Here is a 144179-nt window from a genome sequence, read left to right on the forward strand (position 1 = left end):
AAACAAGGGCTTTTACATGCTTGGCTCCTGTGGCATTGTGTCTTTTTGACAGGGGACAAATAGTTAAAAGCAGGTTTCGTCCGGTAAACGTTCTTCTCACTGACAGATTGCATCCAGTGACTCTGTATTTTCAGCTGCTTGAACAATCATCAACTTGATCAAATCTGTTCTTGTTGTGAAGGCGTTATTGAAGAAGATGCGTTCCGCTGCACCGAGGATGGGGCATTTGTCAGCTTCCTTGACCTGTGGTGTGCTCACATTGACGTCTCTTTCCTCAGTGCCATTACCTTAAGTACTGTTACATCAGAATAAAATGGTCTCAGGTCCTTCGACTGTTACATTTTCTTCTCAGAAGTGTGCCAGCAGGTTGAATCTTTAGACCTGGTACTGTACTAATCTGAATTATCACTGTATGCCGAGCCAAGTTCACTCAGATACATAAACGCATGCACACTTTCAAAGAGACACACACTAAAATCTGGACATAGAAATACATTGGAAATAGAATGTCATTAGTTCACAGAAAGAGGTTTGCTCTTACTAATCTGCTGGATTGAACCAACGTGAACTCGTCTCTGCCTGTTTCCCAGCTCACACTGAAGCCTGGCTCTGTTTAGCACTGCCTCAGTCTGCATTCTTGTGGAAGATTTTGGCCATGATAGTGAACACTTTGAGTTGTACCAACATTTTCTGTATATTTCCCCAAATCTACTGGTCATCAGAAAACACTTAAAATGAATCGGCACAGTTGTTTTTGGACACACTTGATCATCCCACATGAAAAGAGAAATATTCAAAAGAGATCAATATCTCAACATCTGCCTGTCAGAAAGTGATAATCAATTTTGTCTGCTGAAATATCAGTCAGTCTATTCTGAGACATTGGTTGGTGGTGTTCCCGTTACGTGCTCCATGATGTTTTGACGTTAGCGGACTGTTAAAGGAAACCAATCTCTTGCCTGCCTCGGGTCAAGATGGATGTGTTGAGAACCACGGGCCAGACCAGATTCCCCATGGTCATTGAGCAACTGGGCCATTCCAGGCTCCGCTCCTCTCTTCCTGCACTTTTCCTTCCCATCTTGTATCCCCTCTGCTTCCCCTCCCAGGGACTATTCCACCTCCAGTTGCTGGAAATCCCCCTGTCTGTTGAAAGGCCTCCTTCATTGGCACTCAGCAGCCATTTCAGACAGACATGTGATTTGGCTCAGACTGGAAATGACAAGCATCTTGATCTTTTAAGGTGTTGTGAAATGGCTACTGACTGCTTTAGGAAGGAAAAGCTTTGACAGAGAGAAATGTTTATGCCTTAATGACTCCAGACATGTAAGCGTGGATCAGGAACAGTATTTCATGGGTCAAGCAGTCAAACCTAACAGTAGCTTGTTTTTCTATCTTGACAAACTTGACGTGGGTGAGGTGGCATGTTTTCTTACCAAACAACTATCGTGTTTAGTTTTGAAACAACTTCATTGTTTAGGATGCCATGCTGCAGGAAAGGAAATGGTCCAGCAGGCACCAACTAATTAGACTCTGTGAAATGTGCTCCTAAGAAAATAGTAATGGCTTGTCCCCCTTTATTTTAATGTATAATAATAAGAACTAACGAGTACATTAGGGAACACACAAAAGTGCCTTGGCATTTTTTTGTGTTTCAAAAGTAACCTGTATACATGATTTTATTGTGGAACTGGGCTGAAGTATAAAAGTGTAACTATAGTATATTATGTTATTTAAAATCCAGCTTTCCTCTGTTTTACTATGTTCAAGGTTATATGACTCTAGGTGCCTGTCTCCGTTCATGAGATGGAGTTTATGATTCAAACCGTTATACCCTAGAGGCATGTTGTGTCTCAGCATCTATCCCCATTCCACTTTTTAACACTCCCTGTCAGAAAGGGGATATGTCATTTCCCTCTGTAAATCTAAGTGGAACATTAGCTTCCCTTGGAAACACATGTTGTACCTTTGCAGACCTGATGAAGGTTATAGCTTCTCTGCCATCGTAATTTTGTGCTCTGTGACATTCAAGCACACAGCACTGCAATTTCACATGCAGCGCCTCTCACACACATGGGCAGTCCTGCACATGTTCACACACTCTCAGGGTGCACAACAGCCTTCTGCTAGGCAAGAGTGATATCATGTGACAGTGCTACAAGCTTTAGATGGTGCCCCATAGTGAAACTGTGAAATGTTATTATTTAGTTCCTTGCCAGTGGTCTGTGACGCAATGAAGGACGGCAGGGCAAACTGAGGAGGGGCCACGAGTCAAGCACATGATGATAAACACTGCAAAGCTTCAGCTCTACACAGAAGAATTTAACTTGTTTCAACTGATGAAATTTCAACATGAAATCATTTACACATTTTTTTTCCTCTACTAAATTGGTTTCTTGCAAACAGTTTACTTTTTGGCCTGAAAATAATGAAATTGTCCAAGTTTTGTTTTCTCTTTTGACTCACCTCTCTGTATGATTTTCCAAATGACCTCTGAGGTAAATGCTCAAATAATTTCCCATTAGCCACAAGTGTTTGCGGAGTTCATTGGCCTTGACTAAACTTTAACTCAAGGTGGAATTTCAGTTTGAGGACAGATAATGTCTGCGGGAGCACACACTGACACAATCACTTTAACCATTAGGGTTGGGATTGGCTTACACGAGACCAGTGATTAAATTAATGCTTCGGAGGGGAGGGACGACTGGCCAATTACACCAACCCTGAACCAGTAGACCACATTATCTAATGAGCACTTAATCACAAATTACACAACAAAGAAGCAGGTGAGAGGATCAGGAGTAGTGTAAACCCTCCAACTGCTACTTTTTAGGTGAAAATGGGCAATTTTCTGCAACTTGGGTTACATTCTGACTACCATTCACAAGTATGATTGCTTCCTGTATCGTATGAAGTGTATAGCAACTTGCTCTAACCATTCTTTCTGACCACTACACACACACACACGCACACACACGCACACACACACACACACCCACACACACCTTCACAAGGAATGTCTTAATTGATAAAATATGGTATTCATTAAACTTAATGGTCCTTCCTTTTAACTGCATGATGTGGAGAGGCAAAAAGGTTTAACCTGTGCACTGCTCCACACAAGGGCACAACTCACGGTTCAACATAATGGAAGTCGGGCTCTACTTATAGGAGACATTTTAAGTGCTCAATTTAAAGACCTGTAACCAGATACAGAGTAAGGAAACACACAGTACTCTTCCACTGTGGGTGAAATATTCATGTAAAAAAATAAGTTTTGTTCACTCAAGCATGACAAGTTTCTCGGTGTCAGCGCAGTATACATTCAAATGCATGCATTTAAGAATATGTTTCTTTATTTTAAATGTCAAGTGCAACTTCTTCATTTCCACTTCTCCCCCTTCTTAGTGGAAGCTCAGTAGACTCAGCAGACCACCATTGCACCGTGTGTTGTATTTGGCAGGTCATACAATAAATGGTCATTGTGCTAATGATGTGCAAACCAGCAATGCCTGCTGTCAGTCTGCTGGCCCGTCCTGGCTCAAAGCAATGCCTGCAGCTGTGGTTGTCAGCTGTGCCAAAATACTAGCGTTAAGGTTAGCGCATTAAATACAGGATAGTACAGCAGAAAGAATAATATCAACAAATTTTATGACTGCATTGATGCAGTATCCTAAATACTGAATTTACATTTATGCTTTGAAATATTTGTGGTGTACAAGGAAATGATAGGCAGCACAGTGTGTATGTATATATATACTGACTGCATGTGTTTAATGTTTGCTGAATGTGTAAACATATTCTACCATGATAATGCAAATCACAGCTCACAGCTACTGTCTTATTCCACATAATGCTCTTTAGATGTATGATGGATGGAATTAATTTAACTCTAATCAGTCACAGATCTTGCCGCGAGGGATAATGAAAAGTGATCATCTAAACTAGTCAGACCAACCACATCAGTTAACACCAAGATCTTCCTCCTTTGTCCTCATAACAAATCTGTGGAAGCTCGTTTTAGTTTGCAGTGCATGGTACTTTGTGCAGCATGAGTAAATGCAGAAATATGTCCGTGCAGGATCGGTATCAAGATCTGGGGGAATCCCATCAAAGAGACTGATAAGCAGAGCAAAAAAAACTGATAAAAAAGAAGAAAAAAAAAACCTCCCCGATCAATGGTGTGGAGCCTCAATGACGATAACTGCTCTGTGAAATGTGATTAATTTGGACCATTAGAAATCAGGATGTGGATCACCAAATTTACTATGACTTAAGCCACCGAATATGTTGGATCCCAGAGTGATGTGCATGATCTTATTTATTGCTCTACAGCACAATTAAAGCTTTTCCCTCCACAGAGGGATTTTACAGCAGGATGTAGATAAACCACGATAGCAACCTTATCTCATATAGACCAAACTGTAAATGCATTATCAATAAATTGAACCATACAGCCACGAGTACAATAATGACGAGCTGTACGTGCAAATTCTGTTCTACCAGTTTTAAAGAAGTTATTTCTGCTTCTGTCAGTTTTATCATTAGTACTCCCCATTAAAATCCTATTTCTGCCTGTGTATCAAGAGTCAATCAGTACTCCTACATGTGCTTAATCAGCCAACAAAGCTTTGTCTGGATAGAACCCGTGACGCCTCCTCAGCACCACCTGAAGAGCCTGGCGAGCCAAAGACTTGGCTAATCTCTCAGTCATCTACCACTCTGCTCTATTACAACCATTGTCCAGATTCCAGGAGTTTCTGCTCGCGTCACCATTCATTTGTGCTAATCTCCACAATGTCGGTATTGTCCCTGAAGTTGGCTCACCAAAACCTCTTATTGAAATATATTGGAATATTTTAATTGGTTTGCTGAATGCACATAAATGAAATATATATATATATTTTTTAAAGAATCCATACATGTGCTGCACACACTACTGAAAATGAGCACAAAAAATGTGATGTATTCAGCATGGTGATGTGATTGAAAAATCCTATCTTGCTTGTCAAAACCCTATAAAAAAAGGCTTTGATAGCGGCAATACTGATGTGTGACTGTATGGCCCTGAGCGCACCACCAGGTGAATGTCACAGAAAAGAGAGAAAGCACAATTTTCCACTGAACTGGGAATTCGTTGGCCCTTTCTGAGGAAGGAAGAGGAAACCTATAATTTCATTCTTGTCAGTAGAATTCCACACATATTTCCTATTGGTTTCTGAAGACAAAATTGTGGCAGCATAAAGCTGGAAGCCAAACGTAATACATGGCAATGACCTGTGTGTTTTTTTTTTGTGTGTTTTTTTTGGGTTGGGGGGGGGGTTAGGAAGATTCTTTTCAGTTTTCCTCTGTACCTTTGGAGTTTATTCGATTTGTATTACGAGAAGACAAATTAACATTTGATGAAAGGAAGGAGACAGTGGGACAATACTTGGAGTACATCCATACGAAAAGCAGTGCTGTGTGACCTTGAGATGAGCTTCTGGCACTGTACATACCACTGCTGCAGGAAAATGAAGGCAAGATTGTCACAACTACATGAAATAAATGCATTCATGTCCAGAAAGATGGACCATGAAAGAAAGACACCGAGTGGGGGTTCAAATGATAGTGCATTTGGGAATGTGTGCATGTTTATGTCCTTTTGTAGAGTGGGGGCTCATAGAGCAATGAGGGGCTAGAGCAGTACCATGGATGAAAAAAAATTACTCCACCCACCTCAATTAGTGGTACTTAGCAGGGCTCTAAGAGAACCAGTCTGAAACCAGTTGGAGTGGCTGAATAGAGAACCTGCTAAGAGAAAAATCAAAGACACTTTCATAGGCAGGCATGTATGCTTTTATAGTAAGGCATAGTTTTTAGTTAGTGGGATGGTCGAGTAAAGCTTGATACAGGCTCTAAAAGCTTTTTATGGAAAGTAGATTTTTATCGTATGAGTGTGCGCTAATAGGACCCACATTACTGCCATGGCAACAAACACACCAAATGTAAAAATCGCAAGACAATACAAGAAGAATATAATTGAGATCAGGCGAAGGGAAAAATATTCCCTCGGTGAAGTGTATCATCTGAATGAAAAGACTACTTTGTGGTCTGCAGTGGGAGAGAGTTCTCCCCCAAAGGAGCTTATTATCCACATATAGACACATCACTTTCCTTCTGAATGACAGAGAAGATTGTGCCTAGCTACAGCAGGTCTTGAAGGCGCACAGCATAGACACACATCGACATAAACACACACACGGACACACATCCATAAAGACATGTTTTAAAGCAGGCATCCAGCAGAGATGGTTTTCATCATGCTTTACCACCCTGCTGATCAAATATGAAGTGTCTGTGGCTTTTAGCTGTGGGTAACACATGTGCATGGGTGTTTACAGTATTCTTGGGTGTGTTTACAGCAGCACATGTGCATGTCTGAGTTTCTAAATTTTATTTAATCATGCTAGTTTCTTTTCTTGTTAAAAAAAAAAATCAGAGTAAGAGGGTGTGGTTTCAGGATAGTTTTTTTCATGTTTTATAAAACAGATCTACTGACAGTGGAAGTTGCTGGATCCTAAAAAAAAAAAACCCATCTACTTCCTCTGGGATGTTGAAAATAGACTTTTATTGCTTGCATAGGAATAGCTGGTTGAATTGATGACCAGTCGTTGAATTCAACTTTTGGGACAAGAAATCAGGTCCTTTTCCAAATGCTACAGGATATGTCATTCTTGTAATTATGGCAAACGTTTTTTGGGGGGTAAAAGTCTGTGTTATTTTGAGTTTAGATGTTACATTAGATGCAAAATCTAACCTTCGGAGTTTGGAGAAGCATTTAAATTTCAGAAAATAGACACTTTTAATGAGGATGAATAATTTTTTGGGTGGATCGTTATGGATCAGAATGATCTATTAGTAGTTTCTTCTTTCTTTTGTAAAACTTGAATAGATGTCACAAAAGTCCAGGTAGATAGTCAGAAAACAACAAAAAGAAAATAAGCGTTAGTTCAGGTTCCAGAGAAATAGATGGCACATAATCAGTACAGCAAACACCCCCACAGTGCACACAAAACTCACTGATGATACTGAGAAAACTACTGATTGTTTTGAAGTTAAAGTCACCGGAAAGTCACACAAACTCTACGGTCATGACAATTCAATCAACCCTCTATGGATCCAAGTAATGCATTTTTTTCCCCCAGCTGGATAGACCACAGTCAGAAAGAGAGTCTAAAGTGGATAGATGCTATTGCATGTGTGCAAGGACACATTGTTTGTATCAAATTGTCTGTGTATGTTTAAGGGAGTTGGCCTTTTTCTCTTAATTGTGGATCTGCAAAGTGGTAAAGAATGTGAAAGCAGGAACTCAGGTGTTAGCATAGCTGCTGTGAAACAAATACATGTTTCTGTGTGTCTGAAAAAAAGAAATGTACATATGCTGTAACACATCAAGACTGAAAATACTATTTTAAACAATTGCAAAGAAACACACACAGCTTCAACTCCTCATACAGCACATTGTATGTAAGAAGCAAAGCATACCTGGGTTCACACAGAACTTTGTCGCCCTAAAATCCCTAAATGAACATGAAAACACTGTTCCACTATAATGCAGCAGGTTTTAGCTGGTCATTTGCACAATTGCTATCTGTTGCCCCATGAGAGCATCACGCCACCTGTGCACCTGAGCACACTTAAGTTTCAGACCTTATTATACCCATTGATGTACAGATGTAAACAAATTCAATTACTATCTTAGCAGAATGGGAAAATAACAGGTTTGTTCCTGAGAACTAACAAACATAATTGCAGTGTGCGTTGTGTCTGCTTGCGCTCACTGTAGGTTAGAGCGAACTTGCTGGGAACCTTTGCATTTTCTGCTACAGCTTAGTGAATGCAGTTGAAACCAACATTTTTCTTTATTGGTAAGTGTTGCATTCCCCTGTCAAAGAGGAACAGGGTCATGCAGGATAACAAGTGAGTTTTGTAATCACATTCTAAATGCTGCAGCCACAAATATTTACCAGTTAACAAACTGGGTGATGCCACCACGAGCAGTGTCTTCAATTTTATAACAGGATGTTCCAACAAGAGGACAATATGGATGCAGTTGCAATGTCTTTAAAAGTGCATATGCTTTATTATCCATGCTGATTTGACTTGAGTAACATCCCCCAGACACATAACAAATACACCGTTTAAAGAATCAAATATGAGCAAGTTTATTATTTCTATTAATTCAATTGTTTATCAAAGCACCCCACTTTAAACATATGCTGTTATTCTGCTATGTTATACAAGCCAAGGAAGTTCTGATTTTTGCTTCTAATTGGATATTTCAAGCATATTTTCTATACTGTTTTGTACAATCTGGCAGGATTAATGTGATATAGTAGTTCAATCCTTTGTTCTACATCTGAATTCGTCATAATTGCATTGGGCATTATATTAATCATACTCTGCATCCAAATTGCAACATGGCAGATTTATTATATGTATGAATTTAATAAACTGTCATTATTTTGAATGGCTTGTCAGATATGAGAGCATGACTTGAAGGAATATGACAGTCACAACAGTCACATCTATTTTTGCATATTCGCACACTTGACAATAAAGCTGACTTTGACTTTGACTTTGATTTAGTGTCTCAAATAGTAAATGGTCATCATTTACACCAATACACCATGCGAGGGGTTTGCATTCCAAATTTTGGGGAAACTTGGGGCTGATTGTCCACAAGGACCAAACCATCTATCAAAGGAGGGGAACTTGATGTACAAAAGCTACAGAAGTATATTTCCGAGCACATTATGTAGAACTGGAAAAAAAAAAAAAAAAACAACAACACCAAATTTTTGCTTTTTGCCAGCATGGTGGTACATTTGTTTGGTGAGTCACACAGTGCACTTTGCATGCTCTCCCTCGTCCTCACATGAATGTCTTCCTAGTACTCACAATCTGCTCACTTTATTTCTCAGCCTTTAGCCCACCACATGCTGGATCCACTCCATGCCACCTGCTAGCCTCAATAAGTGGATGGAGAAAATGAACAAATGAACAATCGATTCTCCTACATGTTAAGTGATGCAATTTGAAAGTCTGTTACACATTTTCCTCTTGCTCTGCACCTTGCCGTTCTGCATCATTTAAATTTTTTTTTTGTCTTTGGATGGCTCTGGATTGGTTGTTTAGTTTAGTCATCACTTTCTATCCGGCGGCTCTCCACTTGCTATATTGGAGATGTTGCATGTGTAATGGGCAGTTTTAAAAACTAAAGGGTTAGATTACTCAAAGTGGCCAAAATAGGAATAAATGAACTGAAAAGGCTTTTATCTGGTGAAAGAGATTAAGATCCTTTTACACTGTTATGCCTAAATTAAAAGTGTAAAAAAAAAAAAAAAAGGCCACTGTGTGATTTTACTTCTTTCTGCATGCGTGTAGTAATGGTGCACATAAGATTATTATTTCTCTGTAATCCTTTAACATTCAGGGTTGTTTTTTTTTAGGACTTTTGGCTGTTTGTGATTATGCCCCACACAGTTAGCTCTGCCCAGAACATGTGTTTAAACACCTCATTGAGAGTTTCCATGCCCGCTCTGACTTTTAAGATGAACTGCGATTCTAGGTTTTTAATGTCTCTCAATAAAAACTCACAGTGGTCCATTTATCTCCTGTGTGTGCGTGTGTGTGCGTTCGTGTATGTGTGTGTGTGTGTGTGTGTGTGTGTGTGTGTGTGTGTGTGTGTGCGTGCGTGCGTGTGTGTGTGTGTGTGTGTGTGTGTGGGTGTGTGTGTGTGTGTGTGTGTGTGTGTGTGTGTGTGTGTGGGCTCGTGGGCCCGTAGGCTTGTAGTTTTCCTCTTGGTAGGCGTAAAAGAAGAAAACATTGTAACAGAGCATTGTGTGGATCGCACCCAACAGTGTTGATACACACACACACACTCACACACACACACACACACACACACACACACACACACACACACACACACCCTCTTTTCCCCTCCGTAGTTTTTTTTACTACCTTTTTGTGCCCACGCTCCCTGCATTTCAATATTCATGTTCATTGATTGGACAAAAATAATGTGATGTGTGTAATAGAAATAGAAATGTGAAGTAATAGAAACGTCAAAGCCAACTAATAAAAGCAGGCCACTGATGTAAGTCGGATCAATGCTGTCAAGACAGTGGGATCATGGAGAAACCCTAAAACTAAACAGCTTTACTGGTGTTTCGAGAAAAGACAACATCTTAAGGGGCACTTTGCCGGTCATTTGTGGGAATAATTCATGACTATGACACTGTATCGTCAAATCATTTTAATTCACTGAATAATTTTGAAATACAACACATTACAAATACAAAACCTCTGCTGTTAGGCATCAGTAGATCACAAAGGTTTATAACCATGTAGATTCCTACGGTTTCACTGAAAAGTAGAGAGAAGTTAGCACTTTGTGATGCAGCTGAAATGAATTAAAGTGACATCTAAAATGTGTTTTATTTTTTCTTCCTTTTGAAACGTGTTATAAATAATGAGGTTAATGAGTGGCTATGTAAAGATGAAATAAGAGAAAATCAATACGAATATTATAATTCAGAGAATGGGCATTATTTAGAGTTAGAAATGAATATAAGTCATCTCCCCGTCAGGGATCGAAGCCAGATTATCAATGAGAGCCTGTTGATGCCAAGTACCAGTTTCAGCAATTTAAAAGGAGTATAAGCAACACAAACTGCTGGAGTTTATGCGAATTGGATATTTCAGTATACATAATATAAATTAGGTTGGGAAATATTTCAGTATCACTCTTTCCCAGCAAATCATTATTGTTTTAATCATTTGACAGATCGTAATTATTACCATGACACCTGCTGGATCAAAATTGAAACGTTACTGAGTACAGAGGTAATCTCAGCATGGAGCTCGGTCAATTGTGACCAAATCCAAGCCAGAATGTTTAGTCTCTCACATAATCCACATTACACAGCTCTCAGCAGAGCACACAGCTCGTACAATGACAATGAGCTTGTCCAATTTCACTGAACATGGAGGGTCACACCGAGTCAATTTAACTACAGGGAGGCACTGTGGCCATCCGACTGAACAGAAATACAGAGGAGAGGTTATTGTATCGTTTCGTATCAGGTTGCAGCAATAGATGGAAGCTGTACAATAAATTACAATGTGAAACAGGCCACGAGTCTGGTGTCATAATGTCGAATTTCTTTTGTTTTGCTATTTGTGTAATTTAGTTAAGGCCAGAGAATATTATTACAAAGAGTAACTTCTTTTGCCATATGATTTAGAACTAAATTATGATACATAAAAGCCCTGCACAGATGGTATTCAATGATTAAAAAAAAGTGTAATGATGCTTCAGGGCAGAGGGGACAGACAGGGGAAATTGTTAGGACACTATGAGTTACAGAAGCAACTCCCACTTAAAATCTATCTCATCCCACCAACTTGTTACACTTCAAATCCATTCTTTTCCTAAAATGGTCACACTTTTTTTCTTTTTTGCCCCCTGAATGCATCATTCATCCATCCGTTTTGTTTCAGTTTTTTTTTCGTTTCCAATTGAGGTTGGAAGAGGGCTGGAGCCAAGGAAAGCATCATGTGATTTGTAAAACCTGAGACAGTATTCAATTGTGCACCTCCAATTAATAGATTTGGAGTCATGCCTTGTGTAGCTTGGAGAAATGTTAAATCAGTGCACAGCAGGTCAGTTGAATATATAAAAATGTGAAATGTACCCGGAGGCATGCATACAATTTATAATGTGTGATGAATAAATCTGCCACTGATCAATCAATAATGGATGGTCCTCAATGAAGCAGTTGTTCTTCTGGAAACCAACATTAGCTAGTTAAGTCAGCACAGCTGACGGATTTCTAACTCACACTAAGCTGTAATATTTTGATCTGCCAAATAAGCTGGCATTCCTGTGCCACACTGTGCTTTTTTTCTTCTATATTTTATTAATATGATGAATTATGTAACATTTGTTTGATCTGTTTGCATGTCAACCTCCTATAGATTTGCAATGTGTTTTCCACAGTGTTTATAAATGAGCAGAATAAATATTTTTCTGTCTCAAGTTACGTAATTGTTAAGCTGAAGTGTCCATCCATAATATGACTTCCTTATTGCTTTATCAGGCTTAGGGCTGCAAGATGCTGGAGCAAATCCCAAAGTGCCCAAAGAAAACCAATGCACTCCAAAGAAAAAGGCACCCAAAGCACAACCCAGACTTGAATTAGGGCATTCTTGTTTCAGTTCAAGAGTGTTAACCACTACACCACTGTGCAGCTGATGCTAACAATCATTGGGGATTAATCCTAGATGTAGCACGCCTCTGATCTTCACATACTGTACCATACCTCAGATCATAGCATGGGTTTGTGGTCTTAACTCCACATTACCACAGTCCGCCGTGCTTTTATCTAGAATTAGTCACTAAGTGGCGGCTAAGCCTGCCTGAGAGTTGCCCACCCACCTGTTTAAAGCACATCACATTGTACACCTTTGCTCTGTCATCATCCAACCACTCGACCGAGCCCTCAACCATCCCGACACATTCCGAGCCTCTCACTCACAACAGCTTAAACACACACATGCTTTAAAAGCAGTAAATTTATTTCACACACACACACACACACACACACACACACACACACACACACACACACACACACACACACACACACACACACACACACACACACACACACACACACACACACACACACACACACACACACACACACACTTCACTTCACTCAACAGCCACATTCCAGGTGGGCCACCTAATTTAATTTTCTGCATCTCGTGCCACCGGGTCCCCTTTGTCCTTGACCCTGTGGCTACTGTTCCTCACCTCTTTCCAGGGAGACCTGCATGCCTGCCTGGCCTATTTATAACCAAGCAAGAGACAGACAACAGCACTCAAACCAAGTACTAAATAAACATAGGCACTCAACTTCAAATGACACCAAATCAGCACCAACAAAGATAGCCTCCTGTATTACAAAGCTAAGAGAAGAAAGAATGCTGTAGCCATACAATGTGAGTCAAGCTAGAGTGATAGTGTTGGCACATGTGAACATTAAAATAAATTGAAATTGGACAAAGCTGAAGGTTATCAATGCTACCCCTCATTAACAGGAAATACGTATCGAAAAAAAAAATAATCGAAGACTGTAATAATCCTGGTTTTCTATAGATCTGGTCAGTAGTGCAGAACTTGGCGCTCGTGTTCATGTGATCGCATTACATCAACATTGTGAAGCATCGGCATGACTAATCCTCCTACATCCCATTCCGGACTTTTGTATCTGACCATAAGGTTATAGTCATGACAGGTACTGAAATGCACAGCGTTAACTCACACAGTGTATGCAAAATCCCTGTCAAATCTGCTGCCCACACACCAAGCTGGGCCTACTGCACCTGTCAGATAACATCTGCTCATCTGTCCTCTGTCTTTCTGTTTTCTGCTCTCTTTCTTTCTCACCTTCTCTCTCTATCCCCCACTCCATTCATACTGTGTGTATGGATTTATTTCACATCGTCAGACTAGTCATGGCATGGAACAGTCTATACCTCACACACCTATTCACACACAATACACTGCATACTGCCAATGAAAACACAATCAAGTCTATTGAAATATTTGTGATGCACGCTTTATTTGCTTGCACCGACAGCACCAGTCACGAGTAGCGCTTTCAATAAACTAAATAATGCAGTGTAATGTGACATGATAATTGCTGTTTCAACAACTTATATAAAGGCATACACAAGTGTCCACACAAACCAGGTTGATGATTAAATTTATATGACCCAATGAAAATAAACACAAATAAAACACTTCTTATACTGTGTCACCTAAGTTGCACAGGTTGTCGAATTAAATGATTCAGTACAAGTTTCATATTTTTATTATGATCCATTTAAAGTGTATTGGGTACTAAAAGGATGTGAATAGTTGTGTCCTTGTCCCTGAGTTTCATCACTGTTATTTTCAAGGTGGGGAAAAAATAAACTATGCTTGATATTTGAGTGAGAGTATGCAGCAATATATTTGCATGACTTAATGCAGCTGTCATTCAAGTGTGCTTGAAGCGTCTTTCACAACATTCAAGCAAAATGGGAAACATTTATCAGCCATTAAAGTAAGAAAATATATATTTAAATCATGTATCCTGCTTTGCTCTGCATGCCTGTGTCACCTGTACAATCTCATATACAGTGTTATCAGTGCCTGCATCCAGTGGGAAAATGTAGTATTAACATTTCCACAACTGTCGAATAATTTGACTGCTTCAACAGGCATCCATGCAGGATTTGTACCCAAGAGAGGCCATACACATTAATACCACATACTTGTATCGGTGTGTACTGGAGCTTCAAAATATAGCAGATTATGTTGATAGATACTGTAGATACTACTGTAGATTGAAAATATCAGTAACACATTCTTATTCCATCTTCACAGGTTTATCTCAGGTATTTGGGAAAATGTGAGCTGATGAGTGTCCTTCTCATTACCACATTGTACCAAAGCAGTCATTTTTAGTTGATCCCAGATTCCCTAATGTCTTTCAGGCTATTAGATGCTGTATGTGTTATTTATAGTATTATATTAATATAAAAATGAAAAATGCTCTTGTGGAAGTTGAATATTCTTAACTTGAAACTAAATTAATATGTCGTCACTGTTACGTCAATCTTACGTTTAGTCATTTGCATTAAAGCCCCATCCATCCATACATCCATTCACCCAATCATCCACCTTGACTGCCTGTTAGACTGTTGGAAGAAAGGCATGCTCACAGAGGAAGAACACGCAAATTGCACAGAGAAAAGCCCATCGCTGGACTCCAACTGGGGATAATTATAATGTGAGGCACGACACTAGTGTATGGCCATCACTAAAGCTTATAATGTCATTAATTTTTCCACAAATGTTTATTTCACCTGCTCCATTTTTTATCAAGGTTTCTTTACAAAAATGAAAAGGAAAAAATATCATGCTGAATTATGCTGGAAAAATACATCTCCCTTCGCCCCATACTTTCAGAGCCAACTCCTCTTTCTAACACATAATATATCAATTTTGACATTAAGTAGGGCTTAATGACACTTATGACTTATTTTTTCATCAATATATCATTCACATATCAATGGTTAATGTGTCTGTAATGTAATCTGGCTTATTCTCTGCGACCATTTCTACACTAATGAGATTGTATGTTCATTAACGTGCACTATCCCATCCAAAGAAACAAAAAAAAGAAAGAAAATACATATTTGAAAATGTGTTATCAGCAATTCAATGCTTGCTTTCTATAATAGTCTAGCCTGTAATAAAACAAGAAAATGCATGTGCATGTGTTCACGTGTCCGTGCGTACGTACGTGCGTGCGTGCGTGCATGATCTTTGGAACTATTGTCACAGCCTCAGGCTTTTACAAAGAATACTGAGCTCGGCGCATTATTTCTCATATGTTGTGTTCTCCCTGGGCGCTCAAGATAAATAAATGTATTTCCACGGTGCATTTAAACAAACATACAAGGGAGTGGTCCCACAATTAGCTTCGCCGTTTCTCTTAATTAATGTCATTCTGTAGCACTTGGGCATTTAATGAGATCCTGCCATGAGGAATATAATTTATAATGTTTAATTTGAATAGCATTATAATAGCTGAATCGCTAACATTTTTACGACAGACCAACAGTGACCCTTAAAATTATGTTGAACAGTAAAATTATCAGTTGGTCTTTTCATAAAATGTTAGATAAAATGGTGTTAGATTAAAAACTCTGAAAAAAATACGAAGACAAATCAGCTTTGCAGTTGAGCATTCATCAATATGTCCTCCTGGTGGCATTGAAAAAAACTAATTGAACAAGTTCTGATTATGAAACTTTGGGATACTTAACCACCATGTGATAGAGTACAGTGTAATTTTTGCAAGAGGAGCCTTTGTGAATTTTGGAATCATCAGATTGTATGTAAAACAACAACAACAACAACAACAACAACAACAACAACAACAACAACAACAACAGTGATAGTAATAGCAATAGCAATAGCAATAGCAATAACAATAATAACATCTTGGACGTATCAATAAATATGATATACACAAATAGAAGGAGGTCAAAGTTAAGGTATGAAATGTGGACTGGGCAAAAAGAAGTATCTATCTTCTTTTCTCCACAAATGGGTATGCTGTCAACTGTGACTGAGAAGAGGAGGCACACAAGCAGAACCTGAAGGACCAGCAGCAACTTGACCGCATCACTTTGACAAATACCAAAGAAAACTGTTATTTAAAGGTCATCAAGTAAAATCAAAAACAGCTCTGTTCACAAGCCATCCATGAAACAGCTATGGATACAGAAAGACGGAATGAAATGGCGAGAGGTATTTACAAACTCAAAAGACAACTTGCTTTGAATTTTCACAAAACAAACCCCAGATATTCTGCAATGATGTGAGAGGTGCAAGCTCTGGTATACTTAGAAATTTTCCTAATCAATAATTTGGGAAAAATTGTTTAAACATAAAGAGATAATTGTATGTTGGTGCTGTTATGCACAAAATCCAGTAATGTATTTGAATACAGTGTATTGCAATATTTAAAGTACTGCTATTTGAAAAAAAGTGCAATAAAGTCTGATTTGAAAATGCTTTGAACAAATAAGGTGCTTTTTCATAGCAGTATTTCCTCAACAATGTAGCAGATAAAATATTTTTTTTATTAAAAATCTCAATTAAAAAACAATTTTATAATCAAATCAAAAAACTAAATCTGAAGCGATTTGCCACTACCAGGGAAATAATTTTTTATCAAGTTTGTTGTAGAAAAACAAGTTACCTCCAGAGTCACAATCATAACATTTAACCTGTACATCTTAGTAATTAAAATTTATGTTCATTCAGGTTGTAGTTAAATGTGCTTGTCAGATTATTTTCCCTTGAGTCTATAAGGTTGCATTTCAGTTACTTTGGGTTGTTTTACTAAATTTAAAGATCCAGAAATTGAGTGCAACATAAAGAAAAATAATGTCAAGAACTGTTTAAGCTAGGTTGTCCTAATCAAATACTGAATATAAAATGAACAGGGTTCATTTTGAAGATTTGACGTACTGCTGAGTCAGCTCAAACTTGCCTAAAATCATAGTGATAGAGCTTATTTGTGAAATGACTTGAAAGTTCATCTGTTAGTGTATAAAAGTACTGTGACTCACGTTTGTAATAAAATAACTTCCGCTGTTGACCAGCTTGATGGTCTGTATCATCCGGACTATTATGATGTGAATGTGTTTCTTTATTGTCTTGATATAATTTTTTTCATAGTGAACCTTTAGTTTACACCACAGTTAATGAAATTGTCAAAATTAACATTTCTGTGTGCTAATCTGATGTCAGACACACTGCACTCTCCCTTGAAATACAATATGATGCTATCACCGGCAGAAGTGAAAATCCACCTCAAGACACATTTGCAGAAATGAAGGTTTCAAAGAAACTCTGAATGAGTGACGTGATAGATTGCCAGAGGAGCAAAGTCTTGAATTAAAAATCAGATTAAAGTTATGGCAATCTTTATGAATAATGCAGCCAGCGTTTGTTTCTTAGGAAGTCAACTGTAAGACTCAGTCCTCTTGCCAAGTCTCCCCGCTCTCAGTACTCTCTACATTTCATCTACACTGGTAATGATGGATGACGTTTTAAAGTAAACTAATTAAATCCAAAAGGGAAAATGAATTGTGACAATATTTCATCACATCAACATCATAATGGCACGAGTGTCAGACTATTTCTCGCCATCAAAAAATTAAAAGCATAAATCAAAGGTTATAAAGGCGAGAAAAAAATTTGTCTGGGTTTGAAAGTTATTGTTTTAACAGGGTGACAAAATCATTAGAATCTAATTTATGACCCTGGGGCGCAGACTTATGTGATCTCATGTTGACATGCCAGTGTAATATCCCTGTCACATTTTGCTTCATTTATTCAATGGGCATTGGCAGGAAATACTCTCATTCTAATGGCACATTTGCTCAGAGAGGAAGAAGCCACTCAGGAGACGACAAAGAACCTTTCCAGCTTGGCAAAGCTCGTGAAGTGGGATTTCAAGATCTACAGCAGTACCCCACAAATATCTCTGATTCAATCTGCAATAGTGGAAGGAGAGTGATAAGTAACTCCGATATCTAATTTCTGTGTGCTGTATTGGCAGAAATATATCTTAACATTCCTCCATCTACAGGGCAGCTGGTGCCGAGGTGGTAGAGCGGGTTGCTGTTCAATAGAAACTCAATAGGAAGGTTGCAGGCTTGATCCCCCATTTTCCCCTGTCCGTATATCCAAGTGTCTTTCAGCAAGACACTGAACCCTATATTGCTGATTCGGGTTTGAGTTTTGGCGTTTGATGGACTGAGTGCCAACTGTCTCCATCAGTGTGTGTGTGTGTGTGTGTGTGTGTGTGTGTGTGTGTGTGTGTGTGTGTGTGTGAGTGGGAAACGTTTTGGGTGCTACTGAAGCAAACTGCTATAGAAGTAGAATCCATTTACCATTATTGACCCACTTTACTCAACTTTGGCTTGAAGTCAGAGCTGATCATAGTTGACAGTGGGTGAAAGCTGGAATACATCCTGGACAAATAGCTACACATTCATTCTTGTGAGAAATTCTGGTTTGCAATTAACCTACAGAACCTCACTGGGATGTAAGAATTCAAAGCTACTTGGAGGCACTGAATTGAAAGAAAATATACAAAATCAGCAACAAGCATTAGTTGGAATGGCATTGAATTAGTATTTCACATATGTTGAAGACTGTTTGCAAGAATAGATGCCTCCATTTAAATGCATGTATAAAACATTAATCTTGCAATGGACACATACATCTTGTGCAATCGTTGTGAACAGTTATGTGGCACAATTGAGAATTCTTGACCATATCAATAAATGGTCTAACTCCAGCATTCACTTTGTACTTGTATCTAAAATAATTGAGGCTCATAAGGCATATGCAGAAGCTGCCGGATGAAGCTCAGAATGTAATTGTGGTCAAGACTAATTTCTCTTTCATAACAGAAAAAGGTTTCAGGCAGGTTTGAGACATATGCACCACCCATCAAGTTCTTATGTTCAGACAATGTTAACATTTCAAGACATTTTGGAAACTTCTTGTCAGGGTGAACAAGCATGTTTTAGGTTTGAAGGAGGAAGCCAGATTACTTGAAGACAATCCACATTCAGTGAGAACATGCAGACTTCATGTCAGCCATTTTTCCAGTTGTGAGACAAAAAGTCTTCATCTCACAATGATTACACTGCATTTCCACTGAGGTTTGTGCATCATGTTCACCCTGTTACCATTTCAATAAATCTTACAGGAAGAATCCCCACCGAATTTTACCGACACCATTTGATGCCTGACACTCAGAACAACCAAACCACCCACTGTTTGGTGCGCAAGCCAAGGTTGCCTGAGTTTCACAGTTCAAACTTATGTGTTGAATTCAATTTTCACAACTCAGTGTGAAATTAGCTGTCACTTGAATGTGAAAATCTTCATTCCTGCATGTGTGAATGCTTAGTGTAACACATCAGACATGGTGTGAAACCCTGTGAAAACCTGCTGTTTTGTGGCTCTTTACAGCATCCGACTGCCTGCATGCATGCCAGACAGAAAACAATCCACCCGAGCGTCACAGGAAAGTGACTGTAACCTCCTTCTGAGTTGATTTTTTTTCTTTCTTTTTTTTTAAATAAGGCAGTAGAACATTCAAATGTGCTCTAGAAAACATACTGTCACTCAAAAATCTGATCTCGAGTATTGCTTCTCACCTTCCACAACCGCCTCTTTCAATCTCTGTCTTATCTGCCTTGAAGTTGACATTTTGTAGTGGCATCACATCTTCCCATAATCCTCCGCTGGATTGGCTGCGGCCCCTCATCTCTCAGCACCGAAGGTCAACATGTGAGAGGCATAAGTAAAAGAAAATAGCCTTCCTGACACACATTGCAGGGACCCCTTCCTGAGCTAAAGAAGAATACAATGGATGTATTGAACAAAACAAAGAAAGAGAAAGTGTCTTTAGGACCCACTTGTGATTAAAGACTTTGAGCGCATTGTCTCCAAATGTTGCTTTCTTGTGCCGAGGTCCTGAAATAGATGTTTCAAAAAGTAAAAAAAAAAAAAAGGTTGTTTGAGTGTAAAAGTCAACTTCACAAGCCATTTATCCATTCTGTAAAATCAAGAACTTGAAGTTTGCTTTGAGGTACTGGCTCTCAAGGAATGATGAGAGAAACAATGAGATTATAGTTTGATGAGTATTGATCAAACGCAGCTGAGATATTGTTGCACCTGCTTTGACCAAACCATGCTCTTCCAATATGTTGTGTGTTTCTAATAAAACTGCTGTGAAACAAGGTTCTGATGTGTTTTTTTAAGTTATATATATAAGTATATATAAGTTATAGTTTCAAGTTATAGTATATAATAATAGTATATATATATATATATATATATATATATATATATATATATATATATGCTTTTTTTTTTCTAATGTTCTCTATGTCTTCCACTTGCTAGTTACTCTTAATATGTCTAAAACCTGTCCTAAATCCAAACTCCTGACCTTGAGTTCTGTTCTGAGTTTCTAACAGTGTGACAATCCTCAGTGAGACTGAAATGTATTCAGCTTATCAGTTATTTCTGGCACAAGCAGCCACCCCCAACTCCCACTCAATAAATATGGGGTTGACTAAGTTGATATGCCTTGGAGGCGTTTTAAATATTCCCCCCCAAAAATATCTATTCATAAAGCGGGGCAACATAATTGGGTGATTTATGACCTTTTCACACCACTGAAGCGATTAACTGAAGACATCATTCAGAGCTGTCAGTCAAACTGATTGTTCACATGAAAACGAAACACCAAGCAGCCAATAAGTGAGCCAGCTGACTTGAGAATGATGCCTTCAAAAGCCTTTCACTAAAGTGGCCACTTCACGACTGTCAGTGGAGATCCTATCATGGTGAGATTAAACTTCCTCCAACAAGAATCTACAGCAGCAAGACAAGCAGTAGAATGAAAAGCACAGGTAAATCAGCACACATTCATACATTCACAATGCCACCTCGAGAAGTGGGGCGTTTCGGTCGAATACCATTCCATCTCAGCGCTCACCTCTCGCTTGTTGCTGGTCACAGACCTTGACTGTGTTCATAGCTTAATAGTACATCTGGGACACATCTTCACAGAGAGCTATCATTATCAGAGATTTAATGATCAGGCACAGTGATTTGTCTTTATTGGTCTTCCTCGACGTACACATGCACACACACACACACACCTGCATCTCTAGAGGCTTCTTTGGTGATAACACTGGAAAAACAACTTGACACTAATTGCCTCATCATGTCAAGTGACTTCATGCAGAAAAGCATTTCTTTCCTTTTGATATTTGGAAAAAGTAGCAGCTTTGGAAATATATGGGATTGGACACAATTCCTACCCAGCAAAAATGGTTTAAAAGACATTGCATAAGACACCTATGCTTTCTGTCTAAACTACATGAAAATTCAGTACAAAAGTAAAAGGTGAAAAGGCGTCTTTTTCAGGTTGCTGATGTCTCTTTATGGTCTATATATCATAGAAAGGTGAAAGGTGAAACAACATCTTTTTCAGGTCATTGAAAGGAAATCTGCATTAAGACATCTCCTTATGGTCTATATATGGTAGAAAAGTGAAAGGTGAAATGACGCTTTTTTCAGGTCATTGCAAAGACATCTCTTACTGGTAGAAAAGTGCAACGTCTTTTTCATCTATCTTCTGCACTGCTTATCCTTTTCTGAGTGCTATGGGTGGGGGGCAGGATACACCTGGACAGGTCACTAATCTATCACAGGACAAAGAAAACCACACACACTCACACTCACTCACACACATGCAAACTCTCGACAGAAAGGCAAAATCTGGTAAAATCAAAGTGACAAGTTTCACCGGGTCGGCTTCAAAAGTTCAATGTTTTGTGACCAAAACAAATAATGGTCAAAACTCAGACAGCGTGCAGTGTACATTAAACATCACATGCTTACAACCCACCAAACACCCCATATGATGTATGCGTTGTATATTGATCTAAATCTCATCAGTCCGTTGAAATTGGGTTGTTATCGGCCTGTTGAATGTCCAATAATGCCCAAATTTCACTGACCATATTAAAGCTAAAATTTGGATCACACTGGATGGTCCAAAAAGAATCCAATTTCAATGATATATGGACTGAATCGACGCTATGGTGGACCGACCAGAAATGTTTAAACCACGCCGGGTGCATCCTGGATGAGATTTCATGTCTTTTGTGCTACACGTCATATTCCAACCCACACAGTAATCTTAACTGTAACTCACATTGACATTAAAAAAAACTTTGACACTGAGGTCTGGTATCATGGCTCAGAATTCAAAGTTTTGTTTTTTTCATTTGATAAATTCTACATTACAATTTATTAACATTTACTTCCCATATAAAGTTAGGTCATTTTATTATACATATTCAGAATTCACTCATCTTCCTAACATTTGCTGGATTCCAGTTGGCTTATCAGGAGCCCTTTCTCCCCGATTTGGTCCTTTGGGCTTGCTAAATCTCAGTCTAATTAGCAGAGATAATGGAAGGTGAAGGTAAATGGTGCTGATGGGGTCCAGCAGAAGGTTATTAGGTGTCCTCATTAGCGCCTGACTGAAGTGAAAGCAGGTTTAAGGTCTCATTCTGATCCTGATGGATAGCGGTCCCCTCAGTCTGTCTTTAGACATTGTGATTTCAGTGTAGGGAGCAGCTAGGGGAGGCAGACCCTTGAGAAAGGGCCGTGATTGTATTTGTGTGCATGCTTGGTGATGGTGTCCAGTTTGGCACATTATGCAATATGAATAAGGTCATCAACTGGATTCATTAAAGGTGAAGGCTCGAAAAGTGCACAAACAAAACAGCAGTGCTTCTGATTACCGGCAGTCTGATCTGTCTCTTTTCTAACTTTGTAACAAAGAAAAATAGAAACACAGTCACACAATTGTTAAAGCAATGTATTTCTGTTTTATTGTATTACTCATAGTTGCTCAGACACGTGTATATACAAATACAGATAATTTGTTGTCAAATTTTTTTTGTTGTTCTTTATATACTGTAAAAGAGCAGGTTGGAAACATTCCCCACCGATGGCAAAGTGGGAGCGGGGTTCAAAGGTGAAGGAAGGAGGACAGCAGGTGGTCTGGTAGGGGTTATACAAGCACAAGAGTGAGACAGGACATAAAATGAACAAGTGGCTCATAAGCAAGAAGGGAACAGGGATGCAGAGAAACTGGATCGATGATAGTTTTTGTTTTTTTCCCCCCTGCTAACAATCCAGCGTAGGATTTGTTGGAGGGAGAGTGCGGCGGACTAATCCTTGAACTGCACCCAGGACCAGTGTCTACAGGAGCGACAAGTGATTTAGGGGTTGTTAAAAAGAGAGAGAAAGTGAAGGGCCCTGTTGTAGTCTCTTCGACGCCAGCAGCTGTTCCGTGTAAAAGCACAATGGCAGAAAGCGTCTTGTACACAGACGGCGCTGCCAGGGCAGAGGCTGAAGGGCTAAGGCATGGGAAACACTCTTGGCTGCCAAAGAGGGTTGCCGCTTCCCATTCACTGCAGCGACAGCAAATGAGACACGCACGCACACTCAAACTTATATGTCTCACACTTTTCTTTTTTTTTTTTTTCACCACACTGACAAATGTCCACACTGATGTATACACTCCGAGACGCCTCTGCGTCCTCCTCCTCCTCCTCCTCTGAGAGCAGAAAGAGGATGAATAGTCAAAGGAGACAGATTGCAGATACATGGGGTGAATTCAGTGGATGGGCACAGAGTCATTCTCAGGAAAAGGAAACTAAAAGTTTGAACTACAAAATGACCGACCCCCAGCCCCCACTGTAACTTCGCAACAATGGTTTGTGTTATGTACATTTGTCATCTGTAACTACACGTTTCTGTGACATCATTCAAATGGAGATGCAAAAACACACAACATGAAAGTGATCTGAAACTCTAATACATCTTAACGAAAAAGAAAACAACGGCAAAAGAAAACCTTTCAAAAACTTTTTTTTTTGTTTTTTGTCTGCTTTTTTTTACGTCATCAAGTTCATGCGCATGCCACATAATGAAAACAGGTGAGATCCTTCCATTAAAATAAGCCAACAGTCCACTCATGCCTGATCTTTGAGCTGAACGGCATGAAGGCAAAAGGTACAAATTCATTAAGTTCCACAGTTTTCTTTCTTTCCAAGGCAGGATCCGTATGTGAAGAGATGGTGACGGTTGGTGACTGGTCTGAAACATGACAGAGGTGACCCTCTCGTTGGCTAACGTCCAGCCTTCTGCACACTGGAGCAAGTACAGCTCCCACAGGTTTCCCCTTCGTATTAGCTCAAAGTTTCAATAGGCATTGAGGATCAAAGCACACAATGCATTGCTTGAGGACAGTACACACTCGGCAAAACCCAGAGATAATACGGTATTCATTTTTTAGAAAAGACATAAGAACCAAATTAATACTTTAATATCAAACACTATTTACATCAAGAAGTTTTCCTAATAATAATAGTCATAATCATCATCATCATAACAATAATAATAATTATACAGTTTTAACAATGATGTATCTCATTTTTTCCTTGTCCTCCAGAAAGGTACAAAACAGATACTAACCTAACACTACATGTTTTATGGTTGACTACCTCAGGATACACAGTATCCAGTATATAAGTTGATCCTCATTTCCCAGGTTAAGGTGTGTACAGAATAAATCATGGTAATGATAGCAATGATGACAAAGAGTATTGGTAATCATAGGAGTACAATTGAAGCTGGTCTTGGATAAAAGTCTAGCGTTAATCTGCTGACAAGCGTCCATTTTGAATCTTATGCAGTGCTTATTCCCTGTGGTGTTATCTTGAAAATTAGTACCTCATTAAAAGGCCTTGTCTCCTATTACCCCTCATAGCTGAGCTGCTATTCCTGTGTAATAGCATTGTTACTGTAGCACAAAAACCTATATAGCAAAAGGCAAAGGCTGTCTTTCTAGGGGGAAAAATCTGAAAAAGTCAGCCATGAAAACAACAACAAACTAAAAAAAAACAACAACAGTGCATGCCTTTGAGATTGACTTGTAATGAACAACATGTTTGTCATTGAATTAGCTGTTCTTCCAGTAGTGTTTGTTGGATGAATCCTTTTGTTTGAGTCTAGATTTGTTTTGTTAGGCACTCTAGTCACACTACCTTCTGCTACCTCCCGTGTCTTCCTATCTCAGTGTGTGTGTCTCTCCCTTTAATTCTTTCTGTCTCCTTCACTCACCAATTCTCTCAAACTGCAAGGTCATTGGTGCTTTAAAACCCCCCACGGTGGAAATCTACACCCCCCTCCCGAGACCCCCCAAGCCTTCCACCATCTATTTTTAATACCAGAAATAACTCTCCTTGCCACAACATGGGGTCCACATGCCTGTCATTTTGAACCTCATTAAAGAGTCACTTAAACCAGTAACACGAGGAGCTGAAGGTGGACATGCGATTGCTCCTGCGCTCCTTTTCTATGCCCGGTTTCTCTCTTTCTGTCTTCCTTTCCGAACCAATTGGCGCCTCATTTTTCATACAACAACCTGGGTTTGAAAGGAAGTCTGTTTCAGCAGTTGCATTTTTTTATCTGCTCGGTTGTCTTTGAACGCAAAGAAACAAGTCCCTGTGAAAAAAAATGCAAGCCATAAAAGCTTTCATTACGCTACCTCACCATGTGCATCTGTGGGAGTAGAAGGAAGCAGAATATCATTATTGCACTGTGAATTCCTTTGAATTTAAGTGCTAACATAAACCTAGCTAGACTAAATAGAGCTGTGCATTGCCTGAATTTAATGGATAGTGTCTCTGTTTACACAATGTGATTTCAACTAATTGGAGCTATGCATCAGCCCTATAAATGCTGTCCTTACAGCTGCGACTAACTGAATGCAAGGAGCATCTACCTATAAATTAACACAATTTTGAGTTAAAGCTACTTTTCTATTTTAAGGAAGAAAGCGTATGGCACTGTGAATTGAAGCGTCGTCACAAACCCCTTCCCCTGACTTCTCTCGCTGCTCTCATTTTGGTGGTGCAAAAGTTTATAGCATCAACATCATTAGAGAGAGTTTAATGACGCCATAGGCAGTGCGAGATAATGTTTATAGAAATAAAAAATGAGAGACAAGACTCAATTCTAAAGCGTGTTTTTTTTTTTTAAACAACTATTTAACAATCAATATTGAGGGGGAAAAAAGCGATAGATGCAAATGTTCAAAGGAGTGTTAATATTGACTAATGCTCAAATGGAAAAGAGAGAACAATCGCTGCCCAGCTCAGTAAACATTGCATTAAATCACTGTGCCTGCTGCCGTGAAATTGTGTGATCAACTTTCAAAAGATATAGATCTTCGATCTTAATAGCAGTGTGCAGAATGTCTGGTGAGAAAGTTTCAATTTCGTTGTTTAGCGAGTGAACCTGATGCACTGAGAGGTAATGCCATGAGCAAATTTGGACATACTCGACACTCATCAGCTCTGTAGGTTTTACCTACTTTTACTCAAACTTCCAAGGAGCCGTATCCACCTTCAAATCTACTTTATATTTAAAGAAAAATGAGACACTTTCATTAAACCAAGACAGTTTAAAGCCCCAGCTAAGGTGCATGTATACATCATCCTCAGTGCTATGGTTTCTAGTCTCTTTAAAGCCACTTCTTTTCCACTCCTTCATGTTCATCCATCAAGCAGCTAAGTACTAGACTTCACTATAAACTGAAGGCGCATAAAGTATCCTTCTTGCGACCCAGCAGAACTTGATCAAATTATTTTCTGTAAGGCTTCTGGAGAGGTCTCGGGATAACTATTTACGTGTGTATGTACAGTCATTCATTTCTACGATCTAAAATCTTCACTTCCCTACTGCTACTGTGTACACATTGTAAAAAAAAATACGTACTGCTAACAACTGTCTGTACAGAGACATTAACTGTATGTATTTGGCTCTGCAATGCTATCTGTGTATAACGACTCTGTGTGTGTGTGTCTGTGTGTGTGTGTGTGTGTGTGTGTGTGTGTGTGTGTGTGTGTGTGTGTGTGTGTGTGTGTGTGTGTGTGTGTGTGTGTGTGTGTGTGTGTGTGTAAAAACGTCAGTGCTGCAATGACACAAATGGGATGTAAAGGGATGTCAAAAGTCACGGGAAAATAAGAATCACTAAGTGTCAAAAAACGGGATTTGGCATCTTAGTTGAAAGTTTAAGAGGGGAAACTGTCTCCCCCACTTCTAACATCAACTTTTTTCACTCACAGACGGAGAAAGACCACTTAAATATTTTTTTCTGGAAAAAATAGAGGGTTCCTTGAGAAGCCTGCTCTTTTGCCCTAATCAAGCAATCCACCCAAATCCCACCCCTACCCTGCAGCCTCGGGCAGATTCAGGCAACGCTAGGTGTAAAATGACCTCCGGTACAGAGGGAGGCGCTATAAAGTGAAGAGTGCTGCTAAGCACACCAGCAACGAAGCAAGAAGTGGACTTGATTTCCTCAGTTGTGGCACAGCATTTGTTTCACTTCGGGAAGGCTCAGCCGGTTCATGGCTGGTGTCATCTGAAGAACATGCAAAACATAAGGAAAGTTAATTCAAAGTACAAGCTAATTTCTTTCTACAATACATATGAAAGATTCCATTATTAAATGACTTTTGTTTTGTGAGCCACAAAGTAAGCTGGCAAGATTCTTGTTTACATCTCTGGCTAAAAAAATGTTTTGGTTTCATATCGTCTGAGTTGCCATATGAACTTCAGTTGCTACATAATGTTTCTAGTCCCATTGTAAGAAACATTTTAAATTAATCTCCCAGGTGTGAGTTGCCTCCTTCTGTGTGCGTCTGGCAGTGGCATCAGTATCTGTAAGCAGCCATGTGCCCACTGCACCATGGGTAAGTAGCTGAACCATGCACAGAAAAAGGCAGACAGATAGAAGAGAGGATTGCACTGTTACATAACTATACAACTGTGTGTGTGTGTGTGTGTGTGTGTGTGTGTGTGTGTGTGTGTGTGTGTGTGTGTGTGTGTGTGTGTGTGTGTGTGTGTGTGTGTGCGTGTGTGTGTGTGTGTGCGTGTGTGTGTGTGTTTACACGGAAAAAGAAGGAGATGGATGAATGTTTTAATTTCCTCTTTTAGAGAGCTCATATACGAAGAAGATTGCAGCAAGGGAGACAGCCTCGAAAGCTGGAGGGAAGACAGCGAAGCATACCAACAGGCACAGTGACAATCTGGCAGCAAGATACCATAAGTACACCTTGGTGTTACTCTATGTGTATGTATCGTTATGCAATTGTGTGTGTGTGTGTGTGTGTGTGTGTGTGTGTGTGTGTGTGTGTGTACCCCATTCACAATTACTGCTCATATTGGTACACCGATTAAATATTGTTTTATAATTTATTAATTTAACACTGTAGATTCTTCATTTCTTTTTAGTTTGATATTCTGTTTGGATTTTTTTCACAACACTGTGTAAAAAGAATTTGGTAACACATGGAAAAAACATGTTTTTCCACTATGTTTTGATTATTTTCTTTACAATTTAAAATGCAAAAATAATAAATCATTGGTTTTTTTTTCCTTTTCTTTTTTTTCAGCCATGGAATGCGTTCAAGTGCATGGTTGAGCGAAGGTCACCTCCGTTTCAAAAATCCTCACTATATTGACTGAGGCCCCATTTATATAACGATGTTTTCAAATGAAAATGCAAAAGTTTTACCATTCATACAACAACGACATTTGGAAAATGCTTCTTTTTGAAAATGACTCCCAAGGTGGAACTTTTTGAAAACGTTCTCACCATCTCCACGTAAAACGCAATAGTGTCATGACGCCCAGACCATATTTTCCTGGGACTTGGTAGTTTTATATTTGACAGTCTCCTGTGTATGTCTACTTGCCATTGTTAATGTTCAGAGCATACTGTTCTCTCTATGTGTGTGGTTTCATTAAAAAAAAAAACTGCATCAGCACGTGGGTCTGTCATATTCACCACATCATTTACTGTCCTTTCCATGTAAATGGTCATCGTTTTCAAAATGTTGCCATCAAAATGTAAAACCTTTCCCAAACGAAAAGGCAAAAATTATGTGTTTACATATTTTAGACCAATTCCAAACACATTTCTTTAGCTCCTGTCCATGTAGTTTGAGACCTCGTAGTGAGCTGGTGCTGAGAATCAGAATCAGCATGTGGATGATGTGCTACTGTTTCACTTCAGTGGCTGTCTCCTGTATGGAGATATAGAAATGCTGGGTGCGATGTGCACAGAAAATAGTCAGTACTGTGCTACAGAGCCAAAGAGAAATTCAGTAAAGAGTCAAGAAGCTGATTGAAACTTTTCTATGCTATTTTTACCATGTGAATGTATTCATGCACACTTAAGACTTGATTGTTTTTTTGTTTTTTTACACTGACCAGATTAATGAAACTACTGAAGTGACTGATCAAATATATAAAGGCAGTATGCTATGGAGCACAACACACAGCTGGAAATAACATGGGTGTTCAAGTAGTGAAAGGGCGTGATTCCATATAATAATCTGTTTATAGATCTATTTGTGTATGCACACACCCACACACACATATATACACATCAATATGAATCAACATGCTATGTACAGGAAGCCTTCAGCATCACTATAGAAACAGCCAATTAAAAGTGTAAGCAGCATGTAACAGGTTGCAACTGACATGACACTGCTGTGGTCATCAAGAGGAGGATCTGTTTAAGAGAAGCACCAGGCAGTGATGTGGAAGGACAGATCAGCTCCCAGGAAATAAAAGGAGGGACAGAGGCACAAAACAAAGAGACACATGGAGCACAGTATGGAAGTCAAACAGGAAAGATCAAAAGAGCAGGAAAAGCCATACTAACCTCGTGGTTCTAATGTATTGTCTACTTTGTCGTTTACATCAAAAACGTGGTCATGTACGCCTATAGTTTTCACACAGCTGTCTATAACAGAAAATAGGGAGAATGAGAGATCATTAGAGGGATGTGCCAAATAGGTTAGTGACATTTCTAGCCTTTGTTTCGCACGACTCAAACTAAACACCCCAAGCAACAAAGCTCATGGCAACATTCAGATCAATTCCTTCTATGTGATTTTCTATCAAATCTTTTAATGTTGAGAGCGGAACAGTATTTCTTGGCAGGTAAAGCACCTCTGTGATAAATGAAAGAAGACTTTTAATAAAAGGCAATTCAGCAAGGTAAGAAGAGATGTACAAGTTAATTGTTATGCTTTTTAGCCTGAATGTGTACTTCAACATGCTCTGTTATAAAGCTTTGAATTCCATGCAAACACTTACTTGATGGTCGGACGAAAACTTTGAGCTTCAGGCATGTTTTCCTCCCATTTTCTGCGATGGTCGAGGCTGAAAGAAAGGCAGACACAAATAAATATTCATTTAATACTACTTGGATTATCATAAGCACTCAATTGAGAAAATAGTTGTCTTTGTAGCTTCCCATGACAATTTCCAATGCACTACCCTTAAAAGAAGTGCATGAAAGCATTTTTAGATTTTTTTTTTCCTTATTTCTTTTTTTCCTTGTCTGTTGGCCTCTGATAAATTGGAGGTAATTCACACAGGCGAAACACGCCCCCACCCCCCAAAAAAAACAAAAACCCAATCGTCAGATAGTAAATGTTGACTCGTAAATGGATTTTGATGGGTTAGTCATGGTTTTTGTGGAATTATAGCTAGAAAGTGTTAACAGATGTGGTGGAGAAACCTCTCAAGGGATAGTGGAATTCTTTGCTCACAGTTTAATTGTACCTTTTCCGATTGTTTAACTAGCAGTAGCTTAATGAATGCTCAAGGAGCCTCAATTTGATTTGCTTAAAAAGAGGTATAAACTGGAAGCTTGAGCAGTATGCAAATTGTTTTCTTGTTTACTTGCATGTCATTTTTCTTTATGAAGAGACAACACTCACACACTGACAATATACTGTATGTATTGCATGTGTGGATGGTTTGTGGTTGAAGAAATGGATCCATTCCTGTCAAGTCATTGGGGTGTGAATCTCTGAGCGTTAGCTACCATAGAGGTGGTATCGCGTCCCTTAAAAATATCTCATGTGGTGGGAGCGTGCGTGTGTGCATGTGGTTGACCACTAATGGTGTTGCGGTGAGGCACCAGGTGCTGTCTCCTGCAGAGAGGGATAGGGGTCAAACACATGTCAGCCGGAGCATGGTGGGTGAGCACTACGTGCATCCGTCATGGCAGGAGAACGTACAGTAGTAAAAATATATATTGTTGCCTTGAGTCAGGGGGAGCTCTTATCAAATGGAGAAAAGTGTAGGCCTTTTCCCTGGGTTTTTGTGTGGTTTTTTTTAAACCAATGCTGTTTACTCATTTTCAATTCTACTATTCCCTGCTGCTCCAGAGTCCATACTGTCCACTAAGCTGTCCATTGGGCATCGTTTAATGTCTTCTGATGCAATGAAGGTAGGCATTTCCAAAGACTATCATTTGAGGAGCTGTCAGTTCTTCTCTTGTGAGTCTTTACCTAACCCCTCCCTCACTGTCCCCTTGTTGCAGCTGTATCACCCTCTTCTCGTCTGTCAGCTTGGCCATATCTATTCTTCAAAGCTCAACTGGGCTGCTTTTATCAATGAATATGTTCACACACCCTCCTTACATGACTGACACACACACACACACACACACACACACACACACACACACACACACACACACACACACACACACACACACACACACACACACACACACACACACACATGCCCACAGTTTTATATTTAATTCATATCTGAGATGAAATAAAAGTATATGTTCCTGCTTTCATTGAGACAAATACAGAATAAGTACAAAAAAGGTCAGATGGGATGGAAATCTTCTCCTTTCTTGCACTTTGTATGCTCCTCTACTTCTGATTAAACCTTGAGATCCGGGTGGCAGCGTCTCATCAAATACATATTGCACAGTCTTCTGCCTTCTGCACAGCTCATCAAGCACACTCGTTCTCAGATGCCTCCTGACCTCACTGTTACCATTTTAATTTTGTCACTCCATCAGCTGTTTCTTCATCATGTGTCACTGTGCAAGGAAGGTGACCTGAGATCAGATGCTATTTTTCACAGCTCAACTCATATTCAGCTCATAGACAGGGAGGGGGGGGGGGGGGGGGGGTGTAGTGATAGATAGATAGATAGATAGATAGATAGAGAGAGAGAGAGAGAGAGAGAGAGAGAGAGAGAGAGACACACACACACACACCCTTATTATTTCTGTGTGGAAGCAGCCTGTGACATGCTAATGAACCTTGGTCACCATCGCTCACCCACTCAGTCACATATACCCACCAGTACCCGCACAATTTATGTCACTACCTTATTGCTTTGCTTCTTTATACTTTTTAATGTAAGCACCTGCAATGCCAAGAACATGCGCACACACACACACGCAGGCACGCACGCACGCACGCACGCACGCACGCGCGCACACGCACACGCACACGCACACGCACACACACACACACACACACACACACACACACACACACACACACACACACACACACACACACACACGTGTCTCCAGATGTTATATCTTTATCATTGTTGCGCATAGCGCTGAGTCACAGCCATCGACACCAGCCACTTAGCAGGAGCAGCTGATCGTGAGAGACGTATGGCTCTGATGAAAATGGTAAAGAGCATGTGGGAGTCTGTCATGCAGGCAGTTTGTGTAGCTGTTGTAATGTTTTATAGATTTGGCCATGGGATGATATCTGCTGCTCATGCAAAAAAAACAAAAACAAAACTATTTGATTTAAATTTAACCAGTTGTATATGCAATGCACCGTTGCACACTTAAGAGTATAAAACAGCTTGGAGAAACACTAAGGAATGTAAAGTAATTGGGTATACATTTCTGTTTACAAAAGAAAAATAACTTTACTCTCCACATTCCCTTCTTGGTAGCAAGTGTGATGACAATTCTTCCACCTGCGCCCCAACTGTCCACACTATTGCTTGTTTATTTTAGATTAACAAGCTGCTGAGGGCCAGCTTATTGTTCCTACAGGCTGTAACATCAACACCTGCTATTGTGGTTCCCTGTAGGCTCCCTCAGCCATCCGTCCATCCAGTCCTAGCAAGTGGCTGCTTTGAAGGACAGGAGCTCCGATTAGACGTCCTGAGATGGAGTGAGTGGGTGGGGATGGGTGGGGGTTGGAGTTGATGGGTGGTGGGGTCGGGTTACTACTCCATGCCCTGTCCCCTGGCTGGTGATGGCTGGTTCCCTCAGTACACTGCATTATGCATCAGCATTAAGGCAAATGGAATGAAGCTGAATCCAATTACGGAAGAACAAACAGGTGGGCTCAGTGCAGCTTAGGCGCAGTATTGTTTCAATCACAGCCCAAGCCAAGCTATATTGCAACTGTAATGTTATCTGGGAAAACACATTTCCTTTGTCTTTCAATGGAACATTCACATTCCAGACATGAGGACATAAAACCAAGTGTTGAGATAGAAAGCTAAAAGCAAAGTTTACGTTGGCTAAATACAGTCGATAATTTCAGGGCAGCCAGCATATCGATTTCTTATCCATCATTCAGGAGGTGTAATGGCTCATCAGCGAAGGAACATTGTTGAGTGAGCTTTCGTTTATTTTCTTAACGGTACATGTGGTGTCGTCTGGGGTTTGCTCCAAGTCACTGCCAGGATTTTTTTTTTTTTGTTAGCACCTGTCTCAACACAACCTTAGTGCATGACATATTTGCAAGCAATATATCAGTAAAGATTTACCATTTAAAATGAACTCTTTCGACAAGTGTGTTTGTCATATTCAAATACAACAACACGAAACAATCCAGTGAAACTTTTGGTCTCAGATGTCTACCACTCATGTCAGGCAGTTACAAACTGTCTGCAGCCACTCTTTCAGTGTAGGGTTTCAAATTTATATAACTCAAGCATTGACTGCACTTCTGTCAGACCATACGAACATGCAACAATATTAGCACCATGTTGACATACATCAAGCCAGAGTCGAGTCTCCTGCCGGGTTTATTAACAGCACATTAATCCTCAGAAATCTGCTTCATTGGGTGAGTTGAGCAGTACATCCTTAAATCCTTTCTGCTAGTACTGAAGGTCCTCGATGTTTAAGTTTGGAAGTATAGTGAAACACAGCTTTCTGGCCTCATTTTTCATTAACTAGGATCATCCAGGTGTCTGAGTTTATTAACAGAAGTTGACCATATATAGCATTACTCTCCAGAAACGTTTCTTTCTCCAGTCTTTGCACATGTTTCTATTCATGCATTAGTATTTTTCTTTTACTGTATGTCCAGAAATCACAGCACGTTTAACAAAAGCACACAAGAAAAAACCTTGACAGAATATATTTAAAAAAATGTTCATATGAACACACACTCTTTAATAAAATTAACACAAAATGCTTCAATAAACAAAATAACACTATTTTTCCTTTAGAAGCTTCATAGTAGCAGATTGTACATGTCGTGTGTGTGTGTGTGTGTGTCTACACAACATGCATGTGTGTCAGAAGATGGAAGAGTCTATCGACTGAAGAGGCCCATTAACCAGATGCTACTACAGCGAACAAGCAATTGGAGGGAATGAGGGAGCTGGGAGGAGCAGTAAAGGAGGACTTGGATTCAGGCATCAGAGGGAACATAAACTCCCCTCAGCCCCCCGGTGATAGCTGGCCTTTTGCTCTTTCCTTGTATCTCTCAATCTCTGACAAAAATGAACCAAAGCCATTCCTTATGCTACGCAGGCTGAGGTGACAAGGTCAACAGGAGCAAAGGAAAGAATGAGGCAAAGAATATGTTGAGAAGGGGAAGTCAGACACTGTCAATAATTATACTTTCCAGATTGCATAGTTCCTTCACGCTATTGTATCACACTGCAATAATGTGGGGATACAATTATATCCCCCTGTTATTAAGTTTGAAGTACACCCGGCATCATAATTTTCCCAAATACCACATAATAATGCACTAACAAATTAGTGTCTTCTTTGAAATGAAAAATTGATGATTAGAAGTCTGAAAATTCTTCAGTTTCATTCAGTGATTTTATGTCTTCATACTCAAATGACAATAAAATGGATGGTTTATTAATCTTTTGGGTGAGTTTAGCTTCTCAAAGCAGACACAAAGTAATAAATCACTGTACATAATAATGTTTCATTATAGCGCTTAGTGTATCACATAGAACCATATTATTGTTATGGTCTAAGTATCCACCCACTGAGAAACTGTACGTGCGCCACTGTGTATGAGTATGTAATGTGTGGATTGTAAACGAAAGAAGAATGAGAAACAAGTAAATGAACCAATTACACATAATGACCAATGTGAAGGCTTGATCATACACTGTGGCATTGCTGAAGTTTTCAGCAATGCAGACAGCGCAACAAAAAACTATCTTCAGCCAAAAGAAGAGCAGGAAGTTCTACAACAGATGATCCAGTCCCACAGAGCACTGATCCCAACTTCATAATGTCAAGTATGGTATTACATAAAGAGACAGAAGCAATCAGACAGCCTAAATGGTTTTAAAGCATCCTCACTTTGCTTTTAGTAAAACCTTTGCATGGTACTTCTTAGTGTTAATGGTGTAATGGCGAAGGATAAAATGCCTTTGTGAAAGTGAATCATAATCAACGGCTGATGATGGTTGCTCGATGCATGAATCATAATAGGCTGAGAGGAACCTTTTGCCCTTTGAATCACGGCCCTTGCCTGCTCTACTTTTCCTCTGATCTCGTGGCTTTTCACAGCCTCTCTGTTTTTTTGGCAGGCAGAGTGATGACTGCTTCATTGGCAGTCAAACTCGGATAACTTGATTAGAGTCTTTTCTCCCTCGCCTTGCTTTCGCAGGCTGTCAACAAGTGTGCCATGCCTTGGCCCGTGGTCTATTGTTAACCAAGCCTGGCCCATGGGCGAGCTTACTGGTTGCCTGTTTCCAATTTATTTTCCCACCAAAAACACTGTTGAAATTCCATAGAAAATGCCATGGCCCAAACTTACATTTTAACTCGGAACTCCAGCACTTAATCTCAGCGTTTGATTTAATGCTGTTGTTCATCTTGTATGTGTGTTTTAGACAGTTGTAGCAGTAACTAGTGTTGCATCTCTGTACACTCAAAAAACATAAACTAATCAGTTTTTCAGTTTACATATTACAAATATGTTTAATTAACATGGGTATATTGAGTTTCTTGTTGTCAAATGGTTCCTTCTAATACATGTTGAGATAATATGAATAAATGGGATTCAATCTACTTAATATGAATAGATGAAAATGTGTGACATGATTAAATTACCTTAACTCAACAAATTATTTTTGTGTTCGTGGAAATGACTGAGAATAATTTTTTTCAAAGCATCAACAAATGGAATAGTGTAATTTAGACATGATCAGAATCCACTCCATTACAACTATATGTTATCTTTTCTTCTTCGAACCTGTTTATTTCCCTTATTGATGTCCTTCACTGGGTCAATGGAGATGGGTATAGTCTCCAAATCTAATTTTGCTGGAAGTTTCTTTCTTTAAAGAAAGAACATTTTCCTCTATTGTCATTTATACTTTCTCACTATTTCTTTGTTGATTTTTGCCCTTTACTGAGATGAAAAACATTTAGCCTTTGATGTGCATGTTAAGGGATGCCATTGTTCAGTTTGTACTGTTGGGATTAAGTGGAATGGAAATTAATACAATGGGAACTGCACTACAGTGAATTTCATGACCTTCAACCTTCAGGCTAAAACTTCAAACGTCAAACCTATTAACTCTACTACAAAATTGATATTAATATTCTTGGATTTTAGATTTGAAACATAAAAAGAAGAGAGAAAACAAAAAATGCAAAGTTTGGACAAAGTAAGAGATAAAGGCTATGGTAGAGAGTGCTGTTCTAAAATCCAAAGAGAGAGATGAGATGAAAAATGGAGACAAGAAATTATGTAGTAACCAAGGGAGATAAAGGTGGGGGGAATGTCTCCATCTATCAGGATTATAATAAAGCATTCCAGACAGTGTGCGTCTAAGTGCCTATTCTATATGTCTTTATATGTTTTTGTATGCAAAATTTACACGAGTGCATGTGTGCCCGTGCCAGTGTGTAGCTTTGTGTCATATTACTCTGTGTTGTCAGATCATTTCTGAATGCTGATGGCGGGGCTGATTTTTCATGTGAATGGATGAAAGGTCTGAGTTATGATGGTATCCATATGCAGGTTCCCTCCTTGTACCACAAATGGAACAGCACTGGCTCTTTATCATTATTAGCAAACCCTCCCATAGCTCCAACAAAATACAGACTGCATACTTCATCCCCTGCCTCTATTTCATTTATCCATTAATGCCATTTTCCAGCTGCTGGTGCTTGCTGTATCTCTACCTCTATCTCTTCTCTGGAGCAACTCGAGGGAGCCTGCTGCATCACAGGATTTATGATCTATCAGAAGACAGCTATGGTCCATGTCTTGAAAGAATTTGTGTGAGCTTTGTGTGCATGCAGCAGTCCAGTAAAATGGAAAAAGACCTTATGAGATGTAGTGAAAAGGTCTTGTAAATATCAAAATGTTCTCTTGTGTGTTAATGTGATATTTATGATCAGTCATAGTCATATGTTGCAGTTGCAATTTGCATATTGGCCTGAAGGCTTCTGTAGATTGACTGAAACCTCAACTGAATGTTGTTGGGTTTTTTTTCCCATTCTGTAATCCAACATGTGTGAATTCATCATCACCCTCTGGGTTTTGATAGCTATCCGAATGTATTAATTTCATATTAGCCACATTCTCTGCTTTCCAGTGAGAGCATTTATTTTTGCTGTGTCCAACTCAGAAACATCAAGCAAATATTTCTGACCATGAGCAAGACACAAAGGTGTCATTGATTTAGCTTTCAGAGGGAAGTACTTCCAGCCCATGTAGGTAAGCAAGTCAGATAGCAAAAAACAACAACACTCTGACTGCGAGTCTGGCATTGCATGATCACACCAAGTAGTTTCCCATTTTCCACACATCTTACATGGCACCCCCCAACCTACCCGCCTATAACTCTGCTCGCTCATCTCTTCCAGTGTGCTGCCTCTGATATTGGATTTCTGCCCTTTTCAGATTAAAATCACTCAAATACAAGATCGTGGATTGTGTCCATATTAGAAAAACGTGCTCGCATCAGCATTCTGCGAGATGGGTTTCACTTAAACCAAGAATGTGCTGCGAACTCTGACCTGAGGAGTACTCCCTCTGTTCTTGCCTATCCTGTCAGTCTGACAGACACGCAGAACTGCAACTCACTTACTGCTAATACTGCATTTTGCTGAATTGCTTGCATATGTGACCGGCATTAGATTACTCCTCTCCCTGCATCTGTATGACTGTTACATTTTTTTAAAACATCTTTAATGTAGTCCCTTGCTAATGCGTTCTTTCTCTGTTGTTCTTCAGTTAGTTGACCTATAGAGAAATCATAACACAAAAAGATCCAGCTTGTGAGCAATACCGGTTTTAATTTTAATGACAACAAAAATGAAGAATTATGACCTCCACTTGAGTGAATTCCCTCTGTCCTGCTACTATTGATTAAGCTGTTTTCGTTGTTGGCGTGGATGACAGCAGAAACCTGTCTCTTCTCTCTAATTTTTTTGGTGATGCAACAAATCAACCCCTCGACCCGCATCATACTCATAGGGCAAAAACACCATTAATGGGCATTTTCTCAACAGAAGTATGATTTCACATCTTAATTTCCATCTACAAACAAGAAACTTAATCAATCACGTCACCAAGGGCAATTTTTCCAGCGCTCAGTCTCGTCGGTCATTTGGCTCCAGGAAGAAAAATTATTATTCATGTGCTATATATATATATATATATATTTGTATTTAAAGCCTCTTATTTTTTGCTAAAGGTATATAAGTGCTTTTCTAAATAGGTATAAATCTGTTAAGCATTAATTGCAAATATACGGTCAATTTGCAGTAAAGAGTGAGCTGGTGATTAAGAGTTATTAATTGGAGAGCCACTAACTATGGCTTACTTCTGCCTCATGTGCTCATGGATAGTGACCTCTGCCTTGGGACACAATGACATTTCTGGTGAGTGCCGGTGTGTAATATAGCCAGCTTCAGTGGGTAATGATGCATGAGGTATTCTCCGTAAGCTATGCTTCATTACTCATTCACACAACATGAGCAAACTGACTATGAGGGCAAAATATGACCACTTTCCTCTTTGTGCTGCTGAACCAATAATATAATATATAGATCGTTTATGAAGTAGCAGGCTCTTTGCCATGTGTTAGCTAGACATAGTCACTGTTGGCACAAAATGTTCACATATATGCACTGACAGACATATGATGGACTTTGTTTCAATAAAAGTTAATATGTGTTGAAATATTTCAAAAATGAAAGCTATCAGTCTGTAATTGGGGTTTGACATTCATTATTTAGACATTTAGCCTGGAGTATTTTACCATGTCTCTGCAAAGTGAGAGATGGTATGATACACATTTAATGATCCCTGTGGAAAATTTGAGTAAATTCAGACAGAGTTGGCAAGGACAGCCACGCAGGGCTTCCAGCTTCTCATTTGAATTCATTCATCAAGTTCAAAGTGATGCAGTTCATGAACACTGACGACATAGAAATGACCTGCAGTATGTTTGTAATGTGTATTACTGTATTTGTACATATAAAGTCACTAAAAACATTTGCAGCTGATACTAGTTTCTCTATGAAGACAGTAGCAGCCTGGAGCTCTTGTCTAATCAACGTTTGCTCACGGCTGCAAATAATTTGACAAGAGCACTTTCATTGTTATTAACGACAATAATGACACGAGATATTATCAGAAGTTAGAAAACCGTGGTCTTAATAACAGTAAAGTGGAATATGAGAAGCAAGATTGTTTTATAGTTGAATGCCCATCAACATCGAAAAATCATAAGGACTTAACAATATGGCTGACATTAAATACAGCTCAGAATTGTATTCACTTCATTAAATAGGCATGGTGTTATCAGACATTGACAAACTACTGTAACTACAACATTGAAAATGTTTCAGCTGAAGGTTTTGGAGTTCATTGCAACAAAAAAATTGAGAGATAAATCTAAATCTGCACAAGTCACCTGCCCAGCACAATCTCTGCTCCAGAAATAACATGCATGCATCCTGTCAGGCTTATCGTTCCACTGACACTGTTTTTCTATCTTTGCTTGAGCTGTATATTGTAAACTCTGACTTAAGATTACCCAAAAGCTGTAACACTGACACGTTATTTGTCACTGCACCAGGGTATATGTGCACACTGTACTTTATGTGAATATTTGTCAACTTATTGAAAACCGGCAGCCACATTTCAGGTTCCTACAGATTCGACAAGGAGCTCACTAACATTTCAGTATGACAGATGCTTGACAGCATGCATATTTTCACTTAAAATATGCTTTCCTTTCATACAGCAGCACACCAGTGCTTTAACGCAGTCCCAACATATTTAATAGCTCCAGGCTGGCTCTGAGACACCCCGTCCTCTTACCTATCTTCTTTACAATGAGTACTAATACCAGTGAACACATCAACTATTACTTTACTAATTATGAGATCCGCTCTATTTTCTAGAGTGTCATATTGTGATTATACGTGGCCAGAGTGGCTTTACGAAATCTGATTTAGGCAACTTCAGGATAGACAAAGTTTCACACAACCCTTTAAATTTCTGAAAACTCCTAAAGGGGTCCTGAACCCAGGCTGTTAAAAAAAAATCACATATGTATTGGCTTTACTGTGTTTACATCGGCTGTAGACCAAAAGACCAAACCAAAGATTTGAATATGTATAGTTTTCTTTACAAGGGATAATTCAAGTGGAAGACTATGTTTCTGTGACATGATGTTGGTGGCATTATTAAAGTTTTTGTAAAAAAGCTGAAGAAAAATAATTTCCTTGACTTCATCTCACCTGTATTTTTTGTTGGTTTTTTAAATTAAATATGAATTATTTAAGCACTAATGGCAAGCAACAGTTGGGAGTAGTTGCACGCTGCCTGATAGCCCTATAATAAAATATCTTTAAATAAAAGCAGGAAAACAGAACAGGCGGCAAAAAGATCTGCCTGTAAAAGTTTACTCCAACTCTAAACAACTATTATTTGTGCCGGTTGATGCCAAACAGGCCTGCTTCTGATATGCAAACAAGATTATGGAAGATTTTCAGTTATTGAGGCTTTCAGTTTTGCTTTTCAGAAAGATTAGCGACAACATGATTTGAGGTAATCAAGCCTGAGACAGTGTTTTTAACGAGTTATTTTTTCTCCATCTCAAGCAAATGTCTATAATAATACTAAATTAAGCCAAGCTGTAATCCTCAAGACCATTACAGTAATTAGGTCATTATCTTTTGATAAAACTTCCCTGTTGTGATTTAATTTTACAGTCTGTTTAACTTCTCCACAGATAGAGAATTGTATAAATCCGTGGAAGACATTATGAATTGATGCAAAATAAAAAAGAGTTTCTGCAGGAATTCCGTGCAAGAGGTAGTTGCAAATGAATTGACAGGTTTCAGTATGTAACTACCTCTGTCCTATCTCTCAATCTTCCTCCTTCAGCTCTGCGTTCTGTCCACTGAAGAGATTGTCCAATCCATCAGGAGCCATCTCTCCCCCTGCTTTCATTGGTCATTCACGCTGGACACGATGTGAGCGGGAAATCACATGTCAGATGACTTCATGCTAGATGACTTTAATATCCGCCACAGTAGCCAGCAAGGCTATAGGCTAGAATCATTCAATGGCCAATGAAGCCGCGGGCCACTAAACCAATATGGCGCGCTATAGCAGAATGGATGTGTTTCATGGACGCCCTGTCGGTCGCAGTGTAATTTAATCCAGCCCTAAGGACAAGCATCTTTCAACAGAAATGAAAAAAAATTGTTTGAGACTTGAGGCAGTGGATGCATTTTATACCCCTGCACTAACCTCCATCTACGCTCATAAGTTTAGAGACATCCATTTTCCCCTCGCTGCATTTAGTAATGGTATCAATGCAAATTGACCAGAAAAGCAAAGGAAAATCAGGTTACTTTTGACTGACAAATGGCCTCTGGAAAAGATGAGAGCTATTTGTTTTCTAAACTAGCTTGGAAGACAACACTAATTCACTATGGGGACAATGGAAAACATTCGTGAGGTGCATATATGTTTTCTTGGTTGTTTTTCCCCCTCCGTTTCCAAGCTTAGTAACAATGTAGCGAGGAAAACATGTGAAACGAATAAAGCCCAGAAGTCTTGGCTGGCTGTCAGGTTAACTGCTTCATAAAAAAGGTGCAAATTTAGAAACCAGATCAGTGAGTATGAAGAGCTGGTTTCAGCTTCCCTCTCGACTCTTCCAAGGCTCTGCGAGATGGAGAAAACACAAAGGCCCAGAATTTGACAGCCACCTCGAGCTGCATTAACACCACAGGCCAAAGTTTACAGATAAAGACACATAAACATACTCTAACCAGCAGCGTTTAGAAGTGGGGTGTTAACTGTCAAAATGGATCCCCCCGCTGAGAGGGACTTTTTATTGAGTTTTTCTCATGCATTAGCCCAGAAAGTGCACAAACATGTCAAGCTTTCCTGAAACAGTAAAAGGGATGATGTACTAGACCACTATCGTTCCACACATATGAGAATGTAACTGCTCCTTGTTATATAAAAATCAGCACACCCCTGCGACAAGTGTGTTTTAGGTGAATAGCGACACATGCACCAACTGACTCTTCTATATGCATGTTAGTCTGAGGTGGAGGAGCAAACTCAACTCAATTCCACTCCATCACCTTGCTTTGATAAAACCTAATTTCCCAGGGGCTTCAACTTCAGACAAACCAAGTTGGGCTCAGTTCTTATGCCAAGAAGCAGACGACTTAACATCTAACACGAGCCGAATAGAAGCATAATATAATGTAGGAAGAGGAGGGGGGGTGCTCGTTTTTTTTTTTAGAGGCGGTGTATTGTGCAGCAGGGGAAGTGAGCTATAACTTTCAAACTGTCTCAATTTTACTCCCCCGTGAATACCATTGCCATTTTAGGGAAGAGTTCTCTGTGAGTGATGAGAGCAGAGTGAAAAAGCTTGGCTGAAAGCAGTGCATGAAAGCATCTACCAAGATCACTGTAATACCACTCTCAAAGCTTTGTAGTCAAGCTGAGAAAAGATGATTGAGAAATAGTGCATCTCTCACCATAGTGTATGATTAGAAAAACATTCCGGATGGCTATCTGCTTTTATAACTCATGTCAAGCTATTCACCACTACATGGATTTGATATTTTACTCGGAACTGTATATTTCTAATAACTTTTTATCAGTATTATTGAAGAATTACACTTATTATATTTTATGCTGTGGTAGGGTCACAGCTTTCTTGCAGAAATTGAATGAACATAAATGCTGAGACAACATTTTTCTGGCACATTTCTGTTTGAATGACTGTATATTTCTTTTTCTTTTTTTTTTTTCACCCAATGTATTTTAAACCTGGTAGGTCTTGATAAACACACTATACATTGTTTTAAAATGGATTTCTGAGATGTTTGTCATACAACGGTGAGCTCAGTGGTTCAAAGGGTCAGAGACCAGAAAGTCACCGGTTTGAGCTCTTCACTGGTCACAAGTTTCTCTGGTTTATGTCCTTCAGCGGCACATTTAAAGAAGCAATAGGGTTGGGGTTTTTTTTCTTGCCGTATTGCTCTATTGTTTGTTATATTGCACAATGTTTTTTGTTACATTCTCTTACTTTTTCTTTGTTACACTGTTCATTTGTCCTGTGAGAGGAGCAGCTCTCCAATTTTGTTGAAGTAACGATAAAGGTTTTCTATTTATTTCTAGTCTATTTCTTTTGTACATTTTAAGGTCAGCCCACCTAGCTGCCACTCATGGCATAGTTGATATCTTGCAACTAATACTTTTTATAATCTTTTTGTTTAGTATTGGGCTTTATTGTATTTCATTTAAATAAAACTTACTTTTAATCATCTGGCTTTATTCACTTGTTTATCTCTGTATGTAAATATATGTTTGAAGTTGTGGGCATGTATGTGCGTTTGCAAGTGCACACATATACACCAATCGGTCATAACATTATGACTTGTCTAATGTTCACTCCCCGAGTCCATCAATAGGTCTTTGCCATCTGTGTTGCCAGTTCACCAACTCTCCTTGGATCACTTTTTATAGATACTGATAACTGCAAACTGTGAAGAGTTACTATGTTGTATATAATACACATCAGGTTCAAAAACAAATAGTTTTCTTGCTGCTTTATATGTCGCAGCTTCTATGAGGTGTGTTTCTAAAGAGATAATCAGTGATATTCACTTCACCATAATTTTACTGCTGATCAATATATGTATGTCTGTGTCTGCTTCTATTTTTGTCGATCCATTGTGAAGCACTCCGAGTTACCTGTCTGAGATACAAATAAAGCTCGATTGATTGAGTACTTGGTTTAATTGTTAAATGGAAACTGCCGTCTATGCAGCAGTCAGACGTATTGCTGGACAAGAGGCAAGCTCAAAACCCAAAGAGTCCAAAAATAAGCGCCAGCAGCAATGCTCACGTTGGAGCTCATGCCACTCACTTAAGACTAAAAGCTATTACAGAGGAACTTTTTTCCAAAGATATGAATTTTTTTTGGAGGCAAGTTTTGTCTTGCGCATCTTCATTAATGCAGATAGAATAAGAAAAAAATATATTCAATAATGTTTGTGGTACCTTAAGCAGACATTTCTTCACATTTAACCTAACTTAAATTAAGACCAGTCCATTCAGCATGATTGTCAGACAGTGGTAGCATAAAACCAGTTTTCATCTGTTTTGAGTTGTGAAAAAAACAAACAAAAAAAAATATAACACTGTAATTTCTATCTGATTGTGAGTGAAACCTACTGGAATCAAATTCTCCTGATTCACAACATATACAACGTTAATTTATGATATTGGTGATTTTTTTGGCTCTAATGTGATGGCTCTTTCAAGTAATCATGGCAGATACTCACATATGTAGTAGTATTCTCTGCCCGGCCTGAACTCGAATCCTAAGGAGAAGGGAGTGAAAAGCTGGAACTTTTCAGAGAACTTGAGTGGTCCGTTTGGGGAGTGCGGCCTGTTGCATTCCCAGCGTTTAAAGCCCTTGGCGGTGTGGTCACATGTGCTATAGCCATCGTAGTTGACCATATAGAGGACATAGCGCTCCGTCCGTTCCTCAGGCACAGTGTCTTCATAGTGAGGACAGTAGACATCCAGGTAGTCGTTAATGCACACATCGATGTGATAGTCTCCACGATGGAACCTGGTTGGAAAAAAAACAAAGAAAGAAAGCAAATTATTAACTTTTTTTTCTCTTTAAAGTAAATTGCTCCTAAACTTAAAAAAACAAATACATATGCATTCATAAACTGAGTATTCCTGATGCAATCTGCATGTTGGGGTTGACTTCAAGCAGTGCCTGAGTTGTTTTGGAGAAGAGTGCAGCTGGATTTTGCTTGCAAAAAGCTCTGCAAGAATATAGGTTGTACCTCTCAGCTCTCCCCGAGTGTTATGCGGAAATTTACAAGCACCAATATACACAAACTGCGGCTTATATAAATTTGGGTGAGTTGGTTTATCTGTAAATCTTTCTCTGCAACAGATATTTACTCTCAAATACACACAAATACATTCTGAATGACAGCAAACAGAAGTATCCAACTCTATGAAAATGGGATTGCCAGGAAACTTACAGGTTTCTGAAGAAAACGAAAGAAAAAAAACGTTTACTTGAGGATTTTTCAACAAAAACAAAGCGAGTGCAATGTAGAAATGGTTTCAGGGATAAGGGATGACAGGATGGTCCAGACAGTAAATGTCATGATTGGAAAAATACAGGGCCAGGCTGTCTCCAAGGGCTGTGCACTGAGGCATCTTTACAGCACGAATGATCTAGAAGAGGCCACACAGGGTCAGAGGGTTTCAATCCATACAGGGAGATTTGTCAAAAGGCCACACAGTGTCATAAGCATCTCCTCACACACACACACACACACACACACACACACACACACACACACACACACACACACACACACACACACACACACACACACACACACACACACACACACACACACACACACACACACACACACACACACACAATTTCTTCTCTGTCACCCACTAACATGCCATCTGTGGAATGTCCACGGCTCCAAAAAGCAGAGAGCTGTTCTTGTGTTGTGAACGCACTGGTTGTTCGGGGGTGGTATATGACCCTCACCTTGAGGTCACTGAGGGCGTCACAGAGAAAACGTTGGACACCTGTAAACTTACAAGGGACACCCCTAATTAAGGGTGTGCGCACATTGGAAGACCTGTAGGAATGACGTGAACTGCAAAAGTGGCCAGAGCCACACTCCCAGCTGATGCCGGTGATGTATTTCACCCAGAAGCCAGGTGGTGCGAGGCTATAATTGAGACACAATCCTTAATGTTGGAGGAGCACAACCTTACAAGAGTTTTGACAAAACTTTTAATTGAAAGCTGCGGCTGCTGTCTATAAGAGGGGCTCCTCAAGCCCCAGAACGCACAAGGGGGACAAGCGTAGGACGGGCAAAAATAATTTTATCCCAAGGACCCTGGAGCCTCAGGATTAACATACTGAAGCAGCAAAGTGACCTCTTTCTCTCACCATGCAATCTCTGCGGTTGTGCTCCTGAACAAAAATGTCCATTAGGTGCAAAAACTTCACTGAAGAAACTAATGCTTTTATGTATGTTTAGTTTCTACTTTATTACCCCTATTTGAAAGCTGGTTTTAAAGTTTTAAAGGAGGATACATTTAAATACTTCCCTGCAGTTGATGTAAAACAACAATAAAATATATATATTTGTTATATTAATTGACATTGAAACTCAGTTTAAAAAACAAGTCTTTACAACAGTGGCCTTTTTCTTTATAATCCCATGGACTGTCTCAAAGAAAGGTTGTGGTGTAAAATCTGTCAAAACATTACAGGTAAGCCGCCCATCACGCACAAAAGTAAAAGCCTTCAAAATAAAAGCAGGTGTGTTTTGAATTCAAGGCATGTGCAACTCTAATTTAGACAATCATAAAGCAGGCAAAGCCTTGGACCCAGGTCAGGTTGGGAAACAGTATTTACTTTTTAACCAGTCACTGTCCTTTTCTTTGACCCTCTTTCTTGCTCGCTAAACTTAACAATACATCTGTGATGTTGTTTCAGTGTGACACAACAGAGTGGATCTCTCAAAGCTTAAATTGTTCTATATGCAGTGAGAGTGTTTGTCCTGCTTGGCTTACCTCAGTCTGCTGTCTGTATTTACAACCGACATAGAAATATAATCACACTGTAAACCAGACTTCTTGTTTTGAAGATCAAATAGCAATTTGAGAAAAATCTGGGTTTGGTGCCTTCGCTTGTCACTTAGTTCGTGTCCGTATAATGGAATGATTAATGTAACAATCAAGCGACAAATTGAACCAAGCCATTTCTCATTACTGTGATCATGTGTGTCCTCTGGCTCTGCTCTGTATATTTGCGTGTGAATGTGTGTGTGTGAGCATGAGCTTGCGTGAATTTTTTTTCTTTTTGTTTACCCATGTAAGGTAAATACCAGGGTGAGGATGTTTACGGCCGAGGCATGGAGTAGTTCATCTGTAACATTTCATTCAAAACATGTCTGTGGCGGTTCAGGAGAAGCTATGCATCTCTCTCACCGCTTTAAAATGTCACTGACTTAATGGTCACATCCTACCATCCGCTCCACCCAGCTTTTTTGTATGTGCGTGTGTGTGACTAACAGAATTGAGTGTGCATGCGCGTGCATGTCCGTGTGGGGGTGTGTGATGTTTCAGCTGCTCTTCTCTCCCTGCCTCAGCAGTCAGAATAGTGGCTCGTGGCCCTGACTGCAAATGAAGCAGAGGATGTTTGGGTGAGTGAGCACATAAAAAGGGACAGAACAGGCATTTGTAACATGTAACACACTTGGTCACACACAGGCAGAGTTGCAACAAACATACGCACTGCACAAACTTATGCACGCGTGCGCACACACACACACATTAGATGTGTTATCAGTTGAGTGAGCTCTCTGGCACGTTGGCAAAAGAACAGCAGTGAGGCAGCCAGAAGCTGCTAATGGAAGCGAGTGAGAAAGACATTGTGAGGAGGAAACAGAGATGGAGAGTGAGAGGGGGTTTGGTTCCAAAACAGGGCAAGGAAAATACTAAAAACAGACAGCAAGACTGAATGCTCCAGATAGCATTGCTAGGCTCCTGGTGAAACCACATCTTTGCAAGCATCAACCATGCATTCATCAATAAAATAAATTCTACTACAAGTTTGTGCGGATGACAACGTGCACAGCCAAAGTAGTAAATTTTCTCCAGGTATGCTCAGTGAAGGCTTGTCATCAAGATGTTTCCCAGGAAAGCTACGGTATTTTTGAAGAAAGCTGCGTTTATTGTCCTTATAAAACTCTGTTATCATGGGACTAATGTGGGAGGTTAAGATGTGGCTGGTGCTTGTTTACAGCGACGGTAGGAGTATTGGATTGCTGCTGTTGGATAAACACTGCCCACCTTTCAGCAAAAAGTGGAAACTGTTCCTCACCATGAAATGGTCTATCTTGTGCTGGACACACAAACACAAATGTATTAGGGAAGAAAACTACTACAAAAGATGCACTGGATCCACTGGCAAAGAAGACCCAACTTAACATGGAAATGATTTGATTGACTAATTTCCACTCGACATTCTTCATGACTCAATCTGAGTGGTTAATTTTTTAAGAGTCCTGCTTAGGGACCCACAACTGGAGAAATCTGTTTGTTGTTACAAAGACAACCTGGAGGCTATCATTGAACATTAAGGCTACATCAACATTTTTTTTAAATCGTGTTTTATAAATATTTGTAACCACTATATGAATGCACATGTGAATATATCAATTCTGATACCACTCTTGTAGTAATTCAGATCAATTTGATCAAGAATGAAACAAAAACGTGTGATGCTAAAAAGGACTTAATTTGAGCTGTCATAAAGAGACAGGGAGAGGACACGTAGTTTTTGTTTACCACCACATTTGATTTGGTGGTTAATAAAACAGTTTGGTGTGGTAGCACTTTGTCACAGAGTTCGACAAACTGAGAAATACATCATCACTGAAAGAAAAATGTAGTTACTCATGGAGCAGTGTGTTGTAGCTTTTACAAAACATGACAGAAATATCTTTTAATTTTTATTTTGTACAAGTAATTTTCCCAAAAGATTTTATTCCTACAAATTAAAGGATGAAAATATGACCCTAAAATATGCATCGCATTCTATGTAATCTGCAAGTGAGTAACATGGAAAATCAGACCTCAGCCTTCAGTAGACCGAAAAAAAGTTCAATAAATCCATCCAAATGCAGAAAATTCCTGGAGGATAATAGAGTCTTTAAATCAATGAGGATTGACTCATTTGCTGTGTTATCTTCATTTCGAAGGTTAAATATGTTTTGCGGCTCCAGACATTTTATATTTTGGTGGAAGGGGGAGTAAAAAACTGAAGTCTACAGGGTGATATGTTCAAGTGAGGAGTAGAACTCATACAAACCACAGAAAAGCTCTTTGAATAGAGGTGGAACTATAGGTTGTACCTCCCTCATCTTCTGATGCTACACAAACACAAACCCTCACTCCACAATTATTTCCCTGTATTTTATGATATTCTTCTGGCATCATTGCAAGCAAGAACCTTTTTTTCATTCTTGTGGGGAAAATATTGCGGCGCAAAATAACAGTGGATGCCTTCTAGCAGTAAAATAGGTAATTAAGGAGCAAACTTGGATGGGAGGCTAATTGTCAAATGGCGATAATTACATGTCTTTGTTACGCCACAGCTGTCCCAATGAGCTGCAGGTCATAACACAAAGCCAGAGAAATCAAGCTGGACATGGAGCTTGTGTGTGTGTGTGTGTGTGTGTGTGTGTGTGTGTGTGTGTGTGTGTGTGTGTGTGTGTGTGTGTGTGTGTGTGTGTGTGTGTGTGTGTGTGTGTGTGTGTGAGTGAGTGAGTGAGTGAGTGAATGAGTGTGTGTGGGAGAGAGAGAGAGAGAGAGAGAGAGAGAGAGAGAGAGAGAGAGAGAGAGAGAGAGAGATGAGGAGAGAGAGAGAGAGAGAGAGAGAGAGAGAGAGAGAGAGAGAGAGAGAGAGAGAGAGAGAGAGAGAGAGAGAGAGAGGGCGATAATCTTTATTACCAACTGATTACATTTTCACACCACCCCCTCAGGCCCTCACAGTTAAAGCAGAAGGACCAAGTATTGTCAGCACAAACACGCACACACTCACTGATATACAGGGACACAGAGACACAGGAACACTCGCACATGCAAACACAGAGTGACAAATAGAGAGAGTTAGTTTGGGAACACTGAAACAGTCAAGTGAATGCATGGCAAGGTGGCACACCACTGCAGTCTCTGATTGGCTCATTTCCATTTCAATTACACAGCCCAGTGGCATTGCTGTGCACACACACACACACACACACACACACACACACACACACACACACACACACACACACACACACACACACACACACACACACACACACACACACACACACACACGTACTCTCATCGACACACAAACACACTCTCTACAATGTGCACTCCCATCCGCCACTTCTCTGAGCTGTGCATCGTTGGCTGTAGACAGAAAGCAAGACGGACAGGGAGAGATAGATAACCTGAGTGAAAGAGAAAAACAGAGGAGGAGGTGAGCAAGAGCTCAGTGGCAGACAGAGGCAGATCGCAATCCAAGTCAAGTCTCGCCAGTTGAATAACTGAGATTCAATAGAAAAAGGAACTTTTCATTGTGGTGCCGTTGCAGAGCGATGCCCCAAATATCACTGCACAAAAGTGTAACCACAACGAATGTGGGATGTTGGAGGATTTCAACAACTATGTATTCAGTCTTCTTCAGTAGAGGAACAGACACAAAAACGTATTTAAGGCTTGTTCCTAATGTTTCTAAGAAAATGAAAAATGTTCAGAATGAAACTATGGTAGTACCACGCAATCTTGTGTGTACTTTCCAAAGCTGAACCTGAGGGCATCGCGAGATAAAAACTTACACAATGTAAGAGCGATTGTCGCGGGTGTCACAACAATATTGCAATGACATTTTCTTTTGCTCACGTGATGGACAACTGATGAATGCACAGTGACAAAATGTGAAAACTGGAAACTTTTTGAGGAAAAAGAAACCGCTCCAAACAGCCCTGCTTCATGTTCTTCAGCTGCAGAGACTTTGACAAGAACTGTCAAGACTATCGTGCTTAAACACTGCTGACAGCTGTGTGCATTAGAAAGTCAAAGCTCCCTCTACCTCAGTATAAAAGATCAGCTTTGTTTGCTTCTTTGTTCCCTCTGCCTTCTCTGTATTTTCTCACCCCCCCACCCATTCCCTTTCTTGATTTTCCCGCTTGCCTTAGTTTCTCACTCTGCCCAGTCCTGCTCATGACCCCAAATCAGATCTGTTTACATTATTTCCCTTCTCCCTGTTGAAATTCATACATCTGATATATTTTTCAATTCAATATCCTCAGGCAATGTTCCGTTGCCTGATAAATCAAATCACAGTAACCTAGAAACCAGAAATGCTCGGGGACCTTAAAAGGCAAATTTTTTATTGTTTTTTCCAAACTTTCTTGTGCACCCTGTTGAATGTGCCGATATGCACTGTGTGTGTGCGTGTCAGAATGGAGGTTTATGTAATTGCTTGTGTACGTTGCCAAGTGAAAGATCATTTGTTGTTTTCTGTCCAGAAGAAAAATATGTTTAGCCAAGCAGTGATGAACTGTGACTGAACCTTGTCTTTTGTACACTTTGCAAACTCCTGTTCAGGACCTGTCAACACGTAGGCCATTCACGCACATTGCAAACACTTCTCCTTATACTTTGCACAGTTGTCTAATTGCAGATGATTGGTTTGGGTCCGAGGATAAAAGAGAGAGAAAGAGCAGAGAGAAGGGAAGAATTGACAGATGGAGAGAGACAGAGGGTAGCGCGAAAGAGGCACTTCATCATTCATGTTAGACTGAACAGCCGTGAGAAAGAAACTCAGCTTTCCAGAGAGATGTTCACCTTATTACAGATGGCAGGAGAGTGTAATTGGCAGAGGGGTGAACAACTGATAACTGCATCCATGTTTCCACTCCACAATCATCTTGACTGAAAAATTTAATTCCTCACCAGCTCCACCATTTTTTAGCAATTTGGGACCCTGAGATGGAAGGCATTTTTCTTATTGCGTGTGAGACCGGTAAGAAATGAAACACCACCTTCTGGGGTACTCATATTACAGCTGATAATAGGTGACTATTTCTCCAGCATTTTAAGGAGCTCACAAACCAGGAAGCGACACCAGAGGCTGTAGCTGCACCTGAACACTATTCAGTAGGATTAAATGAAGTCAAGAAACCGTCCAAAAGGACTGTGAATACACCAGAGGTTCAGACAAATTTACAGACGAATACCAATTAATGACTGAATGCAATGAAATTAATAAGAAGTGTGTGTGTGTGTGTGTGTGTGTGTGTGTGTGTGTGTGTGTGTGTGTGTGTGTGTGTGTGTGTGCGTGCGTGTGTGTGTGCGTGTGCAATATAGTGTAATGAAATTAGATTCATGAAGAAGGCTTGGATGAATGACATGGATGAATAATATAAAAATGAAATAGCTTTTCAGTTTGCATCTAAATCTCTTCTTAATTTACCTTTGAGTTGACAGTGTCACCTTCCCAACGGTATGTACAAGTAGTTCTGTGGTGTCATACTGCGGAGAGGTAGATGAGACAACTAGGATAAAGCGGAGCGGTGAAGTCAGAGGAAAGACATGTAAGAGTGTCGGCTTGTATGAGCTGACAGCCACATGCCTCGCTGGCTAACTGGCCGATAGGCTTACGACACAGGGTGGGGTTGAGAGGGAAGACACGGTGACATCAGGCCTATAAAGTATCACATATTCCTGCCGGTGCCTCTAGGACATGGGGAAGCTGGGGCGTGAATGTGAGTGTAGCCATATTTTAATATATTTACACGGAATATCTGCTGTAACGGACAAACACATGCTCACAAAAGCATAGCTGCTGGTCATGGTGCATTTTATTGTGTCCATCTGCTGCAGCTTTATGGAGGATGGACTCCAGGCTGGGAGCAGGTGGTCAGCCCAGTATAATATACTGACTGTCAGCCGTGAGGGACACAGGGACGTACTCACGCATTCCTTCATGTCTCCTTCTCACATCCAAGTTTCAGTCATTCACCCTTGTCTCCCTCTGCGTCTTTTACCACACACACACACACACACACACACACACACACACACACACACACACACACACACACACACACACACACACACACACACACACACACACACACACACACACACACACACACACACACACACACACACACACACAAAACCACCATCCTTGACTGTGATCTTACAATATTCATTTCTGCCATTTACGTCCGTCAGCACTCATTTTGCCCCAGGGAGACAATGAATTAAAAGCAGTGACAGACAAGTTCTTGTTCTGCTCTTGGTGCTGAGTGAAACAGCGAAATGTAGAGCTCTAGTGAGTGTTTGATGTATTCTGCATCAGCATGCTGCAGCTCAAGTCCAAAACAGAGAGAGAGAGGCAGTGTGGGGGGGGGGGGCAGACAGATACTTCCTCTGAGCTCATCTACTCTGCCAAACAACCGTTTTTATGGGTGTGTAACACTGATGTCTGTTAGCTATATATGCGGGTGAATGACTGAGCATGTGTATGTGGGTTTGTGTATATCTCTCTGTGCGTAAAAGGCTTTCTTTATGTCTCCCCCTCATCACCAAGGAAGTCAGGGAAAAATGACACATCCCCCAACATCCTGTCAAGCCCCCAGGCTGTTCGCCTGAATCAATGCTGCACCAAACCCACTTCAATCCCTTTGTAAATACTGTAAACTCTGACATGTTTACTGGTACCAGGGTGGGTTTACGCCGGCCTGCAGATGAATCCATGCGCCGTCACACATGGGCAGTTAGCATCAATTAATAGCCGCGAATCATTGAGCGGTGTGATGTGCTGGTCATTAATCATAAGTCATTGTTTTATAGTGACAGGCTATTTGGCATCCGAGACAGAACAGAGGCAATGAAACAACTCTGAGCTGTGTAACATGTCTTCTAATATGTGAATGAAAGGGAGAGAAGGGCATCCGAAATGAACAGGAGCAGAGTTAAAACCTTCGTCTTTTGTTTACTTTATTTAAAGCACTTGTTTCTCACTGACAAGTTGACAAGTAATATACACAAACAATTCACATGGCAACTATGTATCTGCATCAATTAATGCTTAGTAAGTGGCATATGTAAACTCTTTCATATCTGGATGGAACATGCATGTGTGAACACAAAACAGTCCCAGGTGCATGTTTGCATTTGTGAATAGGAGGCAACATTGCATAATGTCCCTGGTGCAAACCAGAAATGGAGCTAAAAGGGTCTCTTCAAACCAGATGAAGCAGTCACCTGCCTGAAAACAAAACCGCACCTGTTGAAATGGAAATGCACGTTGTTTTCTGGCTGTGTTTAATTACTTTTATACTATTGAGGGGATTGTTGCACGTACAAGACAACACTTTGGGAACAATGCCTCCAAAACACTTTTCAAAGAGAGTTACAATGTGTTTTTGACTTTTTTTTCAAACGTTTTACACATTTCTACAAAGACAGCTTGATAAGTAATGCTTTTCATATATACTCTTTAAAACATCAAGATTTCTGATTGTCAACCAACCATTTTAAAATAATCGTATTTGTTTGTTTACTGGAAATAAACCCCATTAATACAAGATGACCCTTTGCCTGAATGTTCTCCTTAAATTGATTAAACACACTGTGATGTTAATCTTCACATTGAAACACATCTGTATTCATTTACAAAAAAGGGACGGTAATAGACAACAGAGAACCCCTCCGTTGGGGTGATCACTCATGTAAAAAATGCTATCTACACTTTTCACTCCCGTAGCTTTCTTGTACATCCTCCTCCCCTGCTCACCTGTACATGCCACGTTACAGGAGAGATGTTGTCCCACTTTTCTACTGTGTTTGCTATGCAAGCACTCCCTACTCTGTCTCATACAACAGATGATCAGCAGATGGATGGAGGAGTGAAGCGAGCAGGAATACTGGCAGAATGGGGCAGAGATGGACAGAGAAAATAAAGGGAGTGCATCATGTGGGAGAGAGGCAGAGTTAGAGGAGGCTGCAAGAGAAGAAGCTTTAAAAGCTTTGAGATGGAAGGGTGTATAAAGGGAAAGGGTGCATATGGCGCTGAGGGAATATGATGAAAAAGAATGAAAGCAGCAATGAAAAGCGAACAAACAAACATGTATGTGCCTGCCGTTTGCTGTTTTTAATCTCAGCACGGCTGAGTTTCACCAGTTGCACTGATCATTGACACTCACATGCAACCACATTCGCACCCGCTGACCCATTCTGAGACCCATATATACTGTACATCTCTTCACTGCTTACATGAGGGAAAACACACACACTGACCTTCAAGGTAGGTTGCCATGGAGCTGTCAGAATGTTATAATGTCACCATTTTCATAAAACCCTTGCCCTGTTCACAGTTCACAAATCACTAACATTACGCTCGAAGTTACTGTTCGTGCATTCATGCGTGGAGCATGTGCTGGGCGTTCTGTGATTACAGCACATTTAAGATGAGTTGGGTATGTAAAGGTTTGCAGTGGAGCCATGGGAAGCCAAGTGGCAACTGCTGTGTGTTTATCTGGGTGATGTAATTGGAAAAATATACTATAATAATACATTCAAAAACACATAAATGATTTATATCTTTGCCAGAGGTGCAAAGTGACAAATTACATTTACTCACATTACTGCAATTGAGTAGTTTTGTGTACTTGTACTTTTTGAAGTTGTTTTAAAACACTGTCATTTTACTTTTACTTAAGTATGTTTATTGTACTATGCTACTATTGCTAATGTGATTTAATTTGCTTTGTACTTTTATTGTACTTTTATTTCCACTTCAATGTTGATTCCTCACTGGTATTTTCATCTCATAACAGCCCGCACAGTCTGATTTAAATAAAAACATGGTTTTGAAATGTTCCACTAGGCACCATCACACTGAGTTAAAACTATAGGACACAATGTGTAGAGATTTCTATCCCAAATGTTTGCCCAAAGCTGATTGTCTCACAGCTTCTTGCTGTAATCTATATCTTTCCTCCTCCAACTCAAGCACACATGAACTCATTGTAAATACAGCAAAAGTATTTCACTTAATGGATTTAGCTTGTTCACTTAATGAGGGGATATAGCAGCCATTCATTTTCACACTAATTACTGTCTTAAGGCAATTCAAAAGGGTTGCTCAGTGAAATGTAGTACAACACTGGAATCTCACAGTCGAGAAAAGCGGTCCACCATCAAAACACAACCCTGCTAAGGAAAGTTAGAACTCCGCCACGATTTCAGACCAATTCCATTACCAGAGCCAACCACAATAAAAGTATTTTATTTCATTGTAATGATGGAGTCTCTGATGCATACTTGTGTCAGTTGCTTTCCGTACGTGATGACATGTTTTGTCATATCATGTCGTGTTTTGCCCTCACCATGATCTGCATCTGTCTAGACAGTGTACACCCGTCTCAGTAATAATGTAGTCTACACAATCAAGCTTTGGGAAAATATGTTGACACATTAATCAGATAAACGAGAGCAGGAATATTCTCAGATAGCGATCATCCTGGCGGATACCCAAGTAAAGTTCTACTTTTTTAGTTTAACATTTGGTTGATCAAGGGTGAAAGAAAAGCTTTTATCATAACGGTGGAAACCTATCGCCGTGATCACAGTCAGATTGCACTGGACTTTGTGAGCCCAGCCTTTTTTTCTCCAGACAGATAACAACTTTCAACTTCAATCATAACTTTTAACAACAGTCAAAATTCACCAACATCCTCAACGTTACGACTCTGTTATTGAACCGGAGATCTGCCAGACAGGAGATGTGGTTGATGTGGCAGTGGAGCGATAGAGGAGGTAATTTGCAGAGCATCTGCTGATTGTAAAAGGCAGAGTGTTTTAAGAGCAGACCGTTAGGGAGAGATGATGGAAGTCCTTCAAAGCCGACCTCGGCCCAAAGCAGCAACCCCAGAGTTGTCTAACAAGGGACGGTTCTTTCTAGAAATGAAATGGCCATTTTTTAAACACTTTGATCGTATTCAGCGCAATTATAGAGAAAAGTCAAACATAGTATAAACATGCAGCATTAAGCATGAAATATATTGTGATTTCTCCACCCCTACTTTAAAAAAACAACAAAACATTGATGCCACACATGGACTTTCCTGATGTTTTTCATTCTGTAAGATTATATTGTTAATGTCTGTGGCAATCCATAAGCAATAAAGAAGCACAACTCTTTCTGTGCTTGCTAGTTAAATGCTTTTTTATTCTAATTCCCAACTCTTCATATACAGTAAAATCTGTAACTATGATAGCTGGTTTACTTAGTTATTCTGCTTTAAAAAACAGCTTTAAAAAGAAAAACCCTTGAACATTCCTTTTATTAAAAAAAAGGAAGAACTGCAGGCACAGACAGCAGCAATAATTCTTTTTTTTGTTAAGTTTTTCCTGAAAACTACTAAAATAGTACCTACAAAGTATATGTATATGCCTCTTGTTGCTCATGCATGTGTCAGGGAAAGATAAATAGAGGCAGAGAGATATGACGATGCGGTCAGGAGGACGGAGCAGTAGCTGTAACTCCGGGGGAATCAACAATGTTTTTGTCAGTGGGGAGCTGACACATGGGCCTCTCCACTAATTCCTCATGCCTGTTTAAGAGCTATACAGCCTTTTAGCTCCCATTCCATGTACACATGCGTGTGCGTGCCTGTGGTGATTGTAAGTCTGTATTAATGTGGCAGGTTTGTGTGTGTGTGTGTGTGTGTGTGTGTGTGTGTGTGTGTGTGTGTGTGTGTGTGTGTGTGTGTGTGTGTGTGTGTGTGTGTGTGTGTGTGTGTGTATGTGCACGCACAGTGTGTGTGTATGTGTGTATTTGGTATGAACAAAGCGTTTTCAGAGACCTTCAGGGTCAGCCTCCCACCGAGAAGCTGTCAAGGTCCCAGGCAGGGGGTTAAGTGGTGTGTCGGGTACTCGCGTTGTGTGTCTTATTGTGGGCAATGCCTGCGATATATAGGGCAGTAAAGGTCGCTATGTAATGTAGACATGAGCTTGCACTTGTGCACGCTCACACACACACACACACACACACACACACACACACACACACACACACACACACACACACACACACACACACACACACACACACACACACACACACACACACACACACACACACACACACACACACACACACACACACACACAAATCTGAATGCATACATTCACATGTCATGCATCAGTTAAACAGTATAGTTCAGGGCTACGTTTGCAGTTATCCTTGTGTATCACTATTATTATGAAGGGTTTGCATTACTTAGACCTTGGTTTGGCTATATATTGTGTAGCATACCTGCAAGTTTAGTGGTAGCGTTTGGAAAAATCGTATTACAAATTGCATATTAACTCTTTGTGGTTAATAAGGCCATTCAACAGACAATGTGCATTAAACATGTGAGTTTCTTAGTATTAAGTTAATAGTGTATAGTTTACAGTGTATTTACATTTCTATTGTATGTATTTTGTGATATTAGGTGCCTGCATGTTTAATATTTTCTGTAACAGTTGTGCTGACCCTGTGCATGAGTTGTTCATGAGTGGACATGGGTGTCTCTCTTTGGAATAGCAGCAGAGAGTATCATATCATCCAAAGTTAGAGCAGTTCGTCCTGTCCTTGCATTTCTGTCCTGTCCCGTTTAAAAGAACTAGTCTAAAGAGAAAGATCTCCGCAGGTTTAACATAGTTTGTCACGTCAAACAGGCTAAAAGATGCACTTTGTTCTTGGCCACAAGCGATTAGTGTCGTGTGTGTGTGTGTGCGTGTGCGTGCGTGTGTGCGTGCGTGTGTGTGTATTTGTGAGGTAAGTGGGAGTGACCTTATTGTATGAATGCATGTCTCATCAAACCTAGTTTTATATCAGTCAGTCAAAACATTTTAATGAATTCATATTCAACACACTCACTTGGGACAAAAGCCACAATGAGTGCGTTTCATAATCTACATATACACACACGAGAAAACCCAGCTTTGGACTGCTTAATAGTCACACACCAATAAATACAAATCCCTTTACAAATCACCCTTCTGATAATAGGGATTCTGATTGATTCCTACCAAACCAAAACTAGTTCTTCATTAGAATTAATTGGCCTGGTTCAGTTTTGCCCACATGAGATTGAAGTCAAAGGTTCTGGTGCTAAAACAAGGTCTGTAGGTCATGTCTTGGAGGGCACAAGTTATAATCTGTTCACACTTCCAACTGTGAGTTTGTGAACTTTTGAACTTGCCTGGAAGAACAGGAAATTTAAGTGAGACTCTTTTGTGAATATGATGAAAATTCAACACAGAGATAGGATTTGTTATACAAAGAAATGATTTGCACGCTTGCTGATGTGTATTTTTGCACTTTACTTGGTATAAGCAGAGGAACGCTCCTCGACTATGTGTTCTCGAATATACGCACACACACACGCGCGTGCATGCATGTACGCACACAAAGGGGGTTTTATAGAGGCAAGTGGTGACACGTTGTGGACAGGTTTTGGGAGGTTTACCAACATGTGTGGTCTAAAGTTAGTACGGTTGGAGAATGCCTTCCATCCCTGCTTCCATCCTTCCCTGAACATACACTCCTCTCCAGCTGTCTTCTCCATCTCATCCTCTGACCTGAGCTGCCTGTCAGGGCCCCCTGCTGCAAAACAGCATACTGCACGTGCACTGCATACCATGGCTGGGTACAACAAGGCCTCGTAAAATAAAATTGCTATCAATAAGGATAAAAGAGGCTTCAATTATTACTTAATGATAACAACAACCAGGGCCATATGCTGTTCTGCCGATGCTACATATGGTGCATTATCACAACAGTCTTCAACAATTTTGAGCTGAACTGAGTTCATAATCTTTGGCTTAACGTTGCATAATGTGAGCAATCTGTCTCTTTAGATGTACTTTGAAGCCTCGTCTGTAACACTGATGATTGGATTTACAAACCCAACAAACTCACCATCTACTCCAAAGGCTATTCCAACTTCCATATCCTCCATTTTGTGTCTGTCTCACTCCACCTGCTGCTCTCTCTCCACACTCTGACACTTGTGTGTCGAAAGCCTAAACCGCCTGGTATTGATGTCCCCATCATGGCACAGCGGGGGCCCCTTCATCACAGACACACACGCAGACACACGGATGCTTGGGTGAGATGTCCCAGTTAAGGAATTAGCAAAGAGTGTGTATATGTGCAAAGACATGGTCCGTATCCAGGCAGCGGTGCACCAAGTTCTGTTGGGTTGGATGAATCCCCCCTCAGGTGTGAAGGATCAATTCAAACACAAATAATTTTGTGCAAAAAAAAAAAAAAAAAAACCTGCTCACACCTCACATCTGCATTTCAGTCTCAGCCTCTGACGTTACACAGCTGTTTTCAGACGGTGTCTTCTCCTCAATTTTACACTGTGAGTTGAATTTTTCATTATGCCATGAGGTAAAAAAAAATCAAAATACCCATAAATACTGCTGAACTTTTGTACCTCTTAAGGGAAAGAAAAAAAAATATTTGACATCTCAAGATATGAAAAAGAATATATGATCCAACACTATAGTTTTCTCTTAATCTCAAAGAATCACATCAGAGCAGAAGAAAGATTATTGTAATTTCAAAAACACGAAAGAAGATTTATAAGGTGAAAGGCAAAAAAATGAAATAGGGAGAGAGATTATTAAAGTGGTCAAATGAAAATCAGATGTTACTATCTAATTGACCATCGCTACTGTTCTGCATATCAGTGCACAGTGTGAGCGACACATGGGTGGGTTTAATATCAGACTCCGGCTTCACGCTGTTTGACTGAAATAGAGCTCATGTGAAACATTAGCTCATGAGCGAGAGCGAGTGAGCAAGGCAGAGAGAAAGGAGAGGCATCTGTTAAACTACAGAGAGCACTTGCACATCTCATTTTAGCAAATTTGACAGATGACAATGGATCAAAGTAATACCAGAAACAATCAGTGTTTCACAAAATGCAACAAAAGTGGAGACTGTTGTTAAACTTACTGGTTGAAGTTACAGATGGCGTTCGAAGTGCAGACGCATATGTAACGTCAGCAACACTTTCATAATTCACCAGCCGCAGTGAAATATTTGAAGTGGGTGTATTATGAATAAACAGAAGAGGAAATGATTGATTGGAAAAGCTTATTTATCTGGAGGATACAGCTGGAGAGAGGAGGTGATGGTGGTGGTAAAGGGAGAAAAACCTGGGATTTAGTGAAAAGGATTGTGTGTAATATTTCCACGTGCTTCCTTGTCACACTCGGCTGGTTTTAAATTATACTGGCACAAACAGTTGGGGGGAGGGGGGGTGGATGGGGGAGGTGACATGGCAACACATGTATGCATGTACACAAACACAGACACAAGCACAAAAACAATTTTGAAATGCACACACAGCACACAAGAACTTCAAACGTGAGGCAGACATGCACGAAAAACAAAACAAAATAATTTTTCTTCACATCAACAACAGAGAACTTGCCACCAACGTGTACCACCATAAAAAATGCAAACACTTAGGGCCTGCTGTAATATAGCAGACGTACACTTTTGAAGCTGAGCATGCTCCTGCATAAAACATCAGGCACTGAGCATTTTAAGTGCTTCTATTGTAATCAGGCTGAAGCCATAACTACTCCCATAAAGACCTAGTGAGAGTGGCTGAAGGTCCATTTAGGTGTCCAGAACAAAGAGCATCACTTGATCAATAGACAACCTCAATAGGACAATATGCTGTGGCGGGCAAATTCCTGAGGTGCATGGAGCTGATGGGAGGTGGGTGTGACAAGGGATGGGGCGAAGGAAAGATCTTTTTCTAAGAACTTTATGTGTGTTATCAGAGAACAGCAACAAAACCTATTATTAATGAAGACAGACCAGACATGCATGAAACACAGTCCAACAATCGCTAACAAAGTGCTTTGTACTCAAGGAAAACTCTAATAAGCCCTGTGTGCGTGTGTGTGTGCGTGTGTGTGTGTGTGTGTGTGTGTGTGTGTGTGTGTGTGTGTGTGTGTGTGTGTGTGTGTGTGTGTGTGTGTGTGTGTGTGTGTGTGTGTGTGTGAGATCGAAAGCCACTAAAAGCTATTTAGGGGCACCTTAGGGAGCCATCCTTCATGACTTATCAACTAGGCAGACAGGCATAAGTGTGCACACACACACACACACACACACACACACACACACACACACACACACACACACACACACACACACACACACACACACACACACACACACACACACACACACACACACACACACACACACACACACACACGCACACTTACATGCACTTATACACACAAAGTGGATCCTTAATGAACCCTTGTCAGTTTGAAGGGAATAAAGGTTAGCAAGAAAGAAGAGAGAGAAGATGAACAGTTGAGGGGAGAGAGGGGAACGACTAGAAGAATGGAGAGGTGGTGAGGAGAAGAAGGGGAGCGGAGGGGGCCTCCCCGGGCTGTTTGGCCTTGAGATCGATCGCTTATCACTGTCACCTAATCTGTCCATCTCTCCCATCCCCTCTCTGCTCTGTACCTCTCTCCCTCTCTCCAGTGCAGAAAGGTGTGGAGAAAATGAAGGGCAGACAGAGATATAGGGAGACAGAATGATGGAGTGTGCACCTCTCATGAATAGAATTAGAGAGGAAGAAGGAGGGAGAGGAAGTCAGTGTGGAGACGGGGTAAAGAACAAAGGCAAATAAAGACCAACAGAAAACGGTGCAGAATGACAGTCACCACTGAGTGACAAAGAATCCGAGAGAGAGAGAGAGAGAGAGAGAGAGAGAGAGAGAGAGAGAGAGAGAGAGAGAGAGAGAGAGAGAGAGAGAGAGAGAGAGAGAGAGAGAGAGAGAGAGAGAGAGAGAGAGAGAGAGAGAGAGAGAGAGAGAGAGCCATGTAGCCTACCAATAAATCTACAGTAAATCATGTCGGGAGCTCATCAGTCCAACGAAGGACTGAACAAAAGCATCAGCAATAGAGCTGGGTAATTGATCACAGCTGATTCACAAAGTCACTTCTTTTGCCCCAAAAGTAAAAAAAAAAAAAAAAAACCAAAAACGTTTGAATTGCCTCATACTATTTGCACGGAACAAAACCTTTGAACACCTTAGATTTGGTTCCTCATAAAATAATGAGAGAAGCCGGCAACAAACAAGGGAGCACTGCGAGAGGGGATTAGGTCAGATACATGGCATTGATATGAAAAAGGAAACAAGGCAGCAATACCTGGACACAGCAAGAAAGGGAAAAAAAAGAAAATGTTTTAGTTTGTTGAATGGATTAGATCACCAAAATGATCAATGGAGAATTGATACAGTCCACAAAACAAGCACACAATATATATATATATATATATATACACATACACACACACACACACACACACACACACACACACACACACACACACACACACACACACACACACACACACACACACACACACACACACACACACACACACACGCACACACACATGTATACACACAAAGATTCACTTGCTTCAGTGACGACATTTGCATTACTTGGTTGTTCACAATCACCTAAATGTTGCAGTTATAAAGTTATAGGCTCCTTAACTCAAGGTAAAAGCTCATAAACTGCTGCCAAGAAGCCTCTTTAACCTGCCTGTCTGACAATGTGAGTGAGTGTATTACCGGAACAAAAACGTTAAGCGTGTTCATGGTGTTTAAGACGGACATCGATTTTAATTAAAACCGAAATTGTAGAACTGACTTTAATGTAACAAGTTCCAGTAGATAATAATTGTAATATTTCCAACTGTTGTAGGGCTTCAAATGAGGACTTCTGAAATACACGAGAGGAGAGAGAGCATTCAGGCAAAAATTGAAGTGTGGATGTTTATAGTTAATCAGTCAAATTTTCATTATTGATGGCAGGCAAGAGTTTTGGACTTTTTTTTAAAGTCTGCAGGTAAAGTAACGTAATTTGCTATGCAGAAGAAATCAATTATTTCCACTTTTGCTGTAGAAAAAAACTTTCACAGAAACACAAACACATAAGAAGGTTCTATTCCTCTTGAGCAAACCGCATCCTGCAAACACAGACAGTATACGCAGGTGGTAGGAGCACTTAAATGCAGTGGAAATTAGTGGAAACTGGACCAAAACAGCACTTAATGATTGTAAAATAGAGTCCGTATATTGATTTGATGTATCATTTTTCCCCAGTGCAGCAGGTGAAGGGCCGTCACTGGTACTTTTTCGTCAGCGCCTTCCTATTGTACAATTACTAGACACTGCCTCCTGTTTCGTCTGTCTATCTCCTGATCCATCCTCCCTTCCTTCCTTTCCTCCCTGTTATTACTCTGCTCCTGTTCCCTGCCTCCTGGCTGTTTTTTTGGCAGCACAGGAGGGATGACAGATGAGAGTGAAGAAACAGGAGACAAGGACACGGAGGAGTGGGAGAATGGGCTGTTGTTTGGTGTTGCACTTTGAACATCCCACAGCCACCATGGTTTTATCCTCAACACTCACATTCAAAGCACTATAAACAGCAATAATCAAACAGCTCTGCATGCAGTTGTGAATCCTTTCTCAAATGTTCACCAGCTTTAGAAAATCTATCACGGAGAGTGTGCCTGAAACCTGGTGCGGGAGGAAGAAAGTGAGAAAGGACCAGACAGGGATGTGAAGTAGATGCTATATTTTCCCAAAGGGTCACTTAGAAACAACAGCGGACAGATGATGGTGTGAGTGAACCAATGAAGGACATTAAAGATGTTGTGGAAACTTCCTCTTAGCTGTAGTGAGGGCTGCACTTGGGGCTGCAATTAACCTGAACACTTAACCCCCATCAGGGGGAGAGCGATGGAGAGATGGAAGGGAGGAGAGAATAATACAACCAAAATGTGAAAATCACTTTGAGTTTCCTCAGACCGATTGAAAACATCTCAGAGACTTTGTACGAAGATTCCCTCACTGAAGAAGGTTACATCAACTAAAAAAAAAACTAATCTAATGAACTGAATGGCAAAATTATACAAACATTGAGCGAGCACGCACTTTTGTCTCTTCTCTTGAGTATGTTTTTATGACATTAAAAACACACTATGCCATCTGTCAAGCCCACAGCAAGACTCCACTTCAGACAGAAATGATTTCTACCCTGTGGTTGAATTTGTTATGACTCTGGTGTGGTTTATTAGACAACTTCCTTTCACTTTTCCTCTTGCAGCACGCATTTGTTACTTTTATGATAATCTCGTCTTGAAATCCTCACATTGATCGGAGTCAGAAACCAGAGAATATATTCTTCCTTCGACATGATAAGTCGCTGAAGTATTGCTCTGATAGCATTGAGAGGAAGCTCTCTCTTTTTGTTCCCTTATACTCAATTCTTTTTCCACTGAGTGAAGCCTTAATGGCACGACGAATGATTAAAAGTGTTGCCAAAATGCACAGCGCTAGGGAGTACAGACAAGATGAAGATGTTTGAAAGAAAGATAAACAATAAGCAGACTGTGAGTGCGAAGTTTGATGTCAGGGGATTTGAAAAAGAGACAACAAAGTGAAGGCAGACGCTGTATTACAGTGTTGTGGTATTTGTGCACTGCATACCATAATTGCACACTTGTACACTCCACACTCCAGCAGTGACAGCGCCACTGTTCAGAGCAACACACAAACATACTTTCCCACATCTTTCAGCCTATTCTTCTTATTCTTACTCCCCTTTGCTCTCTCTGCCTTCTGACGAAACCGTCTCTCTTCCTGGCCCTGCATCTCTTCACATCTGTCCGTGCAAATTGGGCCGAATGTGTGTTTCCACTTTGGACTCTCCTTGTCACTCTGCGTCGTCCTGTCGTTACATCAGACTAAACTGCTCTGCTCTTGCAGAACTGTATTACAAACGTGGATGAGCACAGCATCGAAACATTTATTCCCCTTGTTTAAGTGCCTGTTTGACACTGTTGTGACAGGACAGATGTGCTTCTGCTGGATTGCCTTGTTATGCTCCTGACCTCATGTAGAACAACTAGTCATTAACAAGCATGCGTGACATTTCATCCTACGCGATCTTCTGTTCAGAGCAATGAAAGATGCATTATCATTGAGTCTGTATCAAGATGGGCAATGAGTGGCGTCTTTCTGTGAAACACATTGAATATGTACACACCTCCCATCAGGGCTGCATCAGAAGTGTATGTAAATCATATACAGCTAAATGTATTCACATATGCAGTGTAGTGATTACACAGTGATTACAGGTGTGTTTATCTATTGATGGCATGTTGATGCGCACTTTAAAAGTGATCCACCCAGTAAAACAAGTGAAGAATTTCATTTGGCAGATGGTTTTATCCAAAGTGGTGACATCTGAGAGCAAATGTGGAAAATAGCTTGTTCAAGGACACAAGACAAAGCATACAGCCACAACTGATGGGGAAAGTTATGAAATGAAAACTGTATCAGGATATGCATTCCAGTAAAATTTGGGAAACAACTGAATTGTACTATTTCAAGACAATCCAGTTTAAAACTGGTGCAATGTCTAATCTGGAATGGATTCATCATGTAATGAGCAAAGAGTAATCTGAGAAAGCTCATTGCTGTGATGTATCACCAAATACCATCTGCCAGGGAGGACCACGGTTAAATGTTGACAGTAATGACAATTTAGATCACCAGGCTTATTAAATAAAGAGCTCATTTGTGCAGACATATGGCCAATCAACTCTTTGCCTGGCACTCCATCATGCACACAAACACACAATGATGCGTGTGCACATACACAGAAAAGGAAAAAAAAGACAGTAAATGTATGCAAGACAAGTCCTGAAAATAATTTACATTTTGACACTGATACTGCTGGCGCACTCGAACATTAGTTAAAGACACAAGCTGGCACGTGAAAATAGGCAAGTTCGTGACATGTTTGTTAAAAAGCCTTCTTCCTGCAATCCATACACAAACCAAATATCTGTTGATTTGCGATCAAGCTGAGACGAGTGATGGGAATATTGATTTAAAGAAACACGGCAAGATCCTGGAGGGATATTGTCACACGAGTAGACAAAACATTGTTTTATGACTCGCAGACACTTAGACAAACACATTACTCATGTGAGCATTTTCCATAAATTCAAGATATTGCGGGAGCAAAAAGAAGACTTGTGTGATGTGGGTGCGTTTAAAGAGGACTAAGACATCTGCGACTATCTTAAATGGATTTCACACAAACACTCCAAGTGTTGTGAAAATGGCGCCTTCCTGCCTTCGACATTCCCGGTTTGTAGAGGTATGTGGGGGGGGGGCTTCTTGAACACACACCGGTTGATGGGAGAACATGAAAGACACCCGAGCTGAGAAACGAGGATGGTAGACAAATATCCGCTGCGTTCTCTCAGCACAGTCATGCTCTGCATCATCCATCTAATCTTCTGTTCTAACTGTCCTCTGCTCTACTTAAGCCTTCAGCGGTCTCAGGAAGACAATGTGATAATCTATTAGCTTGTTTAGTCTGAGACAGGAGGTTAGAAATACAACACAATACTCTCAAAAAGCTCTACATATTCACTTAGATCACGCTGAAAACACCAATAGTGTTGTTAAAGATTTCCACGCCGACAGTACCCTCTGTTGTTTTGGCTGAAACCTTAGAAGCTTGGAAAACCCCTGATCCTATCAGCTTTCAAAGAAAATGTTACCCTTAAATATTTGGAGAATTTAGAAAGAAATCTGGCTATGTTTATCCAACCTTCTTTGCTCACCTTGCTCTACTTACTAACATTTTTTATTCTTTTTCAGAAGGTAGAAGCATGTTTCACCTCCTGTTCACTATAGCAGTAGGAACCTGGAACAATCAATCACACATCCTTGTATCTATTTATTTGTATTACAATACAAGCTGCAGTATATGATGAATTAAATGTGATCAAACACAAAGTAGCAATGAACTACATGTTCTGTACTTTATTTATTGATTTCCATCTGTTAATGCTCCACCCTTTGGACTGGAAAACAGTTGACTTTATTCCATTATATATAAAACTGTTAAACAGAAATTAAGATCAGTTTTTAAATAAGGCTCATTTATATTTATTTGTTCACATCTGCAAATATGTTGATTCTTTACATTTTACAACTGAAGCAGTGTGGCATTAACAGAGTGGTCTCAAACTGTCTCAGACATCCAGTGATGTGTGTGTCGAAGAAGGCAGTAGATCACCACTACTTTTTGTCTGCCTTGTAAAATCTGATGTTTCCCAAACTCTTATTTTATTTTTGCACATACATAGCATCATGACTTAATGCCAGACCCTTCTTTATAACAATTCTTTTTCTTGTCTGAGCTTTTCCCAACTTGTCTCTGATTTCACTTTTTTGTGAAAAATTCATGACAACAAAGAAATAAGTGTATAATGCAAATTGTAGGTGTCTGTTTTTTTTCTAGGATTGAATATAATTAATATATGATTTAGACTCATTCAAATGATAAAATAAGCTATAGTCCACAGCATTAGGTATAATAATATATGCAATGATGAAGGACAATCTAAAAATATGTTTGAATCCCAAAAGTGTCTTTGGATATAAAACATATTTGGATATTTTAGAAAGTTTGGCATTGAACTAAAACTTACCATGTGTGATTGATACCTGCCGATCGTCTGGAGGCCGGTGCATACTCTCCATCTGGATCCATTATGATTGCACTCGTCATGATGGATAGCAGCAGTAAAGAAAATGATAATCCACTTGTCAATTTTTAATGTTACATTCTCCTAATGACTGGTATCATGCTGTCCTTGGCTAAATTATTGTAATGTTAACTGGCCTAGAAAAAGTGGAGCAGTGTTATAACTCCACAATTACTATCAACCTATCAATCAATGGTACATATGATTGGTTGATGGGGGAAATAAGGGGGCAGGCCATAAAAGCTGATTCTAGTAAAACAGTCATCCTTTGTTACAGCTCAACTTCAAGGATGCTATACTGTGTTTCATTAGAGGGCACACTCAACTTTGGTGAATCTTGACACCCCAAAATATCCCCTGCTTGGTTCATATATGCACAAGTATTTAACTTTTTTAAGTCACAAGGATTGCTTGAGAATACTCCACCTTATAATGTAAAAGGATAATATCACTGAGCTTTTGCTCCTTGCATTTCACTCTCATTATATCAGTGTCTTTTACCTGCTGCTCTTTTCTTGTGTATCTTTGCACCTGGGAAACCTCCAATCTTTACCAGCATGTCATTTAACTCTTCCTTCACACAATATTTGGAGATTTCCTCATAGCCTTTTCTTTTCTGTTCACACTCCTTTCTTCCATCTCCTCACCTCCCTTCTCTCACCCCTCTCCTTTCCTCTCAGGTGTAGTTTAGATAAGGCTAGAGGAGGGGATTAGTGAAAGCTCTCTGTCATGTTTGCCTTTGGCACAGAGGACAAAAGGACTGGGACGTATACACTGCTCCACCGTCTCCATTCACCTGCCTGTGTGTGTGTGTGTGTGTGTGTGTGTGTGTGTGTGTGTGTGTGTGTGTGTGTGTAACAGCCAAGCAAGGACGCACACAAGACACAAGAGCACACACCCACACTCACCTGTGTAATGACTGTGTCATCGTGCCCCAGTTATGAACTGAATCAGCATAATCCCTTCACACTCCATTAATCAAGAAAAGGCAGGATGTAGTCACACAAAAATGCACAGCCACACACACAGAACTACAGTGCTGACACACACCCTCACCCTGTGTGGTCTGCAAATTTCACATGGTCCCACGGGCTGATACTACTGGTCTCGTGAACCAGGGCAGACACAATAGTACACACATTCGACAGGTGTGTGTGCCTGTAAAATCCTTTTTTTTTTTTTTAAAGATAACAATTCAAGCTTCTAAATACGACACAAGGCACAGTATTATTACAGTATGATTGGCCTTGTTCCCTCCACAGGACTGAGTAAAGCATTGCAGGTGGTTTTCATTATGCTAGTGTTCAATATCTCTCAACATTTCTCATTTTTGTTTTCATCAAATTTCCTGCAGAGATGATTAGTCAGTTCATACATACATTTTTAATAAAGAAAGGAAAATACTGATTGTGTCCTTTACGGATCCGACAAACATAGCACTGCCACTGACGTCCATATGGCTGCTGCAGGGAAGACCCGTCATGCTCACAGTGGCAGGTCCTTCACACTAGTCATCCAAAGTACTTCTCACTGTGTTTATTAAAGATCATAAAGCGCAACCGCACACATCCGACAAAGTTAAAAAGCAGCCATACTTTCAACTTTGTGATAATGCTTTTTAAATGGGCTCCATTATGGCAACCCTTGTGTCACATTAACATGAACCAAATCGGTCTGTCAACAAAAAACAGAGCAGAGCTCATACCACACTAACTTTTTGGCATTAACTCACAGTGGGCCAGCCAATAACTTAATAATATATCAAAGTAATAAAGGACGATTAGACTCAATGATAAGCAAAATGTAATTACTGAATTTCAAATAGAATGCCTTATCTCTAATATATATATAAAAAAAAGGAAATTATATTAAGTGGATATGTTCACTGCCCAACACTTGATACATGGATGGAAACAGGCACAAATTATTTGTGGTAAAAAAGCTGCAAAGACAAATCTGCATGAGGTGGACATAATGTTTGTGTTGTTGTCAACACTTCACGTCCATAGAAAGTCTGGAGGAAAAATAAATACAGTGGAGCTGATTTCAGACAATAAGTACGAGCTCAACAATAACATGAACAAAGTAAATGTTACCTTCAATTTCAAGCACACTTCAGAAAAAGGAAAAGCATGCATGTTAAATGGCATGACAAGCCACAACATGGTTGTACAGCAAGTCCAACAAAAGCCGCTTGATCATTCATTTGTTTGCACTTAATTTCAACAACTGATTCCTCCTCCTCTCCTGCTTGTTAAAAAAAATCCAACAAAACCAGTGGAGTGAGGCAAGTGATGACTAACCTTTTGCAAGTGACTGCAGGTACAAAACTTATGTAAGCAGGTTGAGCGAATGACAAAGCCAAGCATCTATATCACATTTAATTTTTCATTTAACATAGTGGTTTTACCCACAATGGTGGATAGGAAAAAAGAAAGAAAGATTATTACCTATGGATCCAAAAATCAATCAGCCTGTCAGACCAAGCAGGGCAATGCTAAAAGATTATATTAGTCCAAATCAAGCTGTATTCTGGAGCCCAGATTACCAGCAATCTGCTCATCAGTGAGCTGATCACTGGATTAGCAGGACACCGAATCCAGTGGGAGACGAGTCTCCACAGAGGGACAATCAGTGAAAACCATACACACAAGACCATAACTACAGATTTACACACAGACATGCAAGAGCCACAAGAAATCATATACATGAAAACAGATTGATACGGTGAGTAGGCAGGATGAAAATAAATATTGGGTTTGTGAGATGAAAAAATAGGAAAAGGAAAAGAGTCAAAGAAGGAGGGTGGTATGGGCAAATTTATATGTCTGTGAAAGAGACACAGACCCTATCTGGGACTGTGTGTGTGTGTGTGTGTGTGTGTGTGTGTGTGTGTGTGTGTGTGTGTGTGTGTGTGTGTGTGTGTGTGTGTGTGTGTGTGTGTGTGTGTGTGCGCGCGTGCGTTCTAGCACCCACCTATCAGTCGGGGCCTGCAGGCAGGGAGCACCACAATGTGGGCAGGAGAGGTGTCGGATAATCTGCCATGATTGATGTGAGCGTCCAAAACTGATGAAACTTCACTGTATACTGCAAAGGTCTACACAAGCATCACACACACGCATCCATTGACATGCCAAACAAGTGGGAAATGCCTGTTACTGGAGATGCTCAAAAGCATGCCGCAGACAAAATTGCACATGCACCCTCACCTGCCACGCTCACACCTCATCTCTAAGCTTTCTAATCTCTTACCTGAGATGCCATAGCTGAGGTTTCAAAGAGACGTGCTTCCCATTTCACTAAATTGGCCATGAAAAATAGATGGCATGCATAAACACTGACTGTCATTATTGTCATTACGTGTGTGCAGAGTGTGTATGTGTTTGCAGATGTGAGCAGGATGACAAGTTTGTGCACGTCGGCATTTACATATCAAGAATGGCAAGCCTAAACCAAATATATTCTATTTGTTTTTAAGCCTAGTTGTTGAAATAACATTGTACTTTAGGCAGAGGTAGTACGATGGCTTGACTATCAGATCACCCACACTGACCATGGTAAGAGAAGCATAGAGAGACAGAGACAAAAAAAAGAGAAGGGAAATCATCATTTTCAGAAAGTAAGAGCTGAAAAAAGACAGCTGCATATCCTCACCTTCTTTTTAAAATTGATTTTCTGTCATTCATAAAAAGGACACAAGACACAGCTTCAGACACACAATTTCCTTCGATAAACAAGGACCTCGGAAACTCCTGAACAGCAAGGTCTTAGGAGAGATGTGAGTAACAAGGACGAGAGACAGAGGTTTGTCTACAGTAATTTATCACTAAATCGCAGTGTCTGTAAATGAAAAGCTCATTAGTAAATATGCTTTCAGCATTGAAGCAAGAAAAAAAAAGTGTCCATATATCTTAAAATATAAGCCTTAAACTATTCATTCAAGGTCTCATTCCTTGATTTCTAAAGCTCACTTTTCCACATCACCAATTTAAAGCACTATGTTTCCCATATTAATGCACCTCTTCCCCAGAGGCTTTGAATCATAACAGGAATTTGTGTTGGATTGTGGTCAACCGCTGTACAGATGCAATGTCCCAGTGTGGTCGGTGGAAGTGTTACTATCTGAACACAATCTCTGCAGGTCAAACAAGGATTAAGAGTTCTGTACAGTATAAGAACACGCAGACGGTAGGTGGATATAGCAGTTTGTGAGGAAGAAATGTAGTGCAGATGGTCACGTAAGAGTGAAAATAAATTAAATGCGTTAGGATTGTGAGGATCCTTGCAGAAAAAAAAACATCAACTTTCAAGTATCAATTTCCATATCTGACGGATCCCGCAACATTACGTTTTCAAACAATAATTGTTTCTTTGCAACAACTATACACTGTAGGTTTAAGAATATCTATGGATGCTTACTCATTGTTTGTGTCTAATTGTATGCATTCTTTGTACACTTGCATGTGTGTGAGAGAGAAAGTGGTGAGAGATAATGCTGACAAGTAAAGATTATGCAGGAATGTTGTTTTCCTTTTGACCAAATCCAAATTCCCACCACCACTTACAAACAGTGACACAAGTGGGTTCACACATGTGTTTGCTTATGTGCATGTGTATGCACACGCACACGTTGAACTAGAATTCAGTCCCTCTCTTTTCATGCTGCAATTATAACTTAGAACAACAGGCAAGTACAAAACAAAGAGCCAAATGCAGAAAGTCCTGCACATTTTCTAAAGCCTCCCAAACAAATCTTTAGCAGGTCCCCAGAGTGAAGGGGTTTGGGTTTGGTTCAGAATCAGAATCAGGAGTAAGGGACATTGACATTCTGGACGAGGTGTGGTGATGGGAAATTTGGCAGGCTTGTTTGGTCGTGGCTGGCTGGAATTCCTGATGAGATGATGTTTATCTTATCTGGGAGAGATAGCAATTTCTGTGTGTTTTACATCAATTGAGCTAATTCAAATGGGGCTCGGGACAAACAAAATTGCATTGAGCAATCAGACAGGGAATGCTGTCACAGAATAGAGCCCCTGTTCAAGGAGTCTCTTCAGGAATCTCACACGCAGACAGCTGAAAGCTGCTAACAGTACCTGGTAAACTATGTACTCGTCAGTCTGGGTTAAAGTGCTCCAATCCTCGAGTTAAGTAGAAGTGCAGATACTTGTTTAGAAAAGTATCATAAAAACTTAGGAGTTTCATACTGTACTCATGTACAAAAGTAAAGAATGCCAAGCTATTTGTATCTTCATTGGTCAACAATATATTTTTTGAATGTACGCACACGCACGCACACACACTATAATTACTGCTATTGAAACGTTGCTATTTGTCAGTGTCAACACAACTGTGGCCCAACGGTTGGCGCTCTTGCCTCAGTTTGCATGTTCTCCCCATGGCTGTGTGGGTTTCCTCCGAGTACTCTGGTTTCCTCCCACAGATACTAACGTGACTATATATAAACACTATAATTGACATGAAAAGCCTTTATTTTGTTAGAAGCTTTTAAAATCGAAACAGGCAGACTTGGCATTCAGCCGTTATTAATGTAATCAAATCACCATGTTTTAACTTCACTATGGATAACTGTTACTGTCAGCTGCTCTGATCCTTCCACTGTATCTGCAAATAGTCATCGGTGGAGGTTTGAAGAACAAACAAATCAGTTTTGAGAATGAAAGGAGTAGGAATTACATACTCTATATGTGTTCAGATGTAAAAAGTTTAAATACAATGTCAGAAAAAAATTTAAGTAAAGTACATAAAAGTGAAAAACCTACTTAAGTACAGTAAAAAGTACAAACCCTGTGACTTGCAATGTTTGTTTTTCATCCTAGTGAGACACATACTGCAGTAACTGCAGTTCGGGTGGGCTTGCTGCAGCACAGGAATGAGAGGAGAGTCTCCTTCAGTGGGGCGTCTCTCGAGGGCCAATTAGGCAGAGGAACTATGGTTAATGTTACGTGGCCCTGTTCTCTGCTTTATTTCCTTTGATGGCTTCTTTACCCACTGTTACATGTACAACAAAGCACAGCAAATTGGTGCATGCAGTCAATCAGATATTTCCAAATGTAGGGATTTCAACAGTTTATAGGTGTGGTCTGAATTAGTTATTATTGTGCTGATAAGCATATGATTAGTTTAAATAAAACATATTTTTAATAAGTGAGCATATAGTCTCTGCAGTTGTGTGAATGACTGAAAACAATTTCCTTTTCTTCTTTTTTTTTTTTTGGTGTGAAGAAGCCTCAATGAAAGGTGTAACACCTGATTGGTTCTTGCTGGCTTTCTTCCTACTCTTTACCACCATTCTTTCCTGGTGCAACAAAAGTAATTACCAGAGACCTCCACCTCGCCCTCGGGACAGAGAAGAGAACATATGCTGTCAGACACACATGCACCCAAACACACACACACACACACACACACACACACACACACACACACACACACACTCTTACTGATCAAAACGTGTTCCCTGTCGGTAGCTCCCTGCCTACTGAATGACAGCATAGCTAATTAGAATCTGATTTACTCATTTAATGAAAAGGGGAATAATTAGATAGCTAGATAGCAGCCAGGAGACATTTATTTAGTATGCATATGTGGCCACAGTGTGTGTATAAATGACTGACCTGAAGAGTGGGGTAGGTGAGTTTGGAAATGGGATGCCTGATATATAATATAATGAATGATTTAATGAATATAGACATGAACTTGCACTCTGTGAGCATGCACACAGGCGGTCCAAACATAGATGCTGCCCTCTTCTGTGTAACACTGACAGGATCTCTTCACTTTCATATTCTCCCATTTTCACCTTTGTATAGATTTATCTACTAACCAGGGTGTGTTTCCATATCATATCATGATTGGACACACACTAATTTAATTTAGCTATTTGGAATCTATTTTGTCTTGCCGAGGTATCGTTAGAAGACGGTTAATGTCTTTTCTAAAGCTCCCTGCCTGGTGAAGAGAGAAAAATGAAACCCCTATTTTGTATGAGGCTTTTGTCATTGAAGGTGTAAAAGTAGTTGTAATTGTAAAATATACAACTAATTCAATATCTGTGGAGGGAGTGAGATTCTTTCAAGAAAATCTGCTTGATTACTACAATATATTGTCAAACTGTATACAGTTAGAGGCAACCATATTGTGCACAACACCACATATAACAAAAGTGTATTTGAAATTATACATCTAATGTTGGAAGAAGATGCTCAGCTTTGAATTTGCATTTAAAGCAGTGTTAAATATAAATTCAGAAAAAGGCTTTGGCCTTCAGAAATTTCCATGAGTGAATTATTGCTTAAAAGTTTCAAAAAACAATGGAACCACACTGGTAACTGAATGATTCTGGCACATTTCCTGACTGACAGCAAGTTTAAACTGTGAAGATTCAAGAGTCGACTGCCAAAAGGTAGCACATTCGAGAGCTGGGCTGTCAGAAAATTTAATTTTGGAGAAAAACGTGGATGGTTTGAGGAATGGGAATGAGAATTTGGCTTTACCTAAGAAAGGATGTGCCTTTCATGCAAAGAGAAGACTGGGGGAAAAATGTATGACGAGCATTGGAAAATGTATTACAGTATTGCAAACAAAGCATGACATGTTTGATGCAAAGTATCCATATACAAAGAGATACATGTCTTGGGTAATGAAAGATTACAGACAAACAAATTAATGCAAATTATTTCTAATTGAAACTGCACACAGATGGACTGAAATGCCCCTGCACCCTGTCCTTGAGAGCACTTCTTAGGTAAATAATCAAATTGGGCAGTGTCCAGGTGTGAGTGGCTGTATGTGACCCATCAAGCCTTCCCCTGGCCTTTACTGTACATACTAATGTGTTGTTAGTGTATCTAGGAACACAAAGAACGACTGATTTTATACAGTAGTCTATCCATTGGCAAGGTCAAAGTTATTTGGGATCTAAAATGAGTCCAAACTCTCCATATGGTGTAAACAAACACAAAGAAGGACATTTGTTAATGAGATGGCCATGTTTCAGTTTCTTAAGTCGTGTGCATTAGAGGACTCTCTGTGTCAGGTCCACACACGGCCAAATGCAGGAGATTATAATTCATACCGTGAATGTGCAGGGATGAGAAATAAACCACCTCACAAACAGCCTGAAAGAAGCCATGCACAAACACAGAAGTTGGCCCCGCTGCACGCCTCGGTGGAGCTTTGTTTCACGAGGTTTGGTTCATGTCTGCTGCCAAATTAATTACCTGTTGTGAAACTGTGTCAGATATGATCAGTGTGGCTCACTGTGGCTTTTGTTTGCATGTATTTATTTCCCTTCATTTTGTGGGGAGAGAGTTCACTGGACAGCAGGTAGAAATCACAATGTCCACGGGCCAACGGTGGAATGCCAACAAAAAGCTTTGTTCCCATCAAAAAAACTTCTAAAGGACCACTTTCTGTACTGGAAGTTTGAGTGAGGTGCTCTCAAGGCAGAGTTGCCCGCCCATTCTCAGAGAGTTGATGGAGCATTCACCTTATGCCTCATTGATCTGACTCACTGTAGCATTGCAGAGGATACGGCATACGGGAGGAAATAAATAAACAAATGCTCCAAGTGTCCTCTCTCGTCTCGGAGCTGGGTTGGCTCACAGCCGGGGGATGTTTCCCCTCCCTTCACTCAACTCCAGTAAGAACAGCCCCAAGCAGCTTTGGTATCCTGTGTTGATCCATCTTGGTTGATTATTATGCTGGATGAACCACCACCATGATGCCTGAAGAGCAGCGGACATCGCAGACAAATCCGCCACGTTTGCCTGTCAGCTCTCGCACAGTCTCTTCTATTTACTCTTTTCCTCTCTCACTTTCTTTTCTATACCTCTTCACACACCTGGTCAAACAATGCAGCCCTTTTTTGCCATGCCCTCCAGTGTGGTTGGTCTGTCTGTCTGTCTGTCAAGAAACTGGCTTGCACTTCCAAAACATCACACCAATACCCCGAATATACCCAACTGCACACAATGAAAGTGGTAGGCCAGCCAGTAGACAGGTTGATAGTGTGTTGCATGGTGGGACAGATAGCTAGATGGATATGTCCCGGGGGCTGCTGATTATGTGACATACTACTGGCAGGGATCGCAGTATATCAGTGGCACTCTCCAGATCATAAGTCCTTCTCTGTTCCTGCTTAGGCTTAAAAAAAAATAAAATCGCGTTATGACACGAGTACAAGGGAACGTACGTAGGACGTTTGCCTGGGAGTAAAAAGCAAATTGTCTCTGTGCGAATGATTGTGAAAATACAAGTGGCACCTGCCTGCATGCATCAACAAATGTTTCTGCATGAGAGCACAAGCTTCAACACAAACTTTGAAACTTGCCCCCGGGCAACATGCTGTCTGGGAGTCATGGCACTGAGAAGGAAAGAAAGATAGAATGATTGGCATGAGGGTGTTTACGGTAAACACGAACAAGGGCTGGCAGGATGAGCGGCTATTACACAGGAATGCACCATGCTCTCATCTTCATTCTATCCCTTTTTTTCCTCTCTTTTGCTTATTGTATGCACCAGCATAGCAGCATATTGTCACTCAGACATGTGAATTATATAGTCGGTGCCTACACATGACAGCACTGGCCACAACAGTTTATGTGGCGGCGTGACATATATACTAAGTGCGTTTAATTAAGAGGGGCGAATAAGTAAGAAAAGATCAATCTCCTATGAAGCGTTTGTAATGCAAGAGCTCATATTAGCTAAACTGACACTGATTCAGAAAAACCAAATGATTTTTTATGTATTTGTATTTTTAGCAAGTATATTTTTATCATAAACCACATAATATGTCCAATTGTCAACCATAGGGGGCTGCTGTCATTGTCCCTCAATATCTGCAGTTTTAACAACAGATTCATCATCCCATTTCTTTGTAGAAATTCACAGAACTGACATTGTTTCGCCAGCTTGCTCAGATTCAACTGCCAAAGACATGTAATACTCTTTGTCGGTAGCAATGTTAATTATCTTAAGTCAAGGGTGGCACCACCAAGTCAATTTTGAGATACCGTCTAATCTTTTCCTCTGTGATCTCCTTCCTTCTCTTCCTGTCTGATCCACACCAACTACACCCAACATCACAACATATGACACGCTGCTGTTCAACAATGTTGAAGTTGCCGATGCAAAGTATTATTTACATCCTATAGATTCTGCTTTGTAATTTTTTTTAGATTCCACAATTCTTCCAAAGCCCACCCTCTGTCTTTATTAACTTGTGTTTACTGTACATCTATGATACTGTTTTCTATTGTTTTTCCAAGAAGCAGTCCTCCACTCCTCCAGTCTATTCCCTCATGCAGTACGAGATGAATACTTAAACACACAAAGCGATTACACATAAGCTTACTCATATATACAGATGGTTTTCCTCTGATCTCTAAGCTCGTGCTGTCCCATTTGAGTATCCTCACTCACAGTTTGTATTGCACAAACAGCAAATGTAACAAAAACCAAAAAACATGCCCCATGTTGTGCACACAAACGAGACTAAATGGGGGATATATGCATGCACTGCCATTCATTCTCATTTTTGTATCCGTTGGTGCTGTGCTTTTGTTCGCTTGGGGAAAAACCTTATTTAGCTGGTAACAGACAGATCATGGTTGTTTTGGAAGGATGCCACCCACAGCAGCAGAATGAATAATTATTACATTTAATCGTGCCTGTGTGTATTGTGTTTTAGGAATAGACACAATTCCATCTCTGTTTTTTCCTCTTTTCCTGACCTCTTACTGCTTTTTGACCCATTCCCTCAAATCTGTGCCATATGTTATTTCTCCATCTCCCACGAACTCTCACAGTGGGGTGTAGTTGTCATCTGAACTCTGGATTTTGAGTTGAAAAGCAGAAGAGGACACTTCCCCATGTGGATAGAACTCAGAGTTTGAACTTTAAGATTTCAACATGGCTGCGTCAAATATGAGTATGAAGTGTCATCACTTTCTTTCTTAGGAATTTAAAAGTTTAATGGCTCGCATATATGCCATGGTTTTCCCCGTGGGCTAAAGTTATGTTGTTTTGTGTAATGTTATTTCTGCACAGAAAAACCAATCACAATTGCTACAGCTTCTCATTTTGGATGATATACTTGTATGGTTGTGATCAACTGGAATGCAAATGAAACTTTTCCAAGGAAGTGAAAGAAGTCCAAGTTCAGAGACAATAGTAATACACTATACCCTTCATTCTACTTTTTCCCATCCTCAGTTCACTCCGGTTTATCTTCTCCACCACTCGTTGCTCCCCGTGTACTTCCAGTGGTCTCACATGGTCTTTAGAACTTTTATTGGATTGCAAAAGAATACCAAGGAACATTTATTGATCTTTTAGCACCACATTCACCTCCACCCTTTTCCCATCACCCCTTCAACCTGAATAGTCTGTTCTTGTTAACTTTTGCCGTAGATTCTTCAGCTCTGGAAGACATGCCCAACTCCTCTCTCAGAACACTGTGTGTCTTCATGTCTTGGTCAGGGGCCAAACCTTTTCTTTTCTGTTATTTTTTTTCCATTTAATTGTTTCTTTTTTGCATAATATCCTCTTCCATCCCTTTCCTGTTCTTCCCACCCAACTTTCAATAATGTACACTAAAACTCTATTGTCCTTTTACTTGTCCATAAAGAACAAAACCACAGTACCCATCTCCTAATCAAAGTGAAGTTCTCCCTTTTGGTCCTTTAGAGAAAACACAAAATGCATAGCTGGTCCTCGTTGTTAAGAGACCATGTGTCCAAGCTTCAAGCAGCTATTCACAAGCTTTTATTTACCCTCCGTCTTTCCCTCCCTCATCATTCAGTTTTACTCTGATTCACCTTATCTGTTTGTTGTTCTATTACTTTATCTCTCCCTATTTGGCAAACCTAGCAAAAAAGAGAGGACAGAGAGCCAAAAAAAGAAAGATGAACTTGGACAGCAGAACAACTAATAGAGATAGATAGCTCTGGCTTACATTTTTATGGTGCAAGAACTTGGAGGAGGAGGAGGAAGAGAAAATTAGAAAATTAATTTAGCCCTTTTTCACATCTGAATTGTGTCCATTTGAAGTGATCAAAAACACCATATAATTTATTTGCCATTTTATTCCCTTACTCCCTTTTTACCCTGTTACTTTTTACTCCCTCCCTGCTTTTCTTCTTTGTCTACACTGTCTAATATCAGCACCCCCATACTCTGCCAGATTTCTATCCTCATCTGTTTCACTCCCCTCCCTTGTGGTGACCCACACTCCCTCTTACCTGTATATTTTTCTGTCTGACAGCAGCGCTGGGGGCCTGGGCCAGGGGAGGTGTGGTAGCCATTAGCTGAGCACCTCAAGTTTGATACGTGGTGGGAGGATGAAGAGGGGAAAGAGGAGGAAGGGGGAGGACATAGTGTAGCTGATCCAAGATGATCTCAGCTACATGTTTCCTCCTCTGTTCTGTTCAGTTTCGTTTTGTCCTTCCCCTGCATGCTCCTAATGGCTTCCTAATGACAGCTTGCAGGCACCACACACCCAGCCATTTATAACCATCTAGACATGGAGACTGTGTGTGTGTGTGTGTGTGTGTGTGTGTGTGTGTGTGTGTGTGTGTGTGTGTGTGTGTGTGTGTGTGTGTGTGTGTGTGTGTGTGTGTGTGTGTGTGTGTGTGTGTGTGTGTGTGTGTGTGTGTGTGTGTGTGTGTGTGTGTGTGTGTAGAGTTGAGACAATAGGGAGGCATTGAAGAGCAGATGCACCTCATCCACATTGTGCTCACAAACACACACACGTAGTTAGCCATCAACCTACGCAGTCACTGCGTAAACAGCAGTAGCCCAAGGCAGCACTACGTGAACCCGAAGGTGACATAAAGTGTTTTACCATCTTACCGAGAGGCATTCAAGACACATGTTGTGTGAATACCATTCACGTGGGCTAGTTTTCCTCAATACCCGCAGGCTATTTTTGTACACAATTCACACTCTGGCTCCATCTTTCTTTCTCCTTCCACATACAATGCTCAGAGAGATGCAAACAAACCAAGACCATTGGCACAAAACTATTGAACTTTTCATTGCTAATTGTCAAAGATTATGTCACTAATAAAGGAGAGTTAGAATCCATGTGTGAAAAGGCTTGTCTTTGGCTCTTTTGTATCCACTTTGACATATGTATCCACAGTGAAGTCATGAAGGCTTTATATACGGCAACATTTGATGGCATAGACACTGCTGTCGGACTGCACTAATAGCTGACTGCATTAATCCAGCAGCATGTTTAAGATTTAACTCATCACCCTGGGATAAAGCAAGACAACAAAGCAAACATTTATTATTGATATATGGATTATATAACTCCCAGAGACAAGCCTTGGCCATGGTAAGTACTCTTCATAAAGAAATGGACTTGAATTGGCTCGGGTTGAAGGAAACCTCCTCGACATCACAGTGAACAAGACTCCATGTCAAATGAAAACTACAGGGATGAATGAAAAGCCAAGGGGAGACCTAAACTAAAATAATCTGCATATTTCATTGCTGAAGTGTTGAAGGAACTTTTTGTTGTAACCAATTATTGAAAATGTTTTGTCTCAGTAACATAACATTAGCGTGTTGCACTGCGAAATAAATATCTGCTACTCTGCGAATGTCTGAGTGTGCATGTAACGAGAACAACGTAATCTTTGAATTATTGTTGAGTTGTTTGAAACCTAAAGTAGCACAATGCAAGGAAACAAATAAAGTGTGTATGAAAACACAATCGCAAGCAGAGCATTTAGTAGATTCTCACACACAGCACTCAGTAACATCTCACCTGCGCGGTATAATACGAGACAAGCAAGATACTATCTGTGTCTGAAATCGTTAGCTACATTCCTCTCCTGGGCTGGAGGGGAAATCCCACTCCCCTCCGAGTGTGCATGTCTCTGTGTGCTGGGGGGTGTTGGATCAAATCAACACCTTCTCACAGATTCTCTCTGATGTTGCAGCAAGTGTTGAAAAGGTACACCATCCTGATGAAAAAAAAACTGTGACCACACACATAAGCAGACACAGCAGTTATCAGAGAGCATAATTATAGTGGATTATGGGAGTTATTCATTTGAGGCATCAACTTTTTTTGTTCCCCTCTCTCAAATAGAATCATAATCTTACTACAGAAGAGCTGACTCCCTCACCTCTTGTTATTGTTAATCAAACAACAGACATCTAATTTTTTTTTGTTTTCTGAAGCTTCTGACTCTTTGGAAATTAAGAAACATGGGTTTGAAATTGGAAATGCATCCTCAGCTGTGAGTGGAGCCAGTAGCAGCCATATGATCATAGTGTTTGACAGCTCTCTGTGACCTCATCCATTTAAGTCCATTTTCGACTCAGAGGCAAAAAAGGAAAGAAAGATGAGCGAACAGAGAAAAAAAAAGAATGAAGGAAAGGGTAGGAAGACAAATAGGGTGACAGAAAAAGGTAAGGAGAGTAAAAGAGAGATAGAAGGTAAGAGTCTCTGAATGCAAAGTACAATAAAGGGAGGAGAGAAAGATGGAGAGGGAGAGGTCAAAGAGAGAGAGAGAGGAGAGAGAGAGAGAAGAGAGAGAGAGAGAGAGAGAGAGAGAGAGGAGAGGAGAGAGAGAGAGAGAGAGAGAGAGAGAGAGAGAGAGAGAGAGAGAGAGAGAGAGCACACCTGGCAGCAAGTCACAATGCAAATACACTTCAAAGTTCCATGCAGAAGGTGGGAGAGAGAGTTTACGCTGTGGAGAAACAGAGTGCTTGAAAGGCTTGGAAACTTAAACCTGCCTCTTCCAAATAAGCTCACACCCCAGAAAACTACAGAAAAACAAAGGCAAAAATAAATAATAAGAAGAGAAGTGAATTCAGAAACCTGGAGTGAAAAGCAAAAACGTTGAGAGCCAATGATGAAGTTAGTTGTGTTCAAGTATGCTAATAAAACAGGACAGTCTGATAGAATGGCTTATTGTTATTATTTTGTAAATGTCTAATAAGCATATCCCTGGTGCTCTCTTTAAAGTTGTGTCAGCTTCTCACATCGGCTGTCTGAACAGGCTCCTCTCCTTCAGTTTTAATTCACTTAGCAATACCAGATGAGGTAAAAAAGAGCTGATTGGTGAGATTAATGGGGCTGACTCACAGCCTGTCGACACTGACTACTGTGTACAAGAGGCAGACACACACACACACACACACACACACACACACACACACACACACACACACACACGCACGCACGCACGCAGGCACGCACACACACACATTGCCCACTCATTCAAAGATGCACAAGCACTCATGCATATACCTGTATGCACACAGACAGATACATAGAGGCGCAAGTCTTAGATCAGGATAGAGTGGATAATGAAACTGCTTCTGACCCCGTCCACTTATGATCCACTGTCCATTATCCAAATGGACACCACTCTCTTCTATTGATCAAAGCCCCCTTCTTTTGCACGTCTCCGTTGCTCTTGTCGTTTTTCATCTCGTTACCTCTTCGCTTCATCTGCATCGCTCTGCTGATGGTTTCCGTGGCCGTTGATGGGACTATAAATCAGTGGCCGCTCCTCACGATTATCACCGCAGAGACCAACTGAGCACACACTCTTTGACCCTGAAAACCCCAAATGTCCTCATTGGAAATGATACACACCACCTAAGACATTTAAAAATGTTCCCTGACTCTCTACCTTTTGGCTACCGTTTGTGAGTGAACAGTAGCCTGTGTGCATGTGTGTGGTTATTAGAGCGTGCACGCAAGCATGTGTGTATCCTCATGCTCCTATCTAATTCTCTTTGTGAGGGGTGGAACCAATCAAATCTCACTACAATTTTGGAATTAAATAATGATTTCCAGGTATTTAAGTGCTCGGATTAGTTTTAGTTTACAATCAGGTGTGATTTTTATAGCAAGGTTGAGGCGCTAGAGAATGTTTAATGCCAATACATACGTAAGTATGTATGTGTGCGTACGTGCGTGCGTGAATTATGAGTTGCAAGAGCAGTCACGGACTTCCTTCCTTGATGCGAGGTGCTCAGCCTATCAACGGCCCCGTCAGCAGTGAAAATGTCAGTTATGATGTAAAAGGAGCTGGAGGAGGTTTATGACATCATCAGTGTGTGCTACCATGGCAGAGATATGACAAAGGGAGCCCTGGGTGAATGATCTGTCCACAAGGTCTCAAGTTGTGCAAACCGCCACAAAATGTTGAAGCGTGTTACCAAGTGCTTCATTCCTTTCCCCAAACAGAACCCAACACTTCAGACTTTGAGGCAGCGTGGAGGTTTCCACTCAATCAAAAAGGTACACATCGAAAGCCAAACAGGAAACCTACAAGTGTGTTGCGGGTGAGACAGAGGGACACTGGATATAGACATTTTAGCCCAGTATTTAGTCTGTGGCAGGGGCTTTGCGACTCGTCTGCTGTCTGCCTGTGTCACTTCTAGTGCCAATGCAAGCAAACTCGCAAGGCTGTAATCAAAACAGGACAATCACAGGTACTTAATACTTGCACACACCCTTGACCACATACATAGACCAAGACACTTACAAATATCCAAGTGAAGTCCAGCATTACCATATGTACACTTTAGCAACCATACAAAAAGAGCCTTTGGTCATTCTCTGTGGGTACTCTAACCTTGAGTCTATCTATTGATTTCCACACATATGGTTGTCTCCATTTTGTCAGAGAAAATGTGAAATGGCTGAGCTGTTGGAAGCATTTCAATCATTGTCAAGTTCTCACAACAAGGTCTCACATCCGCAGTGAGCTTGATTCAACATGTGGATAAAGCATTACATTACAATCTATTTTTTTGTCAGAGTAATGACAGTAACTGGTTGTTTGTAAAGGCCTCCACCCCATTGTTGCTTACACAATTCCCTGGTAACACGGACATCACAATCTATATTGTGTATCCATGCAACCTCGTGAGCTTGTAGCCTTCACAAGGCAAAACAACACCGCATCTCACTTGAAGATGTTTTTTTTTTTTTCCAACCCAGGAAGGCTATTAGAAAGCAACATAACCCTAAAGAGCACAGAGGAGAGATGAGGAGACATAAATAACAAAATAAATGAGCAAGTAGGCAGACAGAGTGAGGAAAAGCAATGAAAAGGGAGTACGATTGCACAGGACAGAAAAAAGGAGTAAAAAGAGCTATGTGGATAGTAGTAAATGATAGGGCACAACTAAATGTGGGTATGTAATTTGAGGTGTTTAGTAATTACACTGGTTTGACAGAGCCATGTCAAACCCATTCCTTTCTTGATCCCCCACTGCTTGCCTGCCTATTTCTCTGCCAGCATCCTCATGTTTTCCACATTTAGCTCTTCTCACTCTTTGTTGCCCGTCCTCCCTCCCAGTTACTTCAGTTTTAAAATGCTCCACTCCAGTCAGCAAGCGTAAGTCAAAAAGTTTTACCAGCTGTATGCAACATCTTGCTTCAGTAGAGAAGCTTGAATATCGACAAAAATGTTCATATAAGTTTTCTTGTCAATGACCATGTCTATGAAATGCATTTATAGTGGTGGCTATGGTGCCAAGGAATTAGACTGTGGTGTGGTGATACTACACTGATTTGTTGTGTCCCAAAAGCATATTATTCTTAAGTGTGTATATGGAGAGAGAGAGAGAGAGAGAGAGAGAGAGAGAGAGAGAGAGAGAGAAGAGAGAGATGAGAGAGAGAGAGAGAGAGAGAGAGAGAGAGAGAGAGAGAGAGAGAGAGAGAGAGAGAGAGAGAGAGAGAGAGAGAGAGAGAGAGAGGTTGTTATGTATAACTTAAGACTCATTTCTGTGTGCTCATGAACATATTCCTAAAATTGAGTCACAGCAAGTTTGGTTGGAAATTTTAAAAAGGGAAATGTTACTTTTCTCTGAAACATCAATATCCACATGCTGAGTTGATCAAATCCACATTAGCGAGGGCAGGAAACCAGCAATAAAACCTAACACATGGAAACAGTCAGGCTCCTGTGATTTTGCAGTAGTATAGGGGCTCTCCAATGAATATAAACTATGATATAGCGATGATGAAAGACTACACAGAGAATAAAGAGCTATATTGAGGGATAAAGAAATAAGACGAAGAAATATGGCGTAAATGTGTGTGTCAGATTATTTTGGCCAAAGTGACAGTTGATATCAGCAAGTGCTGTGGGTCACAGAACTCAGTTGTTCCTCTGATCAACCATGTTGAATACCTTCAAGTTATTTTGGCTGTTTCCATATGCTGAAACCAAAGGACAAATAATAATGAGTCCCTGCTTGCAATTTGGGGCCCAATTTTCACACACACACGCACGCACACATAGGTATGGCTGAAAGAGTGTTGAAATGAACATAACATTTGGCCTTCGTTAAACCACTCAAACTGTAGGAGACCCATTCTTGTCAATCCGCCGCCTTATTACATTACATGACCACAGATTTTTAACAACCGCACACAGGCACATAAACACATATCGAGCTACACATTCAGACATGCACCTTAACACACAAAAACATATGCAGTATGGCGCTTTCCCCGTTCTATTTGACTGCCCCAGGCCCCTGACAGTGTTTGAACCCTGACCTTGTCACATTCGAGTGGGTCTGAGGGGGAGGTGGGGTGGTTCTAGGGGCTCGATCTTACATGGATGAGGTCGTGGAGAGCTCGATCCTTGCACAAAAACCCCAGTTGTGGCGGGTGTCTGCAGGTCACGGTGGGTCACGGGTCAGTCGCACACCCGAACCCTCTTTCTGTCTCCTGCCTTCTTCTCTTCCTCTTTTCCATCCATCTCTCTTTTCAATAGAGAGGAAGATCCAAGAGGAACAATGGCCTTCTTCTGCCCCCAATATCATCCCAACAGTGGGGATGCATACTGAACAGGGGCCACAGCAGGCCAAGGGGTTCCTCTCTCTGATCAGCCTATTTTCTTCTCTTTTCCATGCATTCACCTCCCACTGCCCATTAAATTCTACACCCTCACATCTCATCCAACTACCCTCCTCTCTCCAACATTACCCTCATTCTGCCTCAGCTTGTTATATTCCAAAACAAACCAACATTTTTCTTTAACTCTTCTAACAGCTTTGCATGCTCTTGTGTGATACGATGAAATAATTATTACAGAATCAAAGAGAAAATCAGCCCACTCTAAAACATGACCACCCCCACTCACTATTCATTAATTCGTTTACCCTTTTTTTTTTTTTCCAAAGTCTGCCTACCCAGAGGGCCTCACAGGCCTCTCTCCAGCTGGCACTACAAGCTGACCTTTGCCACAACAAAACATCTAGAACCCTCTTCGTCTCTGCCTACACACAAAACACATACACATTCATACAAATGCAAGCAGACCTACTACTACCAATGCAGCGGGAATGCCAGCAGGAGTACGAAAGGGGCCTCACAGGAATACAAAATGACACCGTTGTTCCCCTTTCAGCTGAGAGTTAAACTAAAGAGTTTTCCCCTGTTCTTCACTCAACCCTCCATTTTGTGCTTGTCTGACCCCTCTAGTCCTTCTACTTGCACCTTAGCAAGGGGGCTCATATTGAAAAGTGCAGGTCCAAATGTGATTAATTTGCCACATTCACCGTGGTTGTTCTACACGCACAATAGAAATGGACTGTCTCGGAGTCCATTAAAAAGACTCACAAGCCAGAGGGCCCCCATCCCAGGCACTTGGCAACGACCAGGAGGTCACTCACAGCAGTCAAGAAGTTTTTAAACTTACGTGAGAGAGAGAGAGAGAGAGAGAGAGAGAGAGAGAGAGAAGAGAGAGAGAGAGAGAGAGGAGAGAGAGAGAGAGAGAGAGAGAGTGTACACTGCACTGTTTCCATTTGTGTATACTTAAAACATGATTTAATAGAAAAACAAATCTTTTGATAGCTTTGCATGTCACAATATCTGTAAATAATCTCATCATAACAACAAGTGCTCCTGGTGTGTGGTAGCAAGCCATTGAAAGGAATTTCCTCCCCAGGTTGTCAATCATGAAAAACATGTTTAATGTCTATAAAAGTTGTCTGCTATATATGAATCACAGAAAGAACTTGTTGAAACAATTGTATTAATGTGGGACTTTGTTGACTTGCAATGTATAGAACCGGGTCACATAAAAGCACAAAACCTAACTGTCATCCTGAAAACAAAAGCCACTGGAAGGAAAATGACTAAAGCTCAGTTCAAAATGTGATCATGAACACAGGAAATCCTTTGAGGCTTCAACACATTGAAGAGGCATACAGTGTTTGATATATGCTGTGCATCCCCACTCAGGCTTGTATTTGCATTCTGCTCTGCTTATGAAGCATTTCAGAATCTTTGTTTCCCGTCTGTCTCTCTCTCTCTCTCTCTCTCTCTCTCTCTCTCACACACACGCACGCACGCACGCACGCACGCACGCACGCACACACACACACACACACACACACGTGGTCTCATTTGTTGAAACAAAGCCGAGTGGTAAAACCGTGTCATAATTAGTCCTGACTGATGTAGCATATTAAGCAGCAAACAATTAGCATACAGTATATTGGTACACTGGCCAACTGAGAATGAATGATGTGACTGACCCACGCTAAGCACAAGCTCAATGACACAAGGTGACAGACCGAAAGAGAGACACAGAGTGGGGGAGAGCAGGCTGTTGCTAAACAAGCAGGACAACATAATCATATTTCCATGGTTAAAAAAAAAAAATCTGTTGTTGCTGTTCTTCTAAGCACAAACAAATCAATCCACTTTGTAAATCAAGAGGTCTCCATTGGTAACAGAATGACTAAATTACATCACCTTGTTAACCTGCCATTCCACCTTCTCTATCCACTAGCAGCATAGAAGGTGCGACACCACAGAGCTCTTTTAGCTACATACATTCGTCTCGTCTGCCAGACCCATTGATCATTTATCTGACTGGGGTTTGCGCAAGTTAGAATCCACGGCCCGACCCCGGCTCTGAAATATCAGTAGCCTAACTGTGCTGTGTATTGATAAATCATGTCTTCTTGATAAATGTTCCCACTGGACCACAGACCCTGCTAAAAACATAACAAATCACCCTCTTACTGACCACACTGAATACTAAAAGGGAGCCAGCCTGTTTCCCAGCTTCTCTGCAGTACACGAGACACCAGGTAATATCCAATCCCTTTCTTTTCATCTCTTTAAGAGTTAAATAATGACTGAATGGGGAAAAGCTTCATATTTTGAGCATGTAAGAAAATGCTCGCAACTCATTATGTACTCACAGTACAATGTGCACACAGAAAGACGGATTAAAGAATGGGCTCCCGCAGACAAAGATCAAGAGATTATGAGCAACAAAGTATGATTCAGCTCTAACAATCCTGTTTAATATTTTGTGTTGTTCTCTCACAGCTTTATGCAGTCTGTGATTAGGCCCTGAGAAAACTCTACTCACTCAGAGGAATGGGAAAAACCTAGTTATTGTAAAACTGTCCATCACACCTAAAAGTTTACACCTTGGCTGTATAACAAAGCAGGAAAGATTACAGGGTGCATTTGTTCAGCTACTGAAAGACACTGAGATGATCACTGACTGCAAACCATGCATCCAACAAGACAGAAATTATACACAGCTTACATTTTTTTGGCATGCTGTTATTGATCAGTCAAATTGAACCACATGTGGAACCATCAGAGGCTTATTGCTTGCATTTCTGACCCGGGCGTTTGAGAATTACTGTGCTTGTCAGTGCAGTCCTCTGTACACATATGTGTCCACCACGAGCTCTGGCCAGCAGGGCCACATGAGCTGTGCCAGTGTGACTGAAGGGGGTTAATTATCCAGCTTTGTTGTTAGCATGGGACATCATCTTATCCCCGTACAAAGCAGAGACCAAGGCAGGGCCTCTGAAACCACTGTGACCAATTGTTCTTGCTCTGTCAGACAAATGGGAGGCAGGGGTTCATGTGTAGGAGGGGTTGAAGGCATACCTGAGTTCATTTAGCATTCATTTGACCTTTATAACACTGTACAACTCATTATAACCACTTGCTCAGTTAATTTTTTGTCTCTTTTTTTCCTGTCCATCTTTCACAATGTTTCTACCTATAGTCCGCTCTCTCTCTCTCTCTCCCCCTCCCTCCCTCCCTCCCTCCATCCCTCTCCCTCTCCCTCCCTCCCTCCCTCCATCCCTCTCCCTCTCCCTCTCCCTCTCCCTCTCCCTCTCCCTCTCCCTCTCCCTCTCCCTCTCCCTCTCCCTCTCCCTCTCCCTCTCCAGTGCTTTGCAAGACCTTGTGCAACTACTATGGGGTCTCTGGAGCTTTGAAATCCCTATGAGCGCTCCCACAGCAGCTACAAGCCCAGCCTGGGGCTCCCTACCTGGTGCTCTGTGCTTTGGATGTCTCCTTGGGGACCTGAAGGGATGGGGAAGACATACTGGAGGGATAAACACAAATTTAATACTACTGGGAGGATTTAAGAGGTGAGGGTAAGGGAGAGAGCAGATGATGTTATGAAAGCAGGCAGCATTCGGAGAATAACTGAATCAGACAAGTGGAGGGAAGGAACATTTCTGTCAAGGATAAGTGAAGCTGTTGTGAGCAAAGTAGTTGCAATAAGTATGCAGTTATCTCCCTTGGATATGGACAAATATGACTGGACGGATTTCAAAAATGTAAATGAAACAACAGGTGCATAATGCCTTATTATTTACTAGAAACAATGACTCGCTTAGAACATGCAGACAATTGGTTTCTGTCTTTCCTTTTGCCGTTCACTCACCTTTGAAGTTTATAGACCTGTCTAGCCTGTTTTCGACTCTCAGCGACCAAAGACCGTCATTAAACTGACACTTTATCCAAACAGTATTGAAGTATGAACATCTATTTGTAGCAAAAATCAATTCAAATGGAGGTGTGGGACTGACATTGCTGTGCAGCGTCCATTTCATGCATGTGCCTCTGATTCCGTTGTGCATCTGTTATTCAAGAAAATATGCGTACACACTTGACTACATGCATGCATGGGTGTGTGTGTGCTTGAGGTGCATGTCGGTGAAGCACAATGGTGTTGAAAGAACACTAGCATAAAGCCAGAGGGGATTGAGGACACTCCTGATCTCCCGCCAACAGAAAAGGTCAAACTCCTCAATATTAACTCTGGCTCAGGTCGCCACGCTGATTACGCTACAATAACCATTTTACGCACTGCGTCCATGGATCCTGTCCACCCCCATGAAGACACACTTTTTGGCCTGCCAGTCCTTGCACGTCCGCGTGGAATTAAAACCCACCCTGGGAGACAGCCCCGTCGGCGCCCCATGCAGACATACATAAACACATTCTCACACAATCGTCCACAATCACGATTCTTTACAAGGGTCTTAACAGAAACTCAGAGCCCTCGGAGACCCCTGCCCCCCTCGGTGCAGCACACAGTGGAAATATAAGTTGATATGACAGAAGTGTGAAAATGCACACATTCATGCACCCACACAGAGGCTGCAGGAGTCACACATGTTATGCACCATTAACACTTAAGGAATGTTGTGGCTTTGCATTTGTGACTTCACCTTACATCCAGACATGGAGAAATCTCAGCATTTCTTTACATTATGCCATATTGGATATAGATTAGACCAAATTACTAACACTTTCTTCCCTCTCACTCCTCCCATTACTTCAGTCCCCACCACCATTTTTTTTCCTCATACCAAAAGGTGAATGCAGAAAGAATGTTTTTGTTGTTGTTTTTCTATTGAAAGCAAACCCAGACTCGAGATTGTGATAAATGATGGTATGCAGAAACATTTTGGAAAGCATTAGGCTGAACTGTAGCAAATCTATCACTTTCTTTGTTTTCTGAATTGTTCATCATGCCTTATTGTCCACTTATGAATTACTGCTTGTGCTTGTGAACTATATGACATGAGGAAAAAAACTGTGTGGACGAGCGTCAATCATTTTATGACTTCTTGGCAAACCTGCTGACAGCGCAAGCTTCAGCAAGCTTCACAGAAACCAGTAATAGGCACGTGAGTGTCTCAAACACCCCCCCCCACCCTCCCCTCGTCAATAATTACAGAGATGAAATGGACTAATTTTCTTGCAAGTTGGTGGTATTCTGATTGCCATCACATTGGAAAATAGAGCTGAAATTAAATAAATCCATTAAAACTGTGATGACTTCAAAAATGGAGATGGAGGAACAAATGCAACAAGGGTAAATATATAATGAAAGAAAAGGAAAAGAGCAAAATTCATCTGGAGTGAATTAATTCTGGCTCAGCGGTGGAGCTGTATTACAGTATATGACACCTAGTGAAATGTGTGGCTAAAGCTGTCATCTTGAGCGCCTCCTTTCTACTCGAATTCATCTTAATCCTGTTTAATACTGTACTGCCAAATCTCTGTCTGTGTGCTTCCCACAACGTCTTATAGTAACCTAGCCTTGTGGTAAATTATGTGGCAGGGCTTTCCGTCTCATTGTTGCACAGCAGAAAAGGAACACAGTGATGCAGATACAAATAGAGGATGATTATATTTAATATACCATTATACTGTCATGGTCATATCGAAAGGGTAACTGTGGCAAATTAGAACATTTCATTATCTTGCAACAGTACGAACAAAGTCTTGTTCTAGCATCTATTGTTAAAATTGAGCATTTCCACGAATGCGTTTTCAAAGTAATCATTCTGAGCAAAACAAGTATTTCTCGTTCTTTTGAACATAAATACAGGTATCAAATTGGTTCTCAACTGACATCAGCAGGATAAACTCACCCTTTTCGACAAGAAGCATCTTCATTATAATCACTGCTCTAACAGTAATGCTTGTAGATAAATCAGTATTAATTGTGAGCCTGGCGGCTTCTATAGCCACGCCGGCCACAATCAGGCTCCAGCTTATTGGATAAATCACATTTACCACTAGGCGATCCCACACACTTGCCTATCTTGTAGCTGAAAAATGAGTTTGAGGTAGGAAGGCGAGTCGTGACGGATCTCCTCGCTGGTCTCATATCTGCTCCTACTGTGATCTGGGCCATCCGTGGGTGAGAAATGAAACTTTGGGAGAACAGTAGAAACGCTTTGTCATCTCTGAAGATGAGAAGGAGGAAGTGTCAGGTATAATCAACAGGGTGAAGTGTGAAAGTAGGGAAGGGCACAATTGGACGATGGATGAAAGGAGGCTGATATCCCTTTTGTTAACACAAATTATTAATCCAGCTCTGCTGGCTTCAGAGTTTAGAGTAAAACACTAGAGAAAGTAAATCATTTACCTGCCATAATCCCTGAGGATGGTTCAGAAAAGAAATGGCCAACATAGGTGTGATCACAACATCTGTTCTGGCAAAGTTTCTCCATACAGGAAATGACCATAATGGAAATTAGTTTTTGTGAGTCTCACCTCGTCATGATGGCTTTAAGCAAATAGACAGGCAGGCCTCATTTGCAACTAATTGCATGAAACCAACATTAAACAAATAAAAAGTGGTCATCTGCCCATGAGGACTGCATGTTGGACTCACCATCTTGTTGTACCTTTCAAATGAATTGTTTATTGCACACAATCACGATGGGGTCAGAAAGCTTACACTTCAAAACCCATAGATGCATCTGTAAATCCATAGTTTACAAACTAAATAAATATGTAACACCTTTATATGCTAAATTAATACGTTTTGATCTATCTATGAAATATACTCTGTCTAGTATGTGAATGCTTGCCCATTTTTTGGTATATGGAGTATGAGTGAATAATCTCTACACGCTCTAGCTGTATTGAACCGACATGGTAGTCTGTGAATAAAAAGGATCATTTCAAGCAATCAATTACTTCATTTGATTTCTTGCTTGTAACAAAGACAGGGCAAGCCAGGATGCCTCAGGGCAGACCACGGTATGATTCACAGCAGTACAAAAAACATGAAATCACCACAGCTGAGCAACCACAGATGAGGCCGTTGAAAGAAAAGCAAGCACCTCTTAGACGTTACCCTTTCATTAATAACAGGCAGTTAAAAAATTTTTTTAAAAAGAAGATGATGATGCATAAACAGTTAGAGGCCCCACATTCAATTTTAAAAAGCTGGACAGGCTTTCATTCCTACGTATTCTTTTATAAATAAACATGCATAACTGTTTTAATAATTGCTCAACCAGACAGTTTGAAACTGGTGTTCTTTCCTTGTTAAATCTGCAGTTGTGAGACAAGATGTGTTGACCCCGTCATTAAAAAAAAGAGCTAACTACCTGAATCTGCAAGCAATTTCTGGCTGAATCTCATTTTGCTGTTGCAAAGCACATTTTTTAATTTCTATTGATTGACGACGATTGACGAGAGGAGCACAGATGAGTTTTCACCTCGCTGCCAGAAGAGAATGCACTATGAATTTAATTTTTGAAAGGAGTGAGAAGGGGAGGGAGAGAGAGCTTTTTTAATCTCTTTCCACTCTCTGACCTCCAGATGGAATCAGGGAGCTGTCATGAAGCACAGTGGCCCAGAGAGGGCAGAGGTTCCTGGGATACCTTTCCACCGCAAGCGCCCAACAACCGGAGTCCCCTTATGGGAATGAAAGAGGAGAGACAGATGAAAGCAGAAAAGAGAGGATGACTGCCCTGATCCCCTCCTGTCTTCTCCGTCACCCACCCGGAGGAAAATTTAATAAAGTCCACATACCAAGAGCCACACAAGAGAGAGATGAGAATACATGAAAGGAAAGATGGATAGATGGAAAGATGGAAAGAGGAGGAGATGGAGGGGTGGCAGTGATGACTGACCTCTCTCCCACGGTGTCATCTCTGACCTTCAGAATAGCCAGAGAGCATTGAGCCTCAGGAGGCAGGATGAAACAGAGCTGCCACACACATGCGTACACACCTACGTACACACCTACGAGCACACACGCACGGGAAAAACACAAACAATGTTGACACAAAGATAAACCTTGTACACCAACATAAATAGGAAAACAAACATGTCAGTATCACAATTTGGTCAATTGCAAACATGTTGTCATGCATTTAAACTCAACATCAGTACTTATATATATATATTTTTTTTTTTTTTTCTGGTATTCAGCAGAGAATGAGCCCCATTCATAAGAGTAAAAGACTACAAGAGTCACATGATCTACATCAGATTGAGGAAACACCCACACACACACACACACACACACACACACACACACACACACACACACACACACACACACACACAGACAAAGAGAACACGTCTGTTCTGCAAGACTGTGACCTTGAAGGAGGATTTGGGGAGTATGTGAGAGCGAGTGTGTGGTAAAGAGAAGTGGGCCATGTTAGCATCTTGGGGCACTTAAAATGCAATACACAAATGCAGATGCACACACATACACAGACCCAATTCTTTTAGCTGTGGTAACATTAATTTGCCCTCTGTTATAGATATCTGGATGTTAATTACATCCAGCAGGTGTAAAGGGGGTATACATTTAACGATCATCTATGAAAGAAGAAGAGAGGGCGGGAGAAAATTATTTAGGGAGGGAGGAAAGCAAAAGTTGGGCACAAAGAACACATGGAGAGAGAAATGACATGAAGTATGTGAGAAGATGGAGTGAAGAAAGGAAAAAAGACAGGGGGTTAATGAAAGTATGGGGAAATGTGATGTGATGGTAGGAATAAATTGTGTTTGTAGAAGCAGAAAAAAAACTGATAAAGATCGAGGAAAACAGAAGAAGGTGGAGAAGACAAAGCTGGATGTCGGAAAAGTTGAGAAGAAAGCAACGCAGTAAATAAAGTAGAAAATGTCGATCAGCTTGTTGGATGTGGAAGTTTTGTGCAAGTCTCGGTTTGTGTGTGTGTGTGTGTGTGTGTGTGTGTGTGTGTGTGTGTGTGTGTGTGTGTGTGTGTGTGTGTGTGTGTGTGTGTGTGTGTGTGTGTGTGTGTGTGTGTGTGTGTGTGTGTGTGTGTGCTGGAAGGCAATGTGCTTGTCAAGTGCCAGCCAACAGATGGTGTCTAATCTGTGCAAAGCACCCCCCACCCCTGAGGGCACAGCAGGAACTAAGAACCCCAAGTGGTGCTCACACACACTTCTCAACTGGCAACGGACTCGCCCTCCAAAAAGAACACACGCAAACACTCAGGAAACATGCTTTTGAGCATGCAGGTCACATACTAGTGTGCAGGAACTTTAGAACCATATATTGTTGTCCATCATCCATTAACATGAGCATGATCAACCTTTCACACTTGTTCTACAGCAAGCTAATGGGCCAAGCATATATCAAGAGTTATAAAGAGCTAAGTTTAATGTCAAGGAAGCCTTGCGACAGATGGTTTAGCTCCCACAGAGTATGTCAGCATCATTAAGTCAGTCTGGGATTACATGAAGAGACAGAAAACATTGAGATGACAAAGGTTTACAGAATATTAACATCACACATGTACACCAAGAAGAATTCTCTATTAGGTTTCCAGTTAAATGAAAGATGTGCTTTAATGAATCCTCACTTTTTGCTTTCAGTGCCTGAACAACAGAAATAAAATAAAGTCTAACTGTATAGACATTAGGAAGTGTTTTCAGAGAAACTTCAGGGGGAAAATATCCATCACTGAAATTGCAGCTTTGAAATACAGTGTAAATGTAAGCTGTGAGCAGATTCTGGATAGACAACATATTTTCACACTTTCCATTCAAAGCATCTTTTACCATAGAAATGTGCCTATGAAAACCGCTGATTATCCAGAGCAGCTGGATTGAATTGCCTTAGGAGGGAGTTGCTGTTGTTGAAATTCTTTAAGGTAGTTTTTCAAGGCTCTGAGCAAAACAAACAAAAGTTCCCTCATTTTTTATTTTTTTTGCCTTTGTATTGTGGCAAAAACAGACTGAATGTTTTCAGACAACAACAATAAGAAAAAAACATTTTGCTTTGCCAAATACACATTCAAATGACTGAATTTGTTCTGTGATTTCAGGGATAACTGACCCTCAAAGTTTAGGGTTAATTCACTTTCCAAATAAGGTAATTTCTGTGGTGAAAATTCTTCCAAAATGGTTTGTCGTGAAATGGCTATCATTTCCCACCTGTCACAAAATTAGATGTTTTTGTTGAAGTGTTTTTCCAGAGCAAATTACATCGAATGAGCAAGTAAAGTACAACACGAGAAGCCCTCATCATTTCCGAAGACTGGCTGTGGAATCTCTGATTTATTTCTTGTGACACTGACAGAGTCGAGCCACAATGCTCACTGAATGTGGCAACAACCCCCATTCTGGTGAGATGCAGCATAAAGTGCAAGAATCCAAATCACTAACACATACTTAGGTATGTCACACACCCTGCAAAGCACACACACGCACCATAATGTCTACGTGGCTTTGCATGGTGTCTGCCTGGCGTGGCCCCCACTGCTGAGGCTGCTGTGACAGCTGTCTGAATCAGCAAGATGCAACTCTGAATGACTGACTTGGGAGGTGTACAGCCAAACAGGAGCCAATAGTGAAGGTGTGTGCTCGGATACCCCTGTAACCAGGCGGCTTTGCAGGCAAAAGGCTGATTTCATTGTGCATGTGTGCAGAAATTGTCTGCAATATATATAACTGGATGTGAGAATGATTTTTTTTTTTTTTTTTTTTTTGTAAATGAAGAAAGCGAGAGGCAGAAAACTGGTGAACCATGTGGGATGAAATAGGCATTTCAGTTTAAAAATAAAAATGGAGCTCTTGAAGGGCTGATGAAAACCTTGGTGTGAACAAAGGGGAACTGTTAGTCACACTGCCCCCCACCCCCCTCCCTTGGGCTGCCCCATCTTGTGACATGCAGTGAATCAGAGGCCATTTACTCAGTAATACACAGAAATAATAGCGTCTCCAATCAGCAGCCATTCTAATAGTCCTAAATTACTCAGCAATGCCACCTTGCCAATTTTGAAGTTATTTTTTCTGGAGCCAAATGGCCAATGGTACATGGACATTAAAATGTGTCTTCAGGACGTACAATAAGGCATTCAACACCCTGTGTGTGTGTGTGTAATGTCCATACATAAGGCTATATCTATCTGGCTGTGCCAGTGGGAGATTATTCATTTAATGAAACATCTCTTCAAACAACTCAGCAGCTAACATTGTTATTTATGGGAGAAATATGCAGACATTGAATGCTAATAGACAATATAAAGGTAACCCAATGAAGAAAAAGGTGAATAAGGTCCTTGTTGCCTCAAAGGGTTCATTTCTCTCAGACATGGGTTATTCTGTCCGCTCATGTCTCGCCCCTTTTTTATTTTTACTGCCTTTTTGTACCTTTTTTAAATTCAGTCCATATAACTGGGCACTTTACACTATTAAACCCTCCCTCGCCCCACCCCCACGGCAGTTCCCTGTGTCTGATCTACAGACACAGGTCATTTGTCATCAGAGAGGGGAGCTCAAGGAAACAGCAAGCCCAGCATGGGAGCTCCACACTGGGCATGACAGCTCTCAATGCCGTTCTGCAAAATCGCTGAATATAGTCAAAATAGGCGAGCCAGAGAGAGGAGAAGAGAAGAGACAAGGATGGAGAAGTGGTGTCAGTGTGTTTCCAACTGCATGTCAGTCTGTCTCCTTCCTGTTCAGCTGTTAGGTGTTCATATGTGGATGTTTATAACTACAGTACATGTGCTCTCAGGACAAAGCTTGACTGGGGACATGGAGAAGGTTATAGCTGAGAGGACCGCAGACAAAGTCAGCTCTGCATATACAGTGCACCGACAAAGGGAAACAAACCCCGAAACACACCTGCACAAAATGTTCACACAGACGCAAGGATCATAATGGTGGGAGTCACACTTTCGTTCTCACTGACCCCATAAGAACCGATATGAGTAATTACTAGCACACGCAACACACCCACGTACCGTACATGCGCTGAGACTCTCAATACAAACCATCCTGAGTAGGAGGAAGAGTAGACAGCGCACAGGACAAGAGGGGCACTGTAAATGCATTCTCAATCTCTTAACTTTATCACCTGCATTACATTCTCACGACGATGAGAGTGAGGCAGTGGAGAAAGAGAGGAGGGAGGAGGCAACCTAAACTGAATAAGATAATCAAGAAGGTGCACCACAAGAGGTTAAGGAACAACACACAGGGACAAAGCGAGAGCACAGCACTCAGGGACAAAAAGTAGAAGAATTACCAGAGAAGAGGACACTGGCTCAAGAACAGTCGACCCCCTTTTGTGACGCTGTTATAGTGTGCTTGTATTTTATCCCAGGGTACATGCAGATACTATATTGATTCAGGCTGGGAGGGGTAGGCGATGGCAAGAGGGGTATTAAATAAAAGAAAGGGGGGAAAGAAAGGATGAGAAAATCAATTATTTTCGCTTTAATGCTAGACAACCCTCTGAAAAAAGTGAGAGGAAAAGAAAAACAGAGAGGGAGAGAGAGAGAGAGAGAGAGAGAGAGAGAGAGAGAGAGAGAGAGAGAGAGAGAGAGAGAGAGAGAGAGAGAGAGAGAGAGAGAGAGAGAGAGAGAGAGAGAGAGAGAGAGAGAGCATTTGTGTGTGTATTGGTCAGCAAGCCAAGCTGGTTCATTTGAGCCAGGCTGTTTATGGTATATCTACTTTCTCTGCAGCGCAGCCTCAGCCCACGCTACTCACTCCTTTTGTCGCTGGATGCTCTGGTCAGCACATTCCATCTCTTTATCTGCCAATCCTTCACCTTTCCTTCTGTTGTCAATAACTGTATTGCGACCAGGGGTGGGTGGAAAAGCACTGTGACCCACCCTTGGATGCACATGCACACACCTCCAGTTACAAAACTCAACACAGGTGCACAAAATGCCTTATACACATTCAGCCTACTAAAAAAAACTGGTTTTCTGTGTCACCCAATGTCAAAGGTGCCCCAGCATATATGCAAGTGTGCAGTAGGTATCCGTCTCTGAGCGCTGTGTTTATGTAGTGCTCAAAACATTGCGTGCCAGGAATCACCCAGAGATATGTTTTCTGTGGGCCCACTCAGTGGTCCAGCCTGCAACAGCAGTGTAAGCCAGACACCGAGCACTTATCTACTGGCCACCAACCCCCTCCTCACTCCACCCTCCACCCAAACCCCATCAACGACACGGGACCAGGCAAGCGTGAGAGAAGGGTTGGCGATAGACACGAAATGTGGCACGAAATGCCGAAACGGAGCCGCACAGACACACATAGCCTTCCAGCCAAGCTCGGGCTGTGGTTAACTCCTGGCATGCCACGCAGGACTAGAGGCAGCTGTTCTTAAGAGGGACATCAAAAGTTGACGGGGGTAAAGAAAATATATAGATTTTTTTAAATGACATCCTCTTGTCAAAGGAACCAAGGGTTCCTTATGTTCAAACATTTTAATCCAGCACAGCCAGTACCTCTCAAACTAAAATAAATATTCTGTTTGACAGCGAGATCTGCCTCAATGCAAATTAAGGAACAGAATTTGCACACTTGCATCTATGGGAAATTTAAAGCAACTCTCAGAACAATTTTAAATTTTAAATGAGTTGGGTGTGCACTATTCTTTATCCAGATGGCTAATACAATAACAAAAAAATTACATCTTTATGTCTGCGGGTGGGTTTGGTTAACCTTTAAATCTGTACTGTGGAGGTGATCTCCTGCTACTCTGAAACACGTTCTTCTGACCTTCCAATTAGAGTTTGCTACCCAACAGCAGATACACTATAAATCTTCCCCAGGCTGCTGGTTTGGACACCGGTATAAAACAGCCTGCTATAAAATCATTACTGAGCTGTAAAACGCTGGAAAAATGTTAAATTGAAAGACCAGCAAAGACACAGAGAAAACAAAGCCAGTAGTAGAGAAATTACTGCCAGTCCAGATATGTGCAAATAAAACATTGACACAACTTACACAATACCATCTACTGCCTTGGAGAGATCAGTATGCATCGAAGTAGTGCTTTTTTAGTGGTTTTCAAGGGTATGAATGAGAAAACAAAATGACCATAAGCATATATCTGCCTTCCATTCACACAGCTGACATGTTATTTGCTTGTCACAGCTTTTAATATGGAACAATATGGAAAAACTCTGAGAGCAATGGCTCACATGGCTAATCTGAGCTGTGCTATGACATTTGATTAATTAGCTGTGTACAAATAAAAAGTGACACATACATAACACATATGGTTACAAATTTATCCAAAAAGCTGTTCTTCCATCAGCCATGTGTGAATTCAAACAAGATGCAACCCAAGGGCATCAGCCGAGACACCTCCCGGCGAGACTTGTTCTTGGTACTACACTAATTAGACCTTGAAAATTCTGAGATTCCTTACTATGAACAGTATAAGGAGGAGAGGAAATCACAGCCAGGAAATTTTGCTTATTTCCTCTACAGAAATACATAAAGCCATGTCTAATAAGTGCACATATGACACGTAAAAATTCAAAAGCAAACCATTAGAGAAGCAATTAATGGAAGAGCGGCATGATAACACTTCTAACTGCTGTACAATCTAATTAGTGATACCCATAATAAGTCATTATATCATATTAACGGCGATGCATTGGAGTCGACAAGGGAAGGATGGGATGTGATGACGGGGCCTCATTTCAAACAAAGTATGTAAAAGGTCACAGAGAAATGATTTCTCAGAGGCAGTCTTGTCAATTTAGAGTCAGAAATCGTCGACTGGTATTGAAAGTGAAGTTGTAGTAGTGTCCCATAAGCTGACCTTGCATGCGGATCGGAAACAGTCCCAGACCACTGTGGGAAGAGGATTCCCTCAATTAACTTCACGGTGAGACAGCAAGGAGTCTAATCCATACCTGCCAGGGCCAATAGTTCCACAATACTAGCAAACTGAGCATGTAAATAAATAGGCATATGAGCTCAACCAGGCAGTCATATACCGACATATCCTTACAGCCGATGTCTTTCACGGGAGGCTGCAGCAATTTTTCAGTACACTACAGCAGCAACATTGCTTTCATAAAACTGTAGTGTTGATTATGGACGTTTCCTCTATGATTAAAGTTCTTCTCATTTTTGGAGTCAAATTAAAAGTCATTCACATGTTAAATAAACAATAAAATGCAGTCTGTTTTGAAGGTGTTTTTGCAATTTTCTTATATAATAATATAACAGTAATTTTCTCATGGGAATTTAACAACTACAGAAGATAAAAACATCTATTCAGGAAGACCACTGTGAAAAACAGCTCAATGAATTGAATCAATGGTAAGGCTGTAAATGCAATGGTAAGGCTGTAAATGCCGCAATTTTTGTTTGAAACGGAGGGTCTCAATTGGAAATAACTGCATTAGTCAGGAGATTTACCCCCCCCCCCCCCCCCCCCCCCCCGTATCACTTATCGATCGCACATTTATTACTTTTAAATGCGTATAATTGTGGGGTGTTTGGTACAATCTCTGTCTGCATCTTTATAGATGGCTCCAGTAGGTGTATCGGTCTTAAGTGCACTCATAAACTGCTTTTATGAGTTTCTGAGACATATCGCTGTTAATGTTTCCACTCGACAGCTTTATGGCTGGATTGTAGTGACTCTGGTGAAAGATGCTTTCAAACATATGAAAAAAAAAATAACCAAGAACTGAAGGGCTAAGATGTGAAGCTTTCATTTAAATGTTGGGGAGAACTTAAGCATTAGTATTGCACATTAGTCTCCAATAAATCAGCAAATAAAGTTTAAGTAAATCAAGTTCAAATATTTTATTTTCAGGGGAAAAAAAAAATCACACCAGGCATAATAAATAGGTTTACTTCGATGATAAAAAAAAGGGCCCCCCCCCAAAAAAATCGGTGGATAAAGAAGTGATCATAAAAAGAACAGCCTGTAATATAGCTATGAAACTATTAGCGTGTATGCACGCCTGTCTGTGTGAGTGAGCACTCCAGCACACCCTGTACAACTCCCTGCATTATTCTCCAGATGTTCTCTTTCACGGCTCCGTAACAGACTACCGGCATTCAGCTGCCTTTCTATTTTCCATCATCCTCGTTTCTGCTGCTCGCACCATCCGATCCCTCCATCAAAGCAGGCCACTTTGCCAAACATGATCCCTGCCTGTTGTGTGTTGGTTTGGTTTCGAGGAGCGGATTAAACAGTTCCCACCAACTCTCTGATGTGGACCTTATCTCAGGTTTCTCCTGACACTGGCAGTGCTGTGGTGTTATTAGAAGCTAAAGGGCTTTGTTATGGAACACAAAAGGTAGAGCTCGGCAGCAGTTAGTACGGCTTTGTTAAGGGTCAGAGAGGTGTTAAATAGACTACACCTGGGGTTGTGTTAACACCTTCACCTTAGACATCAAAACTTCCAGGGAATCGACCTCTATTAAATTAAGGGAAGTTATGAGGGGGAAAATATTTTCAGGAAATCACTGCTGGAAATAGTGGAATGAAATCTTTGAGGGTTTAACACACAGAGGAATATGTGCATTAGCAGGTTTATTAAAACTAACTTGCCGCATAGTTCCATTTTTCCTATTTCTGAGTAAGGAGCGCTTCTTTTTCAGAGGCAACACTATTCCTCAATAATTGGCCTGTCTTTACTGCTGGACCAGAGCCAATCACTACTCTTCTCTGGGGTTTGCTGTTTATTGATCATTGTATCACATGGTTGTAATGTGATGTCAATGACTGTCTTACCTGTCTCAGCAGACAGGTGAAAAAAAACCTGCTGGCTTGGATCCAAACAGAAACCACACCTATCAGTATGAATCCGCATTACAGACCCACTGCGATTAATCGTGAAAAATAAATTCAACAATACAAACAGACCTTCGTTGGGTGATTCAATACCACTCAGCTCAATTTTTGGAATATTTCCAACCACAGTGGTGCTCAGTAGAACACAGTATTATAACTTTGGAGGAGAATGAGACCACATTCTGGGCCAGCTCAGCGTCAGACCTTGTTACTTGGGATCCCCATCTCGTCTCCCTCCCACCTCCTTTCATCCCCCTCTTATCCCCACCACTCCTCTCCCTCCAAGAGTAGTCTGGCTGGCCCATACACGCAATCCTCACGCTAGCCGGGCCTAAGCCCCGTAAAGGCTAACACAAGCTCAGTGTAAAAACTCCTATAGGGGCCCACCTCCATCCCTATGTTCCCCTAACTACTCCACCAATCCCCCTCTTTCCTTCACGTGCTGCCTGACTACACTTTCGCTTCACATTACTTCTGCTATTCTAACTTTTCCACTTCTGAGCACTATCAATTATGTACTAGAATAACAGTGGGGCCAGGCTTGGCAGCAGGACATAAAGGCCGATTATGAGTGTGAATAATTCAGCCATCTTCGTGCCATGTTCCTCCTACCAGTGATATAGGCAGGAAGGCTTTGCTGCTAATGTGCGACAGCAGACACAACCTGACCCAGGCTCAATGTAAGGACAGCTTCTTACATCCCAGAGGAAGCACATAAAAAGTGTGACTGCACTACATTATTAAAGCTGCGGCACATCTAGTGCCAGTCACAGATTGACAGGCCTGACACCCTCACCTCCACAAAGACTGACACTTTTCAGCTGGTTAACAGGAAGACACTGTGAAGCCCAGGTCAATATGTAGATTAATTAAATATTTCACTAATTTAAGTAATAGATAAAGCACAAAAAAAAAAAAAAAAAAGTGTACTATTTTTGGAAAATCAAATGTTAGATGACAGATAACCAATGTCTGCCGTAATGCCGCCCATGAGGGATGTTTTTGCCTAAAGTCAAACGGATAAGCAGACAACCTTCCATCACCTTCATGCTCAAAACATGTCTACCACCACTCGTTTGTTTTTTATGAAGTGCGTGCTAAGGTTTGCAAGTGCTACTTTTCGAAGAGATCACAAACATTGATGAATATTTCATCACTTCTCCCAACTCTGAGCATGCACTCTGAACCAATATGAGCAATGTGATGCATCTCATTTCCCAACAGTTAATAGTCTACTCCAGCTCTGCACTTTATATAAGAAAAAAAATTGAAACATTAATGTCATTTATTATGCTTTTCAATTAAATGGAAATAATAGACAGAGGAACATTTCAATAATTTACTCAAAGTTTTAAAGTACTTTTAAATCAATTTACATGTGAGAAGAAATTACTTTACTGTAGATAATATCATCAAAATAAATTAAAACAAACATGTAAAATAAATTGTGGATGTTTTTTGTTTTTTTTAAATAACAGACAGAAACCTAAAGTGGACAAAGCCCAGCTGTAAAATTATCAGACATATTTGGAACTTTCTGGAAGACTTTTTTCGTCACTTATTTAAATATGTTCCACTGCACATACAAGAAAACACGAACAAAACTAACATGATTTGTATATTTACAGTATTTCTTTTCAAATGTTTCATTTTGTGAAAGCTGCTACTTCTAGCAAATTACTTTGCTTGTTCTAGTTTAAATATGTTTATTAGTTATTCAATTTATTAAATTAAATCACTAAGCTATTTCAGCTTAGTTGTTTTCAGAATTAAACTTGGCAATTATGTTTTCAGTGTTAGTAGGAGGGGAAACCTAATTGTAAAAGAAATTAGCCACAAAATGTTGGTACAACTTAAAAAATGTCAAAAGCACATTAGCCGGAAAACATCCGGGCCAAACAGTGTTTTATCCCTAGAAAAAAAAAAGCCACTGCACTCCCTCTTATTTGTTCTTCCGTTTGCTTGTGCGCTCTAATCCTGGCTGGAATGTCTCCGGTCGTGGAGTCCCGCGGCCCCGAGGAACTGAACAGCAGGTGAAACTGAAACCGAAGGTTTCGTCCCGTCTCACTAAAAAACTAAATGTTCAAAAGAAAAATCACAAAACACATACACACACACACACACACACACACACACACACACACACACACACACACACACACACACACACACACACACACACACACACACACAAATATATGCGTGTGTATTTTTTCTTTTTTTTATATATATATATATATATATTGGAATCTGAATGACAAAAAAACAACCTAACTTTCTAACAGGAAAACAGATCAATTTTCCAAGAGCAATTGGCTATTAAATCACTATCCCTTATCGTTAATCTTAAAAAAAACCACTCACTTTTATATCCAGTAAAGTACAGATTATTTAATTCGCCTCTGAAGGTTACCCATGTTTGGGAGCTTGAATCTCTTGCTGCTCATGAATGCAATGTTTTCCATCTAAAATGATCAACATTTCAAAATTAAAACCGATTCATTCATAGTTTCCATAATTGCCCCATTTGTGTCCGACTGGTGTAACATTTTATTGGATTACAGGATTTAATCAAAGGCAAGCGCGCGCGCACGCGCGCGCACACACACACACACACACACACACACACACACACACACACACACACACACACACACACACACACACACACACACACACACACACACACACACACACACACACACACACACACACCTTGCAGCTCAATGTTAGAGTTGAAATCTTAAGTAGAAATGGGTAGAGAGCGGGAGGGGGGGGGGGGGGGGTTAAAGAGATTAAAAGAAAACAAAAAAAGACCAAAACAACAGGAGGAAGCCAGAAGAGTCTGTAGGTAACTGTCAATCAAATACTGCAGCCACAACACAGATCCTAATGCTGACAGTGGGCATGCTGGGTCACCTCAGCAGGACTCCAGGAGAACAGGACAGTGCAGTACAGTTAGAGAGGTGGTAATCCCAGAGAGAGGAAGAGGGGGGGGGAAAGGAGCGAACACAACAAGGAGAAGACAATCAGCCATAAGGAGCTAAAGAGCAAGAGAAAAACCAACTGCCCTGTATTACAGGGAGTTTTTAAAGAACAGAGGGCATGAGTGTGCGGATTAAGACAATAAAAGGAGGTATTGAGGACAAACACTTGAATCGACTATCATCACAAACTAAACTGAAAGTCATTGAAACCCCTCACCATCACTTCTGCAACATTTGCAGGAACTGGTGATGGCTGGTAAGGTTTGGTTTTCAAAGCTCAACAATGAGATTAAGAACATCAAAAACTTTTGTATGCATGACTATCCTGGAGGAAAAACACACACACTCCTGAGGATGTAGCCATAGGCACCGCTCATCACCTCTGTTTATCTGGAGGGCTTAGGCCACTTTGGGGACTCCCCTTAAGTCTCACTTATCTCATTAGACCCTTAAAACTGATTAATATGAATGCCAGCAGAGGCCAGCTCAAGGCATTCTTAAGAAAGGAGGGAAGGAGGAAAAAAGAGGAGAGGGATGGGGGGATTTTAAAGGAAGGGGGTTTTTTGTGTCTCCGGACAATGAGCTGATGGCTTTTTAAGCCGCTCAGTGGCTCTGGGTTAATACCCTGGGCTGCAGTCATGGGATAGGCCGTGGTTCAAAGGCTGCTGCACTCCAAGGCTCACTGCTCGATGATTAAGCGAAAGAAAATAAACAAGCAGAATAAATACCACATCTCTTGCAACTTGAACCTCACTATAGAAATAATGAAGTGTCCTTCCAAACCTGACTGGTATACAGTATGTGTGTATTTGTTTGTTTCTGTTCTTTAGGTCGTCATATTTGGTTACGTGGGATAACGTTCAGAGAAAGCCAGACGAGTCAAAGCAGGCCTCAGTTGAGAGGAGAGGGTGAAGATGGGATTTATCACACATTCACGGGATCAATCTTCGTCTCTTCAGGGGGAAAAAGCATCGTCAGTACAGTTCCTCATAGGAATACCAACCAGGGCACATAAACAAAGACTGACATGCACATGCACACACAATGCAACTTCACAAAATGGGAAAACAATCAAGGAGCTCTCAGAGGAGCAGACGAAGAGAATTGGGTCAAAAATAGTGCTGTGCTCTGCTTGTAGTTGCGGGTGTGCGTTTCTGCTGCTCTGTTGAATCAGGCCTCGAAGCAAAGGTCGGCTCAGGATATACACACGGGGACACACAATCTTGTGCACAAATAACTCTGCACATGTGCAGCAAACACACAAGACACAGATAACCACAAATACAAAACACTTGTTCATCTTCACTTCAAAGCCAAACTCAACAGAGGACGTCACAGTTCAGTGTCACGCATTCTTAAATATGATTTATTTGCTGCTTGATAGCAGATTCTTCAAGTTTAGATCTGACGAGCACGTGTTAATAATAAAAGACTCTCAGTCGGGGCAGTAGATCTGAAAGAGATCCCTTTATGCCCAAGTAGCAGTCACTAAACCCTAATTAAGAAAAAGTAAATTATGACATGAGACATTTTAAAATACAGTATGATAGATCTCGAGCATAATATTCATTTATTGAATGTCATTTTTTGCGAATAACCCACTTAGTCTTGTTAGCCCCTAAGCCTTCAAACTAATGCAGCTACATAGACAAGCTGAGTCAAAGACAAATATGAAGAGATTGGTTTCAAAATGAGATGTCTACTGCTTTCAATTACAATCATGCAAAATTATCCACATTATTAATCTCTCTGAAAGAAATCTGTCTGTACATGACCTTCACTTGTAAAATAGCTCTACTTCTGAGGACAAAACCGCACATTCTTATTGCTCCAATTTGTCTTTGCAGCAGATATACAACATTTTCGAATGAATTCCTCCATTAAGCTACTACACTGCACATGCCCTGGCTTTCTGACTATGATGCATGCTATTCAGTTGAAAATATACTTTCAAGGGCACAGCATGCAATGTGTCACAGTAGTTAAGACCAAGATGCAACTTAGTACCCCAGCACCAACCCCCAAGTAAACACAACCCTGTGTGTGTGGGAGTCTTCGGTGTCAGAGGAAACAAAGCAGGGGTCTAAACCTGAGCGGGCTTAATCCTGTCTCTGTAGAAAATAGCCCCAGTGTCACTAAACCCAAAACCACAAAGACAACAACTCCTCAGGGTGAAGACCCGGGGTCCGTCCCCAGAGATCCACCACCAACCAACCATCCGCGGTCACCACCAGGGAGACAGAGAGACAGACAGACAGCCGGCTTAGCCACACGCATCTTTAAACCGTGGCAAGGACAAGACAAGCATGTGAGATAAGGAAGGGGGGGCTTGATGAGCTGGATGGCTTGGAGAGAAGCAGATGAGAGAGGATGAGGAAGGAAAATGAGAGAAAATGCCACCTCCCTATTCCACACTGTGTCACCCCTGGCTACTACATGCTTCTCCCCTCGTGTCTGGCACTTGCTGCTGTACTCCTCTTCTCCTCCCTTTCTCTGTTCAAAAGCACACTACAACTTCAGCTGTGCACTCTCCCTTTCCCCTTGCCATTCACTCCTTTCTCCCTCACTCCTCTCCTTTGCCCCCCCCCCCCCCCCCCCTCCCCGTCCGTTCAAAACGCATGCATTACTTTCAGCCTTGGCTATGTGGAGTGGATGGCGAGAGCAGAACAATGGCCGCCTTTCAGTCTCACAGTCCCAGCTCTGGGGGGGTATTGGCTGCTTGTATTTTTTTTTTTTCTACTGTCAATTCAAACAGGCTAATGCAGCTAGCTTATTATTGGCATGGTTCACTATAACCACAGACAGGTGGACCAAAGTAAAAAGATCTTTGTGTTTGTTTATGTTGATGTTTAGGTCCGTGAAAAATTGTCACAGCAGTTAAACATTAAAAGCAGGTTCACCAATGAGAATACTTTAGCAAGTTCATATTTTCACAAATTTGACACTCTGTCACAACTAAGCCAATGCAAACATAGACAAAATTACAGAAAAAAAACATGCAATCCTTCTCAGGAAATTGCACCATCTTTGACTAAAAGCAGCACTATATGATTGCTAAAAAATGTTAGTAGTGGATACAGAAATCTGCAAATAAACCATCTACATTGTGTTGCTTCCAAAGGGAAAGCAGACCACACAATTGTACAATCCCACTGTGTGTTTCTCCATCTGTCTGAAGATGTATTACCTCATGAGTCATTTACAACTGGCTACAACCCGTCAATTAGGTCTTTATTCACAAGCTGGAGATGTGTTCTCTTCTGGGATCTATTCTCCACATGGCTGTCCAGCTAGAAAAACATCCAGTCACTCCACCAAGCAGCCACCCACCCCCCTCAAGTTAAATAAGGAAAACGGCAACGTACAGTCCGAAGCCAGCCTACCATGAAAGGAATTATCTCTGGAAAATGTGTCTGGCAAATCCCGAACAGTCTCAAATATTCCCGTCACATTTTCCAGATGAATGGTGAGTGGTGATATAAAAAGGACATTCATCAACTGTTTTGTACTTTGTGTAATTTCTCGAAATGCAAAAGAACTTTAAGAGTAAATGTGTTTAATGAGGTCAAGTTAATCAAAATAGAAAATGGCTGGCTTAGATCAAGCAAATAAATGTAGCTTTCACTTCAACTGCCCCACTGAAGAGCTTGGGGCTCTGAGCAAGGGGCACGAGAGGCTATCAGACCTCACTCAGTAGCGCCCCTTTCTGGTCAGGGGGGATAGATCAGCCAAATGTTACAGTAACAGCTGCGTATAAGCCTCCATCTTACAGAGGAGAGCAGAGGAACTGAAGAAGGATGTAGTAGCGCCATTTTCAGCCATGACAGGAACACACATTACTTAAAAAATATGATTTAACCCATTTTGGACAGGTATTAATCTCCAAGTCGGCCTTTTTTGGGGTCCTCAAAAGAAACGATCTTTTTTTGGGGTCCTCAAAAGAAACAATCTTTCCCTTTCTTTGTTTGCTGTGTTCATTGTTTCTCAAATTCTACACATATGATCACAAAAAAGAGGGCAACTTTGGAGTGACGTGGCTCAAAGTAAGTTAAAAGAAAATTATTTAATTGAGCTGAGGAGGCATCAACTGATTAAAAAAAAAAAACAAAAAAAAAAATCCAAGCAATTATGCTTCATAGTACAGGCAACAAAAAATGGTTATATTATTCCAACACCATGCTTGCATCAAGCTTTGCAGAAATGGACGTTGCATAAGCTGGTTAATACGTTATTGTTTCCAAGTACAGCCATAAAGAATGAGCCCCACAGGGAGAGTGCCAAGGGCTGAATTAGGGCGAAAAGACAGATCGCTCAGCTGATAGCAGAGTTTCAGCACTCCGTCTGACCTTGGCGTGATTACTCTGAAAACAAAAGCCCCAACATTAAAACATGGTTCCCTGGACTAGGGAGGGAAACACGCGCAACTGAAATGAAGCTGCCACTCTATATTGTCCAGTGTTAACAGCAGACATGTCGCGATCTTTGGTGGATAATCTAACATTTACACAATGACAGTTTTAAAGCTTGGTGAGATTGATTACCAACATCAAATCATTAGTAAAATTTTTTATATATACACACATTTATAAAGGCACAATACACTGGAAATGCCGTCTTACTAGGTTGTCTCCAACTAGACTAGCATATCCGTGACACCAGGCACCCCCAGCGACAGGACTGCTTCTGTCCGCCGCATAGCACCTCCACAAGGGTCACGGCCAAGAGTCCTCCCCCTCTTCCATTGCGCACAGAAGAACAGCTGCTCTGCCAAGCACATTGACTAAGCATTGACTACTGCCTGCTGGGCTCATTTTCTAGTTAATAGAAAAAAAAATCTAATTTAAATGGAAAGTGCATTTACAGGTCTGGTGAGAAAACACAAAGTGCCATTTAGACCCAATAAAAGTATTATATCGCACAACACCATCATTACAGTTTGCTGGTTTTCCGTCATGTCCTGTGTTTATTACTCGCTCTCTTTGTGTCCGCTCAGCTTGCTGGCCCTACAGCTCCGTTGGTGCCTGTGCTTGCCAATGCCATAGGCATTAAAAAATGACAGAGCAAGGGGTCATTAACGGGAACTAATCAGCCCTCAGACACAGAGACAGAGGAAGAGAATGAGAGCCAGGGCAGAGAAGAGAGTAAAACACAGCTGAGAGTCAACTCGTCAAAGTGAAAATAATAAGGAAAAACCAGAATGGGTTCAGAAATTAAAGGCAATGCAAACTTAGTTTTAACCTCAGAAATCCTATAATAATAATAATAATAATAATAATAATAATAATAATAATAATACTTTGCCTTTATATTTATTCACACCTGAGATTGAGATGAATATATGCCACCTTACTGGCTGGCGCACACACACACACACACACACACACACACACACACACACACACACACACAAACAGCTTATTTCTGGGGGGGAAAATGTGAAAACTAGAACATAAAGCAGCATGGTAGAAAAATGCATTTGTGGAGCTTCAAATTATGCAGCGAAATACAAATCACCTTGAGCAATTTGCATGACCAGAACCACATCAAACTGTTTATGTTAATAACACCTTCTACTTCAAGGAGAGTTCTCGTTACGAGTTTGTCATTCACAGGCCAACTTTCTGCTTCGTTATTCCTCGCCGTATGTGTGTGACCTCTCCCTGAGCTCCTCACAGAGTGTGCCTGACCTCTGTGCGTCTTTCCCCACCATCAACCGTGGAGGGACTCCGAAAATATCTAATTGTATTCATTCATTTTCTCTGCCTGGCAAGAGGAGACAGCGAGTGAGGGAAAGAGAGCGAGAGGGAAAGACGGGGAGAGGCAGAGAACTGGGGGGGGCAACATGGGGGAAAGGCTAAGAGGGATACGGGGGAGAAGAAAGGGCAAAGCCAGAGAATGGAAGGCAAATGAAGGGCCGTCTCTTCGGCCCAGCTGAGGCATCATTAAAGCCACTGTCTGTCCCCTTATTAAAATAAAGGCTCACAAGAAAAGACGCAAGATAGCAGATTTTCCGAAAACACAGTGAAGTATTATTTCAAACTCAGGGAACTCTCTGTCAGACGAAAAAAACATGAGATTTATTAAAATTCTTTAAAACATCTATCAAGATAAAATGTGATGTGCAAAATGATAAACTTCTTCATTGAGTAATCGCAGAAAAATCTGAACCACAAAAGAAAACTAAAAAAAATAAAAAAAATGATGTGGATGTGTCACACAGAGTGACAGTGAGATGACAAAATGAGAGATAAGGGTGTTATGCAGAATAATACAGTAGTTAGCAGGTTTCTGTTCACATGCTGTGGGTACGAGACATAACAATGGAAGAAGGCCAACAAAAGAGCGAGGAAAACCCCGTCAGCCTCGACCCAAACCACCAACAACTGATGTAGTACTCCGAGCCATGGACCACTCCACTGTTAACGAATCACACATTCATCCAAAGTACGGAAAATACAGAAAAACAGAAGAAACTGCGCTGACAAAAACTTTCACATAGTTACTTTTAAGAACTCACTTTTAAGTTTCGAAATTTTGAAAGAAAATCTACAAAAAGAAATCAAATGAAAAGTCACAAAGCATATCAGTGAAACCAGTCGTTCGTAATTCCATGTTGAAGCTTTCTTTAGGCGTTTTCCTTTGGGCGCACTTCGGTTGTTTTAAGTGGGGAAACAGTCATAGTCAGACACTGACAAGAAACACTCAGTCCCAATACAATGAATTAAATGTTATGACAAAACTACACTTAAACTTTACCTTTGGGATGATTAACTCTAACTGGGTAATGGAAGAGAAAACAAAATTCTAAAAATGTATGTTTCTGTAGGAAAACTGTAATTGGACAGCAATGAAGAAGAGAAGTCTAGCTGAAATAATAATACACATTTAAAAATAGATTAAATTTACCTTTAAAGTTTCCTATCAACAATATTCTCGACGTGTTACATTTGGTTAAGTGACTGCTATCATGAAGTTATGTACATTTGGCTCTCGGTGCCTGTTTGTAAGCTTGGGCGTTCACACTAAGTGCTTGAAGCAGATGCACTTTCGATGACTGAAACCACCGAACAAAGAAAGACGCAGACGAGTTGCGTTCTTGTGCCACACCAGCTTTCTACTGTAAAGCACAAAGCACAGGACTCAATATTTATCAATTGAGTCATCAATAATTCAAGTTTGCCATCTCTAACGCCTCTCGGTTCCTCCTGTGTTGCCTTTGGTTGCTGGCTTCCTGCCCCGGCCCCACAGGGGTGAGAGTCAAACAAACTCTATTTAGAGTAAGTGGAACAGAGTGACTGGTGTTAGCGCTACAGCCTCTTTGAAAACCTGTTTCCTTTCCTCAGGCAAGTTGAGAACTTCTGCAACAGATGAGGCTCGGGAAACTATCTATTTCTCTGATTTTGCTGGGAACCCAAGGAGAGTCAAAGGCGCAACATGAGCGTAGACTTGAGATCACAATGATCTGGTTTCCCCCTTCGCTCTCTGCGGGTATTAGTGTGTCAGATCACAGATTAACAGTAGACTCACTTAAATTTACCCCCCTCATTTTTTATTTTTTTTAAAACAGACTTTTTTTCCCCTTCACTGAAAATGAGAAAACGTGTCAGCACATCTGGAAGGCATCAAGTTAACAGAGCGGCAAGTCAAGTCAAAACTTCTTTTTTTTGCCGAAAAGAAAAGAAAAAAGATCAGCATAACGAAAGTATTTCTAACGAGAGGAGAAATCAAGATTTGACTCAAAATTGTGTTTGCTTCCATTGAAGAAAGTGATACCTAAATAAACAGCCGGGGTAAGTCAGTGAACAGAGCAGGACCACAGCAGTCATGGTCTCTGGTATATCAGGCCGAGGATCTGCACACCCTGCTACACTGCCCCGGCTTCAGCAAAGAGCGTACAGTCAGCCCTCCGTTTGTATCCCTGACCACTAATTGTTTCAAGCAATAAATCATGTTTTCCCAAACTTCAAAATGAATGTAAATAGTTGTGCAACAAACTCAACGTGTGCTATTAATGACTTTGTGCACTTGGAGGGTAAATGTAGGATTTAATTCAACAAATACTAAGTGCCATTGTCAGTTAAGTGAAAGATCTCTCTGAACTCCACCAGCAGCACTCGGACTTAATAAGGCTGGGACAAGGCTGTACAGTGCAACGCCGTGAGGGACTTTTAGTGGGAAATGCTGTCTCGACAAACGTGTACAATGCACACTAAGGTTGAGTCAAGCCTTCCCGAACAGAGAGAATTTTGACTGGAGTACCGCAGCACATGAGAGAAACTTTTATTTCAACTTTCCTGAAGTTCTCAGGTGTAGCCAACCCGAGTCAACAGTAGATAAAATCCTCAACTCACTAACAACAGATTTTGAATAAATCCTGCCTTGTCAAATACACATTTATCTTTCTGTTGATTTAAAAAAAAAGGGAAAAAAAAGGATTTAAGATGATTTGCATTTATTCAACTCTAAACTACTTTCAAATTCAATGTGTGAATAGATTTTGCGGCTTTAGATCTAGGCAATGAGCTTTTTATACATATAAAAAAAAAGCTACTCTTCATCTTAACAAATATAAAAGAAACAACATGCTAATTTACCCTTAGATAGAGTTTGTCCAATTTAAGAAAAAGGAACTGTATTTGTGGCTCAAAAACTTTTGAAAATGTAATTCTTTTAGTTTCCACACTCAGCAGCCAACACAACACTTAGTGGAAAGAGTCCTTGTAAAGCGTTCCACGCTGGATTTTATGTTCCACATTTAATTTGCAATGTTAGGTTTAATTTTAACTGATAAAACTGTTAATTGTTCTCCAAACGCTTGAAAAACACCCTGGCTAATTTCACAGGATTTTATTTTCCCACCATACACTTGTGTCCTTCCTTGTAATAGATCCAGAAATAGTACATAACAATACTGTGCAATTAAACAAAGAGGGGGAAAAAACTTACGAAGTATATTTACTTGACAAGGAAACATAAATTCACCCAAAATAAATCATCATTTTCCCTGTAAAACATTTGAGTATATAAGAGGGTGTTTTATGGTTTAATGCCTGAAAGGACAATCTTGACATATTGAAAAAGTGAAGCACTAATAAACTCTAACAAAGAATATCCAAAATATTGTATTATACTTCAGCAGTTTGTATTTTTGTTATTCTGAATGAGTTTGGCACTTTATGTCACTCGTCAGCATAAAACCAGTGTAATACGCATGGATCTCTCCTTTTGGTACTTGTGGATGTGCTGAGATCATTGAATGTAAGTAAAATTGCATTATTGCTATAGTGCTGAACTGTGAGAATTAACTCTTCAGTATTGAGGGATGCATTATGCGCTTACTGGCGACATTCACTCTCACAAGATTCTCGAAGTGTTGGCGTAATAAAGAGAATCTACGCACGTTTAAGAGACCTGGCCTGTTTGCATATAGTTTTCCAGAATCAAGTAAAACCATGAATTCAGACTATGAATGATCGCATTTTTAAAGTTTGTAGATGTATGTGTTTGATGGCCTATAATAAGTTTAGCCTGGCTGAACCCAATTAGTTACTTATATTAATGGATCCACTGGGGTCGCGTAAATGCCCAGCTTGAGTCCACAGGACACGGGCATCGTACAAGATAATGCGCCAGGTTTTATGGCCATTTTATAGTTCTAGCCATGCACCGACCACTGCAAAATTTACAAAGTAAAGGTGAGTTTACAGATTTAGACAATTCAGGCAGCGGGTGAAGCGGCGCAACAGCAGAGTAGAAAGGCGATATTAAAGGCCTTATTACGCACAGTTGATAATGTACACTTTCTCGGAGGACGCGGTAACCAGAAGCAGCCAAGTATTGAAAATCACTCACTGGTATCCTTTATGGTCCCTCTACCTCCCCTTACCTCTCGCCTGTACCTACATCTACTGGCATTATGCCCTCACTGCGGAGAATAAAGACACCGACGTGGTCCGGACAAAAATCTGCGGAGCCTGAGGTCGGTCTCCGCCGGGAGACCGGACCGGGGACCGGTCCCGGAGCGAGGCCACTTACTTGGTGTTGGTCCGGTTCCAGAAGACGGCGTATCGGTCTGCCACCACTTTAGAGCTGGGCTCCTGACTAAATACACACATCAGCAGCACCAGGCAGACGAAGAGGACCATTTCCACTTGCAGCATCACTACAGCGAAACTTCGGCACGTATTCCTCTTCAGCGTCGGTCAGTTGGTCGAGTTGTGCGGGCGCTTCCACCGGGACAGGTGACGGAGTCTCATTCACATGTAGCTCTGTGTTTCTGCTGCAGTTTTTTTTTCTTTTCTTGTGAATCTTACACAAACACTAACATAAGAAGAAGGTGGGTAAAAGCTGGATTGTGGCCGTTCAGGGGGGGGGGCACAAGATGACACTTGTTCTGGTTGACAGAAAATGAGAAGTTACAAAAGCAAGGCGTCACGGTGTTTTCTCCCGGGCTGTAGGGCAAGAGTCCGGATGAATCATAAGCTTTATTTCGAGCGGAATGTCAAGCTCTGACAAATCCGTGGTGGGTTGATTAAATATCTCTCTCTCCCTCTAATGCACAAAACAATGAGATCAGCAGCAGCAGCACACGGCCACCAGTGCGCAGCACAACAGGCAGGGTCTTCTGTGATGTGGTGGTGTTCCCCTTCTGCAGGGAGCTGCTGGATGGAACCAGTGCCAGGGCAAATGATAACTGCTGAACACTTATTCTTACTCCAAACCGAAAAGCGCAGGGGATTAGTCAACCCAAGATGTGATGGAGAAAGAGAGAGAGAGAGAGAGGGAGGGAGAGGGGGGCTCAGTGTGTCCAATGACGCTGTGAGACGCACGTCAGATGTGCATGTTTTCCAGGCAACTTTTTAAAGCCATGCAGTCAGTCGGGCACAAGCACGTGAATTGTAGCGTCGGGGTGGGTCTTTCGTTTCCAGCATAAAAAAGACAATTATCCTTCTCTCGGCGGTTTAGCGAGGTTGTCACAGCCGGGCTGGGGAGGAGTCCTTCTCGGTATCGGAGAGGACACACAGCGGTGTGTTTTCTCATGCGCTTCTCTCCGCGGAGACGCGTGTTTATGTCCGTATCCCAAAGTGTCCTCCTCATATATAAGGCATCGTGTAACGCGCAAAGACGAATAAAAGGCTGCGTTCTCCCATGTGCGTGTCCTGTACTCTTCCTCTGGCTCGTATTTGGGTTTCAAACGCCGGGACACGCAGGAAGGTGAGCACACAGGCAGGCAGCTCCAGACGCCGACTGTGAGAGTGGGTTTGGTTACGGTGGAGCGGGGCATAGTCCCATTGGTCTGAAATTATTTGAATGGGCGTCGCTCGAACAAAGCCAAGCCCCTCCCCCACCTAAAACCGAGCTAATTCAATTACCGAAAGGTAGAAGTGAATGGGGACAGGGGAGAGAGGTGCTCAGGACAGGGACGGCTTTTAGACGCTCCACTGAGATCCGACAGATAAGTGCGCTCGCCTCTATTTGATTACATGCAAACGGACGCGGCGGACCAAAGAAGACTAGAGTTACACTCTCATTTCAATTTAATTCAACTTAACAAGAGCAAGACTTTATCAAGATGGAAATCAGACGTTGAATGCCATTATGGAAAACAGAGGTCAATTTTAATATAATTTATTTTATAATAATTTAGCAAGAGTTTTATTGAGACTTTATTCTTCCATTCTTTATTTTATTATTCCCAATGTGTCAAATATCAGTCAAGATGATTTTGTATTCAGTGAACCTCGCACCTCTCCAGCGGTTCCGGAACACAGAGAGGCGCAGCGTGCTCGTGCGTCTCAGTGTGCGTAATGCTGAGAGATGATGGCCATGCACGGCCATGGAGAGGCTGCGTGCCTGTTGCGCAGAGCGGACTTTTGAAAGGTTCGAGGCGCGGCTCCAGCGCCCAGACGCCCCGCAGTGGCGACGAGACAAATTCAAGTTCGAGTCCACCGTGGCGCCCGCGTCCGTCAGCGGTTTAATCAGACAAATGATCACAGGAAGGATTTATGAAACTTTAGAATATGAGCAACATGGTTTAAAATTCGGATGGGAAATCCTCAACTGAAAACAAGTATATACTGTACAGTTGTAAAATTACACGTATACTCCCAAGGTAGTATGTTTTTTCTTTTTCTTTTTCTTTTTAAATGTGTTTATTTTTGAAAAAAAGATTAAAAAGAGATCAGTGATTCAAAATGCTAAGTGGAATAATAATGATGGCTTAAAATGAGATGTTTTAGTTTTGAATAGAATATGACAAATAGCCTTCTCAAAATAATGTGAAATTTGTCATATTTTGAGAAAAAAAAATCACTTTTTTTCCGGCAAAAGTAGATAAAAAATATATTGTGTAAGTAGAAATAGACCAGAATAACATGATACATTAGTGGGAGTTTAAATACCAGTCTAAATATGAAGAATGGATTTTTCTGAAGCGGTAAGTGAAATTTTTAGGTACTCCATCAGTGAGTCTGTGTCTTTATCTGTCTTTCTTTCCCTTTCATGCCACTTGTCAGTAAGTGATGTACCAATGATTTTTTTTCAAAAATAAATATCATGTGATACATTGACTCAAAATATTTACTTTGTAAAGTCAATAAAAGCAGTTAAAACACCAGCCTGTGTTAAACGCCTATACTGTGTAAGGGCAACAGGTGCTGTATGCGTGCTTTCAAGGAACCAAGAGGAAAGAAGGGAAAAAATGAGAGGGAAGACCGAGAGAGGGAGGAAAGGGTGAGGGAGCAGTTAATATTTTAAGATAATCCTCTTGACCTGTAGTCTTGGACTAGTGTAAACGCGTAGGACCACTCACAGCTATCACCACACGTTCACACACACACATGCTTCAAGCACACATTGTGGGGCAAATGTTATCATATGCACAGATTTCCTCAAGCATTTATTTTTCAAGCAGCACACACACAAACCTGTAGAGAGAGGACACTATCAGCAACCAGGGGAGGAGGGGTGCGGAGGTCAGCCTGGAGGTCAGTGAACATGGCTGTTTTCACACCCACTTTTACAGCCGTGACTGCATTCCTCTCCCGCTGTGTCCGGTCTCTCTCTCTCTCTCTCTCTCTCTCTCTCTCTGTCTCTATCTCTCTCTCTCTCTCTCTCTCTCTCTCTCTCTCTCACACACACACACACACACACACACACACACACACACACACACACACACACACACACACACACACATTTTAAAAAAAAACATTTGATAACAAGCGTGTTTGACTGACTAGTGCGCACAGTGTCTACCCCCAGCTGCTTTCATTATCTCTGGCATAGAAACAGAACATTCCCTCCCCGTCCCTTTCTTAACATGCTGTCACCATCATAGTGAGCTACCTTGATTACTTCTCATGCAGGCCTATCCCTTTCTCTCTCTCTCGCCCCCTTTTCCATCCCCAGGTTTGCAACACAGTGGTGAAAAGATGGTTTAAACTATATATTTGAATAGCTGGGATTTTTTTTTTCTTCTCTGTTTGATTGATTACTAAGGAGGAATTACCATGGCAGGTTCTCACTGATCAAGTCACATAGTTTTTGAAGGGACAAAAATCTGAATGATTCTCATATATTTTGTGTGGTCACATTTTGTTCATACACAATGTCCCGGTATTTTCCTTTAAAAACACCGTTTACCTTTGAAGTTTTATTGTCCACTTCAGTTTTGGCCAAGCTCACAGTAAAGCCTTTTTGACAAAGGATAACAGGTTTCATCAAGAGCTTCTCTGTGACATATTGAAGTCATTCTGGCCAAAATGATAAGTGCCTGGCATCAAGCCCAAGATTTTTTCCTTCACTCTTCAGTATGATATTCTCTCACACAGCCAGGGTCACAGCAGGGTGAAATGTAAAGGTTGACTGCCCGACTACCTGAGTGTGCAGGTGATCCATGTTTTGTATGTCACAGTTCTTTGGCACCATCAGGACAATTAGAGAGTGGATCATAACAAAGACCTATTAAAATGAGGTGAGGGTGAAGTTCTGTGTGTTTAGTGTCGGCCTAGCAGGTCGGGCATGACAATAAACAACATGGGCAAAGCATCCTTTCAATGACTTCTCTTGAACTGGTAACAAGATGTTTGGTATAGCAATTATATAATATGTTTATATGATATTATTTAATTTTCTGATTTTTAATTTAGAAAATTATTAGATCTCGTGAATCACATTGAAAATTAAATAAGGTGGCCATCATTAAAAAAAACATTTTATTTCAAACCATTGAGTGTATATAGACAAAGTCACACTTTTCATGATGTCATATTGTGCCTTTCACACAATAAACCATAAAAACGGAAACATTAAATATGCTCTCAAGGTTCATCTTCTCTTATCATGAAATGTATATATAGAATATTTCACATTACAGTGCTATGCATTACAAGAAATGCCATTTCCCTAATGTTATGTCTGTTTACAGAGATAGGAAGCTGCACTTGGATACAGTAGATCAAGCAGGGTACTGGAGATCTGGGTAATGATCTATTCAGACAGTGTAGCTCAAAATCTCATTGATATACAGTGCACACATCCATAAATACGATGCTCTCTCACGAGCCCAGGCAACAGGATCTTTGTCAGTTAGAATTACTGAGAGCACTGTGCACACATTGTGCCCTCTAACCCCCATTCATGCTATCATATACTGCAAACTGCAAACAAAGATAAGGTGTGGTTACATATGAGGAGAAAAAGGGATTTTACCTCTTATAGATAAAATTGTATCATTATGTTGCAGGATAATAATCACAATTCCCTTTTATAACCGAGGCTATATGTTCAATAAAGAGCTAAATACACATACATGGTACCAGTGTGTACTCATCACTTCATAACCAGGAAGACTGTATGACAAAGCCTTCAATGTCACATGTTACATCTCAAATTCTAGATAGTGGAAAAGTACTAATGTCACATTGAAAACATGAAGGTCTGCAGGTTTTTTTTTTTTTTTTTGCAATAAATTTGAGACAAACCTTTCTCATTACATCTGAACTCATTGAGAACATTACCTTCCTCATCTGTCTTGCTCGCTCACTCTCTCTTTATTTGCCACCGCCTTCCTCTTTAGGATGCATATTAGATTAAAGATTTTTATTGTCACACTTAATGCACTTAGAGTGTTGGCAAACTAAATCACAAGGAGACAGCATGTCATAGAAGAGACACCTTGGGTTGACTAAAGTCATGACGAGCCAGCACAAATCGATGAGATGGACTAATCGGATGTATCTGCTGGGACAGTCCCCGTCCTGAATCCAAATGATGGACACCAGATGGGGGCTGATGTTGCCATTAGTACACAATCAGCGCAGTAGACAGAGCGATGTAAGGACAAGGGCTTCCTCTTCAATAATGTTTGAGCTTATTTAGATGGAAACAGCCAAAGTCTTCCTACTCATAGTAAGGAAGCAGGAATCTACAGTGGCAGTGGCTTGTGAGCACAATGACATGAAGCTGGATCAAAGACAAAAAGAAAGAAAGAATTTTGTGTTTATGAATGCCTGTGTGTAGATCTGCTTACTAGGATCACGGGTCCCTACAAAAACATAAAATGCTACAAGTGCTCAAAGTGTTACATGAAGATTTCAAAAATACATCAAATTAAAATAGCAAAGAGCTTAAATACATGTAACAGACCATACCATGATTCAAACAAGTGTTTTCTGAAATAAAGATCTCAAAGTCAAATTTCTACTGGCACAAGATTCCTCCCATACATTCAAACGATTGACACATCTCGGATAAGATTTGGAGAGAAGCGATCAGTCACTGGTTAATATAAACTCCAGCATCGAGGACACACAAGAGGGTACTAGTATCAGAGTCACACAACTAACAACCACTCTCTGTTTGAATAAACATCTCATTTGTATGTCTAAAGTTCTCACCGGTTAAAGATTAGGAGTGAATTTCACAGGGTAAATGAATGCTTCTACAATGTGTGAAATTCACTTCTTGCCAAGAGGTAGATGAGGATTCAATCAGAAGATATGAGGCTCCAGCCAACAGTAAGCTTAACTTGGCACAAAGATGGGAAAAGGAGGAGAGGGCTGGCCTTGCTCTATCCAGACGTAACAAAAGAAGCCTAGCAGCACCTTTAAAGTTCATTTTATGTCACGGATATCTTGTGTGTTTAATCTTTATTTGAAAAATGCACATATTTGGGTTTTCATTGGAGTTAAATCTTGCCCAGAAGGCTTATGTTGGGTTGGATAGAGCCAGAACGTGTCAATGTTTTACTAAGCTGAAATAGTTATTATATTTACTGTATGAAGAGAAGAGATATTATCAGTTTCTGATAAGGATTACGTTGAGATGTTTTTTTTTTTTCTGACGACCCATCTCTCTTATGACTTCTATCCATTGTCTACACCCCTTTATCCAACTTAAGGCCCAAGTATGCGTCCTAAAGACTTGTGAATTGGAACATATTTCAAACATAGTCCTGCTTCACTTTCTTCATAAACCCATGTTTTCAACTTTACTAATGAAAGCATTTATCAATTGCTCACATGAGTCATCTGAAACTTCTTTGTCCAAATGCCAAGGTGAATTAATGTTGTAAATACGCTTGTGTCCACATATTCATTCGCACAGTCTTTTCTCAGAAGTATAATAATTTTCTGTATTTCATTTGTTGTTTTTATTTCTTTAATTCTGCTCAACACTGCCATCAGACATCTGTGGTGCTGCTCACAACAATGTTTTCAAATTAAAAACGCAAAATTTAATTGCATATTGAATGTCTGTTTACACAAACAATAGTGGTTGGAAACAGCTTCCAAGGTGGAACTTTGTCGTCATCTAAATGTGCCAAAATGCAACTTTCTTGAAACGCTCAGGCTCCACATCCATTGTGGTAATAAATAGTTTACACTTGTACAAGTAGATGGACAATGACAACAACTGCGGCCTCCGGAGTGGCCGCATATTGTCCATATTGAACATGGACAAAAGGCTTGATCCGTATCCGTCGCCTTATTTATCATTAAGCATATTTCGGCCATCGGTGTTACATGTAACAGGGCTGAAGTTATTCCCAGCAGACTTTGGCAAAGGACAGCAACACCCTGGACAGGTCTCACACACACACACACACACACACATTAACACCTTCAGACTATTTCGAGTCACAAATTATGCTTACATTTATGCTTATGGACTGTGGAAGGAAACCTGAACCCTGTGAAAAACTACTCTCACAGGGAAAACATGCAAACTCCACTTTCAAGTGCATCCTCGCTGTGAGGCGAAAATCCTAACCACTGTACCTCCATGCAATCCATTACTTTGACTTCCCAAACATAATTTATTCACCCCCAGGTCTGTTAAAGGTCTTCCCAAGTATAAAAACCAGGAATCATTTTTATACTGACTGTGGATACACACGGTTATGTGCACATATGCACATGTAAGAGTGAGACGAATATCTTTTAGTCAGTCATGCACTGTTTTGCCTTTGTGACTTGTTTCTTATCTTGAGCAAATATTACAAAAAGAAGTTTTACTTTCTCAGATGAATGAGAATGTGCACACAGACTTTCTTCTCTGGGGGTTTGAAACATACCAGCTGATAAAGACTTTACAAGAGCATTCCTCATTTTTGCTGGACATTATCAGCCAATGCTGGTGTGAAAACAGCTGTTTTATGTCTGACCGGCTCCTACTTTTTCAGCAGCCTTACAGTGAGCCTGTCTATGTTTTTTCCCTCCTGTTCTGTCCACACTTAAAGTAAGGTTTTTGCACGCACGCGCACACACACACACGCGCACGCATGCACGCACACGCACGCACACACACACACACACAGAGTACACATAAGGAAACCTCAAACTCCCCTCTGCCCCAGTAGAATAAATGTTTATTTGCCCCATCAACAAAGTGGTTTGTTACTTAATGTATGTTTGATGCATTATCTTGAGCAATAATTTGTCACACCATACACTAATGACAGAAATTCCAGATGGGTACAGTGTTCTTTACTTCACCAAGAGACAAAATATACAGTGTTCCTTTGTGGAAGGGTGTGTATGTATATGTGTGTGTGTGTGTTAATTAAGCATTAAGGGCACAATAAGCCAGGAATGCATCAGGTTTTACCCCTTCTGGTCGTTTTCAACCATCTTTCCATTTGTTATCTGGAAGCATATTGCTTCCAGTGGGCAAATACAGGGTTAATGATTAAGAATACATGGCATCATTGTATTTTATCCTTAGATTTAATTCAAAGAAGTCTAACTTATCCTCATTACAGGGACCTGTAGAGTAGCAAATGACAAATCACAGTGTGTGATAATAAAGGTGACACTGTGAAAATCCCTTGGCTGGGATCCATCTCATCATTATGAGAGCATTATGAATGGATGTAATAAAAGTGAATTAAGACAGGACACTGCTGATATAGATATTATGAGCACATTGTCTCTTCCCTAATGTGAATGGTGCTTCAGCCGGTTTCTGCAATAAGAGTCTCAATTTGGAGAGGCCATCCTCAATTCTGAGTAATACTTACATACAATCATGGCCAAAAAGCTGGGAGGATCAGAGGGTGGGCAACTATCGAGTCCTCTTTTGTACGTTTTCTGCTCTTTCATTACTGCAGTGAATGTTAAAAAAGCCTTTGATATCCCTGGCTACAGTGCGCAACGCAGCAGTCATTCAGCTCTACGGGGCCTCACGTTTCACTTTGAAGTCCCAGGAAGAAATTGATGTTCCACTGTCCCTTTATGACTCTTCTGTCGAAAGGAAATATAGATTCATAGGCCCAGGACAAAGCTAATAGCTAGGCTTGTTCAAAGCAAAGGAGCAAAATAATAGTGCTGAGTGTCATTTGAAGTCAAAGAGCATTAATCTCTTATTAATACCGGTTGATTCTCTTTTCAAACTGTACTTTCCCTGCTTCTGTCTGTTCTTCTCCTTCATTCTCTGGTGAGTGTTGCTCTGTGGAAAAGGCCACCACTGAAGAACTCAGCTATACATCATTGATGAGGGTACAATAGCATTAGTGTATGCTTAGCCTGCTAATTCTCACTGCCATTGTGGAAAGTTTTATAATCGGGCCATTTGCAATTCCACACATAAAAGGATAAGCTTGAGATCTAAGCTTGCAAGAAGGCTTATGACACTGATCAAATTAAGATCATTTTCTCCCAACAGGAATACCTGATAATGAGAAATACAATTGCTATGGACAATATCAATGACAAGCTTTTGACAAAGAGACTTTACCCTGAGGTATTTCTAAATACTTGTCATGCAGTTTTCATATGCAAGAATGACTCCCTATGCATCCCCATTTATTTCATACAGTGTGTTTTCATTCAAAAGGATGTATTCCAAACATCAAACCTGAACAAAATAATGACCTTTTATGTGTATTTATGAGTGAATCATGGCCTTGGTGCATCAGTCATATGTTCCTCACCATCTGTATGAATATAAGAACATTACTCAAACCCCCTGATGTCATTGAATCCTCTTTGACCAGATATCACTCAGTCACCGAGAGTCTATGTCCTCCTCATTTGCTTAATTTATCTTTTTTAACGGAAGGGAAAGAGGAATGATGGACAGATACGAAGCAACTTTGCATTAGATTTCTTGCCAGTTGTACATGTGAGCAGTCGCTGAAACATGCTTACACACACTCATGCAAGCCCATTATAGAGATGTTGCTAAAGTTCATGTTTGAATGCTAAATGCCTGAACACATCCTCACTTGCATGATCACAGAGACACGGATGAAAAAAATCATGGCCTATATCCCTTCAGGGGGAGTTTTCCTGAACAATTTTTTTCTCTCATTTTGGGTTTTAATGGTATGCAGGGTCATACAGATGCAGCATTATGAGAAAATGGGACTAAATACAGGGTATATATTTCATATAATATGTCAACACACCCAAGTTTCTTGCTTCTTGCTGTGAATTATGATTTGGACTTTGGGAGTGACGCTCATCACACCTGTGTTATGTTGTCATAATTTTTCTTTGCAGTAATTTAAGAATTACGATGATATTATTCAGATCCCGGTCCAATGATATGATCCAGGGAAGTCTGAGGTCACTCGAGTTTTCCCAAGTGAAACATTAATCGTCAGTCAAAGTTCAATCCAAGGCATGGCAACGCTCAAAGTGGATCAGCACCTCCTGAACACATGGGTCAGAAAAGTAATGTTACTGCCATATGATATAATCACACCCTGTGCTTTATTGCATTGCTGCGTGACACTTTAATTATAACAGTCAGTATCATAAAAACAGGCTTATTTGTTGTCCTCAAGATTCATGGCAGCACATTTTGGTTAGGAGAGCAGCCAAAGCAAAAAGAACATCATTCAAAAGTTTTATTATTAAGTGAATATTTAAAAACGTTTGATTCAGCCTAAGAAAGTTCTTAATTTTGCGTACAATTTTGGAAAGATGGTTGCACAAAATTCTTTCCAGAGTTTTTTGAGTAACAAGAATTAAGAAAAAAATTGTTCAAAACCCAACGCCCGATCATCCACCCACGAGACTTCCTACACTTGCTGGAGGCCCGTTCAACATAGATCCACCCTCTGAAGCATCATATTTGACTAATGCCAACTTGTCAGCACTACATATCTCGGCAGTTCAGGATATTGGAGCAATTACCATCATGGAGCACCCCCTCGGAGCACCGGGGTCATTGGAGCCCAATTCATCTGCAGGACCCAGTCAAACAGACTAAACTACACCAACGTTGACTTGTTAGGGAACAAGGAGCCTGTCATAATTAGCAGTGACATTTGCTGACAGAGAGGCCAGGCAGCTCTGGCCTCCACTGAGATGTTTTAGCATAGAGAGAGAGAGAGAGAGAGAGAGAGAGAGAGAGAGAGAGAGAGAGAGAGAGAGAGAGAGAGAGAAGAGAGAGAGAGAGAGAGAGAGAGAGAGAGAGAGAGAGAGAGAGAGAGAGAGAGAAAGAGAGAGAGAGAGAGAGAGAGAGAGAGAGAGAGAGAGAGAGAGAGATCTATCAGATAGAAAGAGGTCCTTTACCCGCTTCTGAAATGGATGTTATTGCCTGAGGGGCCACTGTGCCAATCAGCAACTTTCCAACCAAATCATTTGCATCATAAACAGTCTCTTATGATGTGCTTTGAATTAATTTGTTGTTCAGTCAAACACTGGAATGAAAAAAAAGTTTGATTCAAATGTGATTAAAAATCAGACATGTAATTACAGTCATAGAATATTCCATATATTTCAGTTTGGAATATACATACAATTTTATTCTTCCCACAAGTTTTTAGTTTAAAAATAACTGTTGACTCACTCTTCTGTGTAAATACCCATCCAGAAACAAAACCGTGCCTGCCTTTTATCTCTCCCAACTTCTTGAACAATAGTTAAAAGCACTGATTCAAGTGTTGCTGCAGCTGGCACCACCGGAGGCAGTTATCAATAGTTGGGGTGCCTGCTAATTATCAACCCCTGGGGAAACAGGGGTAATAATGCAGCACTGCTTCGCTCTGTTCCAAATCTTTACCTTTCTCTTCTGCCTCATCAAACACTACCATCTCCACGGGTGGACCAGTGTGAGAGAAGCTTAGTGGTGTGAGTGATAATGCACTGGCAAGCCTGTTGATATTGTTACCTTGTGTTTCTTTGCATGGGGCACCCTACACAGTGGTGCCATAAGGGTACAGAGGAGGGGGGGGAAATGGAAAGACTTTATGAAAAATGTATGGAATAAAACACAACAAAGTGGAGAAATGTACACCTTTTTAGCCGTCATGGCTTGCACCGCACAATTTTGCATGCATATGAAAGTAAACGTGCTTCCATAAAAACACATCTGGGGTCCATCAGATACGTTTTGCTGAGGTCAGGGGCCAGAGGATATTTAACATTTCCATCAAAGAATCCAGATGACAAGGTAATGTCTTGGACTGAGACAAAGGCTCATTAAATTACTTGTATTACTCATGTCTCTAGTGAATGAGGGGAAAGATGACAGCAATAATTTTAAAGCCCATGAAACTTAACATTGTCACAGTCCAGATGATACATTTTCTGTCATGCAGTTTACAAGTTCATGCAAGACAGCATAGCGTACATTTTTGTATCCCATCATGTTTGCCTCTAGGGAGAAAGCCAACATGCTTTACACTAAATATATGTTGAGTAACCGTGCCCCACATCACTCACTTCTGGGGCATGTGTCATGTCTGAGCAGCGGTAAAACAAAGCAGATCCCCCCTCCTGTCAATCAAGCTCACATCTTAAAGAAAAGTAACGATGAGAGGAGAGAGATGAATCATTTTTAAAGATAAATAAGGAACAAGCGTGTCTTGATTTGCTCACTATCTGCCACCTATTAGGCTCTTTGTCTCACCTGTGGCACATCTCTGCGGCATCTCTCTCGTTTCTTTCTTCGGCGTCTTTTCTTTTCTTCTCTTCGCTTTCTCTCACTTCCTTGCCCCAGGCGGGACATGGGACCACCTGCCATTGGCGGGGCAGGAACACAAGCAGCAATGACAGCTCTCCAATGGATTTGCACACAACTGCAGGCCTTCCCTCATCCTGCGGTGGAATGGAGAGGGGATGAGAGTGGGAGAGCAAGACAAAGAAGGTGAGTGAGGGAGAGAGAGATCAACTGCCTTCCCCCAGGAAACAAGGCAATTATTTATGCAAATTACCAATGACATTTTAACATCAGTGGCAGTAGACGCTGTGCAGTAATTAGTTATTTACAATAACACACTGTATAAGATACAGTAAGGACATTCCTGTTTCTCTTGACATATTTCACATGCATATTCACTTTGTGTGTGTTCAGGACAACATGCTTTGAAGCTGTGATCTTTTTTTCTTTTTTAAATCCCAGGTCAAATATATATATTTTCATACTGATGGTTTAAGTACCTCAGAGCGAAAAGATGCATGCTTAATTCTGGACCGGGGAGCCTCCTCTGAGTGGAATTTCTATATTCTAACTGTGAACTGTTCTTCTATATATCTTTCCTTGGTGCTCCTTCTTCCTCTCACACTCCAAAGTGTTTACATGCAGGTTAATAAATAACTATAAGTCTACTGGATGTGTGTTTGAGTTCCTGTGGGTGATTTCCTGTGAGGAACTGGCGGGCTGTCTTGGTGGTGCCTTGCATTAGATGTCAGGTGGGATAGGAACATTCCACTTGTAAAAATATTGTTTGGAAGGTGGTCTTGGTCATGGACGTAAGTGATGTTGTTATGTAAGGTGGCAGTTTTTGTCAGTCAGGTACCCACTAACAAGCTTAAAACATTTCATTATAGATAAAGCCAAAGAAACAAGTTCAGCAAAAACATGTTGCCGTCAGTGTCTGATTTATACAACCCTCTATTCAAATATTCAAGATCCAGGATCAAAATCTTTGTTGTCGTTCTGAAAAAAAATCACTTTCAGTTTACATATTAGTGGCTATTTTATTCTGTGAGGTTAACATGACCTCTGAAATGTAAAAAGTAAATTCAATATTTTCTTTTCAGGGGAAACCTGTCGTACAAAACTATCCTGTGGAACTACAATTTGCGAAATAGAAATGTAGTTACATAGTAATATTAGTTGAATGGGGCTTCTGTGTGTTAAATCCCACCATAAAAAATCAACTATTGACAAAAGACAAAAAAAAACAAAATAACTTTATGCTATGCTATGGTGGCTATGCCCAAAGTTTTGTGGTTTTGCACTATGGAAGGACCAGTCAGAGCTCGTCTGAGATTCCACTACAACAAAGTGTATGTTTCACAACGCTTCCTTTAGCTTAACCCATTTTTATGTGAAAGCGTCCACTAAGTGTTTACAACTCTCTGTGTTAAGCTTTTAGGGCAGTAATTTCCTCTGGTTTTGTGTTTTTAGTGTTTACAGATATCTGCATTTTTTTTTAGTCCACTAGTCACTTCAGAGCCATGTCAAAGCCCCCCCCTCCCCCCCAACTGAAAACCAGGGTTTCTTGAGTGCTTGCAGCTTGTTTCACTGTCAGTGGAACTTTTCATACTGTCTTGTGCATGAACCTTCACCCTGAATGAGATTGTTGCAGTTATTTAAGACTCAACTCACACCCCCTGAAAAATGACATTAGTTGGCTGAACGTTAACCATTGAATCAAAATGTACTCATGTGAAACATATTTTTCATGGTTGTGTGTGTTTTGGAAGGCACCAACAAACACTGTTATTCTGACGATGGTGGGAAAACTCTTTAGTCCTCCCTTTTAAATTGGACGACTTCTTACTCAGACAAGATTTCTGACCTGCCTTTTTTCACAGAATTACAGCTGCCATGACGAATTTTATTAAAACACATAGATTTTCATTATCGCTAAGGATTAATCCCCGGCTACAATATTACTACTATCTATTACAATCGCTTACCCGTTGTTTTATATATCCTCGTCTCTCCTCTCGTTATTTCCTGGCCAGACCTGCGGAGACAGATCACAGGCTGACAAACCTGAGCGAGAGTTATCGCCTGTTGCATTACAGACTTGACACTGGATATATTTCAGATAGGCTTGCTGTGCCTGTGAAACAATGGCACATCAGACACGCCACGTCAAAAATTGTTTTTCTGGTATTAACTGGAATCAGCTGTGGATTTTCCTCTTGGTGCTCTGAGGGTTCTGCAATCCTTGTGTGACTGCTCAGTTCACAAGTATGTGCTACAAGGAAATGTGTGTGAGTGTGCATGTGTCTGTGTTTGTTAGCATGTGGGTATAGTCTCTTGAACGGCCACCATGGCATGACAGCACTTGCAAGATAAAGGGGATAAGAAAATGGAGAGAGACACTGAATGAGGTAATATATATGGAGGACATGGACAGAGCTTGATTTCAAGACAACAGATCCCCTTTGAACGCTTCCAATCATAAATTAAACATATGAATCTGAATAACGTTATATGGGGGAAAAGAACGCCACGCTTAGCCGGATCTCCAGTGCTTCCTGCAGTCGTGATGAATCAGATGTATGACTACATAGCCAGAATGCATGAATAGTCCAGTGTGGGCTGCATCCGCACAACAAGACTATGAGTGAAGAGTAGAGGACAGATTGAGCAGAGGTGGAGAGGTCATTGTTTTGGCAGATCCACAAATAAGGTTACAAAGGTTAGAGCTTGGGAGGGTCAATAAAGGAAAAAAAAACACAAGAGAGGATGTGATCTAAGTCTCATTCATTCCACATTAATATATCCTTATCTACTTTTCATAATACCAGCCTGTCAGTACGTGTTCATTTAATTTTCTCTTTAAAATACAGAAAATTAATAGATTGACATTGTAAGTAAATGTGTTTTGTGTTTATTTTGACTGTTCTTCCCTGTTGTGAGTCTCCAGTCCTACGTGAGAGATGCTGTGCTGTGTTGTTTGCTCTCCTTTAGTGTTGCCATGCTGCGTCCGTGCACCTGTTGGAGTATGTGTGTGATTGAGGAGGATGTATTGTTTGTGTGTACACAGTGCTAGATAGTGCAAAAGCGGCAGGAGCAGGCAGCAGAGCTCTCTGCACAGTGGTGCCAGAGACAAACCATTAATTAAGTAAAGAGACAGAAATTGACCCAGCTGGTGGTACAACTTATATGCATGGAATATTCAAAACACACACTAAAATGCAGTCATTATATACATATATACATTATATATGCACAGATCCATATAAACATAACCAAACATCTCCAAAAAAGCATCTGTTCTACCATGAGTAAGCAGCAAATGTATATTTGTACATACAGACAAAATCTATACTAATAAGACTCTGTGTGCAGGAAAGAAACAAGTAAACACATTCACTTAATGATTTCTTCATTGTCAAAGTGTGTGTGTGTGTTGTTTTTTTGTGGAAGTGGCTGGCTTCACTGCGTGTAAGAAAGTTTATAGCTTCCATCGGGACAACCCCCACCATCACCACTGACCCGACTCCTCCAATCAAATGTGCTGTGAAAATATATGTGCATGGTCTAGCCTGCACATATGGAGCTGACAACTGTGAAAAGGGAGGAGGCTTTACTGGCCTGGATGTGGGTCTCCTGAGGAGCCACTGGGGCTTTGGTTTATCTTTGACTTTTACATCTTTGTCCCATTCATCATGTCAAAGACTGATAGTGAAAGGCTTTACTTACACACAAGTAAGACACTCTACCACATTTTCTGCATCTACCTAACTACTCCAACCTCTCTGCCTTTGTTGCACATACACAGCCAGAGCAAGGAAAAGAAGTTAAATCAGGTTGTTTAGATTGGCTGTCCCAGAGTAAATCCTCACTGCTGAACCCTATGGAGTGAGGTCATTGAAGAGCAGTCAATATGGATTAAGGTAAATTGCTGGGTTGTCTATGAGAGGAGAGGAGAGGAGAGGAGAGGAGAGGAGAGGAGAGGAGAGGAGAGGAGAGGAGAGGAGAGGAGAGGAGAGGAGAGGGAGATGTGCTCTCTGGAAAGTCTGTTTTCTAAAAGCTTATTGCTCGGCTATCAGATACATCTGCAGTATTTAGAGTTTAGATTTTCAGTGTGATATCTCAAAATGGAGTTGAAGCCAACACACATCTTGATTCATAAGGCAAATAAAAGCAGCAAGAGAAACACACACACACACACACACACACACACACACACACACACACACACACACACACACACACACACACACACACACACACACACACACACACACACACACACACACACACACACACACACACACACACACACACAAAGAAAGAAACATACACACACCTTCCTTCTGTTTCCCATCATGTGGGCATCGTGAGACATTTTTCAGGGGACATTTCCAAAGATCTGTCACTCTTGACTCTTTCAACTGCCCCACTGGAATGTGGAGGATTATATAAAAAGTGCCTCTGCTGTCCTCCCTTCACACATTCACAAAGCCCTATAATGGTAATTACTCTTCACATCATGATTAGGACATATGCAGCCTTGTCAATAGCTAACAGATGTGGCCTGATAAGCCTGCGATTTGGGGATGAAGATAATTTTAACCTATCCCTGAATACACAATCACCTCTCTTTTGAGGATCTCTGTCGTTCTGCTGTGCCATCTACAGAAAACAATGAATAGCTTTATTTACTTTCTTGTACCAGGGAATGACACTCCCTCAAGGTTATATGCATTTTCGATTGAAGGATTCAGGTAGCTTAATGCCTCACAAACAGTGAGACAACTTTCTCACTCAAACATCAGAACAGGCATTAAAGGAAGAGAAAATTTAATCTGCCTGACATTATCTTGTCTGCATCTGTCTGCTCATTTCTGCTCATTTACCCAAGGATCTTGGAGTACTGATATTGCTTGTTTGTCTTGGCCAACGTTGCCATGTACAGTCATTTCCTTATGTTTCCTGTTATTGTTGCAGTTTTCCCATCCCTTTTATCCAGATTTAACCCCCCTCCCAAAAAAAACATTCAAATTGCATTTATGTCAAGCTCGAGAGTCACAGATTTACCCACTGTGACCCCTATTTTCCATAGTTCGGCAATCACAATAAGTAATTACACACACTGGCAGAAATATAGCTGTAATGAATAAACAAATAAAAAAAAAAAATGCAAATCAGATACAAGTGAACATTTATTTAAAATGCATGCATGCACTCAATGGATGGCTTGTCCAGTGTAGTGAGCACGTTCAACATTTCAGACACAGAAGAAAGACCTGATTAGTCTTACTAAATCCTAACCTGGGCAATTAAAAGATCACATGTTAAACTAGTCCTCTGACAGCATGTGACTGACATTGTGCCACAATCCTCAGGAAGGGCCATGAGCTCCATGGAGTAATATCCATTACCCATCAAGCACCATGGCAGCCCTGGGCTGCCCATCACAAATGAAACCATCTGCCTCTTCCATCTGCACTCATTTTGTTCATTATTCTTAGGCCAACAACAGTTCTACCCTTCAATTTCTTTTTTTTTTTTTTTTTACTTCACGCTCAATACAATCTATACACACCACCATTTGCAATTATTTTAAGTTTTTATTTAAAGGCATGTTTGCATATCAATGCAGAAGGTGTTTACACATGTGTCTACCTTACCGTACTCTTACCTTTTAAAGCTTTTCACTTTTCTGATATTTGTGTGTGGTCAGTCATGGAGCAAATTCCCTGCGTTGGGTGTGTGTGTGTGTGTGTGTGTGTGTGTGTGTGTGTGTGTGTGTGTGTGTGTGTGTGTGTGTGTGTGTGTGTGTGTGTGCGCATGTGTGTGTGTGTGCAGGTGGTTTAATGTCTGGTGTCTTTCAACATCTTAATAAAGATGGAGATTGCATCACATCCCGACTTATTAATCATCCATCCCCAGTGCATCACTCAGCAAGTCGGCATGTGAAAGTGTGTATCTCCATATATTAAACTTCATAAAGCAGTCTCTTATCTGATTAGGTGATTAACATCTGTTAAAGCAGTGAGTAGTCTTAGGTGCTTCACATTCATCAAAATGGGAATGTTGAGGACAGTACAGGTGGTACCAAATTACCTTTCCAAATATTTTTTATAATTACTATTTATTTACTAAAAATAATCTTCTTTAAGATATAAACAAATTCAATCATCAGATCAGTTTTTCTTTCTATTTTTGCTCTTTCAGCTAATCAGATATATGAATCCAGCTCTCAGTCAGCATTGATGTTGTCGACCACAATTAGTTAAATGTTCCTGATGTCCACATCAGTAATCTTTCTCGTTGCCATGTAATTATAATTTATTATTAACAGCCTCATGACACATGCATGATTAATTTTTTAAAGTCTCATTAAATGAACTCGAAAATATTTATTTTCTGTTTCCATACAGCAGAATTGGAGGAGGAGACTCAGAGACGTGTGAATGATATATGTCAGCATATGGGAGAGGTGTTGGGATTTTCTCACTGCATATTCTCATCAATTAGCTCAAGCATGGTAAACGGTATTGGCTTCAATGGGCATCTGTAAAGAAATTAAGGTTTATTGTTGAGGATGTTTATGAATTCACATTTAAAAAGGTTAAAATAATCATTTGGAGAAAGTGGATGTGTATTGACCCATTTTGATAACTCTCAGGGGATAGCCTTTCAGAGCCAATTGCAAAACAACCTCAGACCATTTTCTTTTCTTTCCCTGCCTCTTTAATCCACCGTTTGCCCATAATTTTTATAATTTACCCTCTATTTAATTTCCTTTCCTTACTCTGTCTTTTTAATTCTCTTTTTCACTTTTTCATTTTCAGCCAAGTAGACCCATTCCAGGTGAAATATGGCCCCTTTTTGAAGAGTCAAGTATCTGGTGTGTTTCGATGGCATCAGTGTATGTTTACATATTTATACATGGCAACATGGTATGGAAGTGGTTAGCATTTCCGCCTCGCAACCAGAAAAATTCCTGGTTCGAGTCGGGGCCCGGGAGCCCTTCATTGTGTGTGTTAAAGAGTGTTGCTTTTTAACAATTGAGGGCAGTTGGAGATTGTAAAATTGTTTGAATGGTAAGAATGTGATTGTGTGTGATTGTCTGTCTTTCTGTGTTTACGCTGTGACACACAGGCAACCAGTCCTCAGTATGCTCTGTCTTTCCCCATAGTCAGCTGTTATCTCTTCCTGCGGGATCCAACCAAGGTGGATTTATCAGTGTCGTCAGTGAATGAGCATGAATATATAGTCATGGATCTTATGAAATAAATACTGCTGTTAAGACTCTAGACATTAAAACACAAGTACAGATCTTTAACTCAGCCTGCAAATGGATCGTTTTTGGACCAAATTTGGAAAATTACTGCCTGGAGTGTGGCGCAACTCTATAAGTTATTAGTGTGTGTTTGTGTAACAATATATATGTTAGCATTAAAGTTTGGACTTGCCCATTAGGACTGGAGCTGGAATACGTTAGCAATGAGAGTTTTACAGCCTGGGGCATTGACAGGGGGAGTGTTATATTTAAGTTAACGAGTGAAGGCCGCGCCCCTTCCACTGGCCATGCCCAAGCTTAAGTGGTTGTTACCCCATTACTCTGTAGATGTGTAAATCTACCTCTCCTCTCTCATTCTCAGCCAATCTTCTTTTCACCCTCACAAACACTCGGAAAGGAAAGTATAAGCAGGCCAGAGGAGTGCTCAATAAAATGTGTCGAGCAAGGGGGTGCACTGGGATCCCCGTGGAATTTTTCTCTTCTGTGATGTTTATGAGAGCAGCATGTACAGCGTTAAACACCTTGGATTTTACATTCATCTAAATGTTCAGAGATACACAAACAGACACACATACCAATACGTTGTGAATGGCTCTCATGACCTCTTTCTGTCAAGCTCAGCATGTAAAAGTTGCCATCCAATTTGTGAGCGTGTGAAAAGACGGACTAAAGAGGAGGAGCAAAAGGGCAAAGATTGTATAAACCAGTTGTAAAAGTGACCCTATATATGTCAAAGCGGGATGTGCTCTCAGCCTCCTTATCTGGCTTTACAAGTCTTCTAAGTTGTCTGCGCTTCTGTGTGGTATTTTTGGGAGGAGGAAGACAGAGAAGGAGCAAGAAGAGAAATCAATAAGGCAGAAAATTAGATCATAAAAAATGATAAGGGACAAAGAGCAATGTGTCTCTTCTCTATTGCCTGTGCGTATTGCCGGTTCACATTAAAACAAGCGTATTAACATGTTGATGAATAATGACACTCCGCAGTGGCAATAGAAATCTTTTGGTGCAAATAGTTAGTTTGCTTATTCACAGTTCTGATTGATGTATTATAAATTGTGAATACAATTTGGAGTGTGGAATATCTGAGTGTATAGTCATACTTGGAGTATTCCATTCAAAGTCACAAATACATGTGAAGAGAAGTAGCTGTGAAAGCCACTAAGCCAGCAGTTTAATATTGTGTTAATATTCTGCTAGTTGTAACAAAACACAGTGCTGCTGTGCAATTAGGTGTTTTAATGTGGTTTTATAGACAATTTTAAAAGCTGGCAATTAGGCACATACCGGAAGGAATTAGTTAAACTAGTTAAACTTGGGTTTTTATTGACTGAGTACAGTGGTGTAGGCTATAAAAACAAATTGCATTGCATTCAATGTAATCATGAGGACTACCGCAGCCCATTGTGAATTCCAGTTTGGTCTTTTTGTGTGGGGTGTAAAGCGGGACTCAGACTGAGGCGGTGGATAGTGAGGCTTTTATACTTGTGTCCAGAGTGTGATGAATGAATATAAAATTATGTCAGTGATTTAAAGGTGCACCTGAGTAAATAGAGCCCTGGAACTAAACACATCAAAACAGAAGCACTCATTTCCATTTTTGGCTAGTGTTCTGTTGTGATACATAAATATTACCAACTTTTTAAATCTCTCTTTTGAAGGATCCATCCAAATTGGTTGACTGTGCAGTTGTTTAAGCTACTTGTGATATTGCGTCTCTCCCATCAAACTTTTAAATTGCTTTGGCTCATCAGTTTCTTCTTTGTCATCACTGAAAGTTTGGGGATTCTCAGCAGTGAGGAATTGGCACAGGGTGTCCGAGAAGAGACCCTTTGTAATCTTCCCAGTCAGCCCTCTTACACTCAAGCTGGGAACTGCTTACATGCTCTACAGGAGGCCTCAATCTTTCTGCTTGTGTGTGCCAGCATGAGTGTTATTCAGCACTGCATGGACTTTTGGAGTGTTTCATGCATGTGGTTATATGTGTTTGTGTATTGCTGGGTATTGCTAAACAGTCACAATGGTATGAGTTAAAGAGGACAACTAAATACAGAGGTTAAAATATCACTGTCTAATAGCAAAGCAGGTCACATGGCAAATAAGCCTTGTGTTTAACAAGAAACTCACCAGACAAGCATTTAGCTCTTAATTCTCTGCTTTCCCATACAACTCTGAGGGAAAATAAAGGGCATGAAAACAGGCATGGTCGAGGCCATGGAACAAAACGATGAAAACAAATGAGAGATGAGAAGGGTGCACTGATGAAATAATTAAAAAAGAAGATTGTGCAATGCAATACAAGAAAGAGAGATTTGTTTAAGGCCAGATACGATCAGATATGAGTGTATATATGAGCAAAGGGACAGGGAGAAATCATGAAGAAATGGAAGGGAGAAAAAGAGAAGAAGAAGGGTGGGAAGTGCAGAAGTCAGTAGGGTGGAGTATAAATACAGCAGGGATTATAGAGTCACCCTGTTCTGCTTTCTGCTCCCCATCTCTTGTGACAGAACACAGAAAGAGGCTTACTACTGAGTTATGCATTGCAAACAGAGTGAGTAGGTGTGTGTGTGTACGTGCGTGTGTGTGTGTGGGTGTGTGTGTGTGTGTGTGTCTGCATGTGTGCGTACACCCATTGCCATTAATCACAAATTCAGTCAGGCCTTGCCTGGTCCTCTGTGCCCTGCCTTAGGCTGTATGCTACTGACCTCATCCTGGAGGCTCCCACTCAGTTTCTTCACCTAAAATACTTTAAAAAATTATAATAATCTCAACAAACAGATGGACATTAATGCCATCTCTTTTAGCTTCCTCCTAATATACATAGATTTCCATACAAAACACTACACAAATGCAGCCACATTAGACTGCTCCTGTGGATGATAACAGCATGGCCGGCGTCCAAAGTTGGACTCCGCTGTTCAAAATAAATGACAAAACACTATAACAGTCGATAACAAGCTACTGAGGCGCTATTTTATATCTGCAAGTTGGTGGCTGTCTGAATTGTCTGGATGAATGACTCTCAGTCAGACCTTTTAAACACTCACGAGCCTGGCTGAACGACATCGTAACAAACACGCCTCCGCCGAGACGCCACTCAGGTTTATTTAAAAGATATTGATTTTACGTCACAGAAGAAGAAATAGCGCAGCCTTACAGTAAATTTCATAAGCATGTATTCAAATGTGAACTAAACAACAATAAATATTTTTTAAATTCAACTAAGCTGATGTAGCAGTCTGGCTGCTGAGGCCAAGCGGCTGAGCCCAGCCGTATCCAGACATTCGATTGGTTTAAAAGCATGTTATTACATGCCAGCAAAAAATAAACAGCTCAGTCACACAGTTATGTCAGTCATAATGAAAGTGATTCATATGTGCACATGTAGAAAATGAAATGAAAGTGTCAGAATTTTTTTTTGACTTGAAAGATGAAGTGCATTGTAACCATCCCCAGTCAACTCAGTGAGCAATGGCAACGAATGTTTTTAATCCATAAAGTTGTAAAGTAAAGCTGCTACTTTGGGCAGGAGCGAGCGGGTTAGTAACTGAGTACCCTTATGCAATAGTTGCAGCAATTACTAAAGTTTTATTAAGCTGGTTTATTTGTTACTTGTGTAAATGAACACAGCTGTTTCTTTCTACCCTGCACAACTGTTAGCATCAGTCCACCTTATAAACGTGGACGAGACCAAACATCTCTGCACCATTGTGAAGTTTTGTAAATTCAATAGACCCTAACCCTGTCCACAAAATATTTGTTCAACTAGAATCTTTGTTCATTCTTATATTATAATATTTTTTAAATGTTACAAGCTAGATTTTCTGAAAAAGACTTATTCAAAATATAATTTTCTTTGTGTTTTGTGATAAGAGAGCAATGTTTTCCTCCTGATTTTTCATTTTCCAATCATAAGAGGTATTTTTTCTAATAAATTTGAAGTTATTTATGTACCATTGAAAACAAATGATTCTAAGTATAATATAGCATGTTGTGTAATCTCTGAGAAACTGATTTGAATGTATGAATCAAGAGTCACATATAGTTACATTTTTAAAGCTTGCAGGTAATTTCATTTTCCCTGACAAGTGAAATAAATACTGATCTAAATAACCAATAAATAACAAGTCCAAATTTTCAGTATCTTGCACAACATCAACCGTATATACATACAGGATATATAAGTATTTTATTTGCTATGGCATGAAAACACAATCCACACAACTAACTTTAAAAGACTTTTAAATTCAACCAGGATGTGGCAGGAAATGGACGGGTAACATCCATGTTATATTCATTAATCATATTCTGTCAGCACTTCCTTTGTAGCAATGTTAAACATTGGACTTTCTTTTCAGACTTGAAGTTCTTCACTATTTCATTCTTCCCTTCTAAAATTGAGGAGGGCATGTCGTCTGAAAGTATGAAACTAATTGTAACTTATTTGTTGAACCAAATCAAATCTGTAATAAAAAGCCATATTCAAAGGTAAATGTTTGACCTTAAAGTCTGCATAGATGCAGTGTTGTGTAAGAATTATATAAACAAGACATCATTGTTTATGGAAGTGCCTTAGCGTTGACACTTTATACCAATTTCCAGAATGATGCAGGTTGGACTAAACGGGCCTCCCTGTGCTCCCGGAACACCAACTTCCTCACACAGTCCCAAGACAAGCATGTTGAGTTAACTGGTAAACCTGAGTTGACTGAAGGTGTGATTGTGTGTCTGAGTGATTGTCTGACCCAAGAGCCTAAAGACATGGATCAATGTCCCAGACACACCTCTCCCCCTCATTTATGACCCTTATGATGAGCACTCTGATGCTCCCAGTCAATCACCCATACTATCAATGATGAGGTTAGCTAATCAGACAAAGTGCATTGACAAGGCTATTTTCTCTGCTCAATAAAAATATACTTCAGTGGTATAAGCAGCATTAATTCTTGTCCTGCCCTGTCAGTCTAAAGATGCATGCTGTGTATCCAAGATAAATCAATCCATAGTGGTGTTTCCTTTAGACCGACAAGATGAGAAAAGAAATCTGTTACTTTCTACACCCCTTTGATTTGTATACAGATCTGAACGCCCTCTTGTCTTCAGCTATAACACAACAAATGGATGAAAGTGTGTTAGCTGAACCAAAAAAATTACGATTCTAACCTATTGACCTCTTAAACTTAACCTCAGTCGTAACCTCTGACCCTGATTAAGGATCACACCAAAAAAAAGTGTATTTCCTTATTGGCGTTCCTGACACTGACATATCCTTTCTGCCATGACCTTTTAGTTAATGACATTTGTGGCCCTCAGGGATCTTCAAAGTATGACTTGGGGACCAAAACAGGCTTTCGAAGAATGGACACCTGAACATTAAAATTCAGTCATTGACCTGTGAATGCCATTTAACTTCTATTTCCATCTTATTGTGTGGTCAGTCTTGTGCCCAGTACAAATGCAGCATGTGGAGTTAGGAAATTAAATAAAGCTTAAAACTATGTGGACCCTGAAGATTAGGCTGTCTGTATCCAGTAATCCCTTTGATCTTACAAAGTAATAATTAATTGAAAAAGGTCCTAAAATGTATTCAAATAAGGCCAGAGAAGAGGACATGTTATGGACTTTCACTGACAGTATAGTCTTAGAGGCTTGACATCCACATACACTCCAACCTTCTGGGAATAAAATGCATAACTGTCATCACCATCTGCTCCTGGCATCAGGTAACTTATAAAAAAGTGTGACACATCAGTAATAGAGCTGTCTTAAAATCAACCAAAGAAAACCCAGTTATGCACCTTGGTAGTTGTTCCACTCTCACAATTTGAATCTAACCCCCCGAGTTATAGCACTTGCCAATCAGAAGCAAGAGGTTGGTCACAGTGCTTGAAAAATCTTTCTTTACCTCCTTTCCTCCTTTTCCTCTCATGCTGGTGGGTGGATGACAGCACATTATAAGTGCAACATTTTACTTTACAGAAGTCTTTTCAAGTGATAGCTGTTAGCTCTTTTCTTCAACGATGGTCTTCCTTCGCGCTGAGTGTCACATTGAAATGTTGTCACTTTAACGCCCTCAAATGAACTTTTTCATCTCCCTGTCAATCATGCCTGTGGTCTATTCTGTATTTTACACAATGCAGTGCATGTTTGGAAATTTCCCATTGTTCAAAGAAAAATAAAATATGAATAGATTCTCTCTGGATAATCATCACAGCATTTGGTCTGTTTACGAGTGTTCGGCATTCATTCATTTGTCTTTGAGCACAGAATTAGCACAGCACATGTATGTCAATCAGGTCATAACTAAACTCAGATAGCTTCCAAAAGATTAAGACTGAAAAGCATGTACACACACACACGCACGTTCACACGTTCTACTCACATTACCTATCTTATGGGATACTGCAAGCACCATGCATCATGTGCATATCCAATATTCTTGTCTCAACACTGATGTTTGTTCCTCTTTCTGTTGCCACACTGCAGAAAAAGAGTGTGCGTGAGGGGAATTTGACAGTGAGAGTATATTGAGGTTAGGGCAGGACAACACTCACCTTTAGTCTCCTTGCATGCACTGTGAGTATTCTGGTCAGGGCAAGATGATGATGGGAGGTGGAAGGCAACTTTACATTTCAAGGGTTGAAGCAAAATTCAGC

General features: G+C 40.6%; 1 protein-coding gene across 2 annotated transcripts; it reads right to left on the bottom strand.

The window, feature by feature from the left end:
- Positions 1-27169: 27169 nt before the first annotated feature.
- On the bottom strand, positions 27170-119045 carry efna5b (ephrin-A5b). Of its 2 annotated transcripts, XM_080499343.1 has the most exons (5): positions 117885-119045; positions 45231-45523; positions 30473-30538; positions 30036-30116; positions 27170-27722 (listed from the first exon to the last, which is right to left on the bottom strand). In XM_080499343.1, exons 1-5 carry the CDS (start codon positions 118007-118009, stop codon positions 27598-27600), a joined length of 690 nt encoding a protein of 229 aa, XP_080355469.1. In that variant the 5' UTR covers positions 118010-119045; the 3' UTR covers positions 27170-27597. The 2 variants fall into 2 exon arrangements, with proteins under 2 accessions (XP_080355469.1, XP_080355470.1); XM_080499344.1 differs by lacking the exon at positions 30036-30116.
- Positions 119046-144179: the final 25134 nt, after the last annotated feature.

The sequence above is a fragment of the Blennius ocellaris genome, assembly GCF_963422515.1.
Source record: "Blennius ocellaris genome assembly, chromosome: 7".
In the NCBI taxonomy this organism is placed as follows: Eukaryota; Metazoa; Chordata; class Actinopteri; order Blenniiformes; family Blenniidae; genus Blennius; species Blennius ocellaris.

Excerpts from the sequence above, each read along its gene's own strand:
- efna5b (XM_080499343.1), bottom strand. The coding sequence starts at position 118,009 with ATGCTGCAAGTGGAAATGGTCCTCTTCGTCTGCCTGGTGCTGCTGATG. Across the intron at positions 30,539-45,230 it reads CAGAGAATACTACTACATAT|CCTCGACCATCGCAGAAAAT; the intron begins GTGAGTATCTGC and ends CCTTTCTTTCAG. Across the intron at positions 27,723-30,035 it reads CAATACATTAGAACCACGAG|ATGACACCAGCCATGAACCG; the intron begins GTTAGTATGGCT and ends CATGTTCTTCAG.